The sequence below is a fragment of the Rattus norvegicus genome, chromosome 8, assembly GCF_036323735.1.
Source record: "Rattus norvegicus strain BN/NHsdMcwi chromosome 8, GRCr8, whole genome shotgun sequence".
NCBI lineage: Eukaryota > Metazoa > Chordata > Mammalia > Rodentia > Muridae > Rattus > Rattus norvegicus.
Window position 1 is genome coordinate 63,180,615 of NC_086026.1, and position 122,893 is coordinate 63,303,507.

General features: G+C 42.9%; 1 protein-coding gene and 1 long non-coding RNA gene across 3 annotated transcripts; both read right to left on the bottom strand.

Moving 5' to 3' along the window:
* Positions 1-13,924: 13,924 nt before the first annotated feature.
* Positions 13,925-70,912, bottom strand: Elmod1 (ELMO domain containing 1). 2 transcript variants are annotated; one of them, NM_001191579.1, is made up of 12 exons: positions 70,600-70,708; positions 50,100-50,200; positions 38,158-38,303; positions 37,996-38,024; positions 36,523-36,620; positions 34,172-34,301; positions 28,752-28,885; positions 27,182-27,250; positions 26,725-26,748; positions 23,848-23,898; positions 22,542-22,675; positions 13,925-15,370 (listed from the first exon to the last, which is right to left on the bottom strand). In NM_001191579.1, exons 2-12 carry the CDS (start codon positions 50,114-50,116, stop codon positions 15,198-15,200), a joined length of 1,005 nt encoding a protein of 334 aa, NP_001178508.1. In that variant the 5' UTR covers positions 50,117-50,200; positions 70,600-70,708; the 3' UTR covers positions 13,925-15,197. The 2 variants fall into 2 exon arrangements, with proteins under 2 accessions (NP_001178508.1, XP_006243145.1); XM_006243083.5 differs by lacking the exon at positions 26,725-26,748 and having other exon boundaries at positions 70,600-70,912.
* Positions 42,747-47,829, bottom strand: LOC134480053 (uncharacterized). The gene is made up of 2 exons (XR_010054186.1): positions 42,943-47,829; positions 42,747-42,809 (listed from the first exon to the last, which is right to left on the bottom strand). It is a non-coding gene; the product is annotated as an uncharacterized LOC134480053 (long non-coding RNA).
* Positions 70,913-122,893: the final 51,981 nt, after the last annotated feature.

A 122,893-nucleotide genomic window follows, 5' to 3' on the forward strand; every position in this document is an offset into this window, starting at 1 on the left:
TGTGGCCAGCCTGAGGGTCTGCTTGTCTCCCCACAGTTCTCGGACTGTCTGGCTACCTTGCAGACCTGGAGCTGAGACAATGGTGGCTCAGTGATTGCTTGCAGGCGGAGGGGGAGGAGGAGGAGACAGAGGGAGAGGGGCTACATCTTGACCAGGACTTTTTACTTATTGTCCTCTATTTAAACCCAAAGCTCAAGTCAGAGCTCCAAAGACAGCCTTGGGGGAAGAATGACCAAACCTCCTTATTTGTTCCTCTTTTTTTTATTGGATATTTTTTATTTATATTTCAAATGTTATTCCCTTTCCTGGTTTCCTATCCATAAACCCCCTATCCTCTCCCCTCCCTCTTCTTCTATGTGGGTGTTCCCCCTCCCCAACCACCCCCCTTCCCACCTCCCCACCCTGACATTCCCCTACACCTGGGGGTCCAGCCTTGGCAGGACCAAGGGCTTCTCCTCCCATTGGTGTCCAACAAGGCCATCCACTGCTACATATGCAGCTGGAGCCATGGGTCTGTCCATGTGTTCTCTTTGGATAGTGATTTAGTGCCTGGGAGCTCTGGTTGGTTGGTATTGTTGTTCTTATGGGGTTGCAAACTTCTTCAGCTCCTTCAACCTTTCTCTAACTCCTGTAATGGGGACCCCGTTCTCAGTTCAATGGTTTGCTGCGAGCATTCGCCTCTGTATTTGTCATGTTCCTGCAGAGCCTCTCAGGAGACAGCTATATCAGGCTCCTGTCAGCATGCACTTCTTGGCTTCAGCAATATTGTCTAGGTGTGGTGGCTGTATTTATCTGGGCTAGAACCCCAGGAGGGACAGGCTCTGAATGTCCATTCCTTCAGTCTCTACTCCAAACTTTGTTCCCTCTTCTTAATGTGGCCACACTGAGTAAGTCTTCCTTCTCTTCCTCCACTATTACCTGCTGATGGCTGAGCCCAGGCTCTGGCGACCAACTGCAGGTACAATACAATAGGCACGTTAAAATAAGTTAAAACTATCTAAGCTGGTTGGTTGTTAATGGCACACGTGTGCGTGCGTGTGTGTGTGTGTGTGTGTGTGTGTGTGTGTGTGTGTGTGTGTGGTTTTTAACCCAACGATAAGGTGAAAAGTAACTTTTTCTTGGCAGTTGCCCCTTTCCTTCCATTTTTACAATTTCTTGCAAAGAAACCTGTGGGTTCATGTTGGGGTGCGGGAACTCCGCTGGTCAGTCGAAACAGGAGGCACTGGGCTGCCCTTCACCTTATGCTGCCATCGGGTGCTGGGTGCTGGGCACCTCTTAGGGGTGGGAGAACAACACAGCCTAAGGTGGGGATCACAGCCCTGGTGAGAAACGACACAGGCTGAGACTGGAGCTTGCATTCCCTAACTCCCAGACATCCAGTCTCTGCTGGCAACCAGGTCAAGTCAGATCAGGCCAAGGGGCCATCGCAGGCAGGGGAAGGAGAGTAGGACTGGGGAAAGGGTGAACTTAAGGCTTAGCTCAGGGGGCGAGTGTGACTGGAAGCTGGGAGAGGCCTTAGACAGCAGGGCTCCGTACATTCTGTACAACGAAGGCTTCCCCCACAGCAGTCCTTGATGAGGTAGTACTTGCTAGGCCATACTGTGTACTCACTGTTAGTCGTGGAAAATTGGTGCATACCACTAACTCTGGCTGGACCAGAGATCATAAATAGCTTTCTCAGGAAGGAATGTATGGGCAGCAAAGCAGGAATTTATTGGCTAAATCCTCTGGTTAGGCCCATCTAGATACCTCATTGAGATGGACTGTGTTCTGTGACTAGAGGTCACAATCTTCCTTAGGGGGTCGTGGTCACATGCTCCAGAACAGGAGCCCAGGTCTGGAGTAGGTGAAACTCCTACCATCCTGAGGTACCTGGTGTCTGAAGCCACTTGACCTTTCCAGTCTTTGTCTGGTGACCACGGTTCCATTTGCCTCATAGGAACCCGATTTCTTTAGTGGTGCATAATTTTCCCTGTGTTGTTCGGGAAAAAAAAATCTCAAAATGATGTTTAGCTAGTCAAAGTATCATGTTCTCCTAGCAGTGATGATTGTTTAGGGGTGGGGGTGTCTCAAATTGGGCTAATAAGACCCTTTAATCTTTGTTTGAAGTAGGCTCCCCCTTGCCTTGCTGGGCCACAAATTTCACAGTATGTAGAGTAGAAACTATATTGGTTTCTGTGGAGTCAAAGTTTGGAAACTGACTGAATCTAGCTGACGTTTCTTTGAGCCTCTAGATTTACTTATATGAAGCAGACATATGGCTAATTTTTTTAAGTCACATGAGATGATACATCATTTATTTCTGATTGAAGGAATTCGAGGTTAGAGCATATCAAATACTTAGATTGACACCTTCAATCAATGCTCAAATGTGTGCTATTATTTGTTAAACCAAGCTGTTTTTTTTTATTTCCTTTGCAATAAAAGGATCCTAACTGATACAAATGGTAAGGAAAACAAGATGGAAAGAGCCTACTTACAGAAGGAGCAAGGGAGGTTAAAATAACTAAAACCAGAACCACAGGCACTGATCTAAGAATTAGGAGAGTCACATGAATAAAAGTGACTTGAATTTATTAAGCGATCTCAAGAAGACTTGGATATTTGAAGAGGAACAAGCAGAGCCTGGATGGAAAGGTGCCATATTTAAACAGGTGAAAATTTCCTAAAACAATCCATGAAAAATATCTCTTAATGGTTCTCACTCCTGCTCATACCCAAGTACCTTCCCCTCGCCCTTCCAAATAGACACCCCACTTCCTGTAATCACTGTTGCAGTTTGAATGAGAATGATCCCACAAAGCTCATGTATTTGAAGGCGTAGGCCCCAGTTGGGGAACTGTTTGGGAAGGATTAGGAGGCATGGGCCTTGTTGGAGGTGTATCACTGGGGATAGATTTTGAGATCACAAAGGCCTTGTGCTATTCCCAGTTTTGTTTTTTCTCTTTGTCACTCTGCATCCAGGTTGTGGATCAAGATGTAAGATCTCAGCTATTGCTAGAGCTATTCCTGCCTGCCTGCCTGCCTGCCTGCCTGCCTGCCTGCCTGCCTCATGCTTCCCGCCATGATGATCTTGGACCCTCACTGTCCCTAACCATGAGCTCCCAAATTAAATTCTTTCCTGTGTAAGTTGCCTTGGTTCTGGTGCTTTGTCATGGGGATGGAAAGGTAAGACAACCACACACTATTTCCTTCCCTTTTAATCTTAGGCATATTTTCTGAATCTGTTTTTTCTACACAGCCAGCTCCACATTTCCAGTTTGGGCCTCTGTAGACTGGACCACACTGCAGTATTAATCTCCCAAACATTCCCGTTTACCAGCTCTCTCACAATGCACCGTAGGCCATCGCTATCTTGTCTCCCTTCTTCTCCTTTTCTCTGGTGACTTTGAATGGCTTGTGACACTCTGCTCTGATCATTGTTCCTCACTTCTGTGGTATTGTGCATGTCCTCAAGATTGGCTTCCCCAACACCATCCACGGTTCAGTCACAGCTAGGCGTGTTCACGCGTCTACCTTCCAACTTGCCTTGAGGGCAAGAAATACATTGTACTCACCTAGGTAAGCTGGCACCATGCCTGGGACGTGGTACGACTTTGTGAAGGTTTACTGAGAAGTAGATGAAACAATAACTAGCTTCCCATATCTCTGTGGCACGGGAGCAGGGGACTGCCCCTGGATGGATATCCCACCTACACAATAGCGACACAAACGAGTCTGCTCTAGGGTGTGTGGGACTCAGCACTGAGAGGACCTCGGCTCGATGTTCAGGGTTGAAGTAAAGCAGAATGTGCGGGATTGAGCAGCGAGAGGGGAATGAATAATATAGTCACTTGAGCTCGGATTGTCATTCCAGGAAGCAGTGACAATCTCAAGTCATACATATTCATGGCGTCATTATCCTGACACTTTATGAGGTGCTGGCAGAGGACAAACTTTCCGGAATTTTCACTTCGCTGCCTGAGATTATTACTGAAAAAAATAACAGTAATAACAAAACCTAACAAGGCAAACCCAGCGCTCTCTGTCAGCCATGTTGAGAAGCTGGAGCTAACGAAAATGGCTGGGCAAAGGCAGATCCGGGTGAGCACCCGCCTAGGGCTCCTGTCTGCCAAGACTTTTACTGGGATCTCCTTAGGCTTGGCTCCCACTCCTGAGCCTGATTGCTGAAGACAGTTTCTTCCTTGCCAAAGAACAGGCGTAAATTTAGACTCCCAAGGCTATGCCTGCTCTCTTAGAGAGTATCATTTTATTATTTAAACGAAACTATAATTTTCTTCGGATTATGGGTACCATATATTTCATGGAAGGAAATAACACACACACACACACACACACACACACACTCATAATTTAAAATAACGAACACACAACCCCCCCCCATACATACTGTGTAACACCATTTTTGACTCTTGAGATGATCAAACAGTAGATGAGGAGAACAGATTAGGGGCTGCCAGGGCTTAGGGACTGGAGGCAGGGGTGGAAGTGGGTGTGGTTATAAAAGGGGGGGCACAAAACACACTCCCAATTAATTACTTTTATCCACACTACCCATTAAAAGAAATTGCATTTTGCATAATGCTATTAACACAGAGAATCTTTATGGTGGTGGGATTGTTCTAAATATTGTCAGGGTCGATGACGGCACGAATCTGCCCTTATGTTAAAATGGCACAAGCCTGAACAACAGACACTTTGGTTTGTGCAAAAGTTGGTGAGGTGATGGATTGTATCAGTGACAGTTTCCTGACTGCCCTATAGTTACATATGACATTGTGTGGCAGGACCAGTGTGTAGGTTAGATATGATATATTCATATCACCCATAAAAGTTGAGTGTTATGTGACAAGATCCTTAGAAGTTTTGTAAAACTTCTCTAGAGACCTGATTTTAAAGTGTTAACAGATAAAAATAAACCCACAGAAAATCAGGAATGTTTTAGAAAATATTATTTAGGTCATCCATGCATTTGGATAAATAGGAATAATTAAGAAGAGAGAGCCTCTCACATTTGTACAGTCATTCATGTTAATTCATTACACAGTTAAAAAGCCAAGAATGTAAATATAAACAAAAAAGACCCAAAGCCGAGAAATTAGCTATGAGGCTTACAGTAAGGATAGATGTAACCCAAACCTACATTTTGATGAGAACGTTTAAATAGCTTTCTTGTAAATGGATAGTATTTTAAATTGAATTTACATACATTATATTATAGACCATGAAAAAAAAAGACTCAGATTATTGCTAGTCTTTTGATTTAAAATATTTATTCTATCTTATTTTGGTGCTCTTTTAAACAGGGTCAGTAGAATTAGAAGCAGAGTTCATTGTTTTGTTAGAATTGATGACTTCAAGGTCCTGGATCCACTTCAGGAAGTACAAGACTCAGACTTCAAACGACTTCCACAAAAAGTTAACTTGTATGTCCTATCCCCATTCATACACTGAAGCCCTAATATCAAACGTAACTATACCTGGAAATAATTAAGGTTAAATGTGGTCATTAGGGCGGGACCCTAATCCAATGGCCTTGGTGTCCTTGTAATAAAAGATTGGTTGTCTCCCTCCAGGAGAATACACTAGGAAGCCACATGGTTACAAATTAGAAGATGGCCATCACCGAGACATGACTGGCTGACATGTTGATTTGGGGCTTCTGGCCCCAAAGTCCGTGAGAATGATTAAACCACCTTGTCTATTAAACCACAGCCCAAGCAGATGAAAACAGTTGCCAAGGTATCCCTGGACGGTTTTATTACATTGGTTCACCTGTAAAGTCCATTTGTTATTTTATCCGCAGCTTGGAGGCTGGCTATCCTGTCAGACACCCTGAGAAAAGGAAACTTAACGAAGACCCAGTAGTGGGAGTTTGCACCTGCAACACCAGCTTTGGCGACAGTTGGAAGATTCATGGGAAACACATCAGTGGGAAGTGCGAGCAGAAACTCGTGAAAAAAAAAAGCTGTTTCCCGAGACCGATTGGCTAGTTAGAATGTGGAGAGACTGGAATGTTGCAGATCCAAAGTCTAGTTAGCTTGGGCTAGCTCCCTTCGGAACAACCATTCTGGGCTGGAGATATGGCTCAGCTGTTAAAGGCTAGGCTCACAACCGGAACAGCCATTCGTTCCTTGTCCACCTCTGAGTTGGAACTTGTGATTACTTAAAAATCTTTTGGAATCTATTGATTTAGCAGATCACTAACTGCCTCAAATCTAAAAGCTAAGCACGCCATCAGATTGTGTCCTGGTCCTGTAGAAAGCTTCCTCCACCTCTCTATACCCGTCTCTCTAATGTACTCACTGACATATTTTAAACTTACCTCAAGTTATAACTTCCTTTGTTCTGTAAAACCGTAAAAGCTTCATGAAACTTCTTCCACTCTGAAACACGGAATTTGCGGTAACCCCAATCTATGTCCCCAGGCCATGGTATTCAAAATGGCACCAGAATAAACTCTCTCTTATTACCTTTAAGATAAAAGTAAGCTGTGGTTAGGGGTCAACAGAGAGCAAGTACTTGTTCTGGTGATGGCCTCTTCCCTCGCCATGCCCACTTGTGACATAGACAAGGGACAACAGAACAACAATCTTTTCATGACAGTGGTTGTCTTGTGACTCTTTCTGTGCAATGTGAACAAAGTGTTCTGACACAGACCCTGTACGTGATCCCACCAAAATCTAACTTAGGGAATAAGTGAGTTCATTGGAGTGGCTTACAGAAACAAGAGGTAGAGGGTGACCTACAGGAACATGGGTAACTCAGTGTCAGCTGCAGCATCAAAAAGGCACCTAGAACAGGCGACAAGCCTGGGAAAGCTGTGTCACTGGGGCTCCATGTACAACATGCAGGCAGTTCATCTTCCAGAGTCCCCACTACTCAGTAATTGTTTCTGCTTCTGTAACTGTGGAGAGAGGCTTTGTGAGTGTCATGACTTTTTCAGCGGTGGGAGCCTGACACATCTCCTTTACTGGCTAAGTTGTACAAAGCTCCCCCCTCACTCCCAGGAGAGGATCTTCTGAGTCTGAGAAAATAGCAACGCTGCTGAGGGAGGCATAGTGTCAAGTTGTACTGGCGAGCAGAGGGCAAACAAAGGGAAGGGTTGCTTGTTTTCCAGGTCATTCACGATGGAGGCCAAACCTTGTCAGATTTCAATGGAGAGACACCAGATCAATAGCCTGAAAGCAGATCTTCTCAGCTTCGCATGTAAGCAAACCACCCAGAGAGGGATTCACTGCAGCGGTCTCACTGAGGAGGACCCCAGGCTGTTCATTTCTCTCTCTCAGCACTCATGCTTGGGGTCCACACGCCAGATTCAGAAGTTTTACACTCTGATGCACCTGAGAGCAAAGCCACTATCTTGTTTCCTGTTTGATCCCCAGACTTGGCCGGATGTCTGGCACAGAAATAATTTCTCAATAAATATTTACTGAAGTGAATTAACAGCGATGTTGGCTGTAAGGACAAATCTCATAGATTTTCTCAGTGATAGCTTCTAGCCAAACCCCATACATATACAAACCAGACCTTGATTAAGCACGTATTTATTACTTTGAACTCTCAAAGTGCTTTAATCAATAATAACTTACTTAGTCCTCATGCTTTCTATAGTGCTCTCAGGAGGGATGGTCATTATTAATTTGTTGTGGGTATAAAAATAAAGTCAGACAGGTTGAGTGATGGCCATGAAGAAGGCTAGCAGTACAGATCCTGGAAAATGGACCTACTGGCTGCCAGGATTTTTCTGCTATACTCTGCAGATAAAGACTTGAGTAATTTTTTTGCCAGCTTGAGACAATGACCCCATTTCTCTATTGTTATACACTCAACAACACACACTATTAAGAAATGTAAGTGTGGTGTGATATGAAAAGTTTTCTCAATAACTTCGTTGAGCTCTATTTGGGGGACTTGGGCAAACCAGGGGCCACTAATGATGATTTCTCTCTGTCCTAACAGCTACATCTCCATTCACTTCCTTCCAAGCCATGAGATTTCTTGCATTCCCCAGAACAGCGTCCAACAGACACCATGTTCTCTAGGCGTGCAGGGTTGACTCCTGCCAGCGGTCAGCCAGGTTCAGCCTGCCTGGTTCACTACAGTTCTCACAGTCATTTTCACATTTGTTCTAAAAGAAAGAACAGCAAGGGGCTGGGGCTCTCTACGCCTGAATTCAAGTCTCATGCTCTCCTCGGTTTGAGCTTCTGGCTGTAGAAATGTCCTGAATCAAAGTGGTTCATTTGAGTCTTTGTATGTACTGTAGGTGTAAACCATCAAGGGGCACATTGACTTACAGGGTAAAGAGGGTTTAACCTTTTTACTTTTAAAGGTTTGTATGTGTGCGTATGTGTGTGTGCGTGCATGTGTGTGCGTGTGTGAATGTGTGTTTGTGTGTGTGTGTGCATGTGTGCATGTGTGTGCATGTCTGTGTGTGCGTGCATGTGTGTATGTGTGCGTGAGTATGTGTGTGTGCGTGCATGTGTGTTTGTGTGTGTTTGTGTGTGAATGTGTGTTTGTGTGTGTGTGTCTCTGTGTGTGTGCATGTGTGCATGTGTGCATGTGTGTGCATGTCTGTGTGTGCGTGCATGTGTGTTTGTGTGTGTTTGTGTGTGAATGTGTGTTTGTGTGTGTCTCTCTGTGTGTGTGTGTGCATGTGTGCATGTGTGTGCATGTCTGTGTGTGCGTGGATGTGTGTGTGTGTGTGTGTGTGTAATGTATACTCACATGAGTGAGTGTGCAGGTATATGTGCTTGTGTGCAAACACACAGAACCCAGGACAGGATGCCAGAAGTCTTCTTCTGTGTTCTCCGTGTCACTGCTTTGAGACAGGATTTCTTGCTGAATCTGGAGCTGGCCAGTGAGTTCTTGGGGTCTTCCTGTCTCCATCCACTGATGCTGGGTTACAAGCAAGCATATGGTTTTTCATGTGGGTCCTGGGTATTCAAACTCGCATCCTTACACTGTAGAACTAGGCTCTTACCCGCTCAGCCATCTCTCTGGCCCTATTTTTTTTTTCTCCCCTGAATTTAATCTTAGTTTCTTTTATTTTTGCTATACTTCCTAAACTGTGGTGAATTTTCATCTATGGTTAGCCCCAAGAGCATAAGACAATCTGAGGTATTTAGATACAAAAATAGATTTGACCTTTCTCTGACTTCTTTCCTTGCCATGTCTGTTGGGTCTCTGGGAAGCTTTCCAGGGATACACACGGACGACATAGCACTCACTAGTGTGTCTGTAAAGCAGCAGCATTCTGGAGGCTGTGCCAGCTCAGAGGGGCAGGAGGAATGTATTATGAATGAAGGGTCCACATGTTGATGAGCTCACATGTTTCTTTTTCCATGGACATGCCCTGTAGCATCTGACCTGAGCACGGCCCAGCCCACACTCTGCAAGCCTGTCTTGCTGAGACTTCCCACCAGGAATCAGGAAGAAAGAAGGCAGCTTCCTTCCCCAGGGAGGCAGGGGTCAGGAGAAAGCGCTCAGAATGCTGTCACAACTGTTTGTATATCAACGTAGGGAATTTCCCAATGGTGAATACAGAGAAAACAAAACAGTATTTGTAGGGGCGAATTTACTTTGCAGGGATCTGATTGAGAAATATTAACATGTTATCACTTAGCAAGGCATGAGAATCTATGCATGTTTACAATGCACCAGAACCCCAGGGCAGTGGGGTGAACTTTAAGTGGACAGTGTACCAGTTAGAAATCTTGGCTTAGAGCCTTGAAGTTGAAGGTTTAGTTTAGCCTTCCTCATCTTCATCCACCTTCTCCTCTTCCCATCCTCCTCTCTCTCTTCTCTTCCTAATTTTGGATTTTGAGATAGGGTATTACTTAGGCCTAGGCTGGCCTGGAACTTGTGATTCTCCTCCCTCAACCTCCTCAGTATCAGAATTATGGGTGTGAGCCCCCATGCCTTGCTCATTTCCTTCCCTTTCTTGAATCCTTTACCATTTCACTGAATATTATAAGCCTGGTTGTCAAGAAAAGCCGTGGGGCAGTGATGGAGAGGGAGCTCAGAGGTTAAGAGCACTGGCTGCTCTTTTAGAGGTCTTGGGTTCAATTCCCAGACGCCACATGGAGGTTTGCAGCTATCTGATACCCTTTCCTGACATCTGCAGGCACCAAGCATGCATGTGGTGCACATACATGCAGGCAAATACATATAAAATAAAAGGAGTAAAGTTAGTAATTTTAAAAAGGAAGGAAAGAAGAGCAAGCAAGGAAGTGAACAAAATCTACCTGACTTTAGATACTGACTAGGAGCTACAGCCATGCAAGGTCAGGGCTAGCAGGGTCCTGATTCATGGCACTGGAGTTCACCAAATGCTAGCATTAGAAATGGAATCCATGCTGGAACTTTCTTTCCAGGGTTAATGTTGCACTCGGTTCTGCTTTTCTGCCCTGTCTCTGTATTAGAGCACTGCCCCATAATGCTTCCAGGAGAGCTGGAGGCAGTGCTTTGACAGAGTATGCACCTCGTGTCTCAGGTGGCCCTTCAGGTGGCTCTGGACCCAGTGGGCTAAGGCTTTCTGCTTGCCATTTTCTAAACCTTTCCCCCGTTTTCTCCAGAACCCTCTATTTCTTCCATCCACACCCAACTAACTCTGGTCCCATCTTCACACCTATTCAGTCTGAACCTGGCCTCCTATGCTTGCAGATCAGTAGAACTTGTGCCCATGGAGTTTGATTTTCAGGTTTAATTTCCCCATCACACTTTAGGCCCAATCATTGGAGTTGAAATTCTCAACTAAGACAAAAACCCATATTTCTGATGGGCACCCAGGATCTCATGATGCACTTCTGATCGAGTGAGGAAGCAAAGAGATGCACCATTGAGCTATAAGTAGAGAAGTTATTTATATTTGTCTTTTGGTCTACTTTGGCCATGTAATATCTCTGTTCAACTGCCCGAGTCTAGTCTGTCATACCAAAGATGTCAGCAGCATCCTCCCCACCTTTCTCTCTCTCTCTCTCTCTCTCTCTCTCTCTCTCTCTCTCTCTCTCTCTCTGCTCCCCTCCCTGCTCTCTGTTTCTCTCTGTTTCTCTCTGTTTCTGTCTGTCTGTCTGTCTGTCTGTCTGTCTGTCTGTCTGTCTGTCTGTCTGACTTGGAGGATATATATTGTCAAACCACCCCTGCCCTGTCTTTGGAATGACGCCTATCTAAGCTTCTTTTCAAATATAGACAAGATGATGGATCGCCAGGCAAATCCTTTTCTCTACAGCACGATAACAAGAACTGTGAGAAGAGAAAAAAAATATCCAGCCCAAGACTCAAGTTTCAGAAACGATACTTCAAGGAGTATCCCCCCCCCCGTAGTGCAAACTAGAATGTTTTAAAATCATATATCACGTAGTGTTTTGGAAACCTTGAAGGAAGTATGCTACACAATTTACATTTTATGCGGTCAAGGCTTGCTCAGTGGAATAAACATGAGCAAGCTAAAAATACCCTAGGGAAACACATCCATCCACACCTAGCATACATCACATGCCTCTGCCACTTTTGAAACCTCCTTTTCTTTTTCTCACCTTGCTCTGGGTTACTGGGTGGAATGCATCTCCTACAGTGAGGTGTGAACGAGAAAGCTAATAACACATTGAGGGAGCTGGCAGAGACTGCTCATCCCCAAATTGTGCAGCTATATTTAGATACTATTGGAATGTGGCCAAGGAACCGGGAGGGAACGTCTTAGTTTTGTAACATCCCCGATCTCTACCAGAGCAGAACGACTTGAGCTAAGTAGCACAAGCCATCAAGGTGCACTGCTGATGGAGTTGTGCCTTAAATGGGAAGAGGCCGCGCACAGATGTAGTTGGCAAAGTCTGCCCAGCATTTGGCGCCATCTGCAGGTGCAGTACTGCACCTGCAGGTCCAAGTACTGTGGTGCTCAAGACGAGCATCTACTTGGCTCATAGCTTTTCCTTCTTCTAGAGACATTATTCTTGGGACGCATTAAGTGTTGGCCGACTTTCTCTTCTGCATTGTCTAACAGAGGGCACAGGCTGAAGGAGAGGAAGTAAAGAGGCTACCACCTGGCTTTAGGACAGAAAGAGAAAGGACGGCACAGTCCTAGAATGGGGAAATCCCACCAAGCAACCTGTGACAGGCAGCCGAGGGGTTTTAAATAGCAGTTGCTTTGCAATAGCAAGTCAGATTTTATAGAAAGTAATGAGGAAAAAGTGAGACGGTAAGTTGTGGTGATGTATGTCTTAATCTTAAGGCTCTGGCGATGGAGACAGGTGACTATCTGAATTCCAGGACAGCCTAGTCTACACAGTGAGTCACAGGTCAGGCAAGCTACGTAATGAGATGCTGTCGATTTTAAAAAATAGTTTAAAAATAGCTTATTCATTAAAGCATCATCATGCGGCTTGCTGTCTACATGCGGATGAGAGCAGGCACAAGACAAGGCAAGCGCCTGTGATTGGGCAGTGGATAGAGAAGGTGGGCTGAGAGCTTTATATATATATATAGTATCTTTATTAACTTGAGTATTTATTCCCCTTCCCGGTTTCCGGGCCAGCATCCTCCTAACCCCTCCCCCTCCCCTTCTATATGAGCTCCCCTTCCCATCCTTCCACCATTACCGCCATACCCCCAACAATCCCGTTCACTGGGGGTTCAGCCTTGGCAGGACCAAGGTGTAGGATGATGTCACAGGTGAGGCAGGTACAGGATAGAGGCCTGTCATTGGAGGAGAAGGAAGGATGGGTGGGAGAGAAGTTTGAAGGAAGAGGAGGAGACTAGGGGAGAGAGGAGGAGACAGGGCAGAGGAGAGGGGAGAAGCCGTGGCAGGACAAGATGGCAGGTGATGTTAAGATTCTGTTCTGTGTATTTACAGGTTGTTACTAATGTTCTCAAGGGATGGATAGTACCAGGCTTTGTATGTTTTAAGTGGGCAATTATATCTTACCAATTGGGTCAAAGATTATTGTGTTGTGTGTTCTTTTATGTGAGGGTTTGAGTGTAAGAAAGTGTGCGGCTGGGCTGTGTTTCCACCAAGATATCTGGCAGATATCTTGGGACACCGCAGCGTGGACCTAGCGGGGTAAAAGACGATAATACTTTTTTATTTTTATATTTTTACAACAACACCAAGGGCTTCCCCTTCCACTGGTGCTCTTACTAGGATATTCATTGTTACCTATGAGGTTGGAGCCCAGGGTCAGTCCATGTATAGTGGCTTAGTCCCTGGAAGCTCTGGTTGGTTGGCATTGTTGTTCATATGGGGTCTCGAGCCCCTTCAAGCTCTTCCAGTCCTTTCGGGCTGAGAGCTTTAAAGAGATAGGAACACACAGGGAGAAGGAAAGCAAATGGAGGAAGAGAAGGATGACCCAGATCTGCATGGCTCTAAATAGCCACAGGTAGCTATGTATATCATAGAAAGGATGGCATAATACAGGGCAATTTGTCCCATCTAGGTGGGCAGCTTGTATCAGTATCAATCGGCTCTGAGTTCATTGTGTGGGTGTTTTGTGGGTTGAGAATTTACTGATGTAAATCTGACTGATAAATTACAAGCCTCTAGAGTTTTGATTTTACCAGTTTTGGGGATTTGTGACAGCTAACTACAGGGGGGGCAGATGGCTGGGAATGTGAACAGGATCCACAACAAGAGAACGGGGAGTTGGGTGGCCACCACATGGAGACCATGGGGACCTTGGGAGCTGGGAAACCACATTACTAGAGCATAGCTGGGGCTAGCATGGGTGCGTTTTTAATATTTCACGCAATATCACCAGACCTCAAGATTAAGGAAATCTCTCAGCCGTATCGAATTCTGAATTACACCCGGCAGCTCTGAGAGGCAGTGATTTATACACAGTTGCTTGTCTTTGACATTCTACCCACTCATACATTTGCATCTCTTAAGACCTACAGAGCACAAAGGCATCAGAATGAAACCCACTCTCCATTACTGTAGAATGATATGCAATTTATTCATATACTGACAGTTAGGCAGTACTCAAAATTTATTTAAATAAGCAAGTGATTACACAAACATCTAATAATACTAAAATTGATCGTCCCAAAGTATAAAATACCACAGGTATGAAACACCATGGTAAACACTATTCAACAGACTACAGTCATAATTCCAAACTAAATCACATTTGAAAGAAGATGATTCTCAGTTGTTTGAGGATGATTTTGTTTTTCTCCTTCCCAGCAACTTCTTCCACTGATATAAGGACGCTAATTTCAAGAAATAGTGCATGATATCATCGCTTAGGTTCCTGCGTTGTAGCACATTTTTCTTGCAAACAATTTTAAAATATTGCCTCCCCACCCCCAAGATAGAAACAAAGCAGTCAGCACTCAATCCCTAAGCAAGGATACTGAGATCTGGGGAGTGCTAAGAACTAAGTATGGGTTCAGCAAGAGTCAGGTAGCGAGAAACCTTTCGCAGCCTCGGAAAGATAATGGCTTCTTTTCTGGGGCTCCAAGCATCGTACACATATTTTGACATCCAAGCCATGTAGTGATGGGGACACGATAGTTTCCTATCCTGATGGCTATGACCCAGTTGCGACTGTGGTTAGGTTAGGCTACCAGTTCTGCAGGATGTCACTGGAGGATGCTTCCGGTTTGAAGCTGACGTCTGGCCTTGTTACCTCCTGGCGAAGCGCAGCTGTTCTATGTGGAGGAAGAGTTTGGCTTCTCACGCGTCTGTATGACTTTCAAGTCTTATACATTACCCGGGTGAGGTCCAAGCACAAGCCCTTCTTGAGAGGCTAGCAGCAGTCTTCGTGAAACTTTTTTTTTTAATAAATATGAACACGGAATGAGATTCAGCTAACTCTCTTACGTACAAATTACAGCTAAGAAATTATCACACGTTTTTAATATTTGAATGATGGGGGGGGGGAGAGAAAAAAATCTAAAAAAATAGAAAACTTTCTTCAAACCTGGGTGCCAAGGACAGATGTCAACACTGCAGGATGCCACAATGTGAGCAGTCGCTGGAGGGCGGACACTCCAGAATGGTGATATTTGGGGGGATCTTGGAATAATGACCAAGAGATGAAAATACTGTACCAAAAGGCATGCATATATATATATATATATATATATATATATATATATAATCACTTATGTGCATTAGGTGTGTGAGCTGTCACCTAAGCAGAGATCTAAGATGACAATGAGGCAGTGTTCAGGGGTATCCATTGAAACCAGTGTGGGCACTACATGTTGATTAAACCTTCAGAGGCAGCGAAATGTGGGCACAGCGCCATGTCTGGGTTCTGCAGCTGTTTTATGATTCTCTTGCGGAATTTCTCCCGCACGCGGTTAAATTCCATTATGTCCATGGGGTCCTCTTCAATCCAAAACTTGTGAAACTCGTGCATCAAATAGCCTGTTAGGGAAAAAGACAGTGGTAAGTCTGCAAGGTAAGAGCCCTTAGCCACGTTCCAAGCCACAGCGGGTGAGTTAGGCCAGCACAGCAGTCTTCACGGAGGCCACAGAAAACTCCAAATTTTAGTGAGATCAGTGGAGTGGAAGCTACCACGCTGCCGGTAATTTTCTCCCTTTGCAGCTAGTATCAGAGAACATTTTTACCCCACAAAGCAGGAGAACAAAACAATTGGTCACCTCCTAAATATGAATCATATTTCCTTAAAGAAAAAAATTTAAATGTTGATGAGTATCTGCCTTTTATGTATGTTTGTGCACCACAACACGGTGTGGTGTCTCCTGGAGGCCAGAAGAGGGCATTGCATCCCCTGGACCTGAAGTTACAGCTGTGAGCTGCTGTGTGGTTGCTGGGAATCGAAATTGGATCCTCTGGAAGGGCAGTCAGAGCTCTTAACCACCTAGCATCTCTCTAGCTCATTTCTCTCTCTCTCTCTCTCTCTCTCTCTCTCTCTCTCTCTCTCTCTCTCTCTCTCTCAGCAAGGTCTCTGGCTGGCATGGAACTTGCTCTGTAGATCAGGCTGGCCTCAACTCACAGAGATCCACCCCCCACCCCCATGTGCTTGGCTGGGTTATTTTCAAATATTTCAAAAGATTATTTCCAAATGTTTAAAATTACATTTATCTGTGCATGTGTGTTTTCAGGTATGTGGGTGTGAGCATGTGTGTGTGCGTGTTTGTGGAGGTCAGGGAATAATGGGTGTCTTCTCTCCATCTTATACATCAAGGTGGAGCCTCTCACTGGAACCCAGAGCTTGCCACTTCAGTCAGTCTAGCTAGCTACCTTATTCTGGGAATTCCACACTCTATGTCTTCTGAGCACTGGGACTGCAGATGGACCACGATGCCCACTTGGGATTTATATGGGCTCGGGGGATCTGAACTCTGGCCCTTGTGTTTGCAGAGCAAGTGATCTACCCAGTAAGCCATCTCCCTAAATCCCAAAAACCAACTCTAAAAGGCTGACAGTGACTCCTTTGTCCTTCTCATTCCAACTAAGCTAACGCAATAGTCCAGCCTTTCAGAATTACTCCACTCTGCCTTTTTTCCTCTCGGCATTCAATTTAACTAAAGTATTAAATTACTCAGACACATCAGACAGGTGCATTGAACCATCTATTACGAGACGGTAAGAATTGTAAATCAGGTCTGAGCTGCGGACTCCTTACGTGGTTCCAAATTCAAACGCTCTTGTCTTCCAAAGCTCTTATCTATGAACACTCTGGGACGGACACTTCTGGGGAGTAAAGGTCAAGTATTTGAATCTGTTCGTCGTTTCTCTCTCCCCTTCTTTCTGCCCCATTGCATGCTTTTCACACACATCTAGGACACTACAATGTGAATACTTCCTTTAAGAGGCAATATCACATATCTGTATTTAGGGAATCCAGATGCAGCTGCAGACCTCCTTCTAAAATAGTAAATATATAGTAAATAGAAAATAATAACATAAATAAGAAAGTAATTCCAGTTTTAAAAAAAAAAGAAAGAAAAAGTGAATGCTATGAAGTTGTTCTTTGTTTTAAATTTGGAAGGTGCAAAGAAATAGAGCCAGAACCCTGGAGAGGATGCTGGTTGGAACTCCATTCTTTTACTTTCACATATAAAATGAAACCAGGAGGAAGGAGCAGGGGAAGGAACGCAGCGGAGGTGCATAGGAAGAGAACACAGAACAAACACCCTCAACTGAATACCAAAGGGAAACCAACAGCTTTGCCCGTGCAACTGACAATGTATGCAAACACTTAACATAATCCAATAAACAGGTTTAAGACATCATTGACTCCTATCTCACTGCACAGTATTTGAGGTGTCCTTCCCCAGTACACATCTCGATGGTGACCCGTTCTCACCCGCTCACCCCTCTCATCCCTCCCCATTGCTTGTTTAGGCATATTTGCACATTTTTAAGAACTCAGTCACTAAGGTGCAGGACAGATGGTTAAGGGAGCAATTATTTTATATTTATTTTGGATTGTCTATTCTGTCCTATTTCTTCTCTTTTTTTCTTTCTTTTGACAAGGTCTCTTGCAGATCAGTCTGACCTTGAACTCCCTAAGGTGCAGAAGACCTTGAACGCTTGCCTGATCCTCCTGTCTGCACCTCCCCAGCACATTATCCTGCCTGGTTTACGGAGTACTGGGGCTTGGACCTAGAGCCATGTGTGTGCTAAAACACTCGACCAGGCAAACTACATCTCCAGCCCCATTCCCCTCCTCTCAGGCCAATGGAAAATACTGCTTATTAACATTTCTTTTTTAATATTTATTTATTTATTTATATATTATATTATATTATATTATATTATATTAGTACACTATAGCTGTCTGCAGACACACCAGAAGAGGGCACCAGATCTCATTACAGATGGTTGTGAGCCACCATGTGGTTGCTGGGAATTGAACTCAGGACCTCTGGAAGAGCAGTCAGTGCTCTTAACCACTGAGCCATCTATCCAGCCCTTATTAACGTTTCTGATGGAGGTATTTTCTCCCTTACCCAGCTGGCCTTGAGGCTACACGGAGGCTGACTACCAGGAAAACGGCGAATCAAATCCACCGTCTTGTATCTTACCCATCCGTTTCCACTCGTATGACATGGCCCAAGGCTGCTTCCAGGCTTGGGCATCTCTAGTAACAACATTGACAGTTACACAGATGAGGGAATTTTTTGTGTTTTGTATTTTTTAAAAAGGCCTTGGTATGCAGCCCCAGCTAGACTTTAATTTGTAATCCTCCTGCTTCATCCCGAGATTCTTAGAAGGTTCTTGAGCAGAAAGCTGTTGGCCTATACTTCACGGAACAAAGCTAGCCCTTCTCTGACACTTGTAGCGTGCCCAGCGCGCTAGCTCATCTCCTCTTCAGGGTCTGACATCATAGCGCATGCGCAGTGAGTGAGCGATGGCGATGGACCCTCTTTGACCTATTTGTTTCAGCACTACGTTTTCCGAATCTGATTTCTGACTCCATCCCCATGGTACAATGTGATGATTTGATGCACGAGTGGGATGTGGACCATCAAATCAGAACACGCAGCACCCCTACCTCCTTTTACCGAATGATTTGTTTTTCTGTGGTACACATAAGGATGCCCACTTTTCCATACCGTGCAGACACCCATCTTGCTCTTCAGGGGATGAAATACATCACGTAGTTCTAGAAGAACTCAAACACGGTGGTTTCCTCCATTTTTCTCTTGTGCACAACTACAGAAGACCATCTCTGAGAGTGATGGTGCTTCACAGTCTGACACTATGTACTTTCTCTATAAGTACAAATGAGAACTGTAAATCCTGGAGACAGATTCCCCGAGACTCTCCCCATATTACTAGGAAATGAAGAGAAACTATATAACACCATTGCAGTAATAAGATACAGGGACGGTGACCTGGTTCCCAAAGTGCATATTACTCTGTCATGTATGGATTATTACACAGCATTCAAAGATTCACTTGGCCAGTTGTCTGATTGATCCATCTACCAATTATGCACGTAACTGATACACTATTAGGCACTGAGGATGAAGAGAAAGGTAGAGTTCTCATGTTTCCTAATTCTCTGTCTTTTGGAGAGAAAGAGATGGGTATTCGATTTCTGACAATGATTTGTTATCTGAGAAAGCCAACAAAGTAGTGTGGAGAGGGGAGGGAGAGAACGGAGCCAATCTACTGCTTCTGGTTATCGATTTCATTCATTCCAGTGCTGTGAGGTGTCCAGGAAGATTTTCTATCTCTGTCTTACAGATGTGGGCATGGGGTTCACTCGGGAAGCTTGAACAGTGCACAGTCGCACCGTGAACAGCTGCTGCCAGGGCTGAAACAGGCTGTCGTGTCATCGTCGGCACAGGCTGCCTCTCCCAGTGCCTTCTGTTCCTCCGGTGCTTATTTCTGCGTAATAGTTCCTTCTCCTGAAGGTCAGAGAAAAGATAATCCCCTCCCTCTTCTGCGCTTGTCTTTCCTTCTGCTCGCTACCCCTGGCCTTGCCCCATTGCAGTTGGGCTCTGTGCTCACCGGAGCTTTAGACTGGTTGTCGTCTTTACAGTACAGGGCCTTGGCAGTGCAGCATTCGCTAAGACTGTAAAGTCAGGACGACAGAGCCATTACAATCTTATTTCCTTTCCTCTAGATGAAACACTTGTTTTGAATACCTCGCCATCTGAAGCCTGCTGCATATTTATTGCTGCTTAGATGTGTCTTGGCTTTGCCTCGCCGCATCCTTCCCGCTAGTAGAAAGCAAAGGCACGTGCGAGGACACAGATAACTGTAAGCATATTACAGTGGTGATGTGCAGACGTGACCGTGCCCAACAGAGGGACAATGAATCCAGGGCACGGTGTGCCTCTTCTAACCATGCCCACTCTCTCTGTTCATGTAACCCCATCTGTTAGGGACTGCTGCTCTTTCTGCAACCTGAAGAGTATCCTGAGAAATAAGATTCTGCCGTGTGCTTTCTTATCTGGACATACCTATCAATTGGGTAATGCTAAAACATTTCCATATTGGCTACACCCTCTTCTCCCCTGAAAAAAGGATCATTTATTGTAGAATCTTATATGTCCATCTGTCCATCCATCCATTCATCCATCCATCTGCCCACTATATAGTTACATTCTCTTCTAGATACCAATTCTCTACATCATATATCATCAAATGAACAAAACATCTACTTCTACCCTTAAATGCTAGTTTTCCCCCTGGGAGATGTTGGTTGCTGTGTGCTTCTGATTTTTAACTCCAAGCAGATGAATTAAAAGTCTGTAGGCAGATTGGGTCTAACCCACCAGGGCTCTATGGCATCTCATAGAAATGTCCACTTCTTTTGTATCTCTGAATAGATTTCCCCAGAGGAACTTGCCTTCGGTTTGCCTTAAATTAAACCCATTGTATTTTCCCTTACAAGAGCTCGCACGATTTCTCTAAGAAAGATGGGAAGTCTAGCATAGGGGAACTTAAACAAGGCTAAGGAGACACAGTGTGCGAGCTCTTGTCTGTTAGCGGTTCTGTTTATGTTCTCTAATGTGCCTCAAAGTCCTGTAGAGTCCATTTTGAATTATTCTCTCCCATTTCATGTATCACATCTAATCAATACTCCCCTCTCGACTGCTTGGATCTGCTGTTCTCTCCTGCCTTATGGCCTGTGTCCTTGGCACATCTCTGGCTGGACTACTCAGCTTCTACCACTTTACTTTCTGCCCCTCACCCTTTGGTGTTCACGGAAAGTGGCACTGCTGTAGGGAGCTCCTTCTCCTCTCAGACTGGGCGGGTGATGGTAGCAATATACCTTCGCAGTGTTCTAACACGGTATCTTTACTTCCCAGTGTGTTGTACTTCTTACTGGTTTAGAGGCCACAGCTCTTCAGTGCACACCTTGATCTGCAGGGAAATCCCAGTAATATCTCTCGGAGTTAGAATGGTTCCAGGAGTGAATATAATCACCCGGTGGTCAAAACAGGGGCTACGAAATGTCACGTGAGGGACTTACCTTTTCTACTGACAAGCTATGGAGTAAATCTTTCTTTAAATATCCCTTTTCATTCTTATCAGTTATATTTTTAATGTTCAGCGTTCAATAGTTTACTATGTTTTGATGGGAAAACAAAGCCCTGTAAAAGACAGTAATTTCTCCTCTCCTGACCCTTGTTCTATTGTGGTGTCAGCTGATTCTTTTGCCAGCTCCATGTAAGCTGCATCGCATTTGGGGGCTGCCTTTGAAACTCCTATTTACAGAACATAAGGTTTTTAACTCCTGTGCATGGATCCAGCCATACTCATTCCCCACTGTTTTCTTAACCAAGTACTAACTGTCTGCTTCGTTCATTTACTTAGTTTCCCAATTCATTTCATCACAAACCCCTTTCCCCAAGGATGCCAAATGCATCCTAGATGTGTCAGAACATGGTGAATGCTCTCTCAATTCCAGAACTTTGTCAAAACCCATAGCTCTTCTCAGTCTATCATGTTGGACCCTCCTTGGGGCCCTTTCCTTCATCTGAAGGGTCCCTTCACTTTCCTTCTGGAAAGATCTTCTGTTGTCTAGGTTCATTTATTCTTCCCAGAATAACTCTTTTTATTTTGGGGGGAAATGTTATATTTTTCAGGAGTTTCCTGGTCAAGTTATGGGGAAGTAAAAATACTGAAGACCTGCATTTATTTAAAAAAAAAAAGTCTGTCCTATTTTGATACTCAATACTCAATTGATAAGTGAGACTGGGGATATAATTTTAAATTGTAAATCGTCTTAAGTTTTTGTAGTCACCATTCATGGTATTGTAGAATAAAATGCCGATCATGAGAGGTCTGGTATAATCTCAGCTCTAAAGCTTTTGAGTGACAGTTTTAGAAAATTTCAGGATGATCTCTTTACAATGTCATAATGTCGCACAGTGACATAGACCTGGGTTTGGTAGATTTTAATCTGTTATGTTGGTGCTTAGAACTTAAAACACGAAAACCCATCCTTCAGGCCTGAAGCTTTATCATATTAATTAATCAATTAATTAATTTAATGTGTGTATGCACGGGCATGCTTGTGCCTGTATGCACGACAGTGCATATGTGGAAGACAACTGGTAAGAGTTGGTTCTCACCTTCTATTTTGTGGGTCTTGGGGATCAAACCCAGATGATCTTTAGGCTTAGCAAGTGTCTTCACCCACAAAGCCATCTTGCTGGCCTGATTTTTTCCATCTTCCCTTTTTTTAAAACTTTTCATAAAAATTCTTTTTTATCTACATTCGAGGCAAGTCTTTCAACATTGCTTTCTAATCTTGTGAATTTCCTTTCTGTCAAAACATCGGACCTGGTAGTCAACTCAGGCTGTCTTTAGAGTTGCATTCCTCAGTGTTAAGCCATGTTAGATCAGAGGGAGACAGACAAAAGTCAGACCCGAAGTTGACACCTTGTATCTCATGTAAAAGCTGGAAAAAGAAACATCCACGATGCCCAGAAGTATAAGCATAGGTGTTTCAATGAGAAAATAAAGAAACAAAAAAGTTAAAAGCAAAGACACTTCCTCAAAGGGCCTAAGGTAGCTCCTTTACAGTTGACCTCTCACCTTTGACCCTTGTCTGGAAGGCTCTATAGAAACCCATACTGATAATTAAACAATAGACACTCACAGAATGTTTGCTGGAAGTGAGACAGTGTTGGAGCTTCGGGAGCGATGTTGTAGAAATGTGTTTTCAGAGCGCCGCTCACGAGCAGATTATATGCCAGGTCGGTGATATTGATGCCCACGATTGCAAAGGAGTACCTGCAGGTAGGGTCCACAAAACCCAAAAGCGTTGCAAGATGGGGTAGAAGCACTTCGAAAACTGATAACACGAGTTCTAAATTCCTATGAAGTCATCAGAACAGCAAGCTGCCCAGTCATCTCTACCATCCATTTCAAGCCTTGTCTTTTAACTCTATTGCAAAGTTTCAGTAGCATGTGTTAAAGAATCGAGAGTTTCCATGCTTCGATTTGGCAATTCCATTCCCAAACACGTGGTAGGTCAGTGTCCAAAGTTGACAAAGCCTTAGATATAAAACTATCTATTACAGCATTATTTATCATGGTGAGACACAGAAATTGCTCAGATATGCTAAAAAGATTCCTTAAAGAAATTATGGTAAATTTTAGTGCTAACTAAATTATGGTAATTTTATAGCTAGCTAAACTTGTATCCTTAGAGACTTTAAAGCAAGATACATGCATAGAACGCACCGAGATTTAGTGTAGGTGCACACGTGTGAGTGGAGAAATGGCTAGAATGAAGAGCTCTGAGTGGTTGCTATAGATATGCAAGGCCGAGCTTTGGTCAATATGCCTCTGTTTTTCTAAATTTAAATTTTTAGTGAGAAAGATTCTTCTACAGGAAGGGAAGAGAAAACTTAAATTCTCTCTGTTGTTATAAGTCCAGCATAAAAATGATTCTAATGAAATAGGCCATTAATAACATTGGTTAATTTGTTTGTTTGTTTGTGTGAGCATGTGATCTTATGTGCTACATGTGTGTATATGTATACGTGTGTGTGTGTGTGTGAGTGTGTGTGTGTATGTGTGTGTGTGTGTGTGTGTGTGTAGGTCAGGAGACGATTTGAACATCCTTTCCTTCTACATATAGGTTCCAAGGATCAAACTGAGATTATTAGGCTCAGTGGCAAGTACCTTTCCTGCTAAGCCATGTTGCTAGGTACCTAAAGTAAAAATTTAAGATAATTTTTACAATTTGCTTTATTATTTTTATGAGTATTAGTGTTGTCTGTATGTAAATCTGCATGCCACATGAGTGCCTTTTCCCATGGAGGCAAGAAAAAGGCTTAAGATCTCCTGGAACTGGAGTTATAGACAGTATGAATTACCATCAAAGTGCTGGGATGCAAACCCAGTTTTGCTGTCTCTGGGCCAGGGATAAAGGTTTGCATGTACAATCCCTCACTTACCCAATTGCTTTATCCATCTTTTTCTTTTCCCATTCTGTTTTGCTGAATTTGCTGAAAGAAAGAACGAATAAACAAATTACCACTTAATATACTTAATTTATTCTTGCTCCCCTTGAATGCTTATACTAAACTGTTAATTGCACATAGAGATATATATGTAACCCTGTTGTCACACGAAGTCTGAATATATCACTGCTAAGAGCAACAGTATAAGCTTCCCAACACACCCCTGTAATCCCATCCATCTCCATTCACATTGTTGCTTTTAGAGTTGATACATTCAAACTGACCAATTTTAGCTAGTGTACATACACATAGAGTTGACAGTTTTAATGTCAATGTAACATAACATAAGAAGATTTTGAATTCTAGGTTGGTTTGGGCTACATAGTAAGACCTTGCCTCAAAAACAAACAGACTTTAGCATCGGAGTTACATGCAATTTTTAAATCCATCCAAGTAGGAAAAAAGAATTTTCTAGAGCAAATGGCAAATGGCACACTGCAAACACTCATGTAATAACACAACACAGAAGGGGGGAGACAGAGAGAGAGAGAGAGAGAGAGAGACAGAGAGACAGAGAGACAGAGAGAGACAGAGAGAGACAGAGAGAGAGACAGAGAGACAGAGAGAGAGACAGAGAGAGACAGAGAGAGACAGAGACAGAGACACAGAGACACATAGAGAGAGAATAAGATATTTAAATGCATGTGCTTTCTTTTTCTTTTTTTAGTGTGGTTGCATTTTTTATTAGATTTTTAAATTTACATTTCAAATGTTATTCCCTTCTCCCCGTTTCCCATCCATAAACCCCCTATCCCGTCCCCCACCCCTTCTTCTATGAGGGAGGGTGTTCCCCTACCCATCCACCCACACCTTCCTGCCTCCTGGCCCTGACATTCCCCTACACTGGGTTGGAGGAGGGTCAAGCCTTGGCAGGACAAAGGGTTTCTCCTCCCATTGGTGCCCAACAAGGCCGTTCTCTGCTACATGACACATGTGTTTTCTACTCTGTGAATGACTGGGTACAATGCCAAATCACTGCTGGGATTCGTGTTAAAATATTCCTATTCTAAAAGTATGGTTCCTAACCAACAAACTAAAGAGGCACCAGGAAAGTTTTATTTCTTAAAAAAAAAAAAGAGTCATGAATTAAATTACGTGTGAAATTTAAAAACTGGTAAGTATCCATTTCCCCTTCGACAAAGTTTTGAAAGTCCACAGTGCATCTATAAATCTTGTCTCTACATTCCTTAAATGAAATCTTGTCTGCATTTGAAATGTAAGACAAGGCCAAGTAGCTTCCACTTATTTGACTACCGATAAGGTATTTTCCAGATAAACAAACAAAAATCAACAGGCATAGTTCTCCTCTTAAAATTGTATCTACCTTTAACCACCAAGTTCCTTTAGGACTCTATGAATAGTCTCAAAGGCAACAATGTATCATGCTTGCTGAAGAGCATCTTGGAACTATTCATAGTACATATATTTTTGTCTCACTCTTGAAAACCTGAAATGTGTAGGGTTCGATAGACCTCAAAACATATCTCTTTCGGGCAGGTATAGAAGAAATATGTTCGCATTTCCAAACCCTTCTGATTCACATTTGGCGACCATCACCACTTTGAAGCAACTAATACAAAAGTCTTTTTCTCTTTGACTGGATTGTAGCTTGAGGGATAAACTAGGTTCCTACCCAGCACCCATACAGTCTTAAGAGTTGTCCACAGTTTCTTCAGCCATGAGGAGCCACAATTGTGAAGCCTCTGCCTAACCTCCCCTTGCTGGAGGATGGCTCACTGATGAAATTAATCTCCCTTCAATGGTTTTTCAAAAAAAATATTTTAAGCGGATCACAGAGCATCCGTGGCTTCTGGTTCTGATCCAGAAACACCACTTGGAAAGACACACAGACTCTCAGTCAACTTTAATTACAGGGAGTTCAGGGCTCATGATGTAGAGTTATGCAATCTGGAAGATATGGTTTAAAAGCCATAATAGTTTGAGTTTGATCATGTAATCAATCAAGAAGCAGCTAGATGATGTTAGCGTTTTTCATAAAATAAATAAAAGTACAGAAAATAAAATTTTAATCTTATAAAAGGCTATAAACACGAGTTTGGGAAAGTAATGTAATTTTTAATGAGCCTTAGCCAAATGGAGCCAGGAGGAAAATCATAGTAACATCAGTGAAATAAACCCAAGTCAACCGATTCCTGAATCTTCAGACCACTATAATAAAACTTTACGTTTGTTTAGCTAGTATAATTAAGCGTTATCAGGTGGAGGACAAAATAAAAAGCTCATGGAACTTGGCAAAATCGAAGGAACAATTATGAGAAGAGCTACTCCTCAGAATGATCACGTTAGAAATACATCAGTCAAGCCAGGAGTGGTGAACACTCTGAATCCAGCACTCAGGAGACAGAGCCAGGTGGATCTGTGAGTTTGAGGCCAGCCTGGTCTACATAGTGAACACCAAGCCATTCATAGCTACATAATTTTTTTTGAGACTGTGTCTCAAAAAAATTACTAATCAAAGATCAATTTTTCACTGTGCAAAAAAAATATGTCCAAGTAAAATGTCTCTTGAGGGGATTAGGTCACGTGTGAGGGATGTTCATCTTTTTAAAAGAAAGGATTAAATGTCCTTCAAACCAGTTATAGTTCTAGCTTCTTGACCCCTTCATTAGATTAGATCAGTTTGGCTTTTAGCTCATAAAAATGCAGCCCATAAATTATAGACTATATCACATTAAAAGTTGGTAATGTTTGCCTTTAAGTGTTTTCCATAAATCTGCTTATTTTTAGAAATTCTTAACCTACTCATTCTAAAATAGAATAAAAACAAAACACAAAAACAAAGAAAAATACCTTATTTCCTCCTTAGTGATATCCCTTCAAAGAAAAAAAAATCAAGTAAATGAAATGCAAATACAGTTCTGAACTTTGAAAGAAAAGAGCCTTTGTAAATCACTTTCTCTGTTGGTCTTCTACCTCCTGACTTCCATTTCCCTCTACGCCCACCCACGGCACGCTCTCTTGTCTCTGACTTCTTTCCTGCGTGTTTGTGCCTCCATGCTCACCTTTGAATTGTCCTAGACACTCTTGACAGACACTTACTTGAAGGACACCACTCCACATTCTAAATCCTGAAATGCACATCTGGAGAACTAACGTTTTTGTTTAGCACCTGTCAGAAGGGCTAGAGAGAGCACTTTAAGCTTGGCTTCCCGTGAGCTGGCTCTGCTGATATTCTCTTCAGATCCATGTGAGAAATGATATTTACTAATCCAAAAAGCCCAACCCATCTCTTATTTTGAACAATTACCTGCATTTTGGATGAACAGAGTCACACAGAACTTGCTGAGCTACCGTGGCATCCCGTTCTGCGAAATATCTGCGGGCAGAGGGAAGGAACACCGTGACTGTCAGACAGCCACCCTCACGTGGTGGGTGAGGGGCACTTGGCACTCACAGGTAGACACTGGCACGAGACTATCACTCTTCTGGAGCCAACAGACTTGAAAACTTAATTATGAACTTCATTACTACCCAGGGAGCCACGTATATAACTGAGCGTTATAGATAAGGGGTCAGGTGATTGAATGGAATGAAGACCCCCAGGGGCAAAAGGAGAGAAGCAACATGGCAAAGGGTCTATGGTCCCTTCCCTCCCCTTCTCTCTCCTTCCCTTCTCTCTCCTTCCCTCCCCTCTCCTTCTGTTCCCCTCCCTTCCTTCTCCTATTCCCGCCTCGTTCCCCTTCCCCCTTTCACCTCTCTCTTTCCCTCCACTTCCTCTTCTCCTCTCCCCTCCCTTTCCCCTTTTCTTATCCTTCCTGTACATATACTTTCTTTCTCTCTCTCCCTTCCATTTTTCCTTCTGTCCTTTCCTCTTGTCTTCTTTCCTTTCCACAGTGCCTCTGCAGCTCAGGTTGGCATTGACCCCATTAGACAGCCAAGGGTGAGCCCTGATCCCCTTGATCTCCCGTCTCCCAAGAGTTAGGATTACATGGTGCTCAGATCAAATGCATCTTTCTTAGAAAGCAGTCACACTGTATTCTCGGTGATTAGAAAACGTCTCATAGGACTTAGGGATGTTAATAAGCAACTAAATTTCCGCCTTAGGGAGGGGGAGGAATTAGCAATGAGCTTTCATAAAACACGCAAAAACTCACACAACCTCCAAAGTGCTTCCTTAAGTATTTAACATGGGCAATAATGAAGCTATAGCAAAATTACTAGTGCTTGCCTATATGACTTATTATAGAAATCTGAAGGGGCACAGGGAAAATTCAAGGCAGCCATTTTAGATTTATTTATTTGTTTTGTGCGTCTGTGCACATGTGGAGGTCAGAGGACAACTTAACGATCAGTTCTCTCTTCCCACAATGTAGGTCTCTAACCTCAAACCCAGGTCATTGAATAAGGCGGCCTGCAATTGTCCCTGCGGAAGCATTTCAGGGCCCAGGATTGATCGTTTATTTTGGAGGTAAAGATTGAAATTCAAGATGGGAAATGATGAACAGTCTAGGATTTTCATTAACTTTTTTTTTTTTTTTGGTCTAAAACTAATGTTTCAGTTTTTGAATTCAGGTCATCAATGTAAGGGGTTGTGTTTTTGTGTGTGGCTTAAAGTTTTTCATAATAAAAAGAATCTAAAAGTACATATCTTAGAGTAGCTTTAAATATTTCTATGAAGTCTGTTGAAACATAGGCAAGGCGAGGCAAGGTGCTGGCAAGTTTTAAAATTGTAGGAACCCAATTCTCTCTTCAGAGGACACACATCTTCTGGCATCTCCTGGGACTGGACTTTTGAAAGTGATAACCCCTCTTTGCAATTTCAACCCCAGCAGACCAGCCCATTGCTTTAATGCTCGACTATTCCTTATTTTACTCACTGCAAATTGTAAAGTCCCAGAAGACCCATTCCTCGAAAATCTGTTTTCGGATCATCACCTTGGAAGCCAATCTCACACCACTGCTTAGAAATCCGAGACTCCAGTGGAGTGTTGGGCTTCAGGAACTCCCATAGCTGGAGACAGAAGAGAAGAGAACCATTCGTGGGTGTGCACACACAGCGCCCTGTCTTATTGGCTCAGATGCTGTGAGCTGTATTCTGACAAGGAGATTTTCAAAAGTGAATATATGCACAAATATTACGATAGCAGTTCTCAAAGGTGACCCCACACCTGTCTGGGTTGGATGATTAAAAGAAAGCAAAGCAAAAGAAGTTATTTCACACAAGAGCGAGAGGCTATAGGCCTTTACTTTCATCTCAAGAGTGAGGTGTACAATACTGTTGTTGGGTTGTTGTTTTGAAGACAACGGAATGATTACATGTATAGTCCAGTGTTTTAAACCTTTATATTTGTGTTCTTAATTAAATGAGGTAAAGAGATAAATAATAGCTCGCAGAAATGCTCTTTGGGGCGGGGCCTCTAAAATATGAAATCTACAAGGAAAAAGGAGATTGGAACATGCGGTCACTTGCTGTCCAGCTCACAGAAACCCTTCTCTAACATTACACCAGTATACTCAGCATGAAAGCCATCAGCACAAACAGTAACGGGCTGGCTTGAGGTTTACTTCTTAGGTCTTTCTGTGACAGGCATAAGAGCAAAAATATCATACAGCTAGATGAAGAAACATCAGCATCGTTCATGAGTGAGCCTCAAAAAACATTAGCATCTTGAAGAGTTGCCTGAAATAATTCCATTCAAAATCAACTATATTTACCAGTGGAAAAATACAAATTCGGAACATTATACTCTTCACTACATTATAAATTTAGTTTATTTTCCAGGTTTTTTGTAGAAAACTAGGTTTATCACACAACGTACTGATAGAGATAGGTCAATGGAGGACGGCCATATTGACGTTCATGGTTCTCTACATGTGTGTAATGCTCAGACATAAATGCACCTCTGAGCCTCCTGTTGTAGGTGCTGGGAATCAAGTTTGGATCCTATGGAAGAGTAGGAAGTGTTCTTAATTGCTAAGTCATCTCTCCAACCCCACAAATATTATATACATTTAAATTATTGTATTTTATTTCTTTGTGTGTGTATGTGGTGGTTACGTGTATCAGTGTGTGATTGTGAGTGCATGTGTGCAAACCTGTTGCACACATCTGTTCAGAGTGAGGCCAGAGGTTGGTATTGTCTTCCTCAATTGATCTTTATCTTGCTCAATTGGTCTTTATCTTGCTTTATTGTTTTGATACAAGGGCTCTCAGTGACCCTGGAGCTCACTGGTTCAGCTAGACTAGACGGTCAGAAAGCTTCAAGGAGCTTTTGCAAGGAGCAGCAGATTTAAATGGCAGGTCCTCGTGCTTGTGCAGCAACCACTTTGCACTTGGCCTTTTCTCCAGGCTGAGATCGAGTCCCTAAATTCTGTTCAAAAGCTTGGAGCGATGGCTCATGCCTTTAATTCTAGTTCTGGGGATGTAACAAGGGAGGTGACACTCTGGAATTTGCTAGTTCTAGGTCAATGAGAAACATTGTCTCAAAAAGCAAGGTGAGTGGTTTCTGAGGAGTGGCATCCAAGGTTGACCTCTCACCTCCACAGCTACAAATTGGTGGCCACAAATGTGCACATGTACCCACAGTTGTGTATGAGCACACACACACACACACACACACACACACACAGACACACACACTGCAGTTCACTTCCACGTGTTGTGGTTTTTATAGAAACGATGCTAATATTACTTTGTCATAAGATACAACATGTATGCTGGTGTCACAGCACAGCAGTTCAACTTATGTAAAGGTATAGAGATGTCAGGCATGGTGGTACACGCCTGAAATCACAGCGCATGGCAGGTGGAGGCAGGCAGGTGGATCAGGAGTTCAAGGTCAGCCTTGGTTTCACAGAGAATTAAAGGCCTGGGGTTAGCTGAGCTCTAAACTGGGTGAAGAAACTCTGTACATGATCCTGATAGTTAATTCAGGCAAGGGAGCTGTGTCACCTCTGCTGTAACTGCTTTCTTTTGTCTTTGTCATAGAATAGCAGCCAGGGACAACAGAAAGACCACATGACCTAACAATTTAGGAAGCAGGTGTGTCAGCGCCCATCTCAAAGACCAAGCTTGAACTAGGTCGATTATACAGCAACAGTGGCCAAGCTCTGCAGACGCAAGGGGGGACCAGGCATGGTTGCCTCTGAAGAGCAGTGTGTAGTTGGGGGCCTTTCTAACGGTGTGAGCTTGGACAGTCACTAACTGCTCAGCCTTACTTTCCTCACCCCCATCTCCAATGGAGGATAAAAACAGTAGATCAGTCCAAAGTTACCGTGAGCATGAACACAGAGAACTTGGTGCAGAATTTACTGCAGTGATCGGAACACAGCAAACATCCAGAAACTGTTTCAATATTCTGACTTTATAGCTTTTGCACTTGGAATTCAAATGCCCAGAAGGGCGGGATAAAGATCCCACTGCCGTGTGCGTTTGGGAAGGATAGAGGCCTTGAGAATAATGAATATAACTGCAAGAACAATGAACAAATTCCTGGGTACTTGGTGTGCTGAGGTGAAAGGCTCTGTATGTTATGGACGGGGATGCAGGAGATGGAGCTCAGAGAGATACATTAGGAAGGGGCTGAAGGGAAGCTCTGAGAATATGGACTCTCGCCTACAGTACATAGAAGTCTGAAGATGTTTTTGTTTTGTTTGAGAAAGGATTTTTCATGCAGCCCAAACTGAGCTTCAGGCCCCAGTCATCTTGCTCCGGCCTCCCCACTGCTGCAGCGGTGTCTGGGATTAAGATGGCCAGGTTTGTCTCACAAAAGCCTCTCTGTCAGTATTTGGAAGATGGAAGGAAAGAATCTAGTGGCCAGGATGTCTCACACCTGTAACCTTAGCATTTCGGAAGCTTAGGCAGGAGAATGGCTACAAATTCAAAGGCAGGCTTGGCTCTATAGTGAGCTCAGGACCAACTCACAATAACAGGTGGGGCTTTGTCTCAAAACAGTCAAACGCCAAGCAAAAAATGCCGAACTTAATGGTAAATGTTCTGGGTTTTATTATCTACTAGATATGGGATAGATAGTCAGAACCTGAACTAACATAAATGTCAGTTTCTCATATCTCAAGGAAATAATCACCAACCTGATTCGTTAGCCATGACATCAGAATAATAGCATGTACCGACCACTGATGAAAGTTAACAGACTGTTCGAATGTGTCTGAAGTCCATTACACTGGTTGAGATGAACTCAAAATTAGTGACTAGGATGTGGGTGCCTGTTCCGTGCCATCTTTAGCTGACCTTAACATACAGCTAAGAGTGAAGGCTAATCTTGGTTGTCAACTTGACTACATCTGGAACTAAGAAAAACCCAAGCAGCTGGGCACAGCTGTGAGAGATTTTTATTGGATAGATCATTTGAAGTGGGAGGACCCACCCTAAATCTGAGTCACATTTTCTGGTGACCCCCCCCCCCCACACACAATAAAGGTCATGGAAGAAGGACGATTTTGGTTTTTGGCTTTCTTGTTTCCAGTCTCACTGGCAAGTTCATCTGTCTTGTTCTTGAGCCTTTTTGGTGCTAGAACCATTGAGTGAATCAAATTCCTTCAGGATGACAACATAGCCTGAAAACTGGCAGCTCTCTAGGAATTCCCTGGGACTCCAGCTCCAGATTGGAACCGATGAGACATCAGTTCGGTGGAATAAGCAGCTACCGGATCTACCAGGAGACAGCCATTGTTGGACGGCTTGAGCCATAGCTGGTAAGCCACTCAAATGAATCCCCTTTTAATATCTATATATTCATTGTTAGTTCTGTTATTTTATAGAACCCTGGCTAACCCACTGAGGAACTACTGTAAGTCATGCATTCACCCATCAGTCCGTCTGACTGTCTCTTTCTGGACATCTACTATAAGCCAGCTCACGAATGAGACCAGCCACACCGCAGGCCCACAAATGCCATCAGTTAACGTTGAGTTTATCCCAGCCATTGCGAAGCAGTCTAGACACATGTAACCAGCTGTTCATAACGCTGATTCATTCCATTTTCATGCACCTTGATCCTGGCTATTACATCATGTTGTTGGGATTGACAACTTCCATCAGAAAATGGTCAGGAGAACGGGCAATAGGAGAAGGCAGAAGTCAGCTAGCAGGCTAGCTAAAATTAACAGAGGAGAGCGAGAGGAAGGAGTGCTACTGCCAAGAATGAAGTTTCTTCAGTTTTTAATGATCACTTCAGACCCAGCACTAATTAGTAGAGACAAAGGAATCATTAGCTTGAAGGCTTGCACGCCCAGAAACACAAACTCTTTCGCACAAAACACAAGGTGCATTTAAAAATTACATTTGTTGATTTTTTAAAATAAGATATAAAAAACTGCTTCCTTTTTTTTTTAAAGATTTGTTTTAAATTACGTATTTGTGCGTGTCTGTGTATGACTACACACACATGAGTGTAGGGGCCTGGAGAGGTCAGAAGAGGGCATCAGTTCTCTTGGGCTGGAGCCACCTGCTGTGGGTACAGGGACCCCAACGTTAAGTCCTAAGCTCTCTTGACAGCTAAGCCACCTCTCAGGCCTCTCCCTGAGTTTTGTCACTGCCTATTTGAATTTGAAGAGGAGACAGAGAAACACTTGAGGACAGGAGAGCATCTATTTTTAGAAGTTAATGTCTAAAACATTTAAATTTAATTAGTAGTTCCAAATGCTGGTCTTGTTTGGACTTTAATTACCTCGTAATTTGGTGTTTTGTGGAAAGTTTTATTGCTGTCTGAGGAAGCTGCAGTATCAGCTCTCGTAAGATTTGAAGCAAGGAGTACTTACAACTCCACATCACTTCGCCGGCAGTTTTAATGTACCATGCATAAAACTTTACCTCCTTGAATATTTGCCAAGTCACATGAGTACATAACCCGCACACGGATCTTGGGTAATTTCCCCAGAGGGCCATTGCCAAAGTAGAAATCAACCTCCTCATCTTCGACGTGTATTGAAGTTGTAAGTAAAAACCCCATGACACTCTGACAAATGCCTCCTCATTTCTCCCACAGCTTTCAACGCATTTGAAACAATCCACACTCCAGCCAAGTGTGAGATGCCCCTCCCCCACACAGATCACCTCGGATGTTTGCCCAGGTTATAGACGTCGACCGACAGACTTTAAGGTTGATTTCTCATATGAATTTTCTGGTGAAAACTATATGTCCAACCAGGAAGAGAACTCGGACCCGCCCATCTGTGGTGGCACTCACGGCCTATCCATCTTTGTGCCCCCAGTGCACAGATGAGTGGCTGGCTTGAGTGCTTGGCAGCCATTAGCAGACAGTAGCGAAGGACTCACCTTCAGAAGCATCTCTTCATGCTGGGGGTTGTCGGAATCGTAGGGTTCTCTGCGCAGTTTTTCCACATCTGCAATGAGGTTTCTGTAACCCACAATTTGCAGAAGGCAAGCCTGGAGAGAGATTCCCAACCTAAAGTGCAGAAGAACCAAGCGTGAGGAAAACACTGAACCCATGGGCTGTTGGCATCTGCTTACTTGATGCTCGTATGATAGAACTTTCAATGTAAACATCCTAATGTATGTATCCAGGAATATATATTCATGAATATATTCACCATCCCTTCTTCAAAATCCTTATTTTGTTTTGTTTCTCCAGACAGGATCTCATGCTGCAGTCCAGGCTAGCCTAGAACTCACTCGATGGCCTAGGCTGGCCTCACATTCATGGCAATCCTCCTGTCTCAGCTTCCCATTGCGGCTGCCTAGAAGCACAATTCTTGATGAACTATGAAAATCTTTTTCCTTCATTTTAGCTTTTTCTTAAGTGCAAGTGCAAATGTTTGGGAAAACAAACAAACAAACAAACAAACAAACACACCCCAAAATCAAAACCAAAACAAAACAAAGACCCAGGGAGGCCTTCGGGAAGGTGGTTTGACGTAGATTTGAAAGCAGAGGAGACAGTAGATCCTTAGGGAGCCTTTAGCTGGGTCTATCAGATGTACTTCACAAGTCTCTGTGTTAGAGGAAGAGAAAGGGAGAGAAGGGAAGAGGGAGCGGCCCTCGGGGGATTCAGGACAAGGAATTTTCTGTACAAAAGAAAAGAAACAAAGGCAGCAGTGGTGGTGGTAGAGGAGGTGGCAGTGGCCGAATCATCTGTGTGTGGTGTCCCAAGAGAAGCGGGACCAGACTTGTCTCCACCATTCCCCCGCCAGGACCACTTAGTTTATGATATTTATTCTTCGAGTCTCATTTCCAGGGCTAGAAAAAAGGCCTATTCCTTCAATTTTTTCTCATGGGGTATGGCTTTTGATGCCATATGATGGTACACATTCTGCTGTGACTGCACAGCAGAATGAATTTATGTATTTATGCATATATATAAATATATATGGAACAGTAATAATTAAAGAAGCCATGAATTTGAGGGAGCAGAGGGACAGGGCATGGGAGGGTTGGGAGGGATGAGGGGAAGGGGGACATGATGTAATCGTATTTTAATTAAAGTTTTTAAAAAGTTAGTAGAGATTTAGTGTCTGTGCGTGTGTTGATGAGTTTATGTGCACCATGTGCATGCAGATGCCTGAAGAAGCTAGAAGAGGGTATCATATACCTTGGAACTGGAGTTAGAAGTGGCTGTGAGACCATGTGTGAGTCCTGGGAACCAAACTCAGGTTCTCTGCAAGTTAAGTCTTCCTAACTGCAAGGTCATCTCTCCAGCCCATCAGAAGGTTTTAAAACTAGTTACTACGTAGTTAAGTCAATCTGAACATCCGAATGAAGAAAAGTACAGCTTTCTAAATCACAAGACTACAAATAGATGTTGTAGAGACTAGGAGGAAATGGAGCTTTTCTGACTGAACTCCCAGGCAGAACAAGAACATAGAGCAGTGCCTAGCATATTCTAAATCCCCCCAAACTCTGTCTTCCTCTTGGTTAATTAACAGTCTTTCTCAGCAGTGACAGCTGAAGTCCTCATCCACACAGATCTAAAAGACAGTTTGATTGTTTCCTACCTCAAAGTGTCTCTAAATATACCTGCCTTTAGAATTTATTCTATCTAATGCCTTTAAGGTCGAAATTTTACTGAAAAATTGCTGCACCCAATGGAAAATATAAAGCTAAATTTAAATGTCAGGAACATTGCCAAATGCATTTTAATACTCCCAAGATGAGAGGAATAAATTATAAAGTTCTAAAATATTCATATAAAAACCATCTCTTCCTCCCACACATGCCTGTCTTCTTGACAAGCAGGTAGGAACTGTCTCTAAGATTACCAGCCCAGCATGATGGAATATTCATGAAGGAACTGAAGGAATGTTCTGGAGGGAGCAGAACCAGCCTAAGCACATTATGATTTGAACACGTGCAATTAATGTAAAGCACAGACATCAAACAATGTCCTACTGACCAATAGGCTTCCTTGATCACATATTTTGATATCAGCTTGCACACCCCCTTTTCCATTCATGGCAATAGGGCCATAAGCTCACAAACCAGAAGCTTAAAGCCGCTGCCATTTAAGAACATGAGGAGCCCCCATTTTTACTTATTGTTCATCTGAAGGTCAAAACACTACAGATAATTATTTTAAAGAGAAATGGGAGAGGGAGAGGGAGAGGGAGGGGGACAGGGAGAGAGAGGAGTAGCCATGTTCTGTATTTCTTGAATACAAGTCCAGTTCTTACTGTGGATTGATGTCAGGGTTAATTTTTTTCAATTCCATGATGTCATCAATAGTCTTTTCGATAGCATCAGGATGAACACTCACTGATGTCTGCAACAGCTGAAAAACATCTTTCAGTCAGTTTCTTTCATTAGCACCAGTGGCTTCAAGAATACCTCTTGGGATGGGGGCTTCAAGTACCACACTTCTATGAAAGCGGGCGCTGAAAGCGGGCTGGTGTGGTGTGCTTGAATTCCAATGCCTCCCGGGCTTCCACAGCTGGGAGAGCACCATTTTCCTAGTCATGGCATTTGGCATGCAGCAGGCACAGAGACGGTTTGTACTTTGCTTCATTCCTCACCAAAGTTGATCGTTTAAAGCTATTTATATTACAGCAACATGCTTCCCTCTCCATCGGATAGACGGAGGGCTCTGGGGACACGGTCTAAAGCAGTGGTTGTCAACCTTCCTCATGCTGCGCCCCTTTAACACAGTTCCTCATGTCGTGGTGAACCCAACCATAAAATTATTTTTATTGCTCCTTCATAACTGCAATGTTGCTACTGTTCTGAATCATAATGTAAATATCTGTGTTTTCTGCTGGTCTTAGGTCACCCCTGTGAAAGGGTTACTTAACCCCAAAGGGAGGGCAACCTACAGGATGAGAACCAACAATTTAAAGATCGCCAAAGTTCAAGAAGATGAAATGAAACTACCAAAATTCTTGCAAAAAACGAAGTGTTTTTCCTTGTGTAGATTGTCAACTGTGTAATCATTTTTGAAAATATTTATTTTATTTTATATGTATGGGTGTTTAGCTTGAATGTGTGTCCGGGCACCATGTGTGTAAAGTGCACTTGAAAGTCAGAAGAGAGTTACGGATGGCTTTGAGCCCTGTGAATGCTGGGAATCCACCGTGGGTCCTCCGAACAGCTTCTAATCACTGCGCTCTCTCTCCAGCCCTGTGTATTATTTTTATAATTAATATAGTGGCTTCCCTAATCTCAAGTGTAAAGTTTAAGTGGTCTGATTACTGTGGAAATATTGGATAGCTAATGCTGTTATTACATACTTATTTTATGACTTAACAGGGAGTATGAAATGAGTTAATTCAATTCTAAATTAAACTTTACAAGTCTGCCTAGAAACTGTCACGTATGTAAAAACATATGTTAGCAGTGAGCTAAACACTTCGTTTGCATTAGTTTTTAGTCAGAGATAACTTTTTTGCTCTTGAAATTTGTATTTTAGTTTTTATTGTTTTTAAAGTTTTTTTTTATTACATTGTGAATATGTCTGTGTGGGGTACACACTCTACACAGTATGAATAGAAGTCAGAGGACAAACCTGAAGGAGTTTGTTCTTTCACGTGGGATCTGGGCATCAAACTACCTTCACATTCCACCTCACTATTCCACATTTTTTGTTTTGTTTCATGATAGATGTAAGCCCCTCAGTGAAAAGTTACTGAAAAGCAAGAAAATGATTTATTTACCTTGCTTTTTGAATCTCTCAGTGACGTTTCTGTTAAGGCAATAACATACACAAAAAATGTCATTAGAAATGACGCTTTATGAATGTTTAAACACTGAAGTATGCATTGCAATCCCAGTCCCGCCAACTCGGAATCCCGCCCTCCCTTCTGCTCAGTGCTCACCAATTTTCATGGTTCTGGAAGCTCCGGGTTTGGTGCCGTAGCAAATCCTTTGCAGCTCACACCTTCCCGTGAGCTTACGCATCACAAACTTCATGCAGCGCCACAAAAATTTACAGTAGAAATAGAGGCACACCTGGATCAACATCCTGTGGGGAACAAAAGACAGCACCCTTCCGATAGAAAGCTGGGAGAGAACAGAAGCAGCCGCCACCAGCAAGAAAAGAAGCCGGGAAGAAAGCCAGCCGTTAGATTTCAGTGTCCACAGGTGTTCATAACTCCGCTCCAGAGAGTGACAGTTACTATGGTTACACGACGCCAATGAGCTGAGGGTAAAACCCCAAGATTTTTCTACCATCTTTGTCTAGGGTATTTTGGAGTTCAGTGTTAATGCTGCCTGTGCCTGAGACATGGGGTCAGGGTGCCTCCCATTGCCTAGATGAATGGCTCTTCCGCTCCCCCAACATCCCTCACACCACCCTCATCACTGCCTCCAGCAATTCCTTAAGGCCCTCTGCCCACCTTCTACTGCTGGCACTTTCTCCTTCCTTCTCTCTCCCACCCTTTCCTGTCCCCTCTGCTGTTCTCCTTCGGCTGACTGACCAATCCCAGCACCTACTACTTCTGCCCTAAACCTTCCCTATCCCCATCAGTTCTCGGGGTAGACCATTTACGCTTACTCCATGAGAACAGTGTTCTCTGGTTTAAACTTTCCAGAGACACCTCAGCGAACCAGGGATCGTGTTGTCTCCAAGCATACATGTATTTGCTAGTTTTTTTTTTTTAACGTAGATTTTCTTTTTAAAAATGGAAATGCCTGCTTCTTTGTGGTATTGTCCCAGATCTCACAGAGCCTCTTGCTTTAGAGACAGTGACAACCTGTCACCCAGCATGTTATGTTCAACCCATTCCTTCACATTATGTTCCCAGGAGACGGAATTATTTCTATTACTTCCCGCTGGTGTCGTTTCTGAAATTTGAGTGTTCTCTGATTCTCGTTAGTTCCAAAATAATGTGCTTAGGGTTATTCAGATCAACTACAGTGGTTAACATTCTTAACAACGTGACCCATCAAGTTGACTGATTAGACAACCAACTATTTGGTGATATTCATGCGGTTTGAGTTGTTCAAGTCCAAATATGGTCAACAACCTTGTGTTAAAAGTTAGGAGTTTGATGTGTACAAAGGCATAGGCTTTAGACCTTATAAATACACACACACACACACACACACACACACACACACACACACACACACACACACACACACACACGGATAACAAGAAAGAGAGAGTGTCTAAGCTGCTCCACAAAAAGAAACAATGGAAGGAATACTTTTGCTGGCAAGAAAATCACACCCTGGGAGAGCTAGCAACATGGAAATGCTCACAATGTTTACTAAACAGAAACATTTGAGCACAAATACACACGTAATGGACCTAAGTTTTCTCCATAAAATAAAACCATTTCAATAGTGATTTATTGCTAATTATTGGAATCATCAGCAGTATTTTTCTTGATCAACTATGTAAATTTTCTTTTTTATATATATTATTTAAAAACCTCAAGAATGATAAAACCCTAAAGTATATGAACTGATCACCAAAAGTCATAATAGGATTCGCCTTTTCTGTGTGCAGCCAGCTACTGTGCGATCAATTGGATGCTACACTCACCGTGTGCCTAAGTCTGACATTTAAGTGTTCAAGTCAAATACATTCTAAGCTCTGGTAGGATTCGGATAAACAGGTTTCAAAAAAAAAGTTATCCTAAAAATAAATTTGGTAGAACATTTTGATTAGGCAAGTGAAAAGATTATAAAACCTCGATGTGCTCGTTTGGAAAAAGAATGCTGTTTTCTAACTATTGGATGACTATTCCAGAAAAAATACTGAGTTATGTCTTTGTTCTCTGGTCTCCAGCCAACAATGATAGAAATCCATGGACGTATTACTTCTCTTGTGAGGCAAAGGAGGAGAGCCACCGTATCTGTCCAATCGCAAATGGCCTCAGCAAACAGACCAGTGTCCAAACAAAGCGCCTTTCAAGTCTGAACATCAGGACTCTTGACCCCATAGCTCTGGGTTCTTGTAGTACCAAATCTTGAGAGAGTTCAAAGGCTCTGAAAATTGCTTATGGAGTGCTCTCATTTAGAACTTGAATGTCCTCCAGAGGCCCATGTGTTAGAGTATTGATCTCTAGGAAGAGACTACTGGGAAGTGCTGAGACCTAGCAGGAAGAATTTGGGTCACTGAGGGCCTGTGAGTGAAGGGGACTGTGGGATCCTGTCCCTTTCCTCTCCCTTTGCTGTGTGGTCACAGGCGAACAGCTTTGCTCCCTGAGTACTTCCGACCTGAACTGCTGCCTCACCACTGATTCAGAGTGACAGGGCAGCAATGACTTCAAAATTATAAGTTAAGTAGATCTTTCCATTTGCAGTTGCTCTCAGGTATTGATTGCAGCGAGAGGAGCTTTTTCACACGCGGAGCTCCTTCATAGTCACTCTACCCAGAGTAAAGGCTCCAGCTATTTTACAGCTTAAATTAGGCTCCGGCACGTCACCCCTGTGACTGCCGTATCAGGCCTACACACACAGGTGTGTCTTGAGACTTAGAAGTGTCATCGAGGTGTCAGGAAGTGACTTAGAGTCCGGGTATCATTTCTCCCCCATATCTCCTTGTATTCTAGGAGCAAAAGCCCACATGGAAAGAGGGGGGAAAAGACATTGTATTCTGTTTGCTTCTCTCTTTTTTTCATATCCCCAAAGAGTTTACATTGTCAAAAGTAGTGAAATGCAGTAGAATTGTGTGGTGGCGCTTAGGATAACAGCATCACTCCGAAGATATGTCAGAAGACTATAGCAGCCCTGTCTCTCAGTTGCATAAATCACCCAGCAAAAATGAGTGACAGACTCCTGACGACTTGGCACTCACGTGCTACCTACTCCATTGTAAGCTTCAAGCTTGCGGTCTTTGTAACACTATTTGTTATCCAAGGTAAATTTAAATTTCCTCTTATCTTTCTCTTTTTCCTTTTTTGAAAGAAGGGAAGTTTGTTTTAAAGACATGTTTTTTTATGTGTATATGTGTGCTGGCATAGATGTATGTGTACGGCTTGTGTGCCTGGTACCTGAAAGTTCAGAAGAGAGAGTTGGATCCTCTGAAACCCGAGTTAGGAATGTTCGTTGGTTGCTGTGTGGGTGCTGGGAGTCAGAGTCCAGTCCTCTGCAAGAGCTACAGATGTTTCTAATTCTGCTGAGACAACTTTCTGGTCTGTCCCTTGTCTTTTTAATTAGCCAATGTACACAGACACTTCATTTAAAGAACAGCTAGTCATTCCAAATACTATCTTAAAAAATATTCATATCTTCATTCAGATCTATCAATATTTCAGCAGATATAATCTATTTTGTGTCTACTGCATAGGCTAGTCTAGGCAAGGCATGTTTGGAAGTAGAATGTCCGAGTCCTCCCTACATCGGCACTGTAGGACAGTAACTATATCCGACTTTCTACCCCATGGAAGGATCAGCAAAATTCCATAAGCATGGATTTAATCATCAAAACTATGAAGTTCGTGGGGGAAATACTTGATCAAAAGAAGAACAAAATTTTAAATGGTGGAATGTTTTGTGAGATTGTTAACTGTGTTGACATATTACTCAGAGAAGGAGGAAATTAAGAAACAGACACATAAATATGTTTTTCCTTTTTGATTGAGGAGGAGGAAGAGGAGGAAGAGGAAGAGAAGAAGAAGAAGAGGAGGAGGAAGAGAGAGGAGGGAGAGGGAGGCAAGGTCTGTCTAGTTCTTTTCAAGGTTGAGGAACTCTTAGGGCTCATTCTTGCCCCTTTCCCATTGTGCTCTGTGCCCTTGGGTTTGAAGGGGCCCTGCAAATAGTCTTGGGACAGACCGCCCTCTGTCTGGGACAGACGTCCCTCTCTCTCTCACCCGTTCCACCAATGACACAGGCCTGAGGGGCTTCTCCCCACCTGAGTCAGCAACTGACAGAAACTTAGTTTTAAGGACATTCGCTTTTCTCCGTTCACTGCTGTTAAGTTTTCAGGCATTCTCAGGACTAGAAGGTGAAGACTCTGACTGTCACCCATGCCCAGGCAGTAGAGGTTTGCACTTGCTTCTGATTGTTAATCACGCCTTCCTTATAATGTTCCAGAATGAGGTGCTACAGCTCCTGAGGAGGGACGCCTCGCAGAAGCACGAGGAGACTCAGACTCAGTGATAAGAGCTACTCTATGTCCCCCATCTCCAATGGCTCCTGCTACTGTTGTTTATTAACACACTGCATAGTGGGGTTTTTGGCCGAGTTCACGGCGGCAATGTTCTTCCATAAAACAATTATGACCGTATTTAGTACTGAAATTCACTCTCCAGCCTCAATCAGAGTAAGTTATTGGAAATGAATCATATCCTTGTCACCGAGTAAAAGTGAACTCCTGTCTAGGTTGCTTCATGAGAGGAGAGCTGACGGCCAAATGGTGCCTTGTCTGAGGATGAGGGATGAGTACCTGTGTTGCAAACTACTCCATCATTTACAATATAGGGGTCTGACGTCTTCGTTCAAAATGACAAGAGAAAACAGGCTTAAAAATAGTTTCATTGGATGTGCTAATGAAAGTCAATTCTTGCTTGAAGAAATCCTGTAATAAACAAGAAGCAGACTCTGGGTGAGAAATTAGAATGCCCGAGAGAATGAGCGGTTGGCTCAAATCACAGTTGTCCAAACAGAAAGGAGCACTAATCCCAGAGAGCTGTGCAGCACCCCAGCATCACCTGTACAGTCGAAAGACCTGAGACTCTGCGGGTGTTCTCTGAAGGTTCTTGATCAAGGGGACCCACAATTGGAATAGCATTAACAAGACAAAGGTGTTTGACCGGATGAGGCAGGCCTTTTCCTTCACATGCTTTCAAAGGGTAAAAGTCAGAAGATTTGATACATGGACTGGATGGGACATCACACACTGGAGAAACAAAACACCTGTGAGCCTCTGGAAAAATGTCTCTCTCCTACAGAGCTGGGAGAGCCCCCAGGCCCTGTCACCAGGCACAGTGGGGCTCACAGTCTTTCTGAGCACTTTCTCTGAAGAGGCCACAGTGCTTTCTGAAAATTAAAGGTGGGGCTGGTGGGTAACTATCTGCCATGGTTTGATGCTGTCTCTGATTCCGTTGCCATGGCAATGGGCATTGTGTTTACATTCAGGGAGATTTTATCTGTGGGTTTAGAGAATCTGCGGCGATCATGAGATTAATGAAATAATTAATTAATTAACGGCTCATCCTCTTCCATTCAAGGAAAAGAAGGTGGAAGGTTAATTCAATTTATTAATGCTATTATAACTCAAACTAAAAATCTGATACTTAAAAGCATTCCTTTTACAAGATTCATTTTTTAAAGTCATTTTTTGTGTGTGTTTACTATGTATGAGGGGACCAGAAAACACTGTATATTGACATTTAGAACATACTTAAATGTCATATTAACTATAAACTTTTATTGGCAAATAATAGCACTTTTTAGACTAGGGTCTGAGGAGGTGACTCTGTAAGTGCTTACGTCACAAACAAGAGGACCTCAGTTCAATCCCTAGCACTCACGTAAAGAGCCAAGGGTGGCAATGTGCACCCCTAACACTAGTGATGGAGAGGACAAGACAGGAGGACCTTCTCGGGGTCCCTCTCCTGCTATTACTTAGCTCAGTCGGTGAGATCCAGGGTTGATGAGAGACCCTGTCTCAGAAAATAAGGTGGAAAGTGACTGAGGAAAACACCTGACATTGGAACCTTTGCCCCCACACACATGCATATACACATGCTTTTGCACTTGACCACACATGTGCACACAAATACATAAACAAAATTAATAATAAAAATTTAAAATCAAAATATTGAAAAATAGTATAATAATTCTAGAGGAAAATATATGGTTCTGCCCTCCGAATTGGTACAGAAAAGCTTAGTCATTTAAAGATATGGTTGATTTTGTTTTTAATTATATGCATGTGTGTGTGTCTCTGTGTGTGTATGCATGTATGTGTATGTGTATGTATGTGTGTCTCTGTGTGTATGTGTGTGTGCGTGTGTGTATGTGGGTGGTATGTGTGTGTATGTGTGTGTGCCTGTGTGCATGTTTGTATGCTTGTGTGTATGTGTGTGCATGTATGTCTCTCTGTGTGTGTATACATATAGGTGTGTGTATGTATGTGTGTACATGTGTGTGTATGTGGGTGGTATGTGTATGTGTGTATGTTTTTATGTTTGTGTGTGTGTATGTGTGTGCATGTATGTCTCTGTGTGTGTGTATACATATAGGTGTGTGTATGTATGTGTGTACATGTGTGTGTATGTGGGTGGTATGTGTATGGGTGTATGCCTGTGTGCATGTTTGTATATGATTTTGTGTATGTGTATATGTTTGTTTGTATGCATGTCTCTGTGTGTATGTGGGTGGTATATGTGTGTATGTGTGTGTGCCTGCCTGCAAAGGCTAGAACTTCATCTGAGATGAAGTTACTGGTGGTTGTGGGTTGACAGAGGTTGGCTTTGGAACCTCAACTATTTTGCAAGAGCAGATGTGCTGTTTAACACAGGGCCGTCTCCTGTCTCCTAGGCAATAGGAAAGCCAATCTTGATTGTCCCACAGGGAGGTGACAAAAGGCCTGGGAGGTCATTCTGTCTTTTTTGTTTTTTGTTTTTTTCCAGAGGAAGCGGGAAAATTTCAATTGACAAAAAACTAGAACCCAGAGCAGCTTCTAGGGGTTGCCCCTGGCTCTCGTTGATCTTGCCTCTGTAGGAAAGGGGTTTAATAAACAGTCACATAGGCAAAGAGTGAGCAAACCCCTGAAAAGCTGAGGGAAAGCAGAGTACAGCAGAGCCAGCAGCACCCTAGAGACAGCACCCTGAGGGAAAACCGGGAAAAAGATTCGAGTCAACAGATTTTACAAGAGTGAAGAGAAAACGGTTGTTGTTTGTTTCAATGCGTGGAAAAAGATAAAATGTGTGCACATAGATATATGTAGATTAATCAGTTATATGTGTGCTCATGTACACCTATGGTTTTGTGGACGTGTGCATTTATGCTTTATATACACAACTAAACATATTTGTGTGTATGCATGTATGTATGTGTCCTGAAATTGGGTGTGTGGGCCATTCATGTACTTCGCTGGGTTTTCTTTTATTTATTTATTTATTTATTTATTTATTTATTTATTTATTTATTTATTTATTTATTTAAAAGACAGCTTCTCTATCTGATAAACTCTATCAACACTTCAAGTGATACTAAGCAAATTCAGGCATAACCACACGACCCTGTGCTGTTTCCCCTCAAAAGCACAGGAAGTCAGTTGGTATTGGGAAGAGCATTTGCCTGGATGGTCTAGAAACCAGACTGGAAACGCATTTGTAATCCGCTGGTATGAGCTGTGTGGTTTCAGATAAGCTACTTTGCCTCTCTGGGCCTCTGTTTTTGCATGTGTGTTAAGGGAAGGGCTTAGACTGGGTTTTTACTTAATGGGAATAAGGTAGCAGACAAAAGGATCCTCTTTGGAGCCTGCTTTGAATTGGGGTAAAAACACTACCATGCTTCTGGGCTGCTTGCACATGCAGGATCATCTCTAGATTCCTCTATTTACTCTCTGCTCACTCTAACAGTGTCCTTATCTCTCCAAGTGGGCCACTGGTGCTGCGGGGCTCACTCTACTCACAGTGGCTTTTCCAGCTCTTACATCTGCAGTCCTTATCGTAAACTACTCACGTCCTAGGTTCTGGAGATGTTGTTCAGTGACCAACGACAAGCTTAGAATGTGAAGGTCCAAAGTTTGACCCCCAGCACCAAACAACTGCGTTCTAACCACCCCGTTCCCTCAGCGTCACCGCACTGAGGACATCTGTGAACACCACAGAAAGCCTGCAACCTGCCCCAGACCACACTCTCTCCTGCCGACAAGCTTGGCACCACCTCTTCTGCTGCTCTGTTACTTGGGAGCAGAGAGCATCTCTCAGTCACGCATCTCACGCACAAAGACTCACAGCGGCACACAGTAAGGGGGTTACAAAACGCAGAAGCTACCGGAAATAGGTCTGTGTTCAAATGCTAAGCAAGCTTCCTGGTCTTCCCCTATAAGACACCCACACAGTCCTCTACTACAGTTGCTCTAAGAAGAAAAAAACACTGTAATATGGGGGTCATCTCAGCGAGTGCTGACTGGAAGAATCAGGGTAGCTAACTGTTAGCTAAGTGTGAATGCCATACAAAGCCCCATACGGTTGTGTTTGTGAGCGATGAGGCTTTCGTTAGCCAATCAGAACAGTAATATTCTCCCCTTCCCCATTACTTCAAAGCCTGGAGGGATGGCAGGTCTGCTGTGTTGCTCAGTTTCTCTCATGGAGGTTTGAGCTTAGAGGATTTTTTGCCCTTCTTTTCTTGCTTCAGGAATGAACATACACAGGCAGGTTCACAATGGAGAAGTGAGATACTGGGGCTGGAACAGTCAGTGGTAACTATATATGAAGGGTCACTTCAAAATTCCCTTTATCAGAATCTTCCAAAAATAATGTTCCGGCGACTTTAAAGAAAAATCCAATTTCAAAATAATGAAATTCTAATGAGGGCAAAGATCTTGAGTTCAAGTCTTGAGCCCCAATACCGCATCTATCAATTGAATTAAAATAAATGCAGTATATTATAAAACCTACACACTAAGCCTTAGTTCCACGTTGGGTATAAAACACGCTGACCTCCTTTTGAGGTCGGATGGACGTGTCTTTCTCATTCACTGTATCCTTAGCTTTCTTTTTTTGCAGCTGTGGCCGATGTCAGATCGGGAGCCTGTGGACAGTTAGCCAACACTCCACAGCTGTGTTCAGTTACAAACATAGCCGGGCGAGTCTTCCTGTAACAATTATTTGCTCTGTCTGATGTATTTAAAGAGACACACGTAAAACATTTTCTTTTTTCCTTTAAGCTCTGAAGGGCTCCACTACTACTATTTGTGATGGCGGGGGCAGCTGAAGAGGTGGCTACTGCTGTGATTTGATTGGCCCATTCAGAACTCAAGTTCCAACTGATCTCCACTGTGAAGTGTTAAGGGGTTGGGACAGTGACACCTTTCCGAAATGACTAGGCCATGAAGGTACCACCCTCATGAATGAGTCCATTTATGGGTTAGTGGATCAATCCATGTATGGTCTTGAGAGTAGGGCTCTTATGCAGTCTGGTTTGGTTTCTGTCATAAGCCCCTCTCATCACATAGAGCCTTGTGAAGCCTGGGGATTCTGCAGGGTCTTTGGCAGCAAGAAGGTCTTCCTTAGATGTAGTCCTTCTACCTTGGACCTCCCAGCTTCCAGAATCATGAGCTGAATAAATGTTTTTTTAAAAATAAATTGTTTGGATTGAGGGGAAAAAAAGACCAATGCCAACATCATGTAGTTTAAATGTGAGTTAAAACACATTCTCTCTTACAAGCTGGATTTCTCAAAGTTAATCTAGTTTCTTATGGCGTTCATTAGGACATTTTGGTTGACAGATTAATCTCCTTGTGGCCTTTTAAGTGCTGCTGAAATTCTCCTCAGTAGGAGTCAGCTCCTCATTTTACCTAATGCAGTGAATCAAGAACTAACACCTGATTCACCCAGACCATGTTTATATAGCGTCCTTCCTTCCTTCCTTCCCTCCCTCCCTCCCTCCTTCCTTCCTTCCCTCCTTCCTTCCTTCTTTCCTTTCCTTCCCCCCTCCCTCCCTTCTGTCTGTCTGTCTGTCTGCCTTTCTTTCTGTCTTTCTCTTTGTTTAAAATGAAAGGATTTCCAAAGTTGCCCAACAACTATGAGAACGGACTGTTTGGGAGAATAAATATTAACATAATATAATAGAGTTTGTAAATTTCTTGATGTCTACCCTTTCACATTCTATATATATATATATATATATATATATATATATATATATATATATATATATATATAACAAAAAACAAACTGAAACAATATGACAGTAAAAATATTAAAAACAAAATCTCAAAAAAAACCCCAAAAAACCCAGTAATCAACTAAGAATTGGCAACGAAGAATTGTTATTTCAAATAAATAACCCGTGGAGACCCCTCTTTCTTTTAACACTTATTCATTTGGTGTCCATATTTGTATGTGTGCACGTGCATGTGTGCGCACCTGCTTGTTGGGCATGCGTGTGTTTGTGTGTACCTGTTTGCCACAGCAATGTGTGCAGGAGTTGGTTCTCTCCTTCTGCCATGGGGGTGCTGGGATTAAAATCAGGGCATCGGACCCACTGTCTTTACCCCTCATCTTCTTAATGTGCAGTCTGATGGTCTATCTTTAGTTTCACACAAGGAACCAATGACAAATAATCTTTATAAATATATGCGTCAAGGGAAAAGAGAGGTTTGTGTTGGAACACACAACTGACACTGTGCTTCACTATGTCCTAGTGGGTCCTAGTGGGTCCTAGTGGGTACAAATTTTTACCGATAGATTTTCATTTTACCGGTTCCCAATCAACACATGGAAACTGATTCTAAAATAAAGTATTAGGATCTCTACAAACACACCATTGCACCCACTGGATGTAATAAGCAAACCTAGAGAAGCCAATGCTACAATCTCTCATAGAACAGCTGCCTTTGGCTCAAGTTTTTCTGAAATGCATTGAGACAGAAGAAAGAGTTCACCAGCACAGACCTGACACAAATCTCACAATCGCCCTAACCTCTGTGATGGAGGAAGCTGCTGGCTGCCAAGCTTGAAGTCACATCGAGCTTCTTGCTAGCATGAACAGCTAAAGGATACACATTTCCACTCAGGAGAGAGTCATAAATACCAGTTTTCCTTGACTGTATAAATAGGAGGGTTAATTACCATATCAACCAAAACCAGATCCGGTCAGATAAACGTCTTAGCGATACTCTAGATGCTATCTTTTCCCATAGCTGAGATGTTAGTGAATATTCTGTTCAAGACGACAAACTCTGGAATTGTGATCTCCACATAGTTTTGCATAATTACCCCGTAATCACCACGATGGCATCAAAGCACAGTGAATCCCTCACACCCTATAAATGATGGAAAACCAGCGGGGAGAGGAAAGTCTTAAATTGCCTCTGAGAGAGTCAAATAATTTCTTGAAAGAAGCAAGCCCATTGCTTAGAGGTGTCAGAGCAGAATAAAGGATGTATGACAGACAGAGGTCACTATCTTGGTGGAAAAAAATCCTACTTTTTTTTTAAAAAAGAAAATATATTCAATTTTCTAACACTCAGGCTGACATTATTTTGTCATATTTTATTATGGTTATATATATTTTATCAGAAAAGTTGATGGCAGCCAGTCATCTTGAAGTTAGTTATAAGATGTCCGGCTGGTATTTTCTAATCAGCAGGACCATCCAAAGAGCACTAGCACAGGTCCACGCAGGTCTGCCTGGGAGCGGTTAGTAGATCATACAGAGACATCACCAGGCAGCGAGAAGAAGCTGAAAACAGGTTGTGGTCAGGGGGAAAAACTAGTGTGGTTTGGTGTGCCAGCCGAGTCTTAACTTTTTGGAGGTTTAAAATTCTTTATTTCAGAGCAGTGGATTTTACACAAATTACATTAATTCATCCCCTAATCGATGATGACTCACAGACTTGGAATTTCAGGTGGTTGCACACCACTCTTCAGGGGCAAACGTCTCCAAGGTTGTGAAGAACATTCATGTCCTTGGGCCCAGGCTCTCCTGCCAGCTCCAAGTGCTCTCTCGACATCCAAGTGTGGACAAGAGTTAGGAGTGGAGCCTCGCACGCAGGCTACCCTCAGTCAAAACGCAGTGCCAACAGACCTGTCTTGGGACCAGAGCCGAGGAACAGGGTAACAGCTCTCTAACTGGCAAGGGAGTTTCAGCTTCAGAGGGGTCACCCAGGGAGCTTGAGGTCACTTACCTCAGGAAGTGCTTCATTGTGCCGACGTTGACTCTCTGGACGCTACACCAACTGTCTTCAAGCAACTGCTTCCAAATTTGCTTTTGCAAAGGAAGTGTGAGCTACAGGGAAAAATTAGATGAGTTATTCCAAACAAAGTCCTCCTGTCTTGCTTGGGGAAGACAAAACACCCCAGGCCTAGAACACTATCAGTAGAACTGCACACGAGAGGAACCCGAAGGCTGGAGATGAGAGCCGCGGTCATTCTCTCTACGACCGTACAGTTAACTTTCCATTTCCACTTGCTTGCTGGGGAAGGTTTTGTGAGCTTCAATAATAAGCCTTTTCTCTTTGGGAGGTAATATTCCTAATATTTTAAGGAACAACATGTATAAAAGAAATAAAAAGAATCATAAAAACTACTGTCACGGTTTCCAGATACCCCAGGACCCCAGTACCCTTAACTTTCCAAAAGCACAATTCAAAAAGAACCAGAAGGAACTGATACTATTGTTAAGCTCAGAATCAGCACAATTAGTATATGTTAATAGAAGATTTTAAATAGTTGTTCAAGTGCTAGGTGCTCCTAACAAATAGACTTAATTACCATTAATTAATTAATTAATATTAATTTTGCACAACGAACAGAGGAGTAAGGTCTTACATTTGCACAGTTCCTTGCAGTTCAAAATTTCCCTAAGAGAGATCATAGAAAAATCACAGAAGAGCGAGTTAAAAGACAGTAAGAGCAGAAGACAGGGAGAGGGGCTGTGAAGCGCCATCTTCTGGATGTGTCCTGGTATTACAGTCATAGCTCCCAGCAGTTGTGTTCTACATCCTCCGCTTGCACAAGTCTGGTCCTGCTAACACAGGTCACCCCCACCCCCCACCCCCACCTCCGTATTCAACTATTGGCTACTGATAGATTCTGGGAGGGGAGAAGTCACTGTCTTTAGTTGTCTATTCATTGGTGCGGCCACCAAGTAGACAGTCCTGGTTAAAGTCAGTGAGTCACAAAACAAAGCAGGCAGGCATGACTGTGAGAAGAGATCTGTAAAGAGGGAAGGAGTTGGGGTTGGGGATTTAGCTCAGTGGTAGAGCGCTTGCCTAGCAAGCACAAGGCCCTGGGTTCGGTCCCCAGCTCTGAACAAAAGAAAAGAAGAAAAAAGGAGGGAAGGAGTTGAAAGGGAAGAGAGTGAGGGTGGAAGCAATTAGAAGACATTATAGACATGTACGAAATTGTCAAACAACTAATTTAATTTAAAAAAAAACAGTAATGTTTGCTTTCACAAAGCCTGTGGCTTCTGTCACATCTGCTCTCTTCTGGTAAGGATGATACATGGGGCAGTCTGCAGAGAACTGGCTTCAAATAAGGGCAGAGAGAAGATACTCTTGAAGGAAGGGCCAAGGGAAGGAGGCGTGAGTGGAATGGAGAGTGTGCACACACCCTGGAGGGCAGCATCACAGCCACCACCCAGAGCAGCTCACGAGTCAGGGGACACAGCTCAATTAAAGGTCAGTCTCTTCCTTAACACATGTGTGTCTACAAGCACTCTCTACGCGTAGTCTGCATGTTTGAAAAAAAATCTATACATGGAGACCGTGGTTGACTGCTTCTGGCAAGACGGAGAGGAGAGAAACGACCTTTGACGTTATAAGTTCTCTTAAAATATGTCAGAAGCAAAATTAAAAATAATACTTGCTCACTTTGGGAGGTAGGAACATTACATCACTCTTTGTATATCTGTGGCTTCCAAATGAATCCAATTATGAATCCAATTTTTAATTTAATTATGTAATGCTTCCAGAGGTCTGATGGTTCTCATTTATCTACCTTTTGCAAGGAGACAGGGAGTCTTGGAAAAATGGCCAATTTATAATTGGGTCATGCTGAGAAACATCATGCCAGAAAGGGATGTGCTTAAGACAAAAAAGGGGGGTTATTTAAAATAAACACAAATAAATCTGGGAAGAGCCCTCAATGGCCAGAGATGAACAGTCTGGGCAATGACATAGAGCAATATTGAATTAGAACCTGTGTCATGAAGGCCCACGGTTCTGTGTCCCTGCAAATGGATGACTGGATCAGTAAACACAGGGAGAAGGCTACGTAGGTCTCCCCCACACGAGAGTGTCGATTAAATAGGTTGACACTTTGTCCTAAGGAAGTTGTGCACAACTTCTTGCCCCTTAAAGGAAGGCTAGACCAGTGTCTTCCTGGATACTGTTAAGGGAAGAGAGGAGTAAGTGACGTGGGGAAATGTGACAAGCACTGCCCTAGTCAGGTGCTAACAGCAAATGTCACCAGAAGGAGGGCTCACTGACGGCAAATAGCAATCTGTAAACCACACTTGCTCCTGTGGTTCCCCTCAGCCATCTCATCCCAGTCTAATCTGGAGAGCAATGTCAGACAAACCCCAGAGGGACATAAACTGAGTACATGACTGGAAGTCTCGAAATGCTCAAGGTAACCAAAACTGAGGACAGTCCAGCAAAGTACAGAAGGAGATAGTCCTCTAAGTGAGGTATCCTAGGCAGGGTCCCGAGAGCAGAGACGGGGAATAAAGTAACAGCTATGGAAATATTAGATAAGGTCAATTCAGAGTGCCATAACCCAGTGGGTAGAACTGATCAGTGTGTAACCCTGAATCCAATTATCACGATGGAAGGAGACCACAGACTCCTGAAAGGTGACCTCTGACCTACACACACACACACACACACACACACACACACACACACACACGCAGGTGGCATGTTTGTACTTGCACTTACACTCACACATCATGTGCACACACACACACACAATAATAATAAAACAAAACTGAAAAGACTTATAATATGATCTTGGATTAATAACGAGGTCCTAATACCTGTCTGCTAGTGTGGTGAGTGTGTAAGTACTGGAAACTGGGAGGTGTATGAATGTACAAATGAGCTATCTGTGCTGCTTTGGTAACCTCTCTGTAAATGAATACCATTCTAAACGTAAGTGTTCTACAGAAGTTATGCCTTACACCCAGAGTTATGCAGTGAAGATACGGGGTGAATTAGAGGGGTGTGGCTGCTGCATTCTTCAGACCTAACCACCTTGAGTGACAGGCTGAAGCAGGATGACATTCAGGCTCTGTTTCCCTGCCCACTGTTGTGATTGGTAGGTCCTGAGAGGGGAAGTGGTGGGAGCAGTGATGCTGTGTGTGTGGGTGTGTGTGGGGGGACAGAGACAGAGATATCTCAGGTAGCTGTAAGTCTGATGAAAAGCAGACTTCTCCGGAGACAACTTCAGTGAGATAGTTTGTTTAATTTGGGGGTGGTTGGGTGGGTAGGGGCTGTTGGGGTGAGAGTACATCACTGGCCCTGGCCAGGTGCCTCATCTGTATAAGGAGGAATTCCAGACCCTGCTGGGCCTAACATTTTTAGAGGAGAGGAGATTAAACTGGCTACCAGGTTATGAGACTTCCCATGGGGGGCAAAGTTGAGGGCACAGGGCTACCTCAGCTGGGACATGCAGGCCTGGGGGATGGGTGTTCTGGGGTTTGGACACACCCTGACACCCCACTCCCCCACTTCCCCATTCGCCGGTCCCACAGCTCCCAGACCCACAACAGGAAAGCAGACAGGTACTTAAGCACAGAATTACAAGTAGAACTGTGTCCCGAGACACCAAGTAAGAGAGACTACCATCCTACATCCAGGGGATAGGGGGCTCCCTGAAGAGCACACACAAAACCCTAAAGCGAAAGAAAGCACAATTCGGATAGAGAGGATGTCCCTATGCCTGAAGGTGGTCCTCAGTGAGAAGGCAGTACGGTGTGGAAGGCCTATCAGAAGGCTTTGTAAATGCTTGCTGCTAAAGAGTTTGAAGCATCTCCCATGAGTCGTGAGAACTACTGCAAGCTTTCAAGTTGGTCTGTAACACAATTTGATTATTGGGGCTGGAGAGATGGCTCATGGTTAAGAGCATTGGCTGCTCTTCCAGAGGTCCTCGGTTTGATTCCCAGCAGTCACATGGTGGCTTAGAACCACCTGTAACTCCAGTTCAATGGGATCCGATGCCCTCCTCTGGCTTCGGTGTATGTAAGACATGCACATGGTGCACAGACATTTGTGAAAACGCCCACACACATAAAATAACAGTAAAATTTAAAAACACACTGACTGTAGTACGAAGAACGCGCTGTGCTGTGGTGAAATTACAGGTAGTGATGCCCTTTAGAGGATCTCGGTGATGCTCCTGGCAGTGGTGACGGTATAGAAAGGCAGTAACTATGGAGACATCATGAAGAGTTTGAGAGATGCTTAGTGGGTAGAGTTGGCAGGGCTTTTGATGGTGGGGTCGGCGAAGGGAAATGGGGAGCCAACACCGGCCTCTGTCTAGGGATGGCAACTGGCTGGGGCATCCACTGAGCTACAGAATTCTGCAGAGTTGGACTTGGGAATCTAGGACACTTTGGGTTTCTAGGGCCAAGTGAAGGGATGGGGCTCTAGAGACTGGGCTTTCTCAGCATGCAGTTAGAGTCATAGTCCAGACGGAATCGCTAAACCAAGCGCGTATACAGACCATGCTCATCATGACAATTCTTCTTCATGAGGGTGAGACTAAGTTAGAGTTGACATAAAGCAGAGGTGGTGAGGAATGAGTTACAGCCAGAAATACATTGTCAGACTCGGCAGGCCATTTTCTTCTCAAGTAGTTCAATGTCACATGGCTACAAAAATTGGTTTAATCTCAAACGTCTTTTATGTCAATTACCAGAAAAATAGAACTAAGTTCTCCCCTAGGAAGTTTGACCCATCTCGTCACAGGTTCTTGGCCAGACGTCAAGATGTAAATTTACCCATGGAGGAAAAACATGGCTGACACTGCACTAAACAGTGTAACATAGTCTGGAACTAGGAGGAAGACTTGCTTTCTCTGGAGACGTCATCATGTGGTAGAGATGGGTAGTGGTGGGTATGAGAAGAGAGAAAGTTCACAGCCTGAACCTACAACTGACCGTCCAGCAGTTCAGTCAGGCTGCTTAGTGTGCTAGGGTCCAGTGGGAGGGGCAGTTATAGCTCCCTCCAAGCTCTGGACGGACCAAAGCATCTAGGTGCTTAGCGTCCTTAAAGTACACGGCGGGCACCCAGGGCCCGAGCATCTGTGGCACGGTTGCTTTGTGGTTATCATTATATCTTCATCTAAAGTAAGAGTTCATTTCAGCAACGGTCACTTAAGAAACTGGAAAAATAAGTTCTGGCCAGCTTTTGTGACCTGGATCGGCTCAGTGGTGGTAGTACGGGCAAGAAGCAAATGGGCGATGAATGTTTATCAGATAGCATCAACCGGATTCGCTGATTGGGTAGAAAAGAGTGATGGGAGAAATAATAATCAGTTGTAATAACCTGCCCTTCAGCAGGAGGCATCGGTAACAGTAGTAACAACTAAAGTCTACTTTATTTGTCCTCTCCCAAGAAGCAGCCAAAATGGCTTGTTGTTAAACAGTAAGCAAAATGCCACCTAACGACGCATTGCCCATTAGCAAGTAATTATGTAAGTTAGCCTAAATTTATACAGAAAAAAAGCTTAGTTCACAATATGGCCTGTTTACATGTCAAAGGGGGGCGCTGTTTCTGCAGTCTTGGCAGTAAGAAGGGATGGGGTGCAATCTATGGTGCTTTGAGTGGCTATAGTTAGGAGATACTCTTTGAGTTGCTTTCCAGTGAGGGTGCCAAGAGCCTCAGTCCTCCTTTGTGGCCAGTTTAGCCCTCCACCATTGTCACCGTGTGGCTGCAGTCGACATCTGGAGTGACTGTACACACCGGCCCGTTAACTCCAATGATTACATGGAAATTACCTGCTTGGCTATAGCTAGTTCCTGGACAAATGCAGATGTCAACCTTTTCTGTTCAATTCAGAAAAAGCTCACCAACTTTTCTGGCTAGACAATGTTGCTGCCTCTTTCATGGGAATTAAGGAAAACACAGAAACCCACTCTGTGGACTTAGCTCTTCTCCATGACTTTCTGTCTAGAGGGAGGTTATTCTAGGGTGGACGACATAATTTTCTGTTGTATTCTGAATTCTTAATATTGTTTCAAAAACTTAAAAAATGTGTGTGTGTGTGTGTGTGTGTGTGAGAGAGAGAGAGAGAGAGAGAGAGAGAGAGAGAGAGAGAGAGACCCATGTGCTTGTCTAGAGGCCAAAGTAGAATGTCAAATGTTCTGTTCTATGACTCTCTTGATTATTCCCCGGAAGTGAGGCCTCTCTCTGAATCTGGAGTTTGCTCTTTTGGGCAGCTGGGACATTAAGCCCCAAAAATCCTCCTGTCTTTGCCCTTACCAGTGTTGGAGTTCCAGGTTCCCGCATATATGTTGAGTTTTTACATGGGTATTAGGTATGGACTGAGGTCTTCAGACTGTGTGCCGCAAGCCCTCTTATCTACTAAGCCGTCTTCTTACCCCACCCCACACACAAATGATCTTTATCGTATTTCTTTCCTATCCTGGCTCCCAAACTCTATGATGCTTCGTGTGCTGTGCTCTCTCTGTAGTATTTGTCAGAACGAATGCTGTACCTTTCTTAGGAAAATGGATGTTAAACGCCTCAATCGACAATAACACTAGTAAAACAAACTCTAAATTTCCCACCTGGAAGAAAAAAAAAAGCCCTAGCTCTTATTTTTCCTATAAAAATGAGTCCGATTATAAACCATGCGTGTGAAGCTCGGCGGGGCCCTGCAGTGACTTGTCTCCCCGCGTACAGAGATGAGCAGATCCAAAGAGAAAGATCAAATGGCCAAGCTTGCTGATCAAACACCCAGAGGCGAGTTGGCACTTCAGTATGGGGCTGTGCTGTTATCTGCCTTTTCTCTCTTTTCCCAGCTGGGAGGGAAGGGACAGTGATCACTGGTCCACAGCTTCTGAAAGGCTCCTGGCCCCCCAACATCAGGGGACTTGAGCCTCCTTCTTTGAGCATGAAGTTCCCTGGGGTTCTTTGTGAAGTACCACAGAGTAAACCCATCTCTTCCATGCAGCTATTGAACGCCCCAGGGAAGGAGTTGGAGACTCCACTAGAGGCAGCAGAGTTCCTGTCTTCAGAATCTTAATCCCTACGTGGGGGGGGGGGGGGGGCAGAAAAGCAAAAGAAAAAACTACTTTCCCTTCAGTCTTCAAATTTTAACTGACTGTATCCTCTAACAACCAAAATGCTTGCCGGTTCATGCTGCTTACACGTACGTAAAAAACAAGCCACTATTTTAAAAACTTATATAGAGTACATTTAATAATAAAATGCGATCCTCTGTCTCCCAAAGGCATGTGGCTACCACCGCCTGGTATAGAATCCGATCTTAAGAATTCAATCTTAGTTTAAGCTTTTGTGGAATTAATAACAATTAATATTTGCCCACAACTTGCTAATAGCTGGGCAACAACCAGGAGGTTTTGCTTGTATAAACTTTGTCCTAGCCCCCCGTGAAGTGAACCATAATGATCGTCTCCACTTGCAGCTGGGGAAATGGAGCGAGAGCGGTTAAGGGATCTCCTGAGGAAGGGCTTTGGTAGGCAGAGGCAGAGCTGAGATTCAGAGGCAGTGGTACTCAGCTCTCTTCGGAGAGGCCTCTAGAAGCCACTGGAACAATATTCCAGGTAGACGTGGGAAAGAGAATAAAAACCGCATTTAATTTACACGAAAGTGCAAAGCCAGGAAGCCATCAAAGGTGTGGGTCACACATGAATCCCAAACCTCGCAGCATCCAGGGGCAGCCACTCGGAGACCCGCTTCCAGGAACGCCTGACTTCGTGTGTTTATGGCCTTTTGAGAATGTGATGCAATAAAGATAGAGATGGCACTCCTCAGGCAGGCAGAGATTTAGGAATCCGTTAAACACGGACGCAAAGTGGGCCTGGAGAGACGAGACGGCTCAGTGGTTAAGAGTACTGGCTGCTCTTCCAGAGGACCGGGGTGTGACTCCCAGGACTCACACCCTGGTTTATAACCTTCTTTAGTGCCAGCCTCAGGGGATCCTTCGCCCTCTTCTGGCCTCCTCAGGTACTGCATGCAGGTGGCGCATAGATTAAACAATGCGGGTTAAACACCCTCACATAAAGTAGACGTCGGATAAACATTGCTTTAAGAATAAGAAATAGATGTGTTTCTTCCTTACCCACCCCTTCCTCGGTATGTTTAGGTGGAGGAGACAAAAATGGAGGGAACACGTGAGCAGCTCTAGCAAAGACTTGCACTAACAAACGCCTGAAGCTGATGTGCTTTAAAGATCAGGTGAACTCGGTTCACACCAGTTCTTTACTGTGCTCTGCATGTATGCTTGTCTATAGATGATTTCCAAAGAAAACAAACCCCCCTCCAAAACGAGCGTGCCAGCAGGGAACACATCTGCATGGACACCAAGCAAGGACAGATTGCGGGTGAGGAGTCTGGGCAAAAATAACTCTCCTGAACTGCTGTGGCAGGCAGAGCCGCAAACCGAACAAGAGCGCCATCAGTCTTTTCAGGCCGAATGGGCCTAGCGTCAGATTTAGGTTGGGTGAGTAAATAGATCTAAATTAGGAAATTCGGATAACGTCTGTATTTTCAGCCCGCTTCATGTTCTGAGAAGTAAGCAACCTCTACAAGGGTATATGAGAGACTCGTGGTTTTTACAAGGATATAATGCACCCAAGACAACACATTTGACAGAAAGGACAGGGAATGGGAGGGATTAGTAAGGTAATGGAGGGACAAAATGGACTGGAATGGAAAAGAAGAGAAGAAAAACCCCAAGGCTGCACACATTTGGAGTGTGGATAAAATGCAATTTGTGGTTTAAGGTATTCACATAAGGACAGAAAACTAGCGCTATGAAAAATTAGCACCCCGGGGAATGGAGAAAGTCTTTGTGATTGCATGGTGACTGCTCACACATGGCACTGAGCATATCCCTCTAGAGGTGTAAGGCTCACATGTAACCATCTCCCTAAGGCCAAGTTCCAGAGCCTTTCTTTCCTCTGTCCTCAGCAATCAGCTTCAAAACTGCCCTGCTGACACGCACGAACATGACAACTAGGGAGGCCTTTCCCTTCTGCAGACGTGATCACTCATCTGCGGTTTATTTTGTGATTTATAGCAATGGCAGTCCATGTTCACCATACAAGTCAGGGCCGCCCATAAATTTACTTATGGCCAGCTTCCACAACATGTGCTTGTCAGCCTTTCAGGGCAGTGAAGGATTGGCTAGTGCAGTTGATGAAACCTGTCTCTGACTTTTACAAGATCCCGGAAGTCTAGAAATATAATAGCACACTTGACACAAAACATTCTTAATATTTTCATTTCGAAAATTAAGGTTCTAAATAAGGATCACAATAAAAGGCAGTAAGTACATAGACACAGTTTTTCACATTCAAGGTAAAATGCTCTTTCTTGAATAGAAGCTTTGGAGTGGAGAAGGACTGGAGGCTGTATTACCAAGTCTGACTATTATGATGTTTTAAGTAATGTGGAAGCTTTACCCTGGTATAAATAAACCCTTTCCTGTGTTTATTTCCTTAGTTTTAGCTTTGTGTATGTGTGCGTGTCTGTGGCTAGATATGTACACACAAGTGCAGGCGGCCACGAGAGCCAGAGGTCCTCACATTTGTGTGGCGAACACTTTACAGATTGAGCCGTCTCTCCAGGTCCTTCCCGAGCCCTTTACTGAGACTATGATGGTGGGTTTCAGTGATATCCTAGGCTCAGTGAAACATGGATGGGGAAACCTGGGGGAACAGAATGGTGGTGATCAAGATATGACACACTCGAGCAAGTTCCAAACTTTTAAACCTTAAAAAGGAAAGAAAATCGTTGCCTGTTGGAAGGGATGAAGCACAATGTGTGTTGTTCTGACAAATATCCTTTCTTATGCCAACCTCCTACTTCCAAACTGGAGCACTCTTTACAGTCGCTGTGCTCGCAGATTCATGTCTTCACCCTCAGTTTGCTGTCCGGGTTCCTACCTTTTGTTTACTTGTCCCCAGAGCACTAGTCTATGCCCAGCAAGTTGACTTCTCTCATGAACACTTAGAGAATTGATAAACATCTCCCCCACTGGACCTCTCAGAATGCCTTGAGTCCTAGTAGCTGGTGCATACCCCTCCATCAGCACTGGATTAACCCCGCACAGGGTTTTACTAGTGCAGAAACAGGAACTAGTGGGCCAGGAGAGATCTTACTTACAACCTTACCATTCAAGAAGCTAGGGCAGGTGTATTGACAAGAGTCAGAGCCAGTCTGGGCCACTTTCTCATAAAACCAAATCCAAACAAAACAAACTCCTCTCTCTCTCTCTCTCTCTCTCTCTCTCTCTCTCATTTAAGCAGAAAACTCATTTGTCATGAAATAATCCCCAGATTTCCAGGTAGGCAAAAAAGACGCTTAACATATGACATAGAAGCAGCACATATGACATAGGAGCAGCACATATGACATAGGAGCAGCACATATGACATAGAAGCAGCACATATGACATAGAAGCAGCACATATGACATAGGAGCAGCACATATGTCATAGGAGCAGCACATATGACATAGGAGCAGCACATATGACATAGGAGCAGCACATATGACATAGAAGCAGCACATATGACATAGGAGCAGCACATATGACATAGGAGCAGCACATATGACATAGGAGCAGCACATGTGACATAGGAGCAGCACATATGACATAGGAGCAGCACATATGACATAGGAGCAGCACATATGACATAGGAGCAGCACATATGACATAGGAGCAGCACATATGACATAGGAGCAGCACATATGACATAGGAGCAGCACATATGACATAGAAGCAGCACATATGACATAGAAGCAGCCTACTAAGAAACCTCTACTGCGGACACCAGGCTGGCACTGCTTCCACACTTGTCTAGCATTGGTAGAGGGGATTTAATGGCTGCAACTCCTGGAATGGATGTCAGAAACAGGTCTAAGGTTCAAATGCGTGTGGAAAAGGAAACGTTTGGCACCTCCAAGCCGTTGTGAAAAGTAGGATCTGTTTTGTAATGCAGGAGAGTCCCATTGTGGTTAATTTCATGTGTCAACTTGATTGGGGCAAGGCATTCCAATTATTTTATTTCTGGGTATGGCTGTGAATGTAGTTTCTGTGTAACATCAGTGTTTGAATCCCTATATTCAATAAAGCATATTTCGCTTCCCAGTGTGAGTCGACATTATCCAATATGCTGTGGGTCTGAGTGGAAGAACAAAATGGAGGTGGGAGGGAGTCGCCTCTCACATGGTGGGCTGAGCAGTGATGTCTTCTTGCCCTTGGGTAGAATACAACAGCTTCTTTGGGTCTCTGGTTTGCAGACAACAGATTTGTGAAATTTTCAGCTGCTACATTCAAAACAGTCCATTCTTTATAATAAATATACACACACTACACACACACACACACACACACACACACACACACACACACACACACACACGGGGGCGGGGGGAGAGAGAGACAGAGAGAGAGAGACATACAGAGAGACAGAGAGAGACAGAGAGAGAGAGAGAGAGAGAGAGAGAGAGAGAGAGAGAGGGAGAGAGAGAATGTGTGTGCGCGAATGGTTCTGTTTCTTTGGATAGCAGTGAATACAGTCCTCAGTATAAGATAGGATTTTGAAGCTCCTGTTTAAAAAGAGTAACAAACATCCACTCTATAGTATAAAGAAATGTCTCTGAAAGCCAAATAACGATGTAGAGGGATGCCTGGACTACACACCCACTGTCACGCTCAATTAGATGTACAACTTAAGTCAGGTGCCTAATTGCTATTTTGTCTTTTTGTTTTTACTTTTTTTTTTTCTGAAGCTGAGGACTGAACCCAGGGCCTTGCACCTACCACTGAGCTAAATCCCCAACCCCAACACATGCCTAATTGTATGGCTGGTGAAAAATAATCATCCTTTAGAATGAACAATTTCAAATATGAGTTTCATAACTAAAGAGTATTCTGGAAATAACCCAGTGGTAGTCACAGAATAGATGCACATATTTAATTGTTGATTGGTTTATGATTGTCAGCTGTCTAGGCAATAATTAAGTATAAAATAATAAAGTTATATATTAATTTTAAAATGAAGGACAGAGGTACAATAGTTATCTGTTTCATATAGTCTGTTAAGTTGAATTAGAAATTGGCAGACTCATGTGCAAACACCTAGGAATTCAATTTGATTTTTAGGTCATCTGAGTCCAAGGCCTACTCAGGGGGACAGGGGGATTGTTCTTTCTTCTTACATCTCCAGAGCTGTCCCAAGTGAGTCACTTTACAGTGTGCTGTACATTTTCTTCTGACACGCTTTGATTTGAGCATGGATTGTTTGTAAACGCAACCAAAGGTTCTTCTCTTCATATTCAGTGAACTAAAATGGTTTCCATAGTCCAACAGGAGCTGAACTGGGACTTCCACACTCTGGCCTTGGAACTGATGTTAAATCCTAAATGAACTTCCTATCCATCCTTTTAATTACATAATCATAGTCTTGATTTTTTTTTCTGGGCCAAGGAATATCAAGTTGGATCCTGACTATTATCCAAATTCTCTATTCTTTAAGAAGTTCATGATGACCTATGTAGATCTGGATCATTGATAAAGTACAGATATTGTGGCCAATATGGAGTTCTAAAGTAAATCATTTCCACATTTTGTCAACATGGTTGGTCAGCATGAAGCCACATCTCAGACTTAAATTCTGCATCTCACTCTTGTTCAAGAGACTCATTGACAAGCTCTGTCCCCTAAGGATTTGATGTATATGTATTTTTATGAATCTATCATATACATTTCTAGATGAGGTATTATTTAAAAGAATAGTGGAAGAAAATATCTGGTACAGTATAGAATGACAACTAAGCTGTAACCTCCTGTCTCGTTAAATCTTGATTGGTATTTATTGGGCTCACACATTGGGCTGTGTGCACATTATACATGGAACAGATATGAAGGTGTTCTATGTGAGGCATTTTAATAAAGGGCTTTTAAATTATGGCATGCAATATACATCTCAATTAACACAGTTCTAATGAGTGCTTACCATTTTAGGGGACCCTATGATTAAGTTTCACAACCCGAAGTTAATTGCTCCCATTTTTTAAAGCTTTAAAATTTCAATGGATCTTCAGGCTAAGTGTCCCACTTTGGTAGCAGGATTTAGAGAAATCCATCTGGAACTGATCAGGAAACTTTTTTTCCTGCTGGTCAGCTTTTGCAGTGCTGGAATGTGTTATGTAAGCCACTGGAAGAGAAAAGGCACTAGTCTTACCTAGGACTAGATCCTGCATGATACAAAACTGACCTGCCAGGCAAGCTACATTGCTGGCACAAGAGTGGAGTGACTGTGCTGGAGGCAGCCGGCTGTTTTCTAACTGGATGTTGGGCGTGCTCCACAGTGCATGCCAGATCCTGTGAGTCTGTCTCTGAGAGGGCTGTAGGCCACAGAGGAACCCATCATGGATGTTTTGCCAAGTGGTCCTGTTGTCAAATTGCATTCTAAATATCTGTGTGACACCCACAGATCAGTGATGTTCCCAACCTTGGTCAGAGAAGATTCTTTTTGTAATGGGCAGCAGTTAATACAGAGACTCAAAATTGGTCCAAGAGAATAAACGGCTGTGGGTGCCTAGGCCTAATCAGAGATCCATAAAAACTGCTCCCTTCCCAGGACTCAGGAAACACCATGGAAGACGGAGCAGAAAGAATGCAGTCACTGGAGCATGGGAGGAATGACATAGAATGCTGTCTGGACATGACATCATCACTGCACTCCTGAGCTCACAGCAGCTCATGACTACAGCAGATCAGGATAGTCAAAGTTCCATATGGATATGGGCGGGGCTCGAAGTGGGCGGGGCTCATATATGGGCGGGGCTCGGATGTGGGCGTGGCTCAAAAGGCATCATCTTTAGCTAAGGCTCTACTGGCAGTTAATGACCACCAGAGGAGAGAGAATCATTTTTCTTTTGGAGTATGGCTGCTGATAGACTGCCCATCGCCCCAGACCCATAGGCAGATGGATAGCACTAACTTGACTCAGTGAAGTATTAAAAAAGAAAAAAAGAAAAAAAGGAAGGAAGAAAGAGACAAAGAAAGGAACATAGAAAGCAAGACATAAAATCATGTGAATTTGGGAGAGGATGTGTTGGTAGGGTTTGGTAGGAGTTGGAGGAGGGAGGAAAGGTGGATCATTAAAATTCCTTGTATAATTATATAAAAGTCTCAAAGAATAAATACAAATATTACATTTAAAAGTTAGGTGTCAAAGTACAGCATGGTGGTGCATGCCTTTAATTCCAACACTTGGGAAGCAGAGGCAGGAGGATCTTTGGGAGTTCAAGGCCAGCCAGAGCTCCATAACAGAGAAATCCTGTCTCAGAAAACAAGAAAATAAAGGGCCTATGACACTATGCAAGTCTTAGAAAATTTGTCTTTCAGATTCTGAATAGAATACCTCTTTGCTTTGAAAGAAAAGGGGAAGGGTATACATGTGCAATAAGTGTGCTCACTGCAATGAGTGGTTTACGCTTTAAATATTTACAGTGCCAACTGGCGAGTGTAAAGAAAGAAAGACATAGGGAACGGAGTTTCTGTCTTTAATGATTGATATCTGTTAGACTAATGCCCCAAATCAAAACATCTGTGAGGTAAATAAACAATTGGTTTCATTGTGAACAAAACCTTTAAAACACATGGCAGGATCTGGAGAGTGGTCGGGGGCACGCCCTGCTGTGTCAGAGGGCTGTAGTTTCTAGACCCATGCCCACTGTCTGTAAGTCTGGTTCTAGAGGATTCAATGTCCTCTTTTGGCTTCTGAGGACACGGGCACCCTCACACAGACACAAGCACAGATATTTGTAGAGAGTTAGTTTTTTTTCACCAAGTAGTTGCACAAGGAAAACTAGGGAGGAGAGTGGCTTAACTAAGTTCTTATGTCAGGCATTTTAATTAATAAGTTCAGCCTAATAATTAAACCAGAAATGTCATTGCCAGAGCATGTGAAGAAGCCTGAGCCTGCGTCATTAGCTTACTTGTGACTGATCTGAAAAAGAACTTTTAGTTTGGAGTGTGTGTGTGTGTGTGTGTGTGTGTGTGTGTGTGTGTGTGTGTGGGCGTGTACACATATTTGAGTGTGCACAGTCATGCATCAGAGTGTCTGTGAGATCAGAGGACAATCTGCTGGACTTGGTTCTCATCCTCCAATCTGTGGAGCCCAGTGCTCAAAGTCAGATCACTGGGCTTGACATTGCCTTTTCTGTCTGATCCATCTTCATTACAAAAGACTAATTTTTGGTTTTGGTTTTGGATTTGTCTGAGACTTTTTTCTTTTTGAGATAGGGTTCCTGCCTGGCTAAAAAGTCGTTGTGTGTACCAGGCCGGTCTTGAAAGAATAGAGATCTACCTGCCTCTGCCTCCTAAATGCTGGGACTAAAGGTGTGACTGACTTTTAAGAGGAACTTAATACATTCTAGTTCGGTAACAAGCAAACTGCTCCACCTCTAACGTGTAAAAATTAAGAAAATCCAACCTGTGTTATCATTCCATGCCATGAAAACCATCCTATAGAATATAGTCACTTAGCAAAAGCTTTCTAATTTATTTGAGAACAAAACTATTCAGCTACTGAAGCCACAGGAAGGCCTCAAGTACATTTTATAGATACAGACATCAGGGGTGGCATCAGATCACTATTTATAACCTTCATACCTTCTGACTTATAGTAAAGAAACTAGTGTTAAGATCTGATGCTATTTGCCCGCAGTCAACACAAGGGGGCTGGAAGGTTACGTGCTCACGGGGCGGAAGAACATTCTGTATATGGAATGTTTACGAAGGACTTAGACTGAATCTGGTATCACCTGAGGCTCTCTGGGTGATAGCCCACACCAGCTGTCTCCCGGGACCACTGCAGTAAATCTTCTTCTAATAAGCTGTGTGTGCCCACAGGAAATGTTGAAAATATGACCTAGGCTCTAATTGCCTTGAACTTGAATAGTTTCAGTATATCCCTTGGTCACAGTTCTCTCTCTCTCTTTCTCTCTCTTTCTCTCTCTTTCTCTCTCTTTCTCTCTCTCTCTTTCTCTCTCTCTCTTTCTCACATAATCTGAAAATTATGACAGGAAATTAAGGCAGGAAAATGTTTGACTTTCTGCAAAGAGGATTGGTGTAAGTTCCTGAATTAGACCGTTCTCTGTTTCATCTTTAGGATGGTAATTTACTTGATGAGACTATTACACGATATATCTCAGTAGGGTGTAATTCTTATGATTTTGAGAATTTGTGTTACAATCCGAGCTGGTGCTTTTAATCCCAGTTATTCAAGACTGAGGCAGGGGGATCACAAGTTCAGGACCTTCCATGACTACAGAGAAAGTTCAAGGCCACCCTGAGTACTTAGTAAAACTGTCTCAAAATAAAGAGTTTTTTTTTCTTTTCAATTTAGGGATATAATACAGCTTAGTACTAAAGGTTTGCTTGTCATAAAACCCTAGGTGTCCTCCCAGAACCATTTAAAAAAAAGTGAAAATTAGCCACACATTTGAACCTCTTCTATATGGAGATTGCTAAATAACTAGGTTTCTTGATGGAAGGGTAATCTAAATTGGCATTCTATTCCTGGGCACTGGAGTTTTGCCAATTAGAATCATGAAGAAATGACTGGCTTTTCTCTACACGGACTGCCTGGGTTTAACCTTCAACTTCCACACGGTATCCTATCCGGTGCTCAGCAGTAGTACTCTGGGTCTCTACAGACACAATTGTGTTTGCTGTGGTATTGTTTAGGCATTAATTTCACTTGTCACACTGAGTAGGCACTCTCTGGTACTACAAGCATATGGTCATTTTCACACGGTGCTCTTTTTATAGAGTATACTTTCTCCCCATCACCGGCATCTGCTTCCTCAAAGATAATTCAACAGAAACAGAAAATGATAGCAATTTAATGTCTTTTCTCACTCAGAGCAACAGATTTTCTAAAACCCAAGCATATGCTTATCTTATTTCAAGAAATTGTACCAAAAGAAACTGAATATTGATTGGCACCTCACGGGATACATTTAAATATCTAAATTTATATAAAAGTAAAAATGTAAAGGAACAACGCATTTCAATACTGTACGGTGGTCTTTTTGTTTGTTTGTTTTAATCTGAAGAGACCAGGATGGCAGTGAAATAACGAAAGAGGACTGAATGATGTCTGACAAAGGGAGGGCCACCTGCTTTATAATATACAGTGAAAGGAGCCGGAGATGGCTCACTGGTTAAGAGCACTGGCTACTCTTCATGAGGACCCAGGTTCAGATCCCAGCACCCACATGGCAGCTCACGACCAACTGTAATTTCAGTTCCAGAAGAGCCGTTGTCCTCTGTTGGCCCCCGAGGGTACCAGGCACACATTTGGTACACAGACACACATGTACAGACATCCATGCAGGCAAAACACTTAACACATATTAAAAACAATTAAAGTTTTTTTTAATAAAAATGCAGTGAGATACCTTTGCTCAGATGCCATTTGCCGGTCCCTACATGAGTCTCATCTCGGTTCCTTCTTCTTTCCCATTAAGAACTATTTGAAACTCGGTCTTAGAGGGGAGGGGAGAAAACAATATAGGAGCTGTAAAGATGGGGAGGGGTGTGCTGTGAAACACTGTTTCAGGACATCAGGGGGCCATTTTGGTTTTTCTAACCGAGGCCAATGGGTAAAATCCTGTAACTTGTACCTCCATCTGGCTCCCACGACACGCTCTTTACACCTTTCTCCCATGATAAGAACTCACTCTCATATCTGAGGCCATCCCTGTCAACACTGCTGGACAGCTGAAGATGTCATTCCTTGAGCAGAGATGTCTAGCAGAATTCCATGTCTTCCCCCAGGCTCTTATGTCACACACACACACACACACACACACACACACACACACACACACACACACACACACACAGCCCTCACACTTCTGGCGAAGCAACTCCTACATAAGCTGGTGTAAATCCATCTCTGGCTCCTGTTTCTTCTCCTCTTTGGATTCTGTGCAGCTCCTACAGAAACTAACAAGAAGCATCTGGCAGTTCTGTGCAGAACAAAGAATTCCCACTTTCAGGTCTGAGTTAGTTACTGTCAACAGCTCAGGAGCTGAGAGCTTGCCCCAGATCATCTGCAGAGCGGCATATGACTTCTGTTCCACTTGGGCTTTTTTGACTCATGAGTGACCCAAAAAGAGGAGGAAAGAAATGTCTTCATTATAGGCTTTCCAGAAAAAAAAAGTCTTCCTAATCCAAACCAAATTTCAGAGAAACAACTAATAATTCTACAAGTATAATTCCAAGTACCATAGTGACATATCTAAATTAAAACCGTATCTGCTGCTGATTTGAAATTCAGATTTAGTGAAGCAACCTAAATTTGCTGTATCAAACGACCCTAAAAATGATTTTTAAAAAAATCCTTGGAAGGTGCAGGGTCTGCTTCCTTGACACCCCTGGAAGTTTGTGTCTGAGGTCTGCAAACTTCCCAATCAGCCAGATTTTTACATCTGTGAACCCATCTGGGTTTATTTCTGAGCAATTTGGTGACGTGCTTGAGGAAATGTTACCTATTATGTAATAGTTTCCTTATTTTGTTAATTCTATAGAACTCCCTCACGACACCACCTATCAACAATTTTTAGCACAGTAGCACAGACAGTGATGTTGGCTTCAAAATCTCTCGAAAAGCCAACACCGATATATTTTTCAGTTAAATCAGCAAGACGCACTAGAGAAAATGAGCAAATTTTCATTTCAGGGTTTTTTTCTTCATTAATTGAACACAGCAACACCACTGTCCTCGACTGGGGGAAGCAGCCTGGCAGGCGGAGGTGGAGGCCGTGATGTAACTGCCATAGGTCTTTGTGGGAAAAGCCTTCCCTAAATGTGAAACATACGCACGTAAACTGAAGCCCCTCAGGCTCCTCCTCGTATGTGTGGATTTACAAGAGAGAATTATTATTGTCTCTCTCATTCTTCACAAGAAGGCTTGAGCTTTTGGTCAATAAAAAAATTCCTTATAGAAGGGTCAAGATTACCTGTCTCCCACACACCTGGGGCTCAGGGGGAGGGGAGCTGACTGTCGCTGAGTACCATCATAGGGTACTGACAACTAGCAATGTGTCACTTTACTGGTTAATTGTGATGGCACAGCAGAGTTATATAGCTCAAAGTTTAGGTCTGCTACAACCCAGAAAGTTCCCTGAAATAAAACATTATTTTGCTGTTCTTGAGAGCAATATCTTACAGAGAAAGACATTCGGGTCCCCTCCTCCGCCCCCCGTAAGAGAGGTTAAGAAGAAATATCTCCTGAGGGTGAGGAATGTTGTGCCTTTGGCAAAATTTCAACCAGACTGATCTCAAAAGGAAACTTCCAGGGAGAAAATGACTAAGACAGTTGTTACTCCGTGTTGTCATAAGACAACAAGGAATTATGACGTTTATCCCAGTGTAGGCATGCTACCTGCTTTCCACCATATTGGCAATAGCAGCTAAGGACGGTTGTCAAGCGACCGATACAGGATGCACAGGCTGTTGAGATGCAGAACAAAGCCTGGATGGTTGCCTAAAATCGGTCTCTCCAAATGACAGCTCCAATTTATGACACCAGTCTCAGGCTGGAGGGGATTTGCAACGTCTTTTTCTCGGTCGGTGGTGGGAAAGAGATGATATTGGGAAAGCTCCGAGCAGTGACCGGGCCTTCCATCTGTCTGTGCGGGGCAGAAAGGCTTACACACATATTCATTAAACTTGATCTGAAGCAAGCGAGTCTGTGAGGTCGTTTCTGAAATATTCATGAGGTCTGTTACCGGACTCGCCACTTAGAGGTTGAGCAGAAACACTGAGAGGGGGAGCAGTCGGTGCCCACACTTGGAAATAAAGACACTAGGAAAAACAGCACACCTCCGCTCCACTGTTCTGTTCTAACAGCTCTCAGGGCTGTTCTCCGCCTGCCTGTTCAACTGCACCTGCCCAGGAGATGCTCCAAGAGTGGAGTTTCCCGGAGTGGGAGGAGGTGCGCTCCCCAGCCCCGCAGACCTGGCTCAGGGTGGAGGCTCAGAGACCTCCAGTCTACAGCTCTGCCACTCTGCCGCCTGGCACCGCCCTGGGGCCTGGCCAGCCGGACCGAGGGCTCCCCAGGGGCCGGGACCCTCCACTGGCCCCAACCAGGCCACCCTTTGTCCCCCGCTTGGGATCTCTCCCTAGACGGCTGCAGTGGCGTTCAGTCGCTAGGCGACCCGCGCCCCGGGGGACGCAAACAGCTTCCAGCGCTGACCCGCAGCGCCGCGGGTGTTCATTTCCCCGCTCAGGATGAGAAAGAGGATTTAGTCTCGGGTGACTCTGGCGCTCCTGCACCCAGGTTGTGCGCACTTTCATCCACGTCCCCTCACTGTCCCCATTTCTTTTGTACCCTACACAGGTCAGCCGTCACCTCTCTTTTCTCCAAGGGCATTCACCCTTGGCTCCTCGGGGGTCGCGACTCACCGGGTCAGGGACAGCAGTGGGCTCAGCAGTTCTGGGATCGCGACAGCGTGGTCTCCATCTCCGCCTTCGCTTCTGCTACGCACTAGCGACCGTGATCGCCGCGGCTGGTCCCAGCGCGGGAGCTGGGCAGAGGCGGCCGCGGCTGCCGCACTGGCTGCGGGCGCGGGAGGGGCGGGGGCGGGGCGGGAATCTGGGTCGCGTGGAGCCCTGCAAGCCGGGATGCACCCTGGGCAGCGGGCAGAGAGGAGGCGACCGAGAGCAGCTGGGAGGGCATGCAGAGGTTTCCCTGGGAGCAAGACGCGGGCGGCTACAGAGCATGCTCAGTCGTGGAACCCCGGGGCGCGGGCGCGGCGGGGGAGGAGTGAGCGAAGGCCCCCTGCGCCAGAATGTGGGAAGAAAGGGTTAAAACTGCGCACTTGCCCACAGTGGCCTAGTTGAATTGTGCACGAGTCAGAGTCGAACAACCCTAAAGAAGTCCGGGCTGTAAACCTGGGAAGACCTGTCAGTGGGATTCCTGAAGAATCTAGGGCAAGGTGTGCCCTCCCTGGAGGATTGTCCAGAAGTCAAAGTTTGTTTTTATTTCGACCTCCTCCTAATCCGGATACCCAACCCTCACTTGCTTTCCTGTGTGTTCTAACTCCCAGGCATCCCCTTCCTCCCCTGATTCCTACAGGTCAGGTCAAGTTGTCAAAGAGCCAGCTCTTTAATTGGGTGTAACTGAGAGCTCGGGTCAATCTTCCCAGGTTCATACCTGTGTTTCATCCAGAGCTTCATAAACAATAGCTCATTAGAAGTCTCAGTGTAATGGGATAAGTTATAGATATCCCGGTCTGTAGTTATTGGGGGAACACTGCCTCGCAGTGGAATGGCCTAACTCCTGAACACCTACCCCCTTTCTCTCAGTCCTATTTTCGGTTTTATGTAGAACATTTTCACAGATAAGAGTTTCTGGACAACACAGGGAAATTGACTGTTCTTCAAAAGGCTTTGATTTTGCTCGTGGCGTTCCGTTCTTTCTGGTTTACCTTACCTGCTCCATGCCTCTTTATGACGACCTCTCACTCTCCGATCAATGCTACCTTCTCTGGAAACGTGGCTCCAGTAGAAATTAATGCCTGGCTGTCAGAGATCATCCAGGCACACTGCTGTTTCATAGGTGAGTTGGTTACTGCTGTGTAAGAAGGCGAGACGACCGAGACAACTGTTTTGTGCAGGCACTGAACAATGTGCCCAGAAGGAAAAAAAAAAAAAACAGAGAAAGACAGGGTTTTCCTCCTCAGAGAATTTACAATCCGTTGAAAAGGACAGGTCAGCCAGTATGGTGGCAGCACTTGGGAGGCAGAAACAGGTGGGATTTCCTGAATTTGAGGTCTACATAGTGAGTCCAACAACCACCACAAAACCAGAGACAGGCAATAAATACCTAAAATAGAGATTACCATCAAGGACAAAGGTCACATTGTTTTTCACTTTGTGTTATTCATCAAACGAATCTACAGAGGCTTGACTTATCTCTCTGAAACAATGGATACAAGTATTAATAATAACCCCAGGCTAACCAGAATGTGTGGGTCCTTGCTAGTCTGTTGTTAAACCATTGATTATTTTTCTCTCCTTTCATTTGGTTCCATCAGCTAAAACTGTTCTAATGTCAAATTATTTGTAGAAAGAACTTGCCATCCCAAGTAATGAATAGGAGGTGTGTGTTGGGGGAGACAGAGCATCCAGTCTCCACATTATTGCATCCATTATCTAATTTAAGGAACGGTATTTGTTAAATAGCCAAAGTCAGCCTAGATTCCCAGATCCCATGAATCCCACACAACTTCTTACCACCTATCCCTCTATTTATGGGAATAGCTATTCTCCAAAATATATCATTTGATCTTCATACCTTCCTACAGTCTGGATGATGATGTAAGCATTTCACTCGGATCCTGTTGTTGTCTGAGCCCGAGAACCAATTTTTCTGAAGCTTGTTTGTACAACCATGATGACTAATGACCAACTATTTTGACACTGTGTGATGTGGACACCTCCAGGCTAAGGTCTCATCCATCGTTTTATTAAAGAACTTAGCAGATGACTAATAGATAGGGGATCCTCAGTGAGTTTATCAACTACAGGAATGCTGCTCCTTTGTACCACAGTTCTTTTTAATGGGCCTTCCTACTAAATGTAGAGTAAATTCCACATCATGCAACTTAAGTTGGCTCTTGCCTGGTCTATAAATTTCCTACTAGCCACAAATCTACTTTTTTTTCTTCTGGGTTATGAGTTGTTTTTGGATGAAGAGGAAGAAGAAGAAGAAGAAGAAGAAGAAGAAGAAGAAGAAGAAGAAGAAGAAGAAGAAGAAGAAGAAGAAGAAGAAAGAAGGGGAAGGGGCCACCAAGTGTGGTGATGTACACCTTCACACCTAGCACCTGGGAGCCCAAAGCAGACAGATCTCTATGAATTTGTGGCTAGCCTGTTCTACATAGGCCAGACAGAGCTACATAGTTAGGCCTCATCTCAGGAAAAAGAAACAAACAAAAAAGCAAAACGGAAAAACTCAAACTTGATCAAAAGATTAACACGCGACCAACAGCAAAGAGATTGAGACCATGTGAATTATCTTTTAGAAATAATGCATAAAGAATCCACAGAGGAGGACCTTGTATCCATAGTCACAGCAGGAGAGCTGAAGAGGAAGGAGCAGAATTAGAGGCTGCTGTTCTCTGTCATCTCCTCAGGCTTGGTGCTGACTCACCCTTAGTAACACAGAACTCAGGTCTTTCTGGGATAGTGACATACTCCTTGATGGCATCATTTATTGAACACTCTCTTTAGGAATTTATTTGGCTAAGAATTTCCCCACCCAAAGGTTTCTTTCTTTAGCAAGATTCGATTGAGCAAGAAGCAACAGGAATGTCTCATCTGGATCACTTGTGGGCGGGGCGGGTGCTGGGGCCCATCTGTTTATTCTCAGTCTAGCCTGAGTTTCAAGTGTTGTGATTCTGAGAACCAGGAATTGGGAGAGGACTCTTGGGTGGATTTTCTTAGTAAAAAGAAAATCCTTGGATTTAAAATGTTTTAGGTCTTGTGTAAGTTTGCTTAGTTGTGTGAAGTTGAGACGTGAATAGAAATTCACCATGATTTGTAGAAAAATATGGATTTTATAGACCAGTGGGGTTCTCGGGCAAAGCTGAAGTGGCAGGGGCACTCAGCGTGACTAGTAACATCTACAAGTATCATCGGCGATAGTCCTGGATCTTCAGTTACTTAGGCTTGAAGGACTCATTGTCTTGACTCTCTGTTTACTTCCAACACTGACTAGAAGACTCAAGCAGTATATGGTCAATGTGGCAAAAAAAATGCCACCTTTCTTTTTTTTAATGCCCCCTTTCTAATCCTTTGGGGAAGAACTCTCCACCCTAGAGAAAAGACAGATGTTATATGTGGGAAGAAAGTAGTTACCTATTTGGGAGAAGAGAAAACAAGGAATTATGGAAGAGTCTTTAATCAGTAATCAATAATGCAACAATATCATAACTGGTCTTTTTTTTCAGGAATGGGTACCCAAATAACCTCAGCGATTCTGCTACTGCATGCTATCTTCATGAGTACTGTGGTCTTTTCCTTCCTCTTTGTGTTTTCTGTCACAATAAACTTTGTTGGCTTTGGAGAGAGATGGATATGGTCCCACAATGTAGATATAGTGAAAAATTGAGTTAGTTTAATTGGAAGAATTCTGGTGGACACTCAGTTCAGAACAAAGAAAAAGTATAAGCAAAAAATTCGTGTAAAATTACATTTTAAACAGATGGCTTGGCCACATAAAATTACTGACAGAGCATCTCCGAAGGAGGCCAACATTTACACATTCCCTTACTGAGAGTTTATTCTGAACCACATTATGATTTTTTGGGGTGGGAGTTCTTTCTAAATATTTTCAAATGTAAGACTAATACTTTTACATTCATAACATTTTGTACAGATATTGAACAAAGACAGGACACCAAAGTAATGATGATGCAATATCCTATCATATGACCTAATGTTGAGGGTCTTCGTTACTCCACAATAAAGGGAAGAAAGCCTGTGGGTTTATGGGTGTTGCTGTTTGTTTCATACAAGGCTTCACTCTGGGGTCCATCTTGGCCTGGAACTCACTGTGCAGCACAGACTGAGCTCAAAGCATTTCTCCTGGCTCAGCAGCATCAGTGTGAGCGGCCCAGCCAAGCTTGTTTAGTTTTGAGATGAAGTCTTCCTCTGCAGTCCAAGCTGGCCTCAAACTCTCCATCCCCTTCCCCCACCTTCCCAGCGTGGGGACCACAGGTGCCAGCCTCAGGACTTAGCCAGAATCACGAGCTTTTTAGTTTTAGAAACTGAAGATTTCTGATTCTTTTGAATGTCTAGACAATTAATTTCCTTTCAGATGAGGCACATTGAAGGTCAAATTTGTTATAGATATTGGGGCTTTGAATTTATTTTTTTCTTACCAGCTTGCAGCAGAAAGACACGAAATGGGATACGGAGCATACATTCTCTTCCATGGTAGTTGTTTAGCTGGAAAGAAACGTTTGGTTTTGGTTTTTGTTCAAAAATTTGTAAAGGTTTTTAAATATATCCACGAATTTAATTAAAATGCCACATCATATGGACTATAAAATATTTTATATACTAAGAGAAGAGAGATACATTTTTGTACCTATAATTATCTTTAAATTTTAAACCTCACTTTTTTGTGATGATAATGATGATGATAATGGTAATTGTGTGTGTGGGAGTACATGGGTCATGGCTCCTATGTAGAAGTCAGAAAACACCTTGCTTCAGGGATCAAACTTTAAAGCAGATGCCCTTACCTGCTAAGCCATCATGCTGGCCTTGAATATATATGTGTGTGTGTGTGTGTGTGTGTGTGTGTGTGTGTGTGTGTGTGTGTGTGCATAGCTATTGATATATATGATTTAATTTAGTTTATTGTAAGGGCATTTTGCCTGCATGTATGCATATATGCTATACACATGCTAGGCACCTGAGGAGGCCAGAAAAGGGTCCCTTATCTACTGGAACTGGAATTAGCAATAGTTGTGAGTCACCACTCTGTGCTGGGAAGCAAACCAGGGTCCTCTGAGAGAGAAGCAAGTGCTTTTAATCACTGAATGATCTCCAGCCCAGTCTGATTTAAATAAGTCAAAGCAACATATTTATGTATATTTTTGGAATTATGGGTTGTAAGTGTACACTGAATAAGTATTAAATAGATGAGAGAGAGAGAGAGAGAGAGAGAGAGAGAGAGAGAGAGAGAGAGAGAGAACATGGATGAGTGAATAGGTGAGTGAATAACATAGCAAATAAGTGGACAGACTCTCATCTCTCCAGAGCTTTGTGAGACTATTTAAATTTCAGACATTTTGTTTCATTGTATTCCAGATGACATATCTTCATTCATTCATTCATTCATTCATTCACTCATTCATTCACTCATTCATTCACTCATTCATTCATTCACTCATTCATTCATTCACTCACTCATTCATTCATTCATTGCCAGGATCTTGCTGTATAACGTTGGCTGGTCTATAACTCTCTATAGACCTACAGGTATCTGCCTGCCTTTACCTCATGAGTACTAGGCTGGATCCCTAAACACACACACACACACACACACACACACACACACACACACACACACCCCTATGTATATAATTTATACATCTGATGTAAACACATACATCTATCTATATAATTTATACATCTGATGCACATACACACATACACACACACACACTACTATATATGTGAGGACATTTCTTCTACTAACTTAATTCTGGAAACAAACAAAATTACTTCAGCATTGTGTTGCTATTCCACATTTTGGGGTGCTACATGTTTGGTTCTGCTGGGCACTGAGAACACACAGATGAACACTTGGAGTATTATTTCAAAAGGTCCGCAATCTAGTAGAAAAGGGTAAGCAGAAAGAGCTCAACTTCAAGCAGAAGAGAAAGCTGTGGACTACAGATTAGACCATTTTCTGATGGAAATCTCTTGGAGGGAATGTCTACGACTTCTCGTATGACAGGCATTTCCTACACACAATGGCAACACCTCACTGAGAAGCAGGTCAACTCTAGCTTCATGTCTGCTATGGCACTGCTATGGCAGTGTGCTTCATACAGCACAGTTCTGTGGCTCCTTCAGAAGGCAGTGGCTTCGCATCGTATTTAAGTGTATTAATTACAACATTGAACAGCCTGGAGTGATGCATTTTTGAATGTCTGACCTCTGAGCTCTAACAATCCCACATAAAAGCTGAGCTGAGAGTACCTTTTCCTTTCTTTTTTTCCTGTAGAAAGAGCATTTCTTCTATGAAGCATCTCTGAAGTATAGCATTGGGAGCTTAGCACTGTTAACTTCTCTTACTTCAAATCAACAAGCAGTTCTCAAGTGCCTGCTATAAATGAGACTCGTTTCCAGGGAAGATTTCTATTCAGTTCCAGAACAGTTGGAGTTTAGGGATATATATATACATTCCCATTTTTAATTTGACAAATCATTTCAGCCATGACTTCCTTAGAGCACATATAGAAAGGACAACAGATTGCAGAATCAGCAACACATTATTTTTATCTGTGATCATGATTATTATTTGTAGTTCTGGGATTGATTCCAGGGTCTTGTACATACTAGGTAACTGCTCTGCCACTGAGTTAAATTTCCAGACCAATTGACAGTGTTTAGAGGCAGGAAAATATCCAGTGAAGGGTCAGAGAGCTTTGGAGACTTAGAAGCCATCAGTTGGGACCTCTATTCTTTTATGGACCTGAAAAAGCTTGATTTATGTCTGAAGAGATGGCTCAGTGGTTAAGAACACATACTGTTCCTCTAGAAGATCTAAGCTCAGTTTCCATTCACATCAGGCAACTGACTGTAGTTTTAGCTCCCAAGGATTTGACACTTTCGTCTGCCCTCTGTGGGTACCTACACACATGTATACACATAAACAAATCTTTAAAAAGTAAAGAAGACAGCTCCCTGCTCCCAAACCCTGTGGGAGAGAGAGCTCACTGCCCAGAGGGGGGGGGCAGTCCTGAGACTGCAGGGCAGGAGAGACCGCTACCTCTGCCCACCTTGGCCCACATCCCTGGCTCAAGAGGAAACGGGAACAGGAAGATAGGGGCACTCAAGTGGCAGATCCCCTGTGGTCCAGACACCTCCCAGATCTGAAGGGACCCGGACAACAGCTCCCTGCACCCAAATCCTGTGGGAGGGAAGAGCTAGACCTTCAGAGGGGCAGACACACCTGGGAAACCAGAGGAGACTACTCTCTGCCCACATTTCTTTCTTTATTTTTTTTTTACTAACTTGAGTATTTCTTATATACATTTCGAGTGTTATTCCCTTTCCCGGTTTCCGGGCAAACATCCCCCTAATCCCTCCCCTTCCCCTTCTTTATGGGTGTTCCCCTCCCCATCCTCCCCCCATTGCCGCCCTCCCCACAACAATCTAGTTCACTGGGGGTTCAGTCTTAGCAGGACCCAGGGCTTCCCTTTCCACTGGTGCTCTTACTAGGATATTCATTGCTACGTATGAGGTCTGAGTCCAGGGTCAGTCCATGTATAGTCTTTAGGTAGTGGCTTAGTCCCTGGAAGCTCTGGTTGCTTGGCATTGTTGTACATATGGGGTCTCAAGCCCCTTCAAGCTCTTCCAGTTCTTTCTCTGATTCCTTCAACGGGGGTCCTATTCTCAGTTCAGTGGTTTGCTGCTGGCATTCGCCTCTGTATTTGCTGTATTCTGGCTGTGTCTCTCAGGAGAGATCTACATCCCGCTCCTGTCGGCCTGCACTTCTTTGCTTCATCCATCTTGTCTAATTGGGTGGCTGTATATGTATGGGCAACAGGTGGAGTAGGCTCTGAATGGGTGTTCCTTCTGTGTCTGTTTTAATCTTTGCCTCTCTATTCCCTGCCAAGGGTATTCTTGTTCCCCTTTTAAAGAAGGAGTGAAGCATTCACATTTTGATCATCCGTCTTGAGTTTCATTTGTTCTAGGCATCTAGGGTAATTCAAGCATTTGGGCTAATAGCCACTTATCAATGAGTGCATACCATGTGTGTTTTTCTGTGATTGGGTTACCTCACTCAGGATGATATTTTCCAGTTCCAACCATTTGCCTACGAATTTCATAAAGTCATTGTTTTTGATAGCTGAGTAATATTCCATTGTGTAGATGTACCACATTTTCTGTATCCATTCCTCTGTTGAAGGGCATCTGGGTTCTTTCCAGCTTCTGGCTATTATAAATAAGGCTGCGATGAACATAGTGGAGCACGCGTCTTTTTTATATGTTGGGGCATCTTTTGGGTATATGCCCAAGAGAGGTATAGCTGGATCCTCAGGCAGTTCAATGTCCAATTTTCTGAGGAACCTCCAGACTGATTTCCAGAATGGTTGTACCAGTCTGCAATCCCACCAACAATGGAGGAGTGTTCCTCTTTCTCCGCATCCTCGCCAGCATCTGCTGTCACCTGAGTTTTTTATCTTAGCTATTCTCACTGGTGTGAGGTGAAATCTCAGGGTTGTTTTGATTTGCATTTCCCTTATGACTAAAGATGTTGAACATTTCTTTAGGTGTTTCTCAGCCATTCAGCATTCCTCAGCTGTGAATTCTTTTTTTTTTTTCTTTTTGGTTCTTTTTTTTTTTCGGAGCTGGGGACCGAACCCAGGGTCTTGGGCTTCCTAGGTAAGCTCTCTACCACTGAGCTAAATCCCCAGCCCCGTGAATTCTTTATTTAGCTCTGAACGCCATTTTTAATAGGGTTATTTGTCTCCCTGCGGTCTAACTTCTTGAGGTATGTGTATATTTTGGATATAAGGCCTCTATCTGTTGTAGGATTGGTAAAGATCTTTTCCCAATCTGTTGGTTGCCATTTTGTCCTAACCACAGTGTCCTTTGCCTTACAGAAGCTTTGCAGTTTTATGAGATCCCATTTGTCGACTCTTGATCTTAGAGCATAAGCCATTGGTGTTTTGTTCAGGAAATTTTTTCCAGTGCCCATGTGTTCCAGATGCTGCCCTAGTTTTTCTTCTATTAGTTTGAGTGTATCTGGTTTGATGTGGAGGTCCTTGATCCACTTGGACTTAAGCTTTGTACAGGGTGATAAGCATGGATCGATCTGCATTCTTCTACATGTTGACCTCCAGTTGAACCAGCACCATTTGCTGAAAATGCTATCTTTTTTCCATTGAATGGTTTTGGCTCCTTTGTCAAAAATCAAGTGACCATAGGTGTGTGGGTTCATTTCTGGGTCTTCAATTCTGTTCCATTGGTCTATCTGTCTGTCTCTGTACCAATACCATGCAGTTTTTATCACTATTGCTCTGTAATACTGCTTGAGTTCAGGGATAGTGATTCCCCCTGAAGTCCTTTTATTGTTGAGGATAGTTTTAGCTATCCTGGGTTTTTTGTTATTCCAGATGAATTTGCAAATTGTTCTGTCTAACTCTTTGAAGAATTGGATTGGTATTTTGATGGGGATTGCATTGAATCTGTAGATCGCTTTTGGTAAAATGGCCATTTTTACTATATTAATCCTGCCAATCCATGAGCATGGGAGATCTTTCCATCTTCTGAGGTCTTCTTCAATTTCTTTCTTCAGAGTCTTGAAGTTCTTCTTGTACAAATCTTTTACTTGCTTGGTTAAAGTCACACCGAGGTACTTTATATTATTTGGATCTATAATGAAGGGTGTCGTTTCCCTAATTTCTTTCTCGGCTTGTTTCTCTTTTGTGTAGAGGAAGGCTACTGATTTATTTGAGTTAATTTTATACCCAGCCACTTTGCTGAAGTTGTTTATCAGCTTTAGTAGTTCTCTGGTGGAACTTTTGGGATCACTTACATATAATATCATATCATCTGCAGATAGTGATATTTTGACTTCTTCTTTTCTGATCTGTATCCCCTTGACCTCCTTTTGTTGTCTGATTGCTCTGGCTAGAACTTCAAGAACTATATTGAATAAGTAGGGAGAGAGTGGGCAGCCTTGTCTAGTCCCTGATTTTAGTGGGATTGCTTCAAGTTTCTCTCCATTTAGTTTAATGTTAGCAACTGGTTTGCTGTATATGGCTTTTACTATGTTTAGGTATGGGCCTTGAATTCCTATTCTTTCCAGGACTTTTATCATGAAGGGGTGTTGAATTTTGTCAAATGCTTTCTCAGCATCTAATGAAATGATCATGTGGTTTTGTTCTTTCAGTTTGTTTATATAATGGATCACGTTGATGGTTTTCTGTATATCAAACCATCCCTGCATGCCTGGGATGAAGCCTACTTGATCATGGTGGATGATTGTTTTGATGTGCTCTTGTATTCGGTTTGCCAGAATTTTATTGAGTATTTTTGCGTCGATATTCATAAGGGAAATTGGTCTGAAGTTCTCTTTCTTTGTTGGGTCTTTGTGTGGTTTAGGTATAAGAGTAATTGTGGCTTCATAGAAGGAATTCGGTAGTGCTCCATCTGTTTCAATTTTGTGGGATAGTTTGGATAATATTGGTATGAGGTCTTCTATGAAGGTCTGATAGAATTCTGCACTAAACCCGTCTGGACCTGGGCTCTTTTTGGTTGGGAGACCTTTAATGACTGCTTCTATTTCCTTAGAAGTTATGGAGTTGTTTAACTGGTTTATCTGTTCCTGATTTAACTTCGGTACCTGGTATCTGTCTAGGAAATTGTCCATTTCCTGCAGATTTTCAAGTTTTGTTGAATATAGGCTTTTATAGTAAGATCTGATGATTTTTTGAATTTCCTCTGAATCTGTAGTTATGTCTCCCTTTTCATTTCTGATTTTGTTAGTTTGGATACACTCTCTGTGTCCTCTTGTTAGTCTGGCTAAGGGTTTATCTATCTTGTTGATTTTCTCAAAGAACCAACTTCTGGTTCTGTTGATTCTTTCTATGGTCCTTTTTGTTTCTACTTGGTTGATTTCAGCCCTGAGTTTGATTATTTCCTGCCTTATACTCCTCCTGGGTGTATTTGCTTCTTTTTGTTCTAGAGCTTTTAGATGTGCTGTAAAGCTGCTGGTACATGCTCTTTCCTGTTTCTTTCTGCAGGCACTCAGCGCTATGAGTTTTCCTCTTAGCACAGCTTTCATTGTGTCCCATAAGTTTGGGTATGTTGTACCTTCATTTTCATTAAATTCTAAAAAGTCTTTAATTTCTTTATTTCTTCCTTGACCAGGTTATCATTGAGTTGAGCATTGTTTAATTTCCACATATATGTGGGCATTCTTCCCTTATTGTTATTGAAGACCAGTTTTAGCCCATGGTGCTCTGATAGGATGCATGGGATTATTTCTATCTTTCTGTAGCTGTTGAGGCCTGTTTTGTGACTGATTATATGGTCAATTTTGGAGAAAGTACCATGAGGTGGTGAGAAGAAGGTATATCCTTTTGTTTTAGGATAGAATGTTCAAAAAATATCTGTTAAGTCCACTTGGTTCATGACTTCTTTTAGTCTGCCTGTGTCTCTGTTTAATTTTTGTTTTCATGATCTGTCCATTGATGAGAGTGGGGTGTTGAAATCTCCTACTATTATTGTGTGAGGTGCAATGTGTGCTTTGAGCTTTAGTAAGGTTTCTTTTATGTATGTAGGTGCCCTTGTATTTGGAGCATAGATATTTAGAGTTCATAGATATTGAGAGTTCATCTTGGTGGATTTTTCCTTTGATCAATATGAAGTGTCCTTCCTTAAATTTTTTGATGACTTTTGGTTGAAAATTGATTTTATTCAATATTAGAATGGCTACTCCAGCTTGCTTCTTCAGACCATTTGCTTGGAAAGGTGTTTTCCAGCCTTTTACACTGAGGTAGTGTCTGTCTTTGTCTCTGAGGTGTGTTTCCTGTAGGCAGCAAAATGCAGGGTCCTCATTGCGTATCCAGTTTGTTAATCTATGTCTTTTTATTGGGGAGTTGAGGCCATTGATGTTGAGAGATATTAAGGAATAGTGATTGTTGCTTCCTGTTATCTTCATGTTTGGATGTAAGATTATGTTTGTGTGCTTCTCTTCTCTGTTTGGTTGCACATGTTTAATTTCTTGCTTTTTCTAGGGTGTAGCTTGATTCCTTGTGTTGGACTTTACCATTTATTATCCTTTGTAGTGCTGGATTTGTAGAAAGATATTGTGTAAATTTGCTTTTGTCATGGAATATCTTGGTTTCTCCATCTATGTTAATTGAGAGTTTTGCAGGATACAGTAACCTGGGCTGGCATTTGTGTTCTCTTAGGGTCTGTATGACATCTGTCCAGGATCTTCTGGCTTTCATAGTTTCTGGTGAGAAGTCTGGTGTGATTCTCATAGGTCTGCCTTTGTATGTTACTTGACCTTTTTCCCTTACTGCTTTTAATATTCTTTCTTTATTTTGTGCATTTGGTGTTTTGACTATTATGTGACGGGAGGAGTTTCTTTTCTGGTCCAATCTATTTGGAGTTCTGTAGGCTTCTTGTATGTTTATGGGCATCTCTTTCTTTAGGTTATGGAAGTTTTCTTCTACGATTATGTTGAAGATATTTACTGGTCCTTTGAGTTGGGAGTCTTCACTTTCTTCTATACCTATTATCCTTAGGTTTGATCTTCTCATTGTGTCCTGGATTTCCTGTATGTTTTTGGGTTAGTAGCTTTTTCTGTTTTACATTATCTTTAACAGTTGTGTCGATGATTTCTATGGTATCTTCTGCTCCTGAGAGTCTGTCTTGTATTCTGTTGATGATGCTCGCATCTGTGACTCCTGATCTCTTCCCTAGGTTTTCTATCTCCAGGGTTGTCTCACTTTCTGCTTTCTTCATTGGTTCTGTTTCTATTTTTAACTCCTGGATGATTTTGTTCTTTTCCTTCTCCTGTTTTGTTGTTTTTTCCAGTAGTTCTTTAAGGGATTTTTGTGTTTTCTCCTTAAGGGCTTCTGGTTGTTTACTTGTGTTCTCTTGTATTTCCTTAAGGGAGTTATTTATGACTTTTTTAAAGTCCTCCATCATCATGATAAAATGTAATTTTGAATCTAGATCTTGCTTTTCTGGTGTGTTTGGATATTCAGTGTTTGCTTTGGTGGGAGAATTGGGCTCCGATGATGCCATGTAGTCTTGGTTTCTGTTGCTTGGTTTCCTACACTTGCCTCTCACCATCAGGTTGTCTCTGGTGTTACCTTGTTCTGCTATTTCTGACAGTGCTAGACCGTCCTATAGCCTGTGTGTCAGGAGTGCTATAGACCTGTTTTCCTGTTTTCTTTCAGCCAGTTATGAGAACAGAGTGTTCTGCTCTCAAGTCTGTAGTTATTCCTGTCCACTGGCTTTCAGCTGTTCCTGTGGGCAGGAACCAGAAGGGCCTGCCCCTACTTCTCCTGGGGGGCCCAGATGGTGCTAGGCATTTTCCTCTAGAGTCAGAAATATGGGCAGAGTTCCCGTAGAGGAGGGCCCAGGAGCAACAGGTCTGCTGCGTCTGAGACACCGCCAGAACCTGAAGGGACCGACCGGATAAACAGTTCTCTGCACCCAAATCCAGTGGGAGGGAGAGCTAAACCTTCAGAGAGGCAGACACGCCTGGGAAACCAGAAGAGACTGCACTCTGCACACATCTCTGACGCCAGAGGAAAACACCAAACGCCATCTGGAACCCTGGTGCACGGAAGCTCCCGGAAAGGGCGGCGCAGATCTTCCTGGTTGCTGCCGCCGCGGAGAGCTCGTAGGCAGCACCCCACAAGCAAACTTGAGTCTCAGGACCACAGGTAAGACCAACTTTTCTGCTGCAAGCAACCTGCCTGGTGAACTCAAGACACAGGCCCACAGAAACAGCTGAAGACCTGTAGATAGGAAAAACTACACGCCCGAAACTGGCTGAAAGAAAACAGGAAAACAGGTCTACAGCAGTCCTGACACACAGGCTTATAGGACAGTCTAGCCACTGTCAGAAATAGCAGAACAATCTGATAATCTGATGGCGAGAGGCAAGTGCAGGAACCCAAGCAACAGAAACCAGGACTACATGGCATCATCGGAGCCCAATTCTCCCACCAAAGCAAACACAAAATATCCAAACACACCAGAAAAGCAAGATCTAGTTTCAAAATCATATTTGATCATGATGCTGGAGGACTTCAAAAAAGACGTGAAGAACTCCCTTAGAGAAACACAGGAAAACATTAATAAACAAGTAGAAGCCCATAGAGAGGAGTCACAAAAATCCCTGAAAGAATTCCAGGAAAACACAATCAAACAGTTGAATGAATTAAAAATGGAAATAGAAGCAATCAAGAAAGAACACATGGAAACAACCCTGGATATAGAAAAACCAAAGAAGAGACAAGGAGCTGTAGATATGAGCTTCACCAACAGAATACAAGAGATGGAAAAGAGAATCTCGGGAGCAGAAGATTCCATAGAAATCATTGACTCAACTGTCAAAGATAATGTAAAGCAGAAAAAGCTACTGGTCCAAAACATACAGGAAATCCAGGACTCAATGAGAAGATCAAACCTAAGGATAATAGGTATAGAAGAGAGTGAAGACTCCCAGCTCAAAGCACCAGTAAATATCTTCAACAAAATCATAGAAGAAAACTTCCCTAACCTAAAAAAAGAGATACCCATAGGCATACAAGAAGCCTACAGAACTCCAAATAGATTGGACCAGAAAAGAAACACCTCCTGTCACATTATAGTCAAAACGCCAAACGCACAAAATAAAGAAAGAATATTAAAAGCAGTAAGGGAAAAAGGTCAAGTAACATACAAAGGCAGACCTATGAGAATCACACCAGACTTTTCGCCAGAGACTATAAAAGCCAGAAGATCCTGGACAGATGTCATACAGACCCTAAGAGAACACAAATGCCAGCCCAGGTTACTGTATCCTGCAAAACTCTCAATTAACATAGATGGAGAAACCAAGATATTCCATGACAAAAGCAAATTTACACAATATCTTTCTACAAATCCAGCACTACAAAGGATAATAAATGGTAAAGTCCAACACAAGGAATCAAGCTACACCCTAGAAAAAGCAAGAAATTAAACATGTGCAACCAAACAGAGAAGAGAAGCACACAAACATAATCTTACATCCAAACATGAAGATAACAGGAAGCAACAATCACTATTCCTTAATATCTCTCAACATCAATGGACTCAATTCCCCAATAAAAATACACAGATTAACAAACTGGATACATAATGAGGACCCAGCATTTTGCTGCCTACAGGAAACACACCTCAGAGACAAAGACAGACACTACCTCAGTGTAAAAGGCTGGAAAACACCTTTCCAAGCAAATGGTCTGAAGAAGCAAGCTGGAGTAGCCATTCTAATATTGAATAAAATCAATTTTCAACCAAAAGTCATCAAAAAATTTAAGGAAGGACACTTCATATTGATCAAAGGAAAAATCCACCAAGATGAACTCTCAATATCTATGAACTCTAAATATCTATGCTCCAAATACAAGGGCACCTACATACATAAAAGAAACCTTACTAAAGCTCAAAGCACACATTGCACCTCACACAATAATAGTAGGAGATTTCAACACCCCACTCTCATCAATGGACAGATCATGAAAACAAAAATTAAACAGAGACACAGGCAGACTAAAAGAAGTCATGAACCAAGTGGACTTAACAGATATTTTTTGAACATTCTATCCTAAAACAAAAGGATATACCTTCTTCTCACCACCTCATGGTACTTTCTCCAAAATTGACCATATAATCAGTCACAAAACAGGCCTCAACAGCTACAGAAAGATAGAAATAATCCCATGCATCCTATCAGAGCACCATGGGCTAAAACTGGTCTTCAATAACAATAAGGGAAGAATGCCCACATATATGTGGAAATTAAACAATGCTCTACTCAATGATAACCTGGTCAAGGAAGAAATAAAGAAATTAAAGACTTTTTAGAATTTAATGAAAATGAAGGTACAATATACCCAAACTTATGGGACACAATGAAAGCTGTGCTAAGAAGAAAACTCATAGCTCTGAGTGCCTGCAGAAAGAAACAGGAAAGAGCATGTATCAGCAGCTTCACAGCACATCTAAAAGCTCTAGAACAAAAAGAAGCAAATACACCCAGGAGAAGTATAAGGCAGGAAATAATCAAACTCAGAGCTGAAATCAACCAAGTAGAAACAAAAAGAACTATACAAAGAATCAACAGAACCAAAAGCAGGTTCTGTGAGAAAATCAACAAGATAGATAAACCCTTAGCCACACTAACCAGAGGAGACAGAGAGTGTGTCCAAATTAACAAAATCAGAAATGAAAAGGGAGACATAACAACAGAATCAGAAGAAATTAAAAAAAAATCATCAGATCCTACTACAAAATTCTATATTCCACAAAACTTGAAAATCTGGAGGAAATGGACAAATTCCTAGAGAAATACTAGGTACCAAAGTTAAATCAGATAAACCATTTAAACAGCCACATAGCTTCTAAAGAAATAGAAGCAGTCATTAAAAGTCTCCCAACCAAAAAGAGCCCAGGTCCAGATGGGTTCAGTGCAGAATTCTATCAGATTTTCATAGAAGACCTCATACCAATACTATCCAAACTATTCCACAAAATTTAAACAGATGGATCACTCCCGAATTCCTTCTATGAAGCCACAATTACTCTTATACCTAAACCACACAAAGACCCAACAAAGAAAGAACTTCAGACCAATTTCCCTTATGAATATTGACACAAAAATACTCATTAAAATTCTTGCAAACTGAATCCAAGAGCACATCAAAACAATCATCCATCATGATCAAGTAGGCTTTATCCCAGGTGTGCAGGGATGGTTTAATATACAGAAAACCATCAACGTAATCCACTATATAAACAAACTGAAAGATAAAAACCACATGATCATTTCATTAGATGCTGAGAAAGCATTTGACAAAATTCAACACCCCTTCATGATAAAAGTCCTGGAAAGAATAGGAATTCAAGGCCCATACCTAAACATAGTAAAAGCCATATATGGCAAACCAGTCGCTAACATTAAACTAAATGGAGAGAAACTTGAAGCAATCCCACTAAAATCAGAGACTAGACAAGGCTGCTCACTCTCTCCCTACTTATTCAATATAGTTCTCAAAGTCCTAGCCAGAGCAATCAGACAACAAAATGAGATCAAAGGGATACAGATTGGAAAGGAAGAAGTCAAAATATCACTATTTGCAGATGATATGATTGTATATTTAAGTGACCCCAAAAGTTCCACCAGAGAACTACTAAAGCTGATAAACAACTTCAGCAAAGTGGCTGGGTATAAAATTAACTCAAATAAATCAGTAGCCTTCCTCTACACAAAAGAGAAACAAACTGAGAAAGAAAGTATGGAAAGAACACCCTTCATAATAGTTCCAAATAACATAAAATACCTCGGTGTGACTTTAACCAAGCAAGTGAAAAATATGTATGATAAGAACTTCAAGCCTCTGAAGAAAGAAATCAAAGAAGATCTCAGAAGATGGAAATATCTCCCATTCTCATGGATTAGCAGGAATAATATAGTAAAAAATGGCCATTTTACCAAAAACAATCTACAGATTCAGTGCAATCCCCATCAAAGTTCCAATCCAATTCTTCATAGAGCTAGACAGAACAATTTGCAAATTCATCTGGAATAACAAAAAACCCAGGATAGCTAAAACTATCCTCAACAATAAAAGAACTTTCGGGGGAAATCCCTATCCCTGAACTCAAGCAGTATTACAGAGCAATGGCGATAAAAACTGTATGGTATTGGTACAGAGACAGGCAGATAGACCAGTGGAATAGAATTGAAGACCCAGAAATGAACCCACACACCTATGGGCACTTGATTTTTGACAAAGGAGCTAAAACCATTCAATGGAAAAAAGATAGCATTTTCAGCAAATGGTGCTGGTTCAACTAGAGGTCAGCATGTAGAAGAATGCAGATCGATCCATGCTTATCACCCTGTACAAAGCTTAAGTCCAAGTGGATCAAGGACCTCCACATCAAACCAGATACACTCAAACTAATAGAAGAAAAACTAGGGCAGCATCTGGAACACATGGGCACTGGAAAAAATTTCCTGAACAATACACCAATGGCTTATGCTCTAAGATCAAGAGTCGACAAATGGGATCTCATAAAACTGCAAAGCTTCTGTAAGGCAAAGGACACTGTGGTTAGGAGAAATCGGCAACCAACAGATTGGGAAAAGGTCCTTACCAATCCTACAACTAATAAAGGGCTTATATAAAAAATATACAAAGAACTCACGAAGTTAGATTGCAGAGAGACAAATAACCCTATTAAAAATAACCTATTAAAATGGGTTTCAGAGCTAAGCAAAGAATTCACAACTGAGGAATGGCTGAGAAGCACCTAAAGAAATGTTCAACATCTTTAGTCATAAGGGAAATTGAAATCAAAACAACCCTGAGATTCCACCTCACACCAGTCAGAATGGCTAAGATCAAAAACTCTGGTGACAACAGATGCTCACAATGATGTGGAGAAAGAACACTCCTCCATTGTTGGTACGATTGCAGACTGGTTCAACCATTCTGGCAATCGGTCTGGAGGTTCCTCAGAAAATTGGACATTGCACTACTTGAGGACCCAGCTATACCTCTCTTGGGCATATACCCAAAAGATGCTCCAACATACAACAAAGACACATGCTCCACTATGTTCATAGCAGCCTTATTTATAATAGCCAGAAGCTGGAAAGAACCCAGATGCCCTTCAACAGATGAATGGATACAGAAAATGTGGTACATCTACACAATGGAATACTATTCAGCTATCAAAAACAATGACTTTGTGAAATTCATAGGCAAATGAATGGAACTGGAAAATATCATCCTGAGTGAGGTAACCCAGTCACAGAAAAACACACATGGTATGCACTCATTGATAAGTGGATATTAGCCCAAATGTTTGAATTATGCAAGATGCACAGAACACATGAAACTCAAGAAGGGTGACCAAATGTGGAGGCTTCACTTCTTCTTTAAAAGGGGAATAAGAATACCCTTAGGAGGGTTTAAGGAGGCAAAGTTTAGAACAGAGACTGAAGGAACGACCATTCAGAGCCTGCCCCAAATGTGGCTCATACATATACAGCCACCAAACTAGATAAGGTGGATGAAGCAAAGAGGTACAGGCTGACAGTAACCAGATGTAGATTTCTCCTGAGAGACACAGCCAGAGTACAAGAGGCGAATGCCAGCAGCAAACCACTGAACTGAGAATGGGACCCCCCATTGAAAGAATCAGAGGAAGGACTAAAAGAGCTGAAGAGCTTGATACCCCATATGTACAACAATGCCAACCAACCAGAGCTTCCAGGGACTAAGCCACTACCTAAAGACTATACATGGACTGACCCTGGGCTCCAAATTCATAGGTAGCAATGAATAGCCTAGTAGGGCCACCAGTGGAAGGGGAAGTCCTTGATCCTGCCAAGGCTGGACCCCCAGTGAACGTGATTGTTGGGGGGAGGGCGGCAATGGGGGGAGGGGTGGGAGGGGAACACCCATAAGGAAGGGGAGGGGGGAGGGGGATGTTTGCCCGGAAACCGGGAAAGGGAATAACACTCGAAATGTAAATAAGAAATACTCAAGTTAATAAAAAAAAAAAAGAAATATCTGGATAAATGACTTCCAAATAAGCAGCCACCACACAACCTGGTTCCCTTGAATGAGAATCCTTAGGGTCTGGACCCAGGCCTGAGTCCTGTGAAAACTCCCCTAGGTGATTCCGGTGTGTATAGCTAATTAAGACATAGGATAGAAGTCCAGTTCTCTAAAAGTATCAATCAACTGCGTCACATCCTATCCCATATTGAAATGCAGTAATAAAATATCCATGCTGCCCTGGTAGAGCCCTCTCAGCACCCTTCTCCAGACTGGCTGCATCAGGCCAGTTCCTTCCTTTGCCCAAGTGAAGCCAGTTCCAGGCTAGCACAACGGTGAGAATATTTAGTAGACACACCACAGAGAGAAGCCAGGATGTCAACTGTCCCCAAATGCTTGCCATCCTGCACCATTAGTGTTTATTAGGCTGTGGTAGGCATAGTGAGGCTATAAGGGACTGAGGTGGTTTATTTATGAGGGAGCATGATGCAGCCGGCAGAGATGGGGGAAGGGCCTCATAAACCTCAAAGTGAAGCATTCAAAGAATTGCATCTAACGTTTATAGTCTTACTTTATGGTAGGCCTTATTCAAAACATTGTAGAGATTTATACATTTCGTTCTCATAACAGCCCTAAAGGTAAATCAATTATTATTCCATTTTGCATCTAGATGAGGAACAGAGGCAGAGAGAAGTCAAGACTGCAAATCTAGTAATGACAGAAAAGGCCAAATTTCAGGTTGTCTGATGAGAAGGCTACACATGGGAACACACACATAAGTATGTATAAATGCAAACACATCCATATGTTCCCATGATCATGCACATATACAATTACAGCACATATAAACATAGTTAAGCACATATGACTACACACACAGATATGAACACAAACATGCACACATAAATGCACTCATGTACATATGAATATGAACTTATACAGGTACATATGTGTGCACACATATGCATACACATATGAACATACAAATGCACACACACGAGCATGCACATATGAAATTACACTTGCACCTTGTGGTGGTTTGAATAGGAATGGCTTCCATAGACTCATGTGTCTTAAACCCGTAAAGAGTGGCACTATTAGGAAGTGTGGGCTTGTTGGAGTAGGTGTGGGTTTGGAGTAGGTGTGGCCTTATTGGAAGAGGGGTGCCACTGTTGAGGTGAACTTTGAGATCTCATATGATCAAGTTAGGCCTAGTGTGGGAGTCTCCTTCATCTGCCTATGGATCAAGATGTAGAATTTCCAGCTCCTTCTCCAGAACCATTTCTGCCAGGATTCTTTTCTCCACGGTGATAATGGACTAAACCTCTGAGACTGTAAGCCAGCCCCAATTAAATTTTTTTTTTTTAAAATAAGAGTTGCTGTAGTCATGGTGTCTCTTCACAGCAATAAAACTCTTAGACATTGAACATATAAACACAGGTGCATTTATATATGAATACATACATGTACATATGTACACACATAAATGTAAACCTCTCTACAAATACATGAACACATAACCACATACATACATATGCATATATGAATGCATAATGCACATATGAACACACATGCACATGTTAACACATTCACATGCATGAATGAGTACAAACCCCCATATACACATGTATGTGCACATAGAACACACATGAGCATATGAAAAGAAATATACACATGAAAATATGAACATAGAAATAAATATATGATTACAAGTATATATAAGAATGTACACATGGACATATGAATACATATAAGCACATATAAGTGCACACATGTATATGAAATATCACATGCAGCTATGATATGCCTGGACATATGAATAGATACGCAATATGATCATGCACATGGTCACATATGAATACAGATATGTACATGTACAAATGAATACACATTTATATAAGCACGTATGCATGCACACATGCATATGCCCATGTATGTACATACTCATTCATGTTTGAATTTTTTTAAGAAAATAAATGTGTGTGTGTGTGTGTGTGTGTGTGTTAAGAGATACAGAAACAGACAGACAAAAAGAGAATGAGACAGGTGGAGATAGACTTTGGAGGCCCAAAGAACGTATTAGATCCAGTTCAGCTGAAGTTACAGACAGTGAAGAATCAACTTACACAGTTGACCCTTTGACCTGTCCATTCTGTGACATACATGCAACCCACCCTCAACTAAATAATCAAAAGGACCACACTTATAGTCCCCATTCCCCGCCACATACAATACAATTTAAAGAAACATTGTTGGCTTTTGACACAAGTCAGAAGAACCACAGTGAGGGCCAGGCTGAGAAGAGAGGCTAGCAGGAGTGGGTCAAGTTCTGTTTCTACAGAATTAAATCCTCACGGTTCCACCTCACAGACCAGCCCGCACTGTGCCAAAGACTGTGGGACTGGCAGAAGTGCCTAGACAGACTGAGGGCATCTCCAAACAGTGACAGAAATACAAGGAAGTGTATTTAGATTTTTGAAGCAGGGTCTGGGTCACCATAACCGGCCCAGAACTCACTGTGTAGAGGAGACTGGCCTTGGCCTCACTGACATCCTGACATGTGCCTCCTGAATGCTGCAGTTAAAGGCAAATGTACCCGGCGTAGTAAGTGTTTCTTATATTATACAGTGGATATAACCATCTAGAAGAAAAGGAAAGGTGATTGGAATCTTACTTCATAATATATACAGGAATAAACTTCAGAAAACCAAACGTTTTTCACGTGGAAAACTCAGGATGTAATGTGCTCTTGAAAACATTCGGTTTTATGTGGCTGGAGAGATGGCGGTTAAGAGCTGTAGCTTCCAGAGGACCTGAGTGTTTTCAGACCCTAAGTGGCATCTGACCATGGCCCATAACTGCGGTTCCAGAGGATCCAGTGCCCTCCTCTGGCCTCCGAGGGAACTGCAAGCCTGTACACAGACCATGCGCATAGAAGAAAATTTATCTTTAAAAAGGAGACCATCATCTCTTGTTCTATCATCTTCTTAGCTGTACAGAGCTTTTTCTTCTTATGATGCTGCATCTGTGAAGCCTGACCTGGAGCACTGGGCGGGCGGATCTTTTCCCACGCTTACACACTGTGGGTATTGCCGGTTTCCTTCAATTTGAGTGTCTCAATTTTCATACCTATGTTTTGTTGTTTTTTAAATGAGTCATTCCGTTTTTTTACATCTCAAACAATATCCCACTTCCTGCTCACCCCTGCACACCCCTTCCCCTATCCCTTCCCCCTCCCCTTTGCCTGTATGAGGGTGCTCCCCCACCCACCACACTCTCCTGCCCGCTCCATCATCTCCCAACCCTGGGGCAGAACATCAAACCTCTCCGGGACCTAGGGCCTCCCCTCCCGTTGTTGTCAGGCAAGGCCATTGTCTGCTACATATGTATCTGAAACCATGGATCCCTCTAAGTACACTCCTTAGTTGGTGGTCTAGACTTTGGGAGCACTGGGTGGTCGGGCCAGCCTGTGTTATTCTTCCAATGGGGTTGCAATTCCCCTCTGCTCGCTTCTCCAGTCCTTCCGCCAGCTCCTCCACCATGTTCTTCTTCACTCAGTCTGACGGTTGGCTCCAAGCATCCACATCTGCATTGGTCACTTGCTGATCAGACCTCCCAAGGAACCATCACACCAGGTTCCTGTCAGCAAGCGCCTTTTGACCACAGCAACAGTGTCACGTTTTGTGTCTGCAGATATGATGGATCCCCAGGTGGGGCAGTCCCTGGTTGGCCCTTCCTTTAGTCTCTGTTCCATATTTTGTCCTGTTCTTCCTTTGGACAGGAACATTTCTGTTTTAAAAACTTTGAGATGGGCCGGTGGCCCCATCACTTGACCAAGGGGCGGTGCCTATCTACTGGAGGTGGTCTCAACAGGTTTTATCTCCCCCCTCTCTGTGCATTTTGGCTACAGTTATATCCTGGTTGGGTCCTCACATTTCCCTGGTGCCTGGGACCCTCCAGTGGCTGTCCCCAGTTTCTCATGGCCCCCCCGCATGTTTTTGTTTGATTTCTTGACCCTCTGTACCTCTCTCACATCTCCTCTAGGTCCGGACACACCCCCCCCCCCATTTCATTCCCCTCTTTTCTCCCTCCCTGGATCTCCTCTCCATTTAGAATTAGTTTTTGTGCCTGGTGATTGATAGGAATCCAACTTCATTCCTCTACATGTGGGCATCCAGTTTCCCCAACATCATTGTAGAAAAAGTGGTCTTTTTTATTCCAGTATATGTTGTAGATGGAGTAACTTATACATCCTTGTGTTGGGGTCTTGGATACAGTTCCACTAGCCTCTAGATCTATTTTTGAGTCAGTAACATATTGCTTTAATGACTAAGGCTTTGTACTACAATTTGAAGTTTGGAATGGTATTGGGACTGTTTTGACTGAGGTCTTTTGTGGTTCCATTGGTTAATTTTTCTTTCTTCTTTTCTATTTTGTAAAGAATGTGTGTGGGGGGCTTTTGATGGGCATGGCACTGAATCTGATCACAGCTTCAGATAGATTCGTCATGTTCAAGCTATTAATTCTACCAATCAAAGAAAGCAGGGTCTGCCTTTCTGTTCTCTTTCTGTCTCTCTGTCTCTGTCTCTGTCTCTGTCTCTGTCTCTGTCTCTCTGTCTCTCTCTGTCTCTGTCTCTCTCTGTCTCTGTCTCTCTGTCTCTGTCTCTGTCTCTGTCTCTGTCTCTCTCTCTCTCAAGTTTTCCTTGTAGAGGTCTTTCACCTCCTGGGCTAGGGTTTTTCCTAAATATTTAAATTTCTTTCAGGTTATTGCAAAAGGGAGTGTATTCACCATCTCCTCTCTATGTTTTTATTGGTGCACAGCGAGGCTATGGACTTATGCAAGTTGACTCTATACCCCAGCACCTTGCTGCCATGGTGTTTCATTTCTAGACGCTCTCTGGCAGAACATTGAGGATCTCTTACAGATTTCCTCCTTTCCTCTTTGTGTCCCTTCACTTTCCATCTCCTATCTTAGTGCTCCATCTAGTGCTCTGAGCTAAGTCTTGAAAAGGAATGGGAATAGCAGCGACCCTGCCTTACTCCTGATCTCAGTGAGACTGCATCAAGCTTTTCTCCATGTGGGCTGATGTTGGGCTTGGTTTTCTACAGCTTTTACTATGTGGGAAAAGGTCTGTAAGGTTCCCCTAGCCCTTCTATCTCTGGGACATAGGGGGTTTCATGGTAGTTTTCCCCCTGAATCTATGGAGATAATCAGATTGTTTTTGGCTTTTGGACCATGTATGTGGTTCACTGCATTTAGTGACGTGAATATGGTGAGCCATCTCTGGGATAAAGCTACTCAGTCATGGTGGATACTCTTTTTGATGGATGTCTGTATCTGGTTTTCTTTTTTTTTTTTATTATCTTGAGTATTTCTTATATACATTTCAAGTGTTATTCCCTTTCCCGGTTTCCGGACAGACATCACCCTCCCCCCTCCCCTTCCTTGTGGGTGTTCCCCTCCCAAACCTCCCCCCATTGCCACCCTCCCCGCATAGTCTAGTTCACTGGGGGTTCAGTCTTAGCAGGACCCAGGGCTTCCCCTTCCACTGGTGCTCTTACTAGGATATTCATTGCTACCTATGGGGACAGAGTCCAGGGTCAGTCCATGTATAGTCTTTAGGTAGTGGCTTAGTCCCTGGAAGCTCTGGTTGCTTGACATTGTTGTACTTTTGGGGTCTCTGTATCTGGTTTTCAAGTGAGCATTTTTTATTCTATGATCATCTGGATACTCCCTGTCTTGGTCCTTCCCTCCCTCTTTCTTTCTCTCCCTCTCCCTCCCTCGCTCCCTCCGTCCTTCCCTTCTTTCCTTCTTTTCTTCATTGCTGTGTCTTTTCCTGGTTTTTAGTTGCCAAAAACTGGCTAATAAAGACTTTATAGAAAGAGTTTGAAAACCCTCCTTCCATGTCTGTATTTTTGTTTCTTTGTTGACCTGTTCATTTTGCAGTAATGAATGAGTTGTTTAATCTCCAGTTGTAGGGGACCGGATGTCCACTTAAGTCCTGTGAAGGCACCGGGCACCCACATGGTGCTCAGACATAACTGCAGGCAAAATAACCATCTCCATAGAATTAAAAATAAAAAAGGAGTGAACGACCAAACCTCATGATTATTCTCAATTCGCCGTTAGTATAACGATCATTATTTCTTTGAGAATTGTTTCAATTCTTTGTGAACTTCACATCATGCATCCCAACCCCACTCATCTCCCTGCCCCTCCATGTCCGATCCGTGCCCTGGCAAACCGCCCCCCCCCAAGAAAACAAAAGAAATTTAAAAATTAAAAGAAAATCGTCTTGTTGTGGAAGTTGTGGTGTGTGTCGCAGTGCGTCACACAGTCTACTCTTCTGCCCAAACAGCTTTACTTGTAAATGTCCACCACAATGAGAATTGGTCTGGCTCGAGGCCTCTGGCTTCTGCTACAGCCATCGATATTGGATACTCACTGGGAGTCCTCTGAGATATCCTGTTGTTGCCCTGTGTCATGGAGGTCCTGCAGCTTTGGATCTGTGGGACCAGCCCCTTCATGTTCTCCAGCAGGTCATGCTGGGGTGGGTCAACTCAAAGACCTGGACTTGGTGCCTTGGTGGTAGCTGAGTTAGTTGGTCAGCCTGCCAGCCCTCCGGAGCTCTTGTCACTAGGGCCAGTACTTTCCCTGCAGTGGGTAGGGCCAGCTGCCTGCTCACACCCTTGGCCTGCTCTTCTGTGCCCACATCACCAGGGTCAGCTCTCTCATGCTGCCCAGGCAGAGGTGTGGTGTGGTGTGGTGTGGTGTGGGTGCTCTCCTGAGGGCTGCAGCCACAGAGGGACAGGGCCAGCTCTGTGCAGCCCTTGGACAACAAAATGGCCTGACATGGACCATGGACATCAACACAGACCCCTGCTGCTGCAGGGCCACCGACTCAGACACGGTCCTCGGGGCGGCCTAGGCTACTCACACCAGGCTGTTTCTCACTACTCTTACTTTTGCAGCCACTCCTCATTGTGCACACACTGCTCTGCTTCTCTTTCTCTCTCACCTCTCCACCACTCACTCCCTCATCACAGTGGTGGTTCCCAGACCTCTGGGTGTCCCCTGCCCCACCCATGCCATGGTGGTGGGCAGGGGTCATCATTTGTCGTTATTTATAACAAGTAATTGTTATTATCTGTTGCTAGGGTACCTGCTTGCTCCTTCTGCATTGAGGTGAGGATGCATCATGGTGGAAATCAACCTGACTTTCCTTCTCTGACTAGGATGAGAGTCTGTACACTTGCTGCCTTGTATAGAATGGTGGGAGCACTTGTTCTCGCTGCAGTGTATAGAGTGGTGGATGCATTTGCTGTAGTTTCCTCTCTGACCCTTGCCTCTTCCATGTGCCCAGACTACAGAAGAGAACTCTCAGCATAACCAAAAAAGAAGAATTATAAACGGAGAGCCACTAGGATCCCATTTTTCAGGGACACAAGAGCCAACTGGAAGGATGTTTTACATCACTTCAAGGTAGCCAGCAAAGTATCCATCACTCCACCCAGCCACCAAAGTGCCTTATGTCCTCTGTAACAGGTTGTCACCATTTCATTTGTGGTGGCCATGAAAAAGTGATAACTACAGCCCATGTCTTCTTCCCTTTTTAATTTATTTACTTATGTATGTATTTGGTCTGGGCCTGTCTTGAGCAACAAACTCTAGAAAGGTTTTCCTAAGATGCCTCTCTCTCATAACCCAGGCCCTGGGACTACTTTATTGTGCTCCAGGTCTTTGTAACTGACTGTGGCTTGTCAACTACAAGGTTGCTGGTATACAGACAAATGAGTTTGCTGCTGTGTGGCTGAATGAGCTGGGTGACATGTAGTTGAACAGGAAAAAATAGGACATGGTGGCACCTGCCTATTGTACCAGAAACTGAGAGGCAGATGCTGGAGGATCATCACCCGTTCATAGCACCTTGACCTTGCACAGAGTCATGGTGTGTAGGGCCCTGGTCCACAGGACTACTTAGATAAGTATAGCTCTGGCCTCCAGTGAAACTGTATCTTTTTGTTGGGGGTTTGGAGGGGGAGAGGAGCCTCATCTCTTTATAGTTTTTTTTTTTTGAGACAACCCTATGCGTAAGTTCATTTTGACTTACTTGCTTTTTCAGTTTAAGCCTGATGTGATTGAATTTTATTTGGAACTCAGCAAGCCCTACTGATTGTCCTGCCTCCATTACCCTCAGGATACAGTATCTCAGCGCGTGGCCCAAGCCTTCTTCCTGAGCACTGAGCGAGCCATGAAAGGAATCGGCCTCCCGAAAGTATTTTAAGTTTGTTATTATTACAACGCATTATTATTCATCATATATTATTATATCTTTAACCCTTACATTATTTCTGGGAGCTATTGGGGGGAGGGAAAAGAGACCTGACGGGATCTCTTGGCCCTCTTCCCAGTGTGGTCATAACGAATAAATCTCCCTGTTCGACTTTTTACCACCATCTTGGTCTCTTAGCTCCTCCCCCTCCCAGCTCTGCATGCATCGACCCTTTCAGGTTTTTACTTTGCTTATTTATTTCTGTGTAATGCATTCATTTCTATCCCTGCTAGGCATTGAACCAGCCATCTGAAACACAATTTGTAGTTATTACGCACAATGGACACTAGATGGCACAAGCTCCCTTTAACATGGGATGGCGTGGCGCACAGCAAGCCCTATTGTTGCCCTCCTCCATCTCGACCCTCCCCCCGCCCCTTTTGTTGATTCTTTGGATTCTCAGTTTCTCTTTATCCTTTATTCTTTCTGTGAATTTTAGACAAGCCTGCTTTACAGTCACCCTTTTCTCCATCCCCAAAGGCAACAGTGAGAAACTCTGAGCAGCACAGTATATGCCTGATATTTGGCGATGTCACTGACCTTGAAGGAAAATGATTTTACTCCAATCTGATTGGTGAGTTTCTGTGGCGCACGAGGACCGTGCCACAAGAGGAAATGGTGGGACTGGCGAGGTAGAGCATGTTCGAACTCCGGAAATCTCAGAACTTAGGACCTGTTTCTGTGCCTGCCTTGGAGGAGTAACCAGGCGACCCCCAACCACGTGGTCACAAGTAGTCATACACCAAGCACCTGGAATGCATCTCCATGCTAGTGAGGTATCTCAGTAGCCTTAGCCTTCAGCCAAGGACCTTTCCCCTCCCTGGATATTCTCACACCTTCCCCTAAACTATATAATCCTTGTTTCATCCCAAATAAAGTGTGTGTGTTCAAACCCACCCTCCAAAAGAAATATGGCTGCTTCAGTAAAGATTGTCAGAGAAGGCTTTTGCCCGAAGGGTCATAACACTAAGATCCTTGGAGAAGGACTCCCCTTCTTCTGCCCCTCCCATCTCCTACCCTTCATCCCCCAATATCCCCATTCTCCCCACCCTCCCATCCCCCACCCTTATACCCCCAACTTCCCCTGCCTCAACTCCATCCCAGCTGGACCAGGATCCTGCCCATCCCAGATTTGCTTCACCCCATCCCGCCCTGGTTGGCAGTGGTGTCTGATATCTTGGAGGGAGGAGATGGGCTGTGGACCCCACCTGTTCCAGACTTCATCCAGTCCTCTCTGAGCAGGTGTGTCAGTGACTTCCAGACAACCTGAGAGGAGAGACAGAACCTGGAAGCACAGGTCTCATTCCAGAAGAAGCACTCCAGTACATCATCATGTATTCTTTCCCCTCATACCTACGACATTTATTTATTTGTTGATTATTTATGTATTTACTCGCTTATTTAGAGAGGTGTGTGTGTGTGTGTGTGTGTGTGTGTGTGTGTGTGTGTGTGTGTGTGTGAAACACAGAGAGATGGAGACAGAGACAGAGAGGCTTTGAAAGCCAGAAGAACATGTTGGATCCACTGGAGCTGGAGTTACAGATAATTAAAGGAGAGAACCAACTGACACTTTGCCCTTTGACCTCTCAACACTCGCTGTGACATACTTGCTGACCACTAAATAGGCAAGTAAATCAATGGGTAGTGCACACATGGCTTCCACATCCAGCCACACAAAATAAAAATTTAAAAACCATTGCTGGCTTTTGACACAACTCAGAAGAACCACAGTGAGGGCCAGGCTAAGAGAGGCTAGCAAGAGTGGGTCAAGTTCTGTTTCTACAGAATTAAGTCTGCACGGCTTCCGCTTCACAGTCTAACCACACTGTGTCAAAGACTGTGGTAGTGGCAGAAGTGTCTAGACAGACTGAGGGCATCTCTAAGCAGTGACAGAAATATAGGAAGATTTTTGTTGTTGTTCATTCTGTTCGCTTTTTGAGTCAGGGCCTATGTAAGACTGTCTTACCTAGAACTTGCTAGGTAGACCAGATATCTCCTGGTATGTGGCCTCATGAGTGCCACAATTAAAAGCATAGGCCACCACACCCAGTTTAGCATGTGTTTCTTAAATACTCAACGTCATTCAATAAGCATGTAGAAGAAAATAAAAGGCTGGCATCTTACTTTATAAAATACAAATTTTATAAAGAACAAATTTCAGAGGCTCAAATACTTTTATGTCAAAAACCTCATGGTATAGAATGACTTTGAAAAAAATCCAGTTTCGTGGATCTAAAGAGATGGATCAGGAATTAAGAGTAAGCACTAGCTGCCCTCCCAGAGGATGTAGGTTCAGTGCTAGCTTCTAAATGGCAGCTGACAGCAGTCTGTAACTCCAGGACAGCACAATCACTAAGGACTAACATAGTCATCCCTTTAACCCTAAGCCTAACTAGAAAACTAACCTTAGAAACAGGACCAATGCTCTCCTTAACAATATCCAACTGAAACCCTACCTTTAACTCCAACAATAATCTTAGAAATAAAAAAAATGTCATTAGCCCAAACACTAAACCTAATCCTAATCCTAACCTTGTCTAATCCGAACTTTGACCCAAATCCTTCATTAATCACAATCAGACACTAGCCAACACCAAAAACATAAACTGAAATCTGTCACAAACAATAAAAGGATGTCTGAAACTAACCGTAATACAATTTCTAACATCGACTGTAGCCCTAACCTAATGCTCACCGGGTACTATTTCTAGTCCCAGCTCTGAAACTAATCATAATTCTAAGTCTTACTATAGCCACACATAGCTCTATTTGTAAGTTTTCATCTGGCCTGAAGCCTAACTATAGTTCTACCCTTACCTTAAGCCCACAGCTAACTGTGACTACAACCTGAGCCCAAACTCTTACCTTAAAGCAAGAGTTACAGTTAATCATAACCCCAAAATAAGAAAACATAGCCATAGTCTAACCTAGTCCTAAATGAAGGACTGATTACCCAATAGCCTCATACCTAACCATAAGCCTAATATAACTCTAACATTAATATTTGAAATGAACATAAACTGTCTCTAGTCCTAACACTAAACCCAACCATGACCCTAATGAGACTCTAGCAAACCCTAACCCTATATTTGCCTATACTCCCAAAATTAGATCTGAAAATAACTATAAACCAATTTCTTCTGTTATTGTTACCCCTTACCCTAATGCTCTACTAAGCTCTTCCCCTATCCTGAGTCCCAAGACTAACTCTAACTCTGCTATGTTCATAAATCAAACCTAAATTTAACCTTCGCAAAGCTCTATTTGTAGGTTTAGATCTAAACCAAATCCTAACCATTGCTCTAACCTTACTGTAACCTTACAAGCAACCTTAACTACCATAACCCCAGCACTAATCACAACCATAAACCTAGCACAAACAGTAGCCACACCATGAACTTAGCTCTAATCCTACGTACAACTTAACCAGAAAACTAAGCAAAGCTCTACAAGTAACCTAAATACTGGCTTTAACCATAGCCTTAACCATAAAACTAACGTTCAACATAGTCCTAACTATAACCTAAGTCTGAACACTGATGCCTAACTCCAATCCTAATATAGCTCTAACTTTAGACCTAACATTAATAGTAACTCAACACTATCTCTAATCCTAGACATAACTTGCATCAAACCCCAGATGGCACCATAAACTTCTAGTCCCAGATATATAGATGACCCCAAACAAAATTCTAACCTTAACTTTTGATCCCTAAAAACTAACCTAACCCCTCATGCTAACACTAAATGCAGCTCTTACATTAGCTTTACACCAAGCTTTAATCTAATCCTACCCATAATCCTAACTCTGGCTCTGCCACCAATTCTAAACCTAGAGATAAACCTCACTCTAACCCTAGACTCAGGAATAAAACCAATCCTAGCATCTAACCTTGCCATGACCATAACCCCAAGCCAACCTCTAACTCTCACACTACTATTAAATATACATTTGTACTGCCCTTAGCACGAGTCCCAACTGCCAAGGGCCAGCCCCAGCAGTGGACAGAGTCCCAAGAGGAGATAAGGAGTCAGTAAAGGAGGAGTGAGTCAGGCCTGGTGGTGTCTTGGAGCTCTGATGGACTAGCAATCAGGTTGCTTCTTTACTTATACAGATTTCACAGAACGAAGACAGGCTTGTGATTTTCCAAGAGGTACAGATAATATCGCTTTATCTCCGGAAGTGTGTTTGATTTTCCATTATATGTCCATGGTTATAAGTTCAGTCACAATTAGAAAGTACAATGAGGACAGATTTCACTTTTACTATCAATCCCATAACTCCAATTCCAAGAATCTAAAGAAAATCTCCTCCAAAGCAAACATCTTTCAGGCTGGTAGTATTTGCAGTTTTAAAGCACTCCAGACAAATAGAAAACATCTTTTGTGACTAGCAAATACTAATACCTAACTCCTTTTACTTACCTTTTCATCATCTATTGTGATGGTTTGTATCTACTTGGCCCAGGGAGTGGCACAATTAGGAGGTGTGGCCTTGTTGGAGTAGGTGTGTCACTATGGGCCCTACTCCCAGCTTCTCCTAGCAGCCTTCAAATAAAGATGTAGACCTCTCAGCTACACCTGCACCACGGCTGCCTGGATGCTGCCATACTCCTGCCTTGATGATAATGGACTGAACCTGTAAGCCAGCTCCAATTAAATGTTGTCCTTTATAAGACTTACCTTGGTCATGGTGTCTGTTCACAGCAGTAAAACCCTAAGGCAGTTATTAAGTAGAAAGAGTTATTTTAGTCTATCTTATTTACTGAGTTCTATCACTCCAGAGGCATATCTTATAGAAACCCCATCCTTCAACTACAATTTTAGAGATTTCTAAGTGTATTGTAAAATGAGGCCTTTTATCTGTTACCAATTCTCCAGTCCAGTCAGAGTTTGTCAACCATCTCTTCACTAACCCTGTCTCAATCACATTGTTTTAGTTTGCTTAGGGGTGGGCACCCCAAGAAGACTCTTGGAGTCATGGCCTCATGAAGAAATTCCTAGTGTCTTTATGTTTATAACAATCCCCAGGGCATAAGGAAGACTTCCAAACAGGGCCAGATAAAATTATTCCCCAAAAGTCAAAGGGATAGTAGGTTTAGGACTTTTCTAAAAAGATTCAGGTAGTTTTCTTGGGAAAAGACATAAAGTGAATCATAATGCAGAACGTTCCCAAGAACACAGCATGCAGAGGCTAAGACCGAAAAGGGAGACAGAGTGACAGTGATCACAGCATTCGGCCCAGCTTTGATGGAGCTTAATAACGTTTTCATTTACAGTAGATACATGGCCGTGCCACCTACCTCTAACCACACCTCTAATTTTAAAATAAATCTAAGACCGTTGGTATCCCTAACACTAACCATATCTATATCGAATTCTAACCTTAAACTTAAAACTATGTCTAATCCTGTTTAGCCTGTTCAATCCTAACTCCAACCCCATTTGTAGTTCAAACCCTGAATCTGCCTCACCCTAACCTACACCTGGCTCTAACTTTATTTAGGACTAAACACTAAATCCAGTGACAAACCCAGCACAAACATTAACTCTAATACTAGTACTAACTCTAATATTAATCTTAGAAATGACCTCATGTGGATCTCCCTTTTTCTTATGGGTTGTTGGCCACCGGCCCACAAGGGCAAACAAAGTAGGAGTGATAAGCAGTGTTCAGATGGCTGTGAGTATGAAGGAAATAACTTCTGGGAGTCCGCTTCAGAGAGACAGTTCATTTCATTGTTCCAGGGGTGAGGTATATAAAGGTTCTTAAGGTTACCGGTGGGAAGGGCTGCTTGGTCATGACACAACACCTAATTGTCATATGGGTGTAAGGAAAGATCAGCAATGGCAGGGATATTTGTGCAGGTTCATCTTCCAAATAAGGTCAGGCATCTGTACTTAGAGATACTTTCCAATTGAGGTTATGTGGAGAAGAAACTCTGATGAGAAAGGGAGTCCTCCATTTTATGCCAAGATCAGATAGCTATCCAGATATGGTAGACTGTGACCTTAATAGTGGGCCCCTCCAACATCTCCCCCTATTTTATTTTATAATGAAGAGATATCGTCATCGGCATTGAGAGCCTTATAACCTATAGCAGAGTGTTCAAGGTCTGATAGCATGGCCCGGTTGGTGGTAATTCTAGAAATGGTGGTAATCTGTTGTTGGAAAAAAATGTCTAAGTCAGGGAGCAAGCATCAAAATAAAACAGAGCACAGTTCGGGGGCTAAAGGATAGAAGCCAAGAAAACAAGGGGTTATTAAACCAACCTAAATGTTCCACGGCTTGAAATCTTGAGAGCAGGCCTATACAATTTTTTTGAGTGTTTTAACATTGGTCTCAACAACACTTGATTCATTTACATAAAAGCAACATTCTTCTCCCAGTACCATACAAGTCCCACCATGTTCAGCACTTTTTAGGTCTAGTGGTCTCCTGTTTCGGAGCATGACCGTGGAAAGAGAGACCGTCAGTGGAGGGATTCAAGGCTATCAGTTGTGGATGCCATCCCCTGATCAAGCTCATCTGGAAAGTCTCCAGAGCTAGATGGGGCATCTGGACAATGGCAGCTGTCATGGCCCTGGTAGGAGATGGCAAGTCCTAGTCCTATGAGCAAAGGGTGAAATATCTCTCACCTTCATCTGATTTGTGGCAGTAGCATTGCCTCTCTCCCTTGTAGAACTAAATCACAGTAGGGGTACAAAACCCCGGCAGGGGGATATCTATGCAGGGGGTGGTCTTTCCCTTCTACCAAAAGAAGAAAGGGGGTAATGCACAAGTCAAGCTGGTAACAGTTTGATTGGCCACATCAGTGGTCCATTAGTATAAGCTTAGGAGAAAGGCAGAGGAGTAGGGTAGAAATTTGATTAAAAAGGGGAAGGTCCACAGAATTATCAGTGAGCCCTGCTGCAAGTAGGAAACAGGTGCTACAAACAGGGCACAAAAGAAACAACAGGAGGCTGTTGGGTGTGAGGTAAATGGGAGGAAGTCAGCAACATATCGAACATATCGACTCCAGGATGCTGTTGATCTTATTTATTCCTCCATTTGTTTTGCCCCTAGCACAGTATTATGAAAGGTCAACACTGGCTTAGCTGCAGGGTCAAGCTATCATGAGATATGAAGGTCAGCAGAGGGTTTGCTATCAAGAAGGGTGTAACGTTTACCCATCCCCCCACCCCCACCCCCTACCCCCACCCCTACCCCCCGCCAGTGTTCATCCCAAGGTTCTCCAAGGTTTATCCAGGTTAATGATAGCACTTGAGATAGAGTGGTAAATGTCTGTAGGGTGGGATGTCTTTCTCATCCTTGTTTCTATCTTACAGGACCAATAGGGACATCCCTCATAGGTATTAATATTGGTAAGGCGTGATGGGTCTGATTGTTGGCAAGGAAAGCAAGCAAAGGAGTCAGGATTGGAAGTGGCATGCAGGTGTATTGCAGTCTTTATGGGCTTCATTGGAAATCCTGCTAGTGAGCAGCCTCCTGTCCCAATTACCTGATTTCTCCCCTGCTAGATTTCCCTGACATAAAACTGCCAGAATATAACATTGGGGGAAGGCTGCAGCTAGCCCAAGCATTGGTGTTGAGCAGAGTAAAAACAGCCATGAGAATGACAGAGGAGGAGGCGTGGGGTGGGGTGTGGGGCAGCTGCATAAGGCTGTGTCAATGAGGACATGAATGTCCTTCCAAGTGATCTGGTCCTGTGTTCTTGGGTGTCTGTGCCACTTCCTCTTTGTCTTCTCCATGATCAACAGGCATGCCATCTTTTTGACTGGATGGGTCATGTTGGACATCGTGGGCTGGTGCCCAGACAGGATGAGGTTGGTCCTGTCAGAAGACACAAACAGATCTCCTTCATACCATTAATAGGGGATTAGACTCCCTCCAACACCCATCAAGTGGGTCCTTCCATCTGCACAGAATGGGTGGTCTATGTGCTGGTTGACTCCAGTAACAGACAACGAGAGGTTTGTCTTGGGTAGCACATTTAACACACTGAGTGTAAATAGTGCTAGGTTTAATTGTGTGCTTGGTGGTAGGAAGCCTTGTGTGTGTTTAATGATTTTTTAAGTGTTTGACATGTCTTCTCAATAAGGGTTTAGCCCCTAGAATTGTGAGGGATACTAGTGTGGTAGACAATTTCCTAAGTCTTGCAGAAAATTTGGAATTGGCAAGTTTTGAAAGCCAGTCCATTATCAGTTTTGATTTGAAGAGGAACCCCCATAATAGTGAAAATGGAGAGTATGTGATTAATTTGTTTTTGAGTTTTCATTGATTTGTGCCAGAGACCATGGGAAATGGGAAGAGATATCAGTGGGAACATATCAATTTTTGTTTATCAACCAATTGAACATGAGTGACATTAGTTTGCCAGAGGACACTGGCCTTATGACTTCAGGGGTTGGTGTTCAATTATTGTATAGCAGGAGCATGGATTAGGGGAGCATAGGACAAGTTTTGAGAGTACATTTAGAGTGTTTTGTGGTGATATGGGGAAATTTAAGTTGTGGCCCTCTCAGGTTGATATGTTTGTTGATGGACTTCTTTAGCAGTGAGTGGTGATATAGTAAAGGCCTCAATCTTATCAGCTAAGGCATTGACACCAGACAGGGGTTCAGGGAGGGGTGAGTGTGACTGTATATGGCTAATAAAAATGGGACATGTTCTTGTTTGGAGTGTATTTTTAAAATTTTTATAAATAGAGGTGAATGATGCTTACTTACCATTTATCTATCAATCTTGACATAGGAGTGGGCTAGCCAGGGGAGTAGGTTGACCACATAAATGCTGTCTGAGTATAGACTAAATGGTTCTTCTTAGGTATCTTAGGGCCAGGAACATGGCATATAGGTCTTTAAACCGGGGAGATTCATCTGTGAGGAGAAAAGTGTGACTCAGTGTCAGTGCCTCCTTGGTAGGAGCACTTCCTACTTTGTGGGCAGCTCCCTGTCAGCCCCTAATCTGTAAAAGCTGTGGGGGGCTCTGGGATAGAGGATGGAGAAAAAAGTGAAGAGGGAGTCATCTGAAGAGTGATATGGTCTATCCTGGGGGTAGTGGTTGTCTATCTGTCCTGGGAAGCTGGTGAGGCTTTTTTAGCAAAAGAGGTGTGGATTCTCAGGAGCCATTGGATGTCTGGGAGTGGGAAAGGCAAAACAATAACACCAGATTCTTAACCTATAATTTGGAAGGTGTGCTCTCCTCCTGTCTTTTTCATAGTGGATAAAGCATCATCAGTAGTCACTCCCCCTATTGGTGTATGGAGCTAATCTAAGATTCCCTGAGGTGGATATGAGGCTCTGACTACCACTGGGAAGGAGTTGAGTATGAGGATCTGGATTGGTTGTTGCTGAACATAGTGAGCCAGGGAGGTATTTTTACCTGGGTTAATAGAACAAAGGGTTTCCTTGGCTGCTGGCATCAGAGAATGAGGAGAGGAGGGGGTCTTTGTCACCCTTAAGTCAAGTAGAGGCTGTAATTGGCTGGTCAATATGGGGAGCCAAGGCCTAAGCCTATTAATTTTGCCTAAAAAGCTTTGAAGGCTCCTTAAGGTCAAAGGGTAAGAAAGTCAATTCCAGCCTTCGCTGGCTGGACTGAGGTTATGGTAATCTCTGTCTCTAGGACCGTGGTGGGAGGAATGGGTTGGATCTTATCTTCTGCTCTTGTAAAGCCTCTTTTTTAATAGCCTTTATGGCTTGTTTAAGATTCTCTAAAGTTGGCTTTTGATCTTGTCTTTTGTCCTGTCATACTAAGTCATCCACAGGATGATATAGAGAGACCTGACTTAGTAAAGGATGTTAATGAACCACCTACAGCTTCTTGGTACTGAGAAGGCAAAGCACTTGCAACCTTGTTCATGAAGTAGATCGAAAGGAAGCCATCTTTAACATCTAAGACTAATGGTGGGGTATTTACAGGTATGGCAAAGGCAAGGAGGAGGCCACATTGAGGTGAGCCCCAAATCCTCATGGTTTTATTAATTGCTCTTAAATCGTCCTTCAGGTCCAAGACTTCTTTTTAAGTACAAAAACTGTGTATTCCAGGGGCTTCTAGAGGGAAGAATGTGTCCCATGTATACCTGGTGGTACTAATTGTTGTAAAATTCTTAATCTCTCCATGTTTAAAGGCCATTGTTATAGCCACACAGGATCTTCTGTGATCCAATAATAAGGTATTTGACAGTGACCCTTACACTTGGGGGTTATTTTGATCTTGATAGTTTTGATAATCTTCTATTTGGAGGCATTCTCTCTCTTCTCCGTTAGCAAGGACCATGTTTAAATCTTCTAAGAAATTTCTACCCAGCAAGTTAGTAGCCATGTTGACCACTAGGGGTCTAATGGTCCTGTTTGTTGCCTCTGGGTCTACCCAAAAGGCTTGGGTAATGAATACTTAGAAGAGGCCACCTACCCCCATCAGTTGGGTCCCTGGTGGGAGGGTCCAATATGGAGGAACCTCAGCTCATTTTTGGATGATCTTACCTGTCCCTATGCCCATTAGCCACTTAAAACTTTAACTGTTAATTTTTTTGAAAGTTTAAGGTGAGATTTTTTCCAGTATGCTAATTACCCAGTGGAGTTGTGGGTTTTTCCCTCTGACTGATGGCTCTGAGGGCTGCCCCACACGGAGTTTTATAGTGACAGGGGTTTGCCATCTTTGTCATATCTGGATTTTTTAGTCCTTTTTTTTTTCCAATGAAAGTCTTTCTTGCAGAGGGGACAGCTGGGTTTAGAAGGTTTGAGGGCAGTCAGATTGTTTCTTGGGCAGTCTTTTTAGTGTCCAGCCTCCCTACATTTAAAACATTTTGAATTAGATCCTGTTGCAGCCACAAAGGCGTGAATGAGAGAGGATGCCTGAGATGAGACAGGCCCAATGTCCTGGGTAGCCATGATCCTTTGTCACGATGTTTGATGTTTAGTTCCTAGCATGTCTATCTGTGTTCTAGGGCAATCCCTTCCCAGATAAGATTATGTAGGAGTATCACTTTGGCTGTAGGGTCTATTATTTTCTGTCTAAACTGGCTTTCACAGTTAGTATAAAATTCTGGAGAGTCTTGGTTGGTTTTGTTTTAGGAAAATCAGTGAAGAGACCTCTCCAGGCCCTGCAGACAAGGGGGTTAAACCATCCCAGGCCTGGAGTACACATAGGTGTGCCTGCTCAAAGCAGCCATCAGGGACTAAGGCCTGCTGAATTCCTGTGGGGAAGTTACTCTGGTCAAACTGTTGTTCATGGTTCCAATTTGTTTCTTGAGTGGGGTGGTTTTGTCCTTGGCGTGGTCCTATTTGTTGATTATGTAATTCATTTTTTACTACACTGCATCTGACATTCATTTCTAAATAAGGCTTCTCATGTTACAAATAGAAGATTGGGAGAGTAGATTCTCCAGTCCTGAGGAGTTAAGAGGTTGCTATTGAAAACTCTTTGTAAAATAGAGGTGGTCCATGGGTCATACATGCATCCTTGTGGATGGCCTGGTGTAACTCTTTTAGGTCTATTGCCAAGAAGGGATAACAAACCAGTAGATATTGTCTTGATACATGTGTGCTAATGGGAATGGTCCATATGGGTGGAGAGTCTGGATCCCTGGGCCCTTGTGACTGAGGTGTTTGGGGATAATTCTTCCCAGCATCTCTAAGATTACAGAGCTGCTCCATGGCTGTGGGAGGTGGTGCTATGGATAGTGGCAGCACGGATGGGAGAGGGTTCATTGGGTGTTTTTAAGAGACTTGGTCTTCTGGGTCTTTGTAGCTGATGAAGACTCATAGAAGAGAAGAAGGGGATAAAGAGAGAGGGGTTCTGTGGGTTGGGGAAGAGGGGGATAAAGAGAGAAGGGTTCTGTGGGTTGGGGAGTAACTTCTGTCTGGTTAAATCAATTTCTTTTTCTAGAGCAGGTAAATCAGCCACTGGGCAATCCTCAGGGTCTTCTTCCTCATCTGAGTCTTCCCCTTTGTCTATCTGTGTTTCTTCCTCTAATGGGTCATCCTTAAGCTTGGGGGGGGGGTGTTCCCTATGCATTGCCAAATGGTGGCTAACATGGGGAGGGAGGAGAGGGGCAAACGGCAGTCTTCCTAGACTTCCTTTTTATTATCCAGGTAGGCAACACAGGTCTAGACATCAGGGTCAGAAATATCCACCCACTGGTAGGACCCATGGTGTGAATGGAAGTGCCTTCATTCCAAAGTTCTAAGCTTTCCTTTTGGGAGACTTTTAAGTCCTTTGATTTAAACAAGGATCCCAGGGAATGAATTTGGAAATGATGTTGAGTTCCATTAAAGAAAAGAGGAAGTGCTGTCACTGGTGCTCAATGTTCCTGAGGCAAATCCACTAGCAGGGGATTGAAAGCATACCAATGAGCACAAGCTTGCTTGAAGATTTAAGAGACTGGCAACTGTACTAGAGACTTTTAACAGGTTGCTGCAGTACCAGGTTTGGAAGAGAGGCAAAAGGTTATTGCCTATACTCAGTCAGGCTGTCCTGTCCAGAAAAAGGATTAGGGGTGTTCTGGAATTGCCCTGCTTGACTGAGAGGCTTCAGTTGTCTGAAAACCTTATCCAGATCCTCATAAACAAAAGTAAAGCAAAGAAAGGAAAGGAGATGATCAGTCCTTGGCAGGATGGTTACTGCCAGTACCCACAGGGGGATACTCACAAACTCCAGGCATCCCAGGATTCCCTGTTTGGTGCCAGCTGTGGATCTTCTTCCTTGCAGGGCATTGGCCAGAAAGGGCGAAGGGAGCAGGAGTGGCAAATGGGGTTCAGATATCTGTGGTATGATGGAAAGAACTTCATGGAGTCAGCTTCAGAGAGACAGCTTGCTTTATTGTTCCAGGGGTAAGGTATATAAGGATTCTTAGGGTTACGAGTGGGAAGGGCTGATTGGTTATAATACAGCACCTAATTATCATAGGGGCAGGAGAGAAAAGAGCAACACTTGCAGGAAGCTTTGTGCTGGGTCCTCTTCCAAATAAGGTCAGGCATCTGTGCTTAGAGATGCTCTCCAATTGAGATTACCCAGAGAAGAGGAAGGCCCATTGAGAAAAGGAATCCTCAATTTTACACCAAGTTCAGAAAGCTATCTGGACATGGCGGACTGAGACCTTAAGGACAGGGAGCTCCCACATCCTAAAACTGTCCATGCTCTGATACTAACTGAGGCCTAATCATAACCCTAAATCTCTAACTCTAATGTTAATAGATTAAATAAACCTAAAACTGTCTCTAGTCCTAACATTAACACTGGTTGTAAACCTAACCTTAACCTTAATCTTAACTCTAACACTAATCCTGACCCTAAAATAACCACAATTGGACCACAGAAGTAAATCTGACCCTAACCTTAAATCCAGCCCAAACATTAAAGTTTGGTCTAAGACTAACCAGAAACCAACATCTAACAATAACCATACCTCTTCTCTATATAACCGGAGTCAAAGCCTGACCCTAGTTCATAAACCCAGCCTTCACATAGCCATATTTTTAAAGTTTAGATCTAACCTTAATACTAACCCCTATCCCAACTTTATGCTAAGCCCACAATTTACCATAATGACAATCTCAGCTCTAACACTACCCCTAACCTAGCTACTTGTGTAGCCTAAACCTAGAGTTAACCATAACCATACCCTAAGCCTAGAGCTAACTCTGTTAACAATCTTAACCATAATATAGAACAAAGCTACTGTTCTCTCCAAACTGAAACTAATCCTAGCCATAACCTTAACCATAACTAGCCATAACCCTACTTAACCCCAATCCTAACCCTAACCCTTCACCATAAAATAAGCATAATTTTACCATTGTCCAAAATCCTAATCCCAATACTACACTGAGCATAGAGATTAATACTAATTCTAAAACTAAACCATAAACCAGTTTCTAACACTAACTATTCTCCTTATCCTAAGCCCCACCAAATCTACCTACCCTAATCCTAAGCCTAGCCCTGACCATAGCATCTACTCTAAACTTAAGCCTCAGATAGCTCTATTTGTAAGTTTATATTGAACCCCAAAGTAAACCGAGTTATAGCCACATCCTAGGCCTACAACTAATGATAACTAAAATCAGAGAGAAATTTTAGCCCAAATTCTAGAACTAATGACAAAACTAATCATAAGGCTAACCTTAACCGTAAACCCCCAAACTAGCCCTACCTAATCATAACATTAACTATAATTCTAAGCGAAGTTCTACACCTAACCTTATACAGACTCTAACCTTGTCTTCATCAGAAAAATAACCTTAAAGTAGCCCTAATGTTAACCCTAACAAAACATATAATTATAACACTGACTCTAAATATGTTCTCATCACTAAAACTAAGCCTAAATATAGAAACTTTAATTTTTTAATACCTACTTTTAATGATGGTTCTTAAATGCTTTAACCTTCCTTCTGGCCAACCCCTTACCAGAGTTAGTGGGAAAGAAAGGATACGGGGAACATTTATCTGTTTAGAAATGGTTCTTTGGAGAAAATCCCATCTGTGTTGTCAGGAAATCATCAGTTCAGTTCTCAGGTCAGCAGTGGCAGCTCGATCCACTCACAAACACTTCATGTACACCAGCAGTCCAGTTCAGTAGTGTCTGAACAGCAGCAGCTGTGGCACAACCTAACAGGAACAGCCGGACCTCAGCCAAATCAGCACCAGTCAGCAGGAGGCATTAGAAACACCGGGAGAAGTTCTCTTAACAAAGTAAAGATCAGTGACAATGCGAGACAAAGAAACACTGCACAGCTAGCTCTGCCAGCAAGCCCCTCTCACAGTCCTATTTATACTCCCTCCAAACATCATGTGTCCTCCATGGGTCTTGCCTCACCACACATCTTTCCTCAGTACATGTGTCTGTCTCAGCTGACATCACTCTGCCAATTGACTGGAGTCCACAGAAGAGGCAAGAAGCTGTTGCATACCACCAGGCATTTTTTTTGTGTGTGTGTGTGTGTGCATTTCTCTCACTGGAGTCCCAACAAGTGAAGCTCAACTACGCAGTGTAAGGTGGACCAGTACATGTGCGTCATTAGCAAAGAATCCTTCATTATGTGTCCTTTCGCCTGCTGGCTTTAGTGAAGCATTCTTTCACCTGTGTCTGCTCTCTGTTTAAGAATTTTCCTTTTGTCTAACATTAATGATCTGTACACATTAGAATTAATTAGAACTGTCAATAAATTTTCAATAAATGGCTTATGAACAATATAGTCGAACAAGAGTCTAACAAAATAACCTTAAATTTCATACAATATCAACACACGATAATTAAAAAACCCTACATTGTATTCTATAGAACACAATAATTAAAAAAAACCCTCAAATTTCTATTAATGTACAATAATTTTTAAACACCTTAAATGTCTATTAACATAAAATAGTTCAAACATAACAATCTACCATCCTGGAAGATAACAACCAAAACACATGAAGGAACCAAAAACTACCCACCCCAACATAAGGGATTGGGACGGTGGTCTTCTTTTCCTGCTAAACTGGGGTGAAAAAGGGGGCTCCAAGGGGGAAAATAGTCTAAAGCTAGCTGTAGTGTTTATTGCTCAGTCTCCGTGTTTAACCAGTCTCTGTATTTCTGTCCGGTCTTGTATTGTTTAGTCTATGTTTATCCAGTCTCTATGTGATCGATCACTTGGGCCAACCCTTTTGAATTTCATTTGTGTGATTTTTTTTTTAAATCAGTAACTGAGACAGTCTGTGACTCATCTGGGCTATTTGCTTTGTGAAGACATCTGTGTCTAGGTGATAAGCGGTTTTCCCTGGTCTGATCTGATTTGTATAAGTTTTCTTGGCAACTGTAGTTTTTCATTCCCTGTAGATACATAAACATAATTACATCCTCATCTTAAAACTACTGTAGGCTCCCATTCTAATGTCAACACACCCTTATGGTATCTTGGTTCGCCTAGTTCCTCATTTTTTCGATAATCCCCTGTCTATCAGTGGCTGTTGTTCCTTTTTTCACCAACATTAAGAAAACCGAGAGTTAACAAAGCATTATTGAGTCTGTCCCTGAGAGGGGCTTACTCTCCCTTTTTGTTTAATAAGTCTCTCTTTTAAGGTACAATTCTATAACTGCTTGTCCTGTGAGGTTGTGTGGTATGCCATTAACATGGTTTATATTATAACATGCAAAGAATTGCTTCACCTTATTGGATACATATATGGGAACACTGTCAGTTGTAATGTGTGTGCAGGTATCCCTATAATTATCATTATTTCCAATACTGTATAATTACACAATCAGCCTTTTCAGAACTTAAAGCAGTTGCCTATAGAAACCTTGAATACATGTCAATGGTATGATGTATATACTTTTGTTTTACAAATCCTGCAAAAATGGAAAACATTCATCTGCCAGATGTCATTCCTAACACGTTTCCTGTTAGTAATTGGTCAATTTCCTCATTTGCTTGAGCTAATGAACCAGGCAAGCCTGTATGAAACCAAATATGAATAATGGATAATTTCTACTTCTGATGACCTGTTGTAATTGTATAAATAACAAAGTTATTTCTGAGTTATCAGGTACAATTTCAGCATTCTCTATATGCAGAATGACTCTGCATATAAAGAATTAGGAATTAAGAGGTTCAGGATAATCTAATAATAACATGAGGATTGCATACAATTCTGACTTTTGAACAGATGCATATGGACTTTTGACTACCTTACTTATTTTATCTGACTTATAACCTGCCAACCCCATTGTGATGGTTTCCATATGCTCGGCCCAGGGAGTGGCACTATTAGAATGTGTGGCCCTGTTGGAGTAGGTGTGTCACTGTGGGTGTGGGTTACAAGACCCTCACTCTAGCTGCCTGGAAGTCAGTCCTCCACCAGCAGCCTTCAGATGAAGATGTAGAACTCTCAGCTCCTCTTATACCATGCCTGCCTGGATGCTGCCATGCTCTCACCTTGATGATCCTGGACTGAACCTCTGAAAGCCAGCCCCAATTAAATGTTGTTCTTTATAAGACTTGCCTTGGTCATGGTGTCTGTTCACAGTAGTAAAACCCTAACTAAGACACCCATCTTGTTTGCATCGTTATAAAATGTTGATGCCTCTGGAATTGGTGTTCTCTTTACTATATGCGAAGAATCCAATTAGTTCTTTTTATGAACTGTATACATTTGTTTTTTGGATATTTGTTATTAATTTCACCCAAGAAGTTACTAAAGCTTTTTGCCAATCCTCATTAATCACCCATAATGAAAAAAGTCTCAGCATTTGTAAGAGGTAAAACAATTTCGGCTAGATCTGTTCCTGCTGAGGTAGGCTTATTCTACCTTTCATAATTAATTCAGAAATCTTTTCTCTATATATTTTCAATGTTTTCTTTGTTTATGAGCTAAGAAAATCCATTCCATAATACTATCTTCCCTTTGTCTAGTAGGAGAATGATTTGAAGGTAAAATAACCAGAATGCAATCAAGTTTAGGATCAATTTGATCCACATATGCTTCTTGCAGTCATTGTTCTACAAGAGTTAACTCTTTTTCTGCTTCAGCTGTTAGACATCTTAGACTGTTTAAAATTGAATCTCCTTGTAATGTTGGAAACATATTACTTAACTCATATGTACCTAATCCAATTGAAGAGCTCAACCAGTTAATATCTCCCATTTATTTTTGCAAATTGTTAAGATTTTGCAATTGGTCCCTGTGGCCCTGTATATTTTGTGATCAAATTTTTTGTTGACTGATTTTATAACCCAAATAACTAAGTGAATCTCCTCTTTGTATTGTTTTTTCTGGAGCAATCTGTAATCCTCAGCATGGTAGAATTCTTTGTGTTACCTTAAACATATTCTCTAAAGCATCTTTGTCAGAGTCAACCAACAGAGTATCATCCACATAATGATAAACGATAGATGGAGGAAACTGCTTACAAAGAATTTCTAATGATTGTTGCACAAAATACTGACATAAAGTTGGACTATTTAACACTTCCTGTGGAAGTACCTTCTAGTGGCATCTCTTCAGTGGATGACTATTATTCAAAGTAGGTACTGGGAAAGCAAACCTTTCCCTCTCTCTTTCACGCAAGGGTATTGAGAAAAAAAATCTTTCAAATCAATTATTATTATAGGCCATGGTTTGGGTAACAAATATGGTAAAGGAAGTCTAGGTTGTAAAGAGCCATTGGTTGGATGACTTTATTGGCTGTTCTTAAGTCTGTTATCACCCTCCATTTACCTGATTTTGACACAGGGGAATTCCACGGGCTGGCTGACTCTTCTGTATGTTGAACCTCCAGCTGCTCTCATGCCAGTTGTTCAAGTGCCTGCAGTTTTTCTTTTGTTATGGGCCATGGCTCTTGCCAAAGAGGCTGGTGTGATAACCAATTTAGGAGCAAGGCTGTTGGTATGTCAGCAGTGGCCCCCTTTATAAATTTGGAAACTCAGTCTCTATGGTGTCCTGCTTTTTGACCATGGGTACAGCTTGTAGTTGTTCTCGATCACCTGTGTCAATTCCTTCCCCAGAAACACCTACCATATCACCCCTAATTTCCTTATATGCTTTCCCTGTAATTGCAGACAAAATTCATGGCTATCCCCATCTACTATACCCGGATGCACAACAATCCTTGAGAAGTTAATTTACTTCTTCACAGGATTATTCCCACTGTCCCTGAAATTAAGGGACCATACACACACGCAAGTGGATAACTTGTGACATTCAATGTTTGGGGTATTTGTAGCCAGATCCAAAGCTCTTCTCCTAATACTTTATCTAGCCACTGTACTAAAACTAGGTCCAAAAAAACCTCCTATAAATAATTTTCTAAAGCTAATTTTACCCCTTTCCTTAATGCTCCCCCAACTTTCCCTAGCCCGAGTCCTATGCTCTGATTCTAACCATCACTCCAAACCTAAACATAATTCTCACAAAGCTCTATTTGTGATCAATATTCGATCCAATATTAATCTACACCCTAGACCTAACTTTACCCTATGCCAATATTCAACAGAATTGCAAACACGGACACAATCCAAACCCTAAAACTAGCACAATTCAAATCTGTAACCCCAGTGGCCACCATTACCATAACCTAAACCTAACCCTGTTGTATCCATAATCTTAACCATAATTCTAGCTATACTGCTGGAGCCTGTGCAAGAGGAATAGCAAACAGCTTTAGAACTCGTGAAGGGTTGCCCAATGGTTAGCACAACCATGATGGGTGTGCCTCAGAGAGGCAGAGCCTGGAGGACTGTGTGTTCATGGAGACCTCATGCTGTCATACAGCATCTTTCCGCTTGTTGTCCTTGCAGTCTTCACATCCTTCCTAATCTATGAGTTGTATGAAATCTCTAAGGGGGTTTCCAGCCCCTCACTGTGAGAGTGTCGTTTACACAATAATAATGATTGATCTTTCTCAATCATTGCTGCTGGAACAGATTAATGATACAACTACCACCCTTGGAATGAAGTTAGAGATGTAGATTGATAGTATAGTTAGGATGTTAGTAGCTCTGATGTAGAAAATCTTGGGGAAAAATTAAAAGTTCAGAAAGGCAAACTCTTGATAATTGAGCGAGGGAATATTTGAAGTCACGGAACAAGAACAATGGCAGCCCAACTAGTACTAGCCGGCATGCCTTTCTTGCTGAAGCTGGCTTGGTGTTCAAGGCGATGATTAATTTTTTTTGTACTCTTTTGCCTTTGGCTTCCTGATATGATGTAATAAAAAAATTGTCGGTGAGTGGGTGAGCACTCTGAGGATCTAAAGAAGAAATGATTGATTGTTTCTTATATAAAAGTTTAGACTTGTTTTCCTTTTCAGATTTTTTATAAGACTGCTTTTTAAGATAAATAATAAAATGATTGATCCTTTCTTTTTAACTGCAAATTGCAGCCTGCCAGTAAGAGAACTGACTGAGAAGAATACCATGCTTGCTTATACTTGGCTAATCTGTAACACGTTGCTTAGATACAAACATATGTGGGTGCTTGGAAGTGATTTTTTTTTTACCTGTAATATGTAAAACGTTTAACCATGTGAGCATGCTGGGGAATATGCTGGGTTTTACTGTTTTGTTTTGTTTTATATACACTCATTGTACTCATTCACTTAAAGGAAAACAGAATGTAACCACGTTGTAATTTTTATACTGCATGAGAGATTTTGCTGGGGGAAATAAACTGTGGGGAGAAAATAAAGTTTAGAGAACCTGAGAACCCCGTGTCCCTGTTTCCTGCTGACTCCATGCTTCCCCTTCAGACTTGGACATGTCGAAGATGGCATTTGACACTACACACTGAACCTGTGCATCGACTCTAACCCTGGACTTAACACCAAACCTAGTTCTTAACCCAGCCCTAACCTACTTCTAACCACAGACTGACCATAGCTTTAATCCTAAACCTAACACTACCTCTAACCATATAGCTAATTTCACTATTAATCTAAACCTTAATTCTCACAGCAAAATCAACCCTAGCTCAAATATTACATCCCTGGACCTAATCCAAACTGTAACCATACCTCCAGCCAAACCCTAAAGGTAGGCTTAAACCTAAACTTAACCCTAAGGCTAACATTAACTGTAGCTCTTACACCAACTTGTTTCAATCTCTAACCTAAGCCCCATAATCCTTACCCTGGTAATGCCACCAATCCAAGCTCTAATCCTAATCCCAGGACTAAAACTAAAGCTATCCATGGACTAACCCTAACCATAACTCTAACCAGAACCTAGTCAAAACCCTGACTCTAACTCTACATCTAGCCTATACACTAAAGCTTGTTCTAAAATACATCCATAAATGGATCTCTAACACTAACTGTACCCTAGACCCTAATGCTCCACCAAGCTAATTCCCTAACAGACTCCTATCCTGGAAAGACTTTCAGAAGGCTATGAATCTCATCTATTAAAATTTATTACTGCAATAAATCCGGGTGTTTGATTCATGAAGATTTAATAAAGAGGAATGGTAGGCAATTATTCTTATAAACCAAGACACTATGTTTTATTTCCAAGCCCAGCTGGAAATTGTTTTATTCTAAAACAATACATTTGTAATCAGCTAGAAGCTCACTTCCCTACAGGAGTCATTTTTAATGTGTAACTAGAATTCTGCTGCCTCGACTCTGTGCCCCAATGTTAGATTATTTTTGACAGCCTGTTGTGAGCTCTACTTAGCATGCCTTTCTTAAGTGCTTTGTTCAGGGAGCCATTTACATTGATTTGTGTCCAGGCGCAGTTATCATGTTACCTCAGCATAGTAGTTAAGAGACTGAAGCCCTGTGTATGGATTCGGTGATCTCATTATTGCCATCTTCCTCAATTCAGCACCATTTGTTAACTTGGAATCCACATCAGTGGAGCCCTCAATAACATTCTTACAACATAAATGCCTTCTCTTTCCAGCTGTAGTTTCACCAGTTGGTACATCACAGTATAGATCTCCGTGGCAGTGAAATGGCAGAGCCAAGAGGAGCTAAAATCGTTTGTAAGCATTGTCCCTTACTTTCAGAATGAACCTCACGACAGAGGATTGGACTATTTCATTTTTATGTACGGCTATTAAAAGCACAGTGTTTTGGATCCTCTGTTGAAAAGGGTGTAATCAACAGCTCCGGTTGACGTCTCTCTGGATCTACCACAGTATTCTAAGGCCCTCTGTGCATGTGCTCAAGAATGTCCTCGCTGTGAGCTATTTTATGTGGGGCACAAACATTTTCAAATGCAGATGTATAAGAAGGGCATTGTCTGTCTTGGGGTGCTGTGGATGGCTCATGACAGCCAATGGAGCGAGGTAATGAGCAACGATACATTTTACAGCTTCCTCCATGCAAGCAGAGGCATAAACTAGATGAGAAGAAGTATCAACAGAAGTGAGCACAAATTGTACTCTCTCAGAGGGGAGACACGAGTAACCTCTGCCTGCCAAAGAGCATTGGCAAGTAATCGTCTGGGGTTAATGCCACCATGCTTGACAGGCTGGAGAGGGAGGGACACGCGAGTGCACTGCTTAACTGTCTGCCCAGCTTGTTCTGGGGAAACAGCAAATTCCTTTCAGAAAGAGGCAGTGTTTTGATGTTACGGATCATGGCTCTCATGGGCTTTTATCAGGACAGATTGCAGGGCAGCACAGAAGCGCATCATGCATCAGCTTGAGCATTTCCTTCAGCCAACGGCCTGGGGACACTTGAGTGTGACTGAATAAGGCCAACACAGGAAGGACTCCGGTGGCGACACCAGAGTTCCTGGGCCCTGTGGGAAAGATGGTATAACCTTTCCTTCCTTCCTTCCTTCCTTCCTTCCTTCCTTCCTTCCTTCCTTCCTTCCTTCCTTCTTTCTTTCCTTCTTTCCTTCCTTCCTTCCCTCCTTCCTACTTTTCTCTCTTTCTTTTTCCTTCTTCCTCTTCTTCTTTGCCCTAGCTGTCCTGGAACTCACTATAGAGACCAGGCTGATCTCAAACTCACAGAGCTCTAACTGCCTCTGCCATTAGAGGCCGGGTTTAAAGGCATGCAGGAAGGTTGGGGGCAGGCGGGCATGGGGGTTTGCCTGCTAGAGCAAACAGTCAACAGCTGGGGTATGGTCACTCCCCCTCCCCCTAGGTGGAAAGAGCCTATCAAGCAAAAACAATAAATGAAACCTTGCTTCTGAGAATTAAAAAAATAAATAAATAAAAAACAACCAAACCAAACCAAAACACACACCTGAAACCCTTAACCCTAAAATTTTCAACTTCTTTATTTAAATATTTGTTTTTCTCCCTAACTGGAACCCCTGAAACATTGTTTGTGCTTTTTAACCTAAAATTTCCCTAATTTTTTTTCAGTTTGTTTAAAATTTCTTTTAAACTTCAAAAATCATATTTAATCTACTCTCACAGGCCAAACCAACTAAGTTGATAACTATTACTTAATTCTTAATTAGCAACCAGTTTCCTTTTACAGACAAGCTGTTACTGCCTATCCCAGATAGATAATTAATATGATACTTTCTTCCTCAAACACCCTCGCCTGTTTCTAGGACCATAGCAACAGACCACTTATGTCCTCCTAATCAAACTGTTACAGGCATAACATTTATACCACCCTGTACAGACATCCCCCTGCTGGAGTTCTGTTCCGCTGTTGTGATTACTCTAAGGCTTATCTCTACAAAAGGGGAAAGACAGTGCTGTCACCACAGGCCAGATGGAGACCTACCTGACTTCTCCAGGGACCTGCCTGGGGCAATGAAGTTGTCTTTGTCCAGACACATCATCTGACTGAAGACTTCAGAGATAAGCAGAGACTGAGACCCATAGATGACAACCTTGGACCATCCATTGACTGTTGAACTCTCTTACCAGAGCCTAATGACTACCAAACTTGGGGAAATTTACATGATAGTAAGGAAAACAATATGTCTATGCAGATAAATCAACTGTTGTTTAGAACCAATGTTAATACCCTCACAGACTCTTTACAGACTCACTCTCAATTTCAATCCACTGGACAATGAATTGGTTCAATAACCCCTTGTCTTCCTAGCCCCCACCCCTCATTAGCCCCTCTGGCTTATGTTGTGTTTTATTTTGATTCATATATCCAACCCCACCCAAAATTGTCACTATAAATAACATAAGAGACAATGATACCTTTCCTTTATTAAAAAAAAAAAAGAAAGAAAAGGAGGAGTTGTGGGGCAGTGGACTGTGCCAGGAAACTTGGTAAGGTTGAATGAGTTCAGAGCCCCAGCACCCAGGCACCCGTCTGAGGATGGTAGGCACTCCTCTGCTCCCTACCAATCCTGTCCTGGAACATGTGAACACACTCCCTACATAGGAAGGTAACCAATGGTCCAGTTGGTGAGAATAGAGTTCTTCATGCTAATGAGGTATCTAGACGAGCTCCAAGGTCTTGGCCAATAAGCTTCCCCTCCCAGACATTCCTTCCTGCAAAAGGTATTTAATCTATGGTACACTCTGAGAAAGTGGTAAGCACCCATTTTTCATGACGAACAGTCAATAAACGGTATGGACAAGCATGGATGGTCTTTCTCATCAAGAACTGCCATGGGGACCATGGAGGAAGCCTTCATCTACAGAGCTCCACATCTACGTCTCCCACAGAAGGCCCTTCCACACTCTTGGACTTGCTCTGATTTCCATTGGCATTTGTATATCTGGGAGTGTGGGAACCCCCAGCACCACCCTTGCCCCCACTCATCATCATCTTTAGCCCTCTCTCTCTTATTTCCAACTCCATGCAGTTTCCTGTGGCTATTGGACCCCCAGGAGCTTGGGAACCCCAGCTTCGGCCTCAGCCTGTGCCATTTCTCCCCAGGCTGCGTTCTCCCGCCCTCTGAGTG

Excerpts from the sequence above, each read along its gene's own strand:
- Elmod1 (NM_001191579.1), bottom strand. Across the intron at positions 38,025-38,157 it reads TTCCAGAACCATGAAAATTG|AAACGTCACTGAGAGATTCA; the intron begins GTGAGCACTGAG and ends TTGCCTTAACAG. Across the intron at positions 23,899-26,724 it reads ATCACTAAGGAGGAAATAAG|CAAATTCAGCAAAACAGAAT; the intron begins GTATTTTTCTTT and ends TCTTTCTTTCAG.